Source organism: Rutilus rutilus, assembly GCF_951802725.1.
Source record: "Rutilus rutilus genome assembly, chromosome: 2".
Lineage (NCBI taxonomy): Eukaryota > Metazoa > Chordata > Actinopteri > Cypriniformes > Leuciscidae > Rutilus > Rutilus rutilus.
The window spans coordinates 22,240,593-22,382,698 of record NC_140210.1 but is presented as its reverse complement, the minus strand read 5'-3'; the positions used below and the strand labels follow the sequence as shown (position 1 = coordinate 22,382,698).

At 37.6% G+C, this 142,106-nt stretch overlaps 11 protein-coding genes across 17 annotated transcripts; 7 read left to right on the top strand and 4 right to left on the bottom strand.

Annotated features, from left to right (window-relative positions):
- Window positions 1-3,332: 3,332 nt before the first annotated feature.
- Window positions 3,333-16,002, top strand: saraf (store-operated calcium entry-associated regulatory factor). Its single transcript, XM_084401561.1, has 6 exons — window positions 3,333-4,196; window positions 5,571-5,749; window positions 5,837-6,323; window positions 6,685-6,847; window positions 14,910-15,007; window positions 15,177-16,002. The coding sequence occupies exons 1-6, from the start codon at window positions 4,124-4,126 to the stop codon at window positions 15,200-15,202; spliced, it is 1,026 nt and encodes a 341-aa protein (XP_084257687.1). The 5' UTR covers window positions 3,333-4,123; the 3' UTR covers window positions 15,203-16,002.
- Window positions 16,003-17,620: 1,618 nt separating this feature from the next.
- pla2g12a (phospholipase A2, group XIIA) lies at window positions 17,621-20,026 on the bottom strand. The gene is made up of 4 exons (XM_084401562.1): window positions 19,596-20,026; window positions 18,971-19,047; window positions 18,668-18,833; window positions 17,621-18,007 (listed from the first exon to the last, which is right to left on the bottom strand). Exons 1-4 carry the CDS (start codon window positions 19,816-19,818, stop codon window positions 17,889-17,891), a joined length of 585 nt encoding a protein of 194 aa, XP_084257688.1. The 5' UTR covers window positions 19,819-20,026; the 3' UTR covers window positions 17,621-17,888.
- Window positions 20,027-22,299: 2,273 nt separating this feature from the next.
- On the top strand, window positions 22,300-27,022 carry xpa (xeroderma pigmentosum, complementation group A). Of its 2 annotated transcripts, none has more exons than XM_084403295.1 (7): window positions 22,300-22,560; window positions 23,067-23,251; window positions 23,373-23,483; window positions 23,635-23,740; window positions 23,964-24,129; window positions 25,724-25,841; window positions 26,048-27,021. In XM_084403295.1, the coding sequence occupies exons 2-7, from the start codon at window positions 23,074-23,076 to the stop codon at window positions 26,200-26,202; spliced, it is 834 nt and encodes a 277-aa protein (XP_084259421.1). In that variant the 5' UTR covers window positions 22,300-22,560; window positions 23,067-23,073; the 3' UTR covers window positions 26,203-27,021. The 2 variants fall into 2 exon arrangements, with proteins under 2 accessions (XP_084259421.1, XP_084259422.1); XM_084403296.1 differs by having other exon boundaries at window positions 22,336-22,468; window positions 26,048-27,022.
- Window positions 27,023-31,173: 4,151 nt separating this feature from the next.
- On the top strand, window positions 31,174-39,893 carry LOC311286856 (uncharacterized protein C4orf54-like). The gene is made up of 2 exons (XM_084403294.1): window positions 31,174-35,489; window positions 39,019-39,893. Exon 1 carries the CDS (start codon window positions 31,290-31,292, stop codon window positions 35,481-35,483), a length of 4,194 nt encoding a protein of 1,397 aa, XP_084259420.1. The 5' UTR covers window positions 31,174-31,289; the 3' UTR covers window positions 35,484-35,489; window positions 39,019-39,893.
- Window positions 39,894-44,196: 4,303 nt separating this feature from the next.
- Window positions 44,197-59,694, bottom strand: mttp (microsomal triglyceride transfer protein). Its single transcript, XM_084403110.1, has 18 exons — window positions 59,563-59,694; window positions 58,266-58,453; window positions 56,969-57,112; window positions 56,742-56,849; window positions 56,538-56,654; window positions 56,320-56,459; window positions 56,087-56,237; window positions 55,631-55,788; window positions 53,257-53,425; window positions 52,275-52,382; window positions 51,737-51,949; window positions 51,445-51,656; window positions 51,231-51,328; window positions 49,767-49,888; window positions 49,433-49,660; window positions 48,096-48,220; window positions 45,804-45,974; window positions 44,197-45,704 (listed from the first exon to the last, which is right to left on the bottom strand). Exons 1-18 carry the CDS (start codon window positions 59,621-59,623, stop codon window positions 45,557-45,559), a joined length of 2,661 nt encoding a protein of 886 aa, XP_084259236.1. The 5' UTR covers window positions 59,624-59,694; the 3' UTR covers window positions 44,197-45,556.
- Window positions 59,695-65,041: 5,347 nt separating this feature from the next.
- spink4 (serine peptidase inhibitor, Kazal type 4) lies at window positions 65,042-65,785 on the top strand. The gene is made up of 4 exons (XM_084402719.1): window positions 65,042-65,141; window positions 65,324-65,355; window positions 65,476-65,588; window positions 65,679-65,785. Exons 1-4 carry the CDS (start codon window positions 65,093-65,095, stop codon window positions 65,722-65,724), a joined length of 240 nt encoding a protein of 79 aa, XP_084258845.1. The 5' UTR covers window positions 65,042-65,092; the 3' UTR covers window positions 65,725-65,785.
- Window positions 65,786-68,025: 2,240 nt separating this feature from the next.
- On the bottom strand, window positions 68,026-78,519 carry b4galt1 (UDP-Gal:betaGlcNAc beta 1,4- galactosyltransferase, polypeptide 1). Its single transcript, XM_084403034.1, has 6 exons — window positions 77,994-78,519; window positions 74,733-74,968; window positions 72,942-73,129; window positions 69,897-70,019; window positions 68,942-69,046; window positions 68,026-68,622 (listed from the first exon to the last, which is right to left on the bottom strand). Exons 1-6 carry the CDS (start codon window positions 78,322-78,324, stop codon window positions 68,493-68,495), a joined length of 1,113 nt encoding a protein of 370 aa, XP_084259160.1. The 5' UTR covers window positions 78,325-78,519; the 3' UTR covers window positions 68,026-68,492.
- Window positions 78,520-80,588: 2,069 nt separating this feature from the next.
- Window positions 80,589-91,081, top strand: stra6l (STRA6-like). Of its 2 annotated transcripts, none has more exons than XM_084403303.1 (18): window positions 80,589-80,807; window positions 81,626-81,686; window positions 81,970-82,070; window positions 82,173-82,303; window positions 82,485-82,605; window positions 82,756-82,801; window positions 82,996-83,124; window positions 84,666-84,733; window positions 84,822-84,933; window positions 85,019-85,175; window positions 85,766-85,841; window positions 85,944-86,025; window positions 86,152-86,200; window positions 86,467-86,584; window positions 87,148-87,267; window positions 87,465-87,628; window positions 88,859-89,005; window positions 90,377-91,081. In XM_084403303.1, coding segments are annotated over exons 1-18 (1,905 nt in total). In that variant the 5' UTR covers window positions 80,589-80,805; the 3' UTR covers window positions 90,598-91,081. The 2 variants fall into 2 exon arrangements, with proteins under 2 accessions (XP_084259429.1, XP_084259428.1); XM_084403302.1 differs by lacking the exon at window positions 80,589-80,807 and adding an exon at window positions 80,827-80,906 and having other exon boundaries at window positions 90,377-91,042.
- A 565-nt stretch (window positions 91,082-91,646) lies between these two features.
- On the top strand, window positions 91,647-105,991 carry tdrd7a (tudor domain containing 7 a). 2 transcript variants are annotated; one of them, XM_084393985.1, is made up of 18 exons: window positions 91,647-91,686; window positions 92,649-92,856; window positions 93,811-93,955; window positions 94,678-94,837; window positions 94,916-94,995; window positions 96,410-96,588; window positions 97,604-98,034; window positions 98,695-98,958; window positions 99,071-99,257; window positions 99,409-99,520; window positions 99,611-99,813; window positions 99,928-100,062; window positions 100,155-100,238; window positions 102,963-103,097; window positions 103,313-103,423; window positions 103,890-104,320; window positions 104,440-104,600; window positions 105,288-105,991. In XM_084393985.1, exons 2-18 carry the CDS (start codon window positions 92,650-92,652, stop codon window positions 105,506-105,508), a joined length of 3,246 nt encoding a protein of 1,081 aa, XP_084250111.1. In that variant the 5' UTR covers window positions 91,647-91,686; window position 92,649; the 3' UTR covers window positions 105,509-105,991. The 2 variants fall into 2 exon arrangements, with proteins under 2 accessions (XP_084250111.1, XP_084250110.1); XM_084393984.1 differs by lacking the exon at window positions 91,647-91,686 and adding an exon at window positions 91,689-91,924.
- Window positions 105,992-106,080: 89 nt separating this feature from the next.
- On the top strand, window positions 106,081-120,520 carry tmod1 (tropomodulin 1). Of its 2 annotated transcripts, XM_084394000.1 has the most exons (11): window positions 106,240-106,357; window positions 107,200-107,401; window positions 109,238-109,394; window positions 110,053-110,169; window positions 111,763-111,852; window positions 113,102-113,232; window positions 113,355-113,462; window positions 117,075-117,218; window positions 117,417-117,561; window positions 118,047-118,152; window positions 119,241-119,404. In XM_084394000.1, exons 2-11 carry the CDS (start codon window positions 107,285-107,287, stop codon window positions 119,257-119,259), a joined length of 1,134 nt encoding a protein of 377 aa, XP_084250126.1. In that variant the 5' UTR covers window positions 106,240-106,357; window positions 107,200-107,284; the 3' UTR covers window positions 119,260-119,404. The 2 variants fall into 2 exon arrangements, with proteins under 2 accessions (XP_084250127.1, XP_084250126.1); XM_084394001.1 differs by lacking the exon at window positions 118,047-118,152 and having other exon boundaries at window positions 106,081-106,357; window positions 119,241-120,520.
- Window positions 120,521-123,681: 3,161 nt separating this feature from the next.
- Window positions 123,682-138,260, bottom strand: cplx2a (complexin 2a). 3 transcript variants are annotated; one of them, XM_084393950.1, is made up of 4 exons: window positions 137,529-138,260; window positions 136,679-136,780; window positions 128,429-128,607; window positions 123,682-124,801 (listed from the first exon to the last, which is right to left on the bottom strand). In XM_084393950.1, exons 2-4 carry the CDS (start codon window positions 136,707-136,709, stop codon window positions 124,610-124,612), a joined length of 402 nt encoding a protein of 133 aa, XP_084250076.1. In that variant the 5' UTR covers window positions 136,710-136,780; window positions 137,529-138,260; the 3' UTR covers window positions 123,682-124,609. The 3 variants fall into 3 exon arrangements, with proteins under 3 accessions (XP_084250076.1, XP_084250077.1, XP_084250078.1); XM_084393951.1 differs by having other exon boundaries at window positions 123,709-124,801; window positions 137,231-137,587; XM_084393952.1 differs by lacking the exon at window positions 137,529-138,260 and adding an exon at window positions 137,068-137,517 and having other exon boundaries at window positions 123,709-124,801.
- Window positions 138,261-142,106: the final 3,846 nt, after the last annotated feature.

Below are 142,106 nucleotides of genomic sequence, written 5' to 3'. Positions count from 1 at the left end.
TAACTCTTCAAAATTAAACTTATTATTATTTATTTTTTTCAACACTGAATCTAATACTCAAATATTTAACTATTCAAAATGTGTATTGGTCAATCTCAGGCAACTTTATTTCATTTTTTACAAGGTTTCTAAGCTGAAGATGGACGCATGTTTTCTCAGTCCTGTTAACGAAACTCATGTGCCATTTAAAAAGCTTGTTTAAAAGCATGTCAATGAATTCCTTTGTTTTCCCCACAAGAAAGTGTTTATTTTAAAGGAGACATATCATGCTTTTAAATTGTTCCTTTTTACATATAAATCATAAATTTGTAGTCTATATAAAGCGGAACTGCAAAGCTTGGGTCTGAATTCTTCATTATTATAGCTCCACAGGCCCCTTTTCTACCCCTTTTCTGATGTGCGTCTGAGAGCAACTCGTTTTGGTGCGGTCTCTTTAAATACAATTTAAACAATTTAAACTTCATACCCCACCCCCTCTCCAGGTTGCAGAGGTTCAACTCCACCCCGTTCGGCCATTTTTGTAGTTTGATAGCAGAGATACGATTATCTAGCGGCACAGAAACTTTTTATTCACACGTTATTAACAAAATGTCAACAACGGAAGACTTGTCCAGCCAGCCTTACATGTTCGAGCCAGAGTCGGAGCCGGAGCGAGATGAAAATGAAGACGACGAACCTGTAGAACAACGTCTTTATATGGATGTATCGCACTGGTGTGTACTGTATTTACACATGAAACTTTGGTCTTCCGACCTTTTACTACCGTGTCGATTTATTTTGATTAATATGTGCGAGGGAGAGAGAGCAAGACAGCGTCTAGTTTGGAGACGGTGATGTCTTGTTTACACTTTCGCCTGGCTCTGAAGAGAGAGAGAGAGAGAGCGCGCGCGACCGGGTCTCTCTCTCTCTGCTCGTTCTTTCAGTTAAACATGCGCCCTTGTCACAAGCGCGGCAGTTTATCTACATTAGACGGTGTAATGAAGAGTGTCGGTTACTACATCCAACAACCGAACATTTTAACTTACCCTCTCGTAACTTCTGCATCCTTTAGCTTGGACTACAAAATTGCAGCGAGAAATAAAAATGGCGGATTGCTCGAAGTGTTGGGCCGGAAGTCAATGTCCTTATTTGGCAGTTCCGCTGCAAATACTGTGACGTAATAATTCAAAAAACGTCATAGATAACAGAAAAATCGGAACAGGTTGAAAAATATGACCAAAACAGAATATAAAGATATCAACGAAGCACCTGAAGAGAATAATTTCATATTTTCTGTACTTCTAAACACTCCAAATATACAACAAATTGCATTTAAGGGCTAAAAAAGTGCATTTGGCATGATATGTCCCCTTTAAAGAAATTGTTGGTTATATGTTCAAATAACTGATATTTGTGACAAAAAAATCACTATATATTAAGGCAAAGTGTATTTTAATAAAAAACACAAAGCCATTTTTTCATTTTAAAGAAGACCGAAGCCTCAAGTTTATACATTTTTTTTATAATTTAATTTATTAAACAATTGTATAAATGATGGACCAAACAAAACTGATAAAAACAGTGGTTTAACTTTATTTTTTTAGAAATAAATAAATGTAACAGGAATGAACACTTGGTAACAGGAATGAACTATTTCATAACAGGAATGAGGAACAGGTAACAGGAATGAGTGTCCATATGTGTGTGCATGAGAGAGGGTGTATATGACTGTGTGTGCATAAGATTTCTATGTTGAAGTGATGTACTATATGCTAGTAGTACTTCACAGCAAAGGAGGTGGAAAGAGAAATAAGGAGAGAGAGAAGAAGAAAGAGGGAGGGAGAAAGAGGGAAGGTAAGACAAAAAAGGGAGAAAAGAGAGGGTTGCAGGTGTGTTTTGCTCCTTCCATTGCAATATGCCATAGGTGGGTGTTTCTGGCACCTGCATAGTATGGGTTTTCTCCGTCTTCTACAAAATATAAGGAAGACAAAGACAAAACGTTCGAGTCACTTTGTGGTGGACTGGCTTCCTGGAAGTACGGTGTTCACATTGTAAAACTAATGCTAATGTCTACAATATAAGTAATTGCAACCTTAAAACTCATAATTCAGGTGAATAGTATTATATCAACTAATATTTACAGTATTAAATCAACAAAACAGAGGACTATATTCACTCCTGTTACTTTAACTCACTCCTGTTATTTTTCATGTAAGTAACAGGACTGAAAGTAACAGGATGATTTTTTAAGCAAAAAGTTATCAAATACATGACATATGGCCACATAGCATACATGCTAATAGCATGAGGACACTGGGCAAATTCTAGCAACTTAACAAAAGTTAATATTTTTAAAATAAACAAATAAATTCTAAGAAATCATTTAGGTAACAGGACAGTATGTTGAGATTGACCCTCACAGTCATAGTTACAATTTCATCAAATATACAGAAATTAAAATGAGATGACTTACTTATGGTCTTCCCATTGCCTTTAGAAGATCAAGATGATGCAACTTCCTGTTGAAAATGTGTCTTGTGGAATATTGCAAGTTTTTCAGAGGGGGGAATGTGTTAGGGTAACAGGACTGAGTGAAAACCCAGGGACATGACTAAAATGTGTATTTTATCTAAAATATTAGATAAAATATTTTTTTCTCATAAAAACAAACAAACATTTTAAATAGATTGGATATAAAGTCACACAACAATCCCCAAAACTTAAGATTTCTGAAGGATTTTAATCATTATATTTCATGGCAAAGTTTAAAGACAGAGAGTGGGGATATGCAGAAAATGCTATTTTTTTGTGTTCTATGTAGTTTTTATTAATGTTTTTAATTATAAATTTTAAAATTTGTAGTTATGCAGGACATTTTGCTTAATAATAATAATGCAATTTTATACATATGATGTTCTGGGGACAGAAATGTCACCCATTCGGTGGAATGGCTCAGTAGCCTACTCAAGTAAATGTACTTTGTTACTGTCCACCTCTGAATATGGTCATTTCATCTCATAAAAATAAATAAATACCCATAAAGTAAGACTACAGCTGGGTCAAATGCTAACAGGCGCGATTTAAAACAGTTAACATCTAATGTAACTAATTCATACTTTTAGAGAGGATGCTACAGTTACTATTAGAAAAGAGACCAACATTTTTAGGCCCCGTCCACACTACTGCGTTTTCGTTTAGAAACGGAGAATTAAAACGAATACGATCTCCGTCCACACCAGCGTTTTAGCTGCGTATTAGAATTGATCTCCGTCCACATTAAAACGACTGAAAACGCGGATCACGTGACCATTCACCAACACTGGGCATGCGCGAGCCGGTGTAAACATAACTTCATTGATAAAATTATCCCACCATGCGCTGGTTCTTCCCGGGTTAACCCAAAACCGACGCTCCATGTACACGGTCGATACCAGGAATTGTCAAACGTAAACTATTTTATCGGGAATTGTCACATTGTCACTATTTTACCGGGAATTGTCACAGATCGCTCGAATAATAGCTTGCCTCCGGCGCATGTAGGCAGTTAGCATTGTAAAATGCAGAATTTACTTGCACAACAGCTGCTAGAAAAGATATAGCCTACTCCATGACTGATGACACCCAATCAGATCCGAGCGTGAGCCTCTACTACGTCATCGTTTCTAAAGTCCTCCGTTTTGAGCCGTCCACACTAAAACGCCCTCCGGAGATTCAAAACGAAAAACGGGTCGGCAGCGTTTCTAAACTTCTCCGGTTTGGGTCTCCGTTTTTGTCGTTTTAGTGTGGACGGGAGGTGCAAACGTAGCAAAAGGTCTCCGTTTCTAAACGAAAACGCAGTAGTGTGGACGGGGCCTTAGCCTCAAACATTTTGTCCGTCTAAAACTTTTCCGCTTTGTTATTAGCAGTCAATGGCATGTGATTCAAGACATCTTTCAGTGGATGGCGATAGTGAGAAGCTCCTAACACCAGAAACACGGAAGCGGAAGTGTGATAAGAATGATGATGCACTGAGCTCTTCTTACATTTGTTTACATCAGACTTTATTTTTACTTATTGGTAAAAGACACGTACCTGTCTACAGTGGGACATTTCAGACCATATTACTCGAGGATAAAGAAGTGATTTTTCCATCACAACCGGAGAAATGAGGAGCTCAGGAGTTTTATTACTTCAACTTTTGCTGTTGATTGTGCCTCACATCCGCTGCTGGAATGATGGTAACTTAATGTCTTTTATATGAACCATACAGCTAAATAAACAATCCTAATCAAATCAGAGATCTCAGAGAAGATAGATTGGTCAGTCTGAGTAAAATAAGTTTGTATTGGACTTAGGCTACTTTATATTTGCATTGAAGTGTCAGCTTACAATTATTTTTGTTCATTTCGACCTGAAGTTAACATTTTTGTCTTTTTTTTTATACCAAATATTTTTTGGATGTGTCCAAAATGATCATTTAAGTTCATGTGATGATATTTTAGTAATACTACACATAATAAGAAAAAGAAAAAGGAAGACATTTTGTATAAATGTATCCTAAATAGGACAGTTGGGGCTTTTTTGATAAATATGTTTTTGGGGTGGGGGATGGGTGGTCAATATGATAATATTTTACTAATACCTATTATTAGTGTTACATAATAATGACGAAAATGATAATAATTAAAATATAGCCTAAAGAAAAAGCAGAAGAAGAAAGTGGAAAATATCAATAAATATGTGCATTTATGTAGCCTACTATATTTATTTATAATAAGGAGGATGTTTTTTGGGGTGTGGCAGATATGTGTAAATATATTATATTTGATTAATATTTGATACTAATAAGAAGAAGAAGAGAAAACAAGAAAATATAAATGAATGTCCATTTTTGTAATATATCATAAAGAGGACAGTTTATGTGACACAATTGTTGGTTGTGTGGCCAATATGATACTATAAATATGTGAGGATATTTTATTAATATTACATAAGAAGAAAGAGGAAAACATTAATTAAATATGTACATTTTTATATGTATATTAAAGAGGTGCTTTTATATGACACAAAATTGTTGAGGTGTGGCCAATATGATAAACATGTGATATTTTTTAATATTTAATAATAACAATGATAAGAAGAGAAAATATAAATTAAATATATACATTTTTGTAATATATCTTAAAGAGGACAGTTGGTGCTTTTATGCGGTACAAAATTTGGAGTGTGTGGCCAGATTAGAATAATCATATAAATATGTCATTATTAGTGCAGTCAAACTATATTTTTGTGTATATATATATAATAAACAAAATTTGTGTAAATTTACATATATATATATACACACACACACATATATATATATAATTTATACATAAATACTGTATAATAATATATTTACGCACATATATAAACAAAAACTTGTATGTAAGATGCAATTAATTATGATTAATCAATTTGACACTAACAAAAATATAAATACATTAAACAAACCAGAAGGAAAATCTAAATTTAATATTTCATAAGCTTTGTATCTTTAAGAGGGCAGTTAGGTGCAGATGCAGACAGACAGATATGTAGTAGTAATAATACAGTGTTTGTTCCTTCAACAGACGCGGTGTTACTGCGTGATGTTCAGGTGCTGACGCTCTACAGAGGACGCTACACCACTGCACGCCGCTCCAGCCCCGTCCTACAGCTGCAGTGTGCTGGAGGGACCGCTGGCTGCGGGTCGTTTGTTCCAGAGGTGGTGCAGTGTTACAACAGAGGATCAGATGGCATAGACACACAGGTCAGGCTCAAAGATTTCCCTCTTGCATACAGTCGGTAACTGTCTCGGACCTATTCATTGTATCACTCTCTCTCTCTCTCTTTATAGTGGGAATGCAAGGCTGACATGGACAACTTGTACAGGTTTGGGCGCGTGGAGGTCTCCTGTGAGGGCTATAGCAGTCCTAATGATGCCTATGTCCTGAGAGGCTCATGTGGTCTGGAGTACACGCTAGAGCTCACGGCAGAAGGGAAGCAGCAGAACACTCATGGCTCGTCTGGCTTCTCAGGCTTTGCCTCTAACTTCTTCCAAGGCTTTTCCAATCAAAAACAACAGCATAGAAGAGACCCCTATGAGCAGGCTGGCAGCCAGTATTCCTCCCAGAACAGCCCGTCTGGCGATGGAGTGGGTGGGCTGATAGCAATAGGCTTCCTTTTGCTTGTGGCATATGTTGTATACAAGATGTTTCTGTGCAGTCCTTCTCACGGCCACCAAGGTTACAATGGAGATGGGACTCAGGGATTCGGCGGGGCCTCGGATTACAGCCATGGCATGGGACCGCCACCTCCTGGATTTAAACCAGATTATTACTCAGGTAATAATCTATTCAAAGAGCAAGAGTTTGGTGGGAAATTGTAATAAAGGATCAGGTGACACTGAAGACTGGAGTAATGATGCTGAAAATGTAGCTTTGCCGTCACAGGAACTAATTACATTTTAAAATATACTCTTTTATTTAAAATTATAATAATAATTCTTAATATTACTGCTTTTTTACTGTATTTTTGAACCAATAAATGCAGGCTTGGTGAGCATAAGCGACTTCAAAGACATTAAAATATTTAGGATTCCAAACTGAAACTGTAGCGTAGGGACCATAAAATCCTAGTGTGCATAATATTTGCATATTTATTTGTGGCTAGTGTATAAGTTTTCCGTTTTGTGGGTTCTCTCAGAAGACCACTCCAGCTCAAGGCCCGGGTATGGCTTTTCCGATGCGTACACCAGACCTCAGAGTTCCTGGACCGGTTTCACTGGTGGAAACAGACCTGGTGGGGGTGGATTCTGGACTGGAATGGGCACAGGTGGAGTTCTTGGATATTTGTTTGGGAATCAGAGGTAAGAAAGCAAACTTTTCTCACATATAATTTGCAACAGTTTATACAGTTACACAGAAGTCACTTTCAAACCGAGCAGCTTTTCAATTGGCCGGCCAACCAATTAAAACTCATTGTGAAATTCCGGATGCCATGGATTCTTATTTTTTGTTGACCAACCCGGAAGTTAGCATCACTCTGGTTCCCTCGACGAAAACCCAATAAGATTTTTCCATAGGCTTTTGAATTATCACAAAAAATAAACTCTGTGATTAAAGGTACAATATGTAAGAATTTTGCATGAAAATATCCCAAAATCTCAAGGCCAGTGTTATATATTTTGTTAAGTTGATTACTTACAATATCCCAAATTTTGTCAACTATTTTGAAATCGTGAGAAAATTACGATTTTAACCAAGGAAACGGGGCGTTAGAGCAGGGGGTAGCTGGGAGTCGCCAGTCAATTGCGTCATATCCACGTTACCCTCGGTTTCCGCTCGTACTGCGTGGAGTCCTGGACAAATGCGGAAGTTGTAGTTGTAGCGTCTATCAAGCTACAAACGTTAGCTTGTTTCTTGCAGTCGTTATGGAACACAATTATTCTTTACCGATTGCAGCTGGTTCTGTCGACAAAGCATGCTTAATTTTATATTTTCCAAATGTAGCATTCGGTAATAGTTATGTTTATGTAAGGGAAGTATTATTGCTTTAGATTTTTGTTTAATTTATTGACATTGTTTATCACGTCTGGTGTTTATGGCCATGTAAATAAACATAGCATGTGTTATACATAAAGATTAATCAGTATTTTGGCAAATGATGTGGGTATGTTCGGATGTACTTTTACAACAATTGTTTAGAACACGTAAAACTGCGCCGCGTTATCACAACAATGAATTCGACATAAGTTACAGTAACATCTATGATAACCAATTTAGTATTAAACCTTACTTTTCTTGCGGTTAATTCATTTCAATGAAATAAAAGTGTGATGAGGTATAAGAGTCAGGAAGGAAGAAGACAGGGGTCGGCGTGACTGGGACTCATACTTTATTAAAATAAAGCAAAACGTACTCGGTTACTGATGTAACCTCGGTTCTCTCTAGAAGAGGGAACGAGTACTGCGTAAGATATCTTACGCTAGGGGAAAATCCTTTTTCCGCGAGATATTGAAGCCAAAAATTATCCTTAATTTTGTAATAATGCAAAACGCGTTGCGGCAGCATGCAGACATAGGCGAGACAGCTCGCGTGCCTATTGGCTGCTCTGCGGCAACTGCAGCAGCCTATCGAGCGAGGCCTGGCGTGACGCCAGACCCAATCAGGGCACTTCGCGCCCGCTGCGTCACGTCCCGCCGAAATGGGCGTGGTCTAGGCCTATAAATACCGCTCGCAGGCAGCTATTATCTGGTTTTTCATCATCGAAGCAACCAGAGCGTGTGCATGCACGGCAAGATACGCAGTACTCGTTCCCTCTTCTAGAGAGAACCGAGGTTACGTTAGTAACCGAGTACGTTCTCTTACGAGAGGTCTCTCGTACTGCGTAAGATATCTTACGCTAGGGGACCCAATGCAAAACGCCGTGCATGCTGAGATCTGACACCAAAGACCCAAGGGCGAAAGCCCGGGGTACATATAGTGCACAATCACTCAGGGAACTCACAGGGAGTCCAGGAAGAGGGAGGGGCGAAGCCGCACTCTTCCACATATGGTAGCGTCGCTGAGACGCGAATTTCATCATACAGACAGGGCGGGGTACGGCCTGAACTGATGGGGGAATGTGGGTCTTACACAGTTTGCCCAGGCACATCTCGTGCGGCTACTTTTTTACTGTCGAACATTGAGCTGTGCTCAGTAGACGCAGCATTCTGAGCTGACGCATCAGGTCAGATAATACTGGTAAACTTAGACCGACAGCAGCCTGGCCTGCAGGGCGGGAACCTCTAGGTTATAAAACCTTATAAATGTAGACGGGGAGGCCCAGCCTGACGCCATACAAATATCTTGCAAGGCAATCCCACTTGACCAGGCCCACGAAGAGGCCATGCCTCTCGTGGAGTGCGCTCTGACACCCAACGGGCACTGCATGCCCTTGGAGGCGTATGCCAGCGCTATAGCATCAACTATCCATCTGGATAGGCTCTGTTTCGACGCGGCTAGTCCCTTAGAACGTCCGCTAAACGAAACAAAGAGCTGCTCCGTCTGTCTGAAACCAGACGAGCGAGACACATAAGCTCGTAATGCCCTGACTGGGCAGAGGAGGCTCGCGTCTCTTTCCTCATCAGGGACCGGTAGGGCTGACAGGGAAATAACCTGCGCCCTAAACGGTGTGTTGAGGGATTTCGGAACATAACCGTGCTTAGGTTTGAGTATAACTTTTGAGTCATTAGGCCCAAACTCCATGCACGCCGCGCTCACAGAGAGCGCGTGCAGATCCCCTATGCGCTTCACCGAAGCGAGAGCCAGCAAAAACACCGTCTTGAAAGACAGGTGTTTCAAATCGATTGACTGTAAAGGCTCAAATGGCGCACCTTTCATGGCTTCCAGAACCGTAGAAAGGTCCCATACGGGGACTGAGGGAGGTCTGGGAGGATTCAGTCTCTTAGCCCCTCTAAGGAAGCGGATGACTAAATCGTTCCTTCCTATTGACTGACCAAGCGTTGTTTCTGAGAACGCTGCTATAGCCGCCACATAAACTTTGAGCGTGGAGGGGGCCCTGCCCCCATCCAACAGCTCTTGTAGGAAGGAAAGCACCTCCGCCACACCACAGTCTGTGGGTGACACACCACGGGCTGTGCACCAGCCCGAAAACACTGACCATTTCGAGGAATAGAGTCGTCTCGTAGACGGAGCTCTAGCCTGCGTGATCGTGTTTAATACTCCTTCAGGGAGTCCAACATGTACCCGTTGATGGCCCAGACATGAAGGGACCACAGTTCCGGGTGAGGATGCCAGATCGAACCGTGGGCCTGTGAGAGGAGGTCTCTCCTCACTGGTACTGGCCACGGGGCAGTACTTGCTAACTGCATCACGACTGGGAACCAAGGTTGGTTTTTCCAGAACGGTGCCACCAGCAGTACTGAGCATCCTTCTTCCCTGATCCGTTCTATCACCTGAGGCAGGAGAGAGACGGGGGGAAAAGCATAGAGCGGGCGGCGGGGCCACACATGGGCCAGCGCGCTCCTGCTCTTTGAGAAAAATTCCTGACAGTGAGCGTTTTCTTGAGACGCAAACAGGTCTACTTCCGCTCTGCCGAATTTCTTCCACGGCAGTTGGACTGTCTGTGGGTGTAGAGACCACTCGCCTGCCGGAACATTGTTCCTGGACAGTCTGTCCGGTCCTATGTTCAGGAGCCCTGGCACGTGCGCTGCTCTGAGCGAGCGCAGGTTGCACTGAGCCCATACCAGGAGGCGTTCTGCCAGCCTGTACAGGTTCTTGGACCTGAGGCCGCCCTGGCGATTTATGTAGGACACCACAGACATGTTGTCCGAACGGACCAAGACGTGGCGTCCTTTCATCTGGGGACAAAAACGCGTCAGCGCGTTGTCTACTGCCAGCATTTCGAGACAGTTTATGTGCAGGAGCTTCTCCCGTTCCGACCACTGGCCGAAGAACGGTCTGCCCTCGAGCAGCGCTCCCCATCCCGAGGTGGACGCGTCCGTGGACACCACTTTCACCCTCGAGGAAGTCCCCAGGCTTACACCTAATTGGTACCAGTCGTTCGCTCTCCAAGGTTTCAGAGCTGTGACGCACTTCTGATTGACCCTGAGGCGAAGCGAACCGGATGCCCACGCTCTGCGTGGGACTCGCGCTTTCAGCCAAAACTGCAGCGGGCGCATGCGGAGCAGGCCCAGCTGGAGCACTGACGATGCTGAGGCCATGAGACCTAGCATCTTCTGAAATTTCTTGAGCGGGACAGACGCGCCGCAGCGAAACGCGTTCGCTGTGCGCTGAATGTCTACCGCGCGCTGTGGTGATAGTCGCGCTATCATGGACAGCGAGTCCAATTCTGTGCCCAGGAAAGATATCTTCTGACTGGGTAACAGAGAGCTCTTCGCACAATTGACACTGAGACCCAAATCCTCGAGGTGATCGAGTAAAATGGTCGTGTGTTCTATGAGCACTGCGCGAGATTGCGCTAGAATCAGCCAATCGTCCAAATAGTTCAGCACTCGTATGCCTCTCATTCTGAGGGGTGCGAGCGCCGCGTCCATGCACTTCGTAAATGTACGGGGTGCCAGGGACAAACCGAATGGCAGGACTGTGTACTGATATGCCTGGCCCTCGAAGGCGAATCTCAAATATCGCCTGTGACGTGACGCTATCTGTATTTGAAAATACGCGTCTTTCAGATCTATTGACACAAACCAATCTCCTTGGCGAATCTGCACAAGGATTTGTCTGGTCGTGAGCATCCTGAACTGTCGCTTCACAAGCACTTTGTTCAGTTGCCTTAGATCTAGTATGGGTCTGAGACCCCCGTCTTTTTTCGGTACCAGGAAGTATCTGCTGTATAGCCCTCCTTCGCTCTGAACTTGAGAGAGAGGCTCTATGGCCCCTTTGCTCAATAGTTTCGTCACTTCGGCTCGAAGTAAATGTGCTACTTCTGTTTTTACCGTGGTCTCGACGCGCGCCACATAGCGGCGAGGGCGTCGGCGAAACTGCAGCGAATAGCCTCTTTTTATAATGTTCAGCACCCACTTCGAAACCCCGGGCAGCTTTGCCCATGCGTCTGCATGGATAGCTAGGGGTTGAATACGAAGCGCGCTCCGCTCGCTCAGCGATGGAGAGGCTTCGGCGTGCTGCAACACAAGCATCGCGCTCGTGACATTTGAGGCATGGGGCGCGCTGATAACAGCGGGCAGATTGCCCGCGCTCGACTCCTCTGCGGTGGTCAGCCGCGAGGGGGAGGGCTGGGGGGGAGGGGGAGGGCTCATGTCTATGTGTGGATGCGTGAAGCGAGTGCACGGTTTCGTTTTTACAGAAACCATGAGACATGCACAACGCGGTGTTAGTGGGCACTGGGTAGTGGGCACTTTCACCATGTTTGAAGCGCAACCGATCTGAGTCGGTTTTATGTGCGCGAGCCCTGTGTGACAGGCTGTGCTTGTGTGTAGGGATGGGCACTGGGCAGTGGGCATTCTTACTACACATGAAACACCATCGGCCGTGGCCGGGACACCAGAAAATACACTCTTTTGGGGATTTATCTGGGTAGCCGTGAAAACGGCATTTGTGTGCAGGCAAGCGGGTGACAGAACCGACTTGTTGGCTGCAGAAAACACTGGAACAGTCACATTTGCTGGAACTGGACGAGCGAATAGCTTTGGTGTGAGTCTGGCCGCAGCGGGACTTAAACACCGTCTTTTTCCTAGCTGTGCTAGGACGACTTCGGGGCCTCGGGCTTCACCGTAATCCTAGGTCTTGGGCCACGTACAGCGGGGCGGCGACCGGATGAGCGGGAGCGCGGTCTCGCGCTTTGGGCCTGGCGGCGTTGTGAAGTAGAGGCAGTGGACGGTGGCTGTGGCTGTGAGCTCTGAGCAGACGGTTTCGCATGGCCTGCTGCAGAGCTGGAGCGCTTCGGGAGGAAGTGCTTCATAGCCTGTGACGCTTTCTGTACCTCTGCGAATCTCTCCGCGAAATCCTTGACGGAGGATCCAAAGAGGCCTGTGGCGGAAAGCGGGGCGTCGAGGAACGCGGTGCGCTCAGACTCGGCCATTTCCGAGAGCGTCAGCCAAAGATGTCTCTCAGTCACGGTGAGAGAGGCCATATTCCGTCCAATGGCTTGCGCTGCAGACTTAGTAGCACGGAGAGCGAGGTCCGTGGCACTCCTTAAGTCCGGCACGCAGATCGCGTCAGGCCCTTCCTCATCCAGCTTACGGAGGAGATCGGCCTGGAAGATCTGAAGCGTTGCCATGGTGTGCAGCGCTGACGCAGCTTGCCCGGCGGCAAGCTTTAGAGGGTAGGGCCGACTTAGCACGCCGTCCAGCAGAGGGCGGGCATAAGTGGGCCGCTATCGCCTCTTCGACCGGCGGCAGCGAAAGGTATCCTTTGTTCTTGGCATCGTCAACAGCGGAGAATGCCAAAGAAACAGCAGGACGCACTCTAGCCGAATAGGGGGCGTTCCAGGACTTGGCGACTTCTTCGTGTAACTCAGGAAGAAAAGGCGCCGGTCTGGACGCAGGCGAAGCGCGCTCCCCAGGCAGGAAAAATCCATCCAGCCGGTTGTGAGCGGGCTGCTCAGGCGAAGACCACTCGAGGCCGAGGCTCCGTCTCGATGGACGCTCTCTTGCCTGAAGACATGCGGGCAGGGGGCGCGGGGTCCTCAGAGCCCGCCCAATCCTCACTGCCTGACGCCAGGATAGAGCAGGAATCATCCTCTCCCAGCAGGGCTTCCTCATCCACGATGTCAACGGAAGCGGCGGCAGACGGCGGCCGCTGTCCGTCAGGAAGCGAGGCTGACGAAGCCGGGGAAGCAAGCGGGCGAACCGGCGAGCTTTGGCGGCTGAGGGAGGGTTCCGGGGCCCGCTGGGCACGGCGCTTTTTACTGCGCGACGCCGCGGCGGGCGGGGGAGCAGTCTCGGTGAAGAAGGCTAGGCGAGTCCTCAGAGTCGCCATTGCCATCAGCTCGCAGTGAGGGCAGCCGCCGTCAGTGAGCGCGAGAGCTGCATGTTCCTCACCCAGGCAGGAAACGCAAATCACGTGGCGGTCCCCGTCGCTGAGTGTGGCTCTGCACGAGCCGCAGGAAGGCATCTTTAAAAAGATGCTAGCTCTTTTAGAATGTACCTAAGATATCTTACGCAGTACGAGAGACCTCTCGTAAGAGAACAAACAAAAGTTGCGCACAACGCGCATTCACCGTGGCAACCGCGACGGCACAAAACAGTTAAAAAATTAGAGCTCGGATCCACCGGTTTTCTTTCTCTGCGTCCAATTTTTTCTTCAGTCTCTCTCTCTCACGTTCCAGCGCGCGGCTTATAAGCGGTCTCTCCGCCGATCACTGCAATAAGACACAGGTGTTCGTCATTTGCACTTAACCTACTTGCGCTCGTCTCTTCTCTCTCCCATTACAGACCGCCCTGAACCACGCCCCCCTCGCCACAAAAAGCATGTCATTAAATGCAACATTTATAGAACTTAGCCTCATCCATGAACATGATTTTTCGATTCCCGTCTGAATGATTTACATCCACGGTGGAGTTTAAAACGACAGTTCCCATCATTGCACGCTCCTTCACATCGTCATCAAGCTACGCCGTTGTTGTTGTTTGGAATGTAGCGCCCTCTAGCGGCAAAAAATTATTGCATATTGTACCTTTAACAGAAGTTTATGATGTTTAAATGTTCTGTCCATCAAGATCATTTTCACAAATGAACACAAAGCCTAAATTCAATATCCTTAGGCTATAAACGAACTACACCACAGTTGTGTGACTTCAATGTCACCATCACTAAGCTTCCAACAACTCTTGCAGTCTTTATTTTAAAAAACAGTTTCACTGAAAGAATGATTTATAATAGTTTGCAAGAGCGTGATTATAAACACAACAAGGCTGTGAAAGCGGACTAGTGAGTGATGAGTTTAGCTGATGATGTTTAATGTCCACCACAATGTCTGTAGTCCCATTTAGACACTTGTTAGCAACCGCCTTCAAGACATGTAAAAGCTTTTAAAAAAATCACGAGTGAGTTATTACTGGTGAGTTTTATGTCGTAGAATAAAACATGTAAATCTCTTGAGCTTGTGTTCACCACAAACCTTATTTCAGGCTTTTAACTAAAATCACATTGACTTCAGGACGATGGAACCGGAAGTGCTAAAATGCTAACTCGTTTCTTTGTTTTGGCCTACAAAAATACGTCATCCCTGCACCACTCTATTCGCCCGAGAAAATTCCAAACTATGGTAAATGTGACCACACCTTAACAGTATTTATCTTTTATTTAATGGCATTGGTTCTGTTTACAGCTGTTGTTGTTAATCATGATAGTTTGGATCTTGTTTGTATTTTTAGTAAGATTTATATTTGCAACAACAACAAATATAAATCTAACTGCACTAATTGACTTTTATGTTGATCGTAGACGCCAGCCACCAATGGGGTTTGCTAGACCATCTTATTCCAACAATCCTTCTCCTTCTCCTGCACCGAAAACAAGCTCAGGAACACGAACCGCCTCAGGTAAACTCCAGCAAATAATAAAGCTATAAACCCTATTACAGATATTAAATGTGCTCTTATGGTTTTTATAAAAGCTGTTTTCCCGAGGCTGCATTGCCTTGAGTAACCCATTAGACATCAATTAGAAATGTGTTTTGGTGATATATAATTATGGTGTTTTCTGATGCAGGTTTTGGAGGAACTAAAAGAAGATAGATGAGATATGAGCGTCTACCCTCACAGCCTCAGTTCTCAGATTGGACATGATCAACAGTCAGGCACATTACAAATATTTACAACGTTTTCTTCATACTAGTGTTCAGTCATAACCCAGACGTTGCTTGACCAGATGTAGCACGTTATTGATCTAGATTGGTTTGTTGCTGTTCTTTTTTCATACTGGATTTAACTATGGATAAAATAAAATAAAAACACCAAAAACAAGTGATTCTACTGTTTATCAAGCATTTATTGCAAGAAAATTTCTCAAAAGAAGAATGTTATTTGAATTTTTTACATTTTAAAGGCCTTTATTTTCCATATAATTATATTTCTGTAAATATTTAAAGTCAAAATGAACCCTATTTACTTAATGCAAGTACTTGGTCTTATTCTGCAGTGATTCAATATTATTCCAAAGAAATTTTTATTTTATTATTACATGTCTTTTATTAAATGCCTTGAAAGAAATGTCATCAGAATTTATTCTGGCATAGAAATCCCACTTTTGACAATCTTAAATAAGTCCCTGGATAGATTCTCATTGAAAATTCTGTTTTATGGTAAAATAATAGTAAAATGGCATTTTGTTTATGTTGACTTTATATCTTCATAAAAAGATATAAGCATAAAATAAATTAGCTGTTACTGGACCTACTGTGAAAAAGTGCTTAAACCATTGGCTATTGTGAAAACATGCAAACTGATACGTTAAGGCATAAAGATGTCAATTTGCTTACTCTGTTACTCATTGTCTTTAAATTAAAATTCTGATTTGGAAAAGCTTTGTACTGTGACATTCCTAGTAAGTTATTTAATAATCATGTCAGGGTGATGTTTGTAGGTAAACAGGTGTGTAGACCTTTTGAAGGTTGTCTCAATTAAATGAGCATGTTCATACTGAATACAACTCTACATAATGGCCTGGTTTCACAGACAGGGCTTAGATTAAGCCAGGATTAGACTTAGTTCAATTAGGACATCTAAGTAGCTTTGATAAACGTGCCTTATAAAAAAACCATTACTGGTGTGCATCTTGATACAAAACAATGGCACTGACGTATTTTAAGATAAGTCAGTGCAAGCTGCTTTCAGTTGAAACAGCTCAAACATGCATTTTAGTCTGGGACTAGCTTAAACCTTGTCTGTGAAATCAGGGGAATGTGTCTACTGCTATAGTCATGATTCAGATTATGAGCGCATCAAGGTTTTTCACTTGATGTAATATAAAGATATTTTATTCATCTTTTCAGGTTTAAAATCATAACTATTTTATCTCATAACAAAATATCACATTTTATATGTACCATACTGTATCTCACCACTGGTGTCCAAAGGTGGTATGATACGCCGGTACTACAAGTTTAAGTTTAAGTAAATACTCATTTTAGGTTACAGAAGAATATAACATATATGTATGAATGCATTTATATATATATATACAGTACCAGTCAAAAGTTTGGAAACATTACTATTTTTAATGTTTTTGAAAGAAGTCTCTTATGCTCATCAAGCCTGCAGTTAAAAAAAAAAAAAACAGTAATATTATGAAATATTATTACAATTTAAAATAATGGTTCTCTTTTTTTAATATACTTTAAAATGTAATTTATTTTGTGTGATGCAAAGCTGAATTTTCATCAGCAAGTACTCCAGTCTTTGGTGTCTTATGATCCTTCAGAAATCATTCTAATATGATGATTTATGATCAATGTTGGAAACAGTTGTGCTGCTTAATATTTTTTTTATAACCTGAGATACTTTTTTCAGGATTATTTGATGAATAAAAAGTTAAAAAGAACTGTATTTATTTAGAAGAGAAATCTTTTGTAACAATATACACTACCGTTCAAAAGTTTGGGAACAATAATTTATTTTTTTTAAAGAAATTAGTACTTTAATTCAACAAGGATGCGTTAAATTGATAAAAGGTGATGGTAACGATTTATATTGTTAGAAATGTTTTTATTTAGAATAAATGCTGTTTTTATGAATAAATGCTGTTAACGTTTTACTCATCAATGAATCCTGAAAAAAGTATTCCAAAAAAATTTATTAAACAGCACAACTGTTTCCATCATTGATAATAACTGAGTATCAAATCATCATATTAGAATGATTTCTGAAGGATCATAAGACACCAAAGACTGGAGTACTTGCTGATGAAAATTCAGCTTTGCATCACACAAAAATAAATTACATTTTAAAAAATATTAAAAAAGAGAACCACTATTTTAAATTGTAATAATATTTCATAATATTAGTGTTTTTTTTTTTTTTTTAACTGCTGGCTTGATGAGCATAAGAGACTTCTTTCAAAAACATTAAAAATAGTAATGTTTCCAAACTTTTGACTGGTACTGTATATATATATATATATATATATATATATACACACACACACACACACAAAAAAAGTTACATCTGTATTTATATTTATATATTATATTTGTAGTGTTTAGAATCACATTTTATACATTTACAAATATAAAAATATATATTATATATTTAGAATCATATTAAATAAATCTCACTTATTTTGTAATTACAAAATAAACAACTGACATTGCAATGAACAAAAACATAAAAAAAAAAAACATAAAAAAAAACAAAAAAACATACAATATTTTACTGCTGCACCCTGAGACAATAACAATCGATCAGCAGATCTCATATGAAGTGTTCACAGATCAGCCTTCTCCTCATAGTGACAAATACAGGATGATCTTTGGCTGTCCAGGTAAGGCTTACATCCCAAGTGCATGACAGTATCAAACAGCACAGTCACTGCTGACTCACAGGCTGTGAAAACATATGGGTATAAAGGTTTTACCTCGGCATAATGTCCAAGAAATACAGTAGGATATAATAGGCCAGCTATACATATCCTGCAAATGGCAAACAATAAATAATATAAAATAGATATATAAGAATTAACAATACTTTTCCATTTTTCAACATTTACTAATACATTATTAAAATCAAATTGTGTATTTGTTAACATTAGTTAATGGTCTTGTGAACTAACATGAACAATTTTAGCTAACATCAAAAAAAATAGTGTAACAAATGTATTGCTCATTGTTAGTTAATGTTAGTTAGTTAATACATTAACTAATGTTAACAAATGAGACCTTACTGTAAAGTGTTACCAATAAAACTTATCTCTAAGTCTGACTTTTTATTTTGCAATTACAAGTTTTATAACCCGCAATTGGCTTTTTTTACTCCAAATTGTGAGATATACTCACAATTCTGAGTTATAAAGTATGAATTGCAAGATAAAAACTCGCAATTCTGAAAAAAGCATTGATCAAATAGCAACAGAGCGAAGAAAAATCATAATTGCAAATTTGTATCTCAGACTTTTCTTCTCAGAATTGTGATATAAACTTGCAAATACTTTTTTTATTCTGTGGTGGAAACAAGACGATACACAATATTAGCAAGACTGTCAATTACCTTGAACACTTTGGGACAGGCCCAGTGTCGTTTGTAAATTCTTACAAATGTTCTCCAGACAGACCTGGAACTGCTGGTCACAGTCATGTTTCTTTCTCCCACAGGTATCATAGCATTGATCATGCTCATTACAGCATCTGGTCAAAGATGGCATCCCAACATCAAACTGCAGTCCACCAATGAGAATATTAAAAGAGTAAGCATTTAAATCTCAGACAATTCATGAAAGCCACAAAACAGCAATTTCAATAATAGCTAACTCCTACACAACAACAGAAGTGACTGCATGTGTTCCCTCCTCACCTGAAATCCAAACAGTGGGGAGCCACATCCGTTGGGTGGAGCGGATTTGTAGTTGGGGCGAGGAACTGGTGAGTACCCTATAAACAGTGTTGCTTAAGTTACTCTGAAAAAGTAATTAATTAATAGCTACTAATTTCATCTTAAACCGTGTAATTAGATTACTGTACTACTTATCATCTCTTACCAACAAGTACTGCATAACTTATTACTTTCTAAATCCTATATCAACCTCGCCCAGTCGAACAATACAAGGATAGACATGAAATTGCTCTTTTAATTCTTGTAAATAAATAATATAAAATTGCATAAATTATTCTTGAACTGACCAAAGTATTTAAAGGGAGAAGGTTACAATAAAATACATTTTATCATTAGATGTTAAATTTTGATGTTAAATTCACTATTGTTTTATATAGAATTGTTTCTATATTCTGTACAGTACTAATGCAAAACACCAGAAGTACCTGTAAATAAATTACAGAAAATTAACTTACCCTTACTTAATATTTTAATAATAGTGTTCGTCTTTTCCCTTTATGTCAAACACCTTCAATATATATATGACGCTTTTTATGTTTAATAGATCAGTTATTGATGTATAATCTCTCTTAAAAATATGACCAACCGTCGCTGCACTTAAAGTGACACCGTCCGTCTGAACCTCCGATCAGGTCCAAAGCCATGTTAAGGTATGCGTCCACGCTGTGAATCCCTTTCCGGATGGATTTTAAGGTCTTTCTCCAGTCTGGAGGTTTAATTTCTTCACTAAATTCATCAGCTTTAACCACATCCATCAATATTCCAACAGAGAGCAGCAGTGTAACGCAGGAGATGACACGACAGGGCATAGTCCAACAAATGCCACTTTACAGGCTACCTCTACAATCTATCTGTAAAGTATTTGTTTTATTTACGTTTCCAAAAAGAGCACTATAATGTTTAAATAGATCTGCGATAATAAGGTTGTTTTTACTAATAGAAATAGTTATCAATAAAGTACGAGTCGGCAACAGTATTTACTTCCTGCTGATGTATGAGCAGATTTCTTCTTCTACTACCTACCTTTACATTGAATGGCGGTTGGCAAACTAACTGGCGCATTTCCGCCATCTACTGAACATTATCTATCTATCTATCTATCTATCTATCTATCTATCTATCTATCTATCTATCTATCTATCTATCTATCTATCTATCTATCTATCTGTTATTTACTAAAATAAAAAAATAATATAAAAATAATAAAACATTTAAGATCATAAATCAAATAAAGAACAATAAAACAACTTTATGTAAATAGGCTATCTTAAAAGCAATTAGTAGGGTAGAGTGGGGGAAAACGCCCCCCTTAAGGAAAGTGTGACGTTACAGTGAAACAAAACATAAATGTGACTAGAATTGCCCCTCATGTTTTACCCCTCATTTTTTTTTAAAAACTCATAGATTGTGGGGTAAAACGCCCCGTTTTACCCCACAAGCTATGAGTTTTTTTTTAAAATTTTTAAATTTTTAAAATATGATTATATTCCTTATAAATACCATATGATCTCAAACTACAGACTTCACTATTCATCTATCATACATCACTGCGATATCCTGCAGAACAATATTGTATTAAACACTTGTTTACTAATATCTGAAAATTATAGCATTTACCCTGTAATCCTCTTCTCTTAAAATATGTCGCTGGTGTCAGCTTCTCCATAGAGATTTGTATATCCCCGTTATCAACGTAGTGCATAGCAACAGTAAAAATGTATCTCGACTACTTTTAGTGATCATTTTGGGAAAAACAGGTGGGGGGCGTTTTACCCCAGGGGGGCGTTTTCCCCCACTCTACCCTATACTAGGCCTAAATGTATATAAAAGGATATTATTTAATAAAATATGCCTAAATATAATAGTAAAACGTTAAATTCATAAATCAAATAAAGAAAAACCATAAAGATTTAAATATATTTTATGGAAATAAAAAAATAGAAATAGATTTTGTAAAAAAAATAATATCTAAAGCTATTATTATTTAATAAAATAAATATAATAATAATCATCAAAAAAGTGCTTAAAATTATAAATCAAATACTAAAATCATTTAAATATCTTCTGAATGTATGGAACTCCACATATAAAATATATGTGCCTATAGTATTTAGGGAAGTCAAGGTTCAGATAAAAGGCACATACAGTAAATGCTTTTTAATAAATAAACACTTTTTATTAATGTTTCTCATGGTTCAATTATTTATTTTTATTTTTTGGGGGGGAAATAAATATTCTTAAGGACATGGACCCACTCGCTGACTAGCCTTGTTCTTGAAAATAAGAAGAGTTTGGAAAGGGAGACTTGAATACCTTTCTTTACTTAGCTGGACCGAGAGATTTATCACAATCTAGACTCTGGTCTCCACAGCATCATTCATCTATTTCTTCCTGGCCAGAATCCTGGTACTCATTCATTGACGCAAGCTTGAGCTGTGTAGCAAAGAGATGAATCGATATCCTCAGGTGATGGAGATGAAGCACAGGCCTGCATCAGTTCTTTTTCGATGCAAAACTCTTTAATTACAGAATCCCAAGACTCTGGGTTTGATCCAGATAAAGTAAAGCTTTCGCTGGTCAAGTCATTCTTTTGTGCCTTAGGACACACCTCATGTAGTCGAGGATAACTGCAGATAGGAGAGCTGTGAGAAAGATTACAGCCGTTTTGGTTTCATGCCAAACTGCCTTCAAGTAGATATTTTGTGCCAGGAGGATGCCATGAATGAGCTTCATTTACAATTTGTAAAACAGTATCGTTCTCATTGCTATTGCTAAGAATTCAACTAGTAACATTTTTTCCTTCCAGATTTGCCAGTCCCTTTGCCAGACAAGATAATGCAGCCTCAAGCTTGGCAAACAGTTCATCAACAACACTCTCTTGAAGATGATATTGCAAAGTTAAACCTCGAGAGGCCTCAGTTATTTATTCTTATATAGCTCCAAGCACAAATAATCGACAGGGAATGTCTTAGTTGCCCATGTCATTGTTCAGGAGTTCCAAAGACAATTGATCTTTAAAATAAATATTTTTTTCAATCTTTTCTTAAAGATCCATCGTTATCAGTGTCAAAATGCTTCAAGAAATTAAACCATAACGTATTCTGTCTCCCCGGCTTAACTTGTAGCTACGTGCAATAATATTAATGTTGTTACATCTTTACATATCAAAGTGTAGCCTATGACATAAGTTGTCGACGGATGCTGCAAACTCTTCAAATGAAGTTTCGGCCGTTATGACCATAGGTTATGACCATAGACTGTAAAAATTATGACTGCAGTTCGTCTCAGCTGCTGCGAAAGGACCGATAGATGGCGATGTTGGACTTGTGACGCAAAATATCCAAAGAAGAGAAGGACTGGACAGCACGCTCGTAAACAGAACAGAAACGCTGCTGGGCTGTTATTTTTAATATTCCATTTAATTCCTCATTAGACTATAAAAAACAGAAACGGTTTCCGGTAAGACGTCGCTTTATAGATTAATTGTCGTTAAAAGTCCCGAGCTCTTTGCTTTCTGTATAGTAACCAACTTAAGTTTATGCTGCATACCGGTAGGCTACATATATTATTATTACCACTTTAAATTTACAAAATGTTCAATTTGATTTGTGATTTCTCTAATATTGTATGTATTTTTTTCATTTATTTATATATTTATTTGTATTGATCTGATGAATTATGATAATCAACTCAACTATAGTTTATGCTTTATACATAATAGTAGTAATATTACCACTGTAAGTTTATAATATATTAAATTTGATTTGTGATTTATCTAATAACATACGTATGTACTTATTTATTTATTCATATTGATCTTATTGCTTGTGTTAAAATCTTGAAAGATTTAGATTTTAGTCACTGCATAATTTCCTTCCTGATATTATAGTATTTTTTGTGAAAGGTTGAAAGGTTTTTCATCTTGGGTCACTGCTTTATTTCCAAACTGTAATTTCTGTATGAATATGTTTTAATTGCTTACTTATTCTTTTATTGTGAAATAAATGAATGAATGAGTAATTTTTTTTATTTTTTTTTAAACTGGTATTGTATATAGACTGATCATGGATGTACCAGACGCCAGTCATTCTCAAGAAGCACCAGCAGATTCTGTAAACTCTTCACACGAGTCCAGCGTGTCCTTAACACCACACATGTTGGCCAAAATAGAACGGAACAGACAACGGGCGTTGATGCTCAGACAAGCCAGGCTCGCCAGTAGACCGTCTTCAGCTATAGAAGGCATGTGTTTGGAAACTGTACAACACATACAGTACTTGAAATTGCATGAATTTCACTTATTTAAGATTGTGTACCTAATTTGATCATGTACCATGGTTTATAATAATCTGTCTTCCCTCAGGTGCTACTTGTGCTAAAGTGGCAAAAACTATAGACTCTGGTGCAGGGTTCTTTATTGAAGAGGAGACAGCAGAGGATGAGCAGCAGGAAAAGAGAGTGGTCCAGCAACCAGGTGACCAAAAATGGCATTTGTTTTGTTTTGTATTGTTCATGTAAGTGCTTTAACAAAAAATGCATGCTTAATAACCATGTTACCTGCCCAATAGACATCCTTTATAATAATGAGTGACAAATGTTTTTTTTTTTTTATGTGTGTGTTTCAGCACCAGTGATGGAGCCTGATTATCTGATGTGTGAGGAGTGTCAGAAGCCATTTATGGACTCTTATCTCAGCAACAGTTTTGATTTGTCTGTGTGTGATAAATGCAGGTATGTCATCCATTCTGTACGTGGTCATAGTGGGTTAAAACATACTGTTAAACTTGTTACAGAGCGTTTACTGGCTGGTGTTGTTAGTATAATGTAGTTGTTTTTGTCTCAGTATTTCAGTTCCGTTACTTTATTGTGTTTCCTGTGCACCTGCAGTTCAACAAGTGCTCAAAACAAGTACTGTAATGTGTATGCGTAATCGTAATTGCATATGTTTGCATAGAGACAATGAAGTGAAGCACAAGCTAATATCTCGCACTGAAGCGAAACAGACTTTCCTTCTGAAGGATTGTGATCTGGATAAGAGGGAGCCACTGCTGCGATTTATCCTGAGGAAAAACCCTCACAATCCACACTGGGGAGACATGAAACTCTACTTAAAGACACAGGTAGGTTCAACACATCCTCAAGCCAGAGCTGTAAATATAACCTGATCTCACTCAACCCAGTTATTAAACTCAAATCCCTTCTAAGGATAAATGAAATTAGTTTTTGTTTGTTTTTGAAAAAAGCTCCTGTGATTGCCAAGACAGCATTTATTTGGTCAAACGTAGTAATATAGTATGGAAGCTTGTTTCCGCCACAAAATAAAACATTTTAAAAGATAATTGCGACTTTTTATCTCACAAGAATTGCAAGATATAAAGTCAGAATTGCGTGAAATAAAGTCGCAATTGCGTGTTATAAAGTCAGAATTGCGAGATATAAAGTCAGAATTGCGTGAAATAAAGTCGCAATTGCGTGTTATGAAGTCAGAATTCTGACTTTTTTTCTCGCAATTGCGACTTTATATCACGCAGTTCTGACTTTATAACACATAATTGCGAGTTTATATCTCGCAACTCTGACATCTTTTCTCAGAATTGTGAGATATAAACTCACAATTGTGAGATATAAAGTCCTAATCTAAGGGAAAAAAGACAGACCTTTTTTCTTTTTACCTCAGAATAGTTTATATCTCACAATTCTGACTTTACACGCAATTGCGACTCTATATCATGCAATTCTGACTTTATATCTCACAATTGCGACTTTATTTCTCGGAATTGCGACTTTATATCTCGCAAAATGCGACTTTATATCTCGCAATTGCGACTTTATTTCTCAGAATTGCGACTTTATTTCTCACAATTGCGACTTAATATCTCGCAAAATGCGACTTTATATCTTGCAATTGCGATTTTATTTCTCACAATTCTGACTTCATATCTCGCAATTCTGAGAAAAAAAGTCACAATTCTGACTTGATATATCGCAATTGTGAGGAAAAAAAGTCCGAATTGTGAGATAAAAAGTCGCAATTATTATTATTTATTTATTATTCAGTGGCGGAAACAAGCTTCCATAGTGAATAGTATTGTGAAATATTTTTACAATTTAAATTACTTGTGTTCTATTTTAATATATTATAAACTGTAATTTATTCCTTTGATGGCAAAGCTGATTATTTTCAGCTCTAAGCTTCAGTGTCACATGATCCTTCAGAAATCATTCTAATGTGCTGATTTGGTGCTCTAGTAACATTTCTTATTGTTTTCAATGAAAACAGTTGTGCTGCTTAATATTTTTTGACCGTGATACATTTGTCAGGATTCTTTGATGAATACAAAGTTCAAAAGAACAGCATTTATTTGAAATAGAAATCTTTTGTAAAATTATGTCTTTGCTGTCACTTTTAATCAATTTAATGTGACCTAGCTAAATACAAGTATTAATTTCTTCTTTTTTATTATTATTCATTATGAATGTATTATGAGCAAACATAACAATAATGACCATTACTATATTTATAAATTAACTATAAATCCAGAAAAATAAATGCTGTAAAACATAGTTTTCATTTTGATGATGCCTAATGCATCAAATTAACAAATTAAAAATTTAAGTTTTACTATATCATGCAACGGTTTCATGAATTCTTATGCGTGTTTGGTTTGTTGATTTTTTGTATACCATTTTGTTTTAATTTTATTGAATGTTAAGGTGGAAAACCGCTCTCTGGAGGTATGGGGCAGTGAGGAAGCTCTGGAGGAGGCCAAGGAGAGTAGAGAGGAGAACAGAGAGGTTCAGAAGCAGAAACGCTTTAATAAAAAGGTTAAAGGTATGAAAGCTCCTGGACAGTCAGATTTAAAATGTGCACTAAAATCTTTCTCCATATGAAAAGGTTGTACACTTAGAGAAATGAATAATGATCAAAAATAATCTTTATTTTAAAATTCTCATGAAACAAAATTATTTTGGTCACATGACTACATTTGGTCACAGTGTGGAATTATACATTGCTGTTAATCTTCGTCTGGCTTTCAGAGCTGAGGCGGGCGGTAAGGAGCAGTATGTTTAAGAAAGATACCAGTATCCATCAGCATGACTACGGCCCTGAGGAGATTCTGGACGAAGAGGAAGATCTCTACAGGAAAGTGTGTCAAACCTGTGGACACGAATTCACTTTTGAGAAAATGTAAATGCGTCTTCAAACCACTTTACAGGGAAGAAGCAGGGTCCGCATGCAGGTCAGCGAAGAGTAATCCCGATCATGTTTCTGGTCCTCTACACATTCCTTTGGCTCACAGTCCAGGTACCAATACCAATACAGAATGGAGTTTTCACTTGAACTTATCCGACACTCCTGTCCTAACCAACATAGTGGCGCAATGTAGAAGCATGAGCAGTAGTGTCAGATTAGAGTTTGCTGCACTAGATTTGATCACAAGAGGGCACTGTAGAGCTACCATTTTGAGAAAACTGCAATCAAAATGATAGATGATGTAAGGTTGCGTTTTTGTCGTTTAGGGGAGAGTATACTGTTGAACATGTTTTATATCTGTGAAACGGAGAAGAAAAAATACTAAGGAAATATATTAAATATTACACCCTTTCAACTGTGTATTTAATATTTAGGACTTGACTACCAAAAGCCTGCTCTTTCACATGTGAGATTATCGTAAATGACGAGGCAAAAGCACCACACTGCCTGGTCCAAAGTTGAGCTTGTAACAGGATCTTGTTTCTCAGTCTCCTACCTCGTAAAGTCCAGTGCCTGTTTGTTCGGCAAGGGATTTTGATGATTCCATACAGACTGAGAGATTCTCTCACGGTGTTGTGTTTCAGTCTCTGTGACTATTGAAAGTATCCGACAAGGAGCACAAACACACTCTTCGTCCTCACCTTTCGTGCCAAGGTTGCTAGATACTTTTTGGCTGTATTATAAATAATGAATTTAGTCTATGAAATGTTTGTAATAATTTTTTTACAAATTAGAAAATGTTTGTCCATTCTGTGTTTACATTGTCCATTATCAGCTTTTATTATCTGATGTCTCAATGACCACAAACATGCATATTATTATTCTTCAGGGATAGGACCAGCGACCACATGCCCATTTTATCATGGGCAGCTTGTGTATGCGAGTAAGAGTGAATGTGTGATCGTTCCTTTTGTCATGATGTCCACTAAGGCAGGGTTACAGATGCCTTGCATTGCTGTCATAATTTGTGTCCGCCCTATATCTTGTTAGCTTTTTCTTCTCTATCCCATTTTGGCCACTGTAGAATAAGACCAAACGAAGGACACCTCCAGTAATATCCTATATTTAATTTATGATAACCTTCTAATAATATAATACAAATGTATATATATTTTTTTATTATTATTGTTGTCATGAAAAAAGTTGTGCTGCTTAATATTTTTGTGGAAACTGTTTTTTTCAGTATTCTTCGATGAATAGAAAGCATCATTTATTCGAAATGTATTTTATTTTTTTAACAATTTAAAAGTCTTTACAGTCAATTTTGATCAATTTACCCCAAACTTTTAAATGGTGGTGCATGTCCAGAGCTTGTTGGTTGGTTTTCCATTAGCTCTGTCTCATAGCTAGCTGTTGCCATAATTTATAAGGCACATGTTCACTGCTTCAGACCATACATTTTCCTCCCATTGATTGAATGGCCTGCATTTTCATTTTGTCAGGCTATGTCAAAATTCATGTGTGAACTATGGATGCAAAATTATTCGACAGTGTTAAAGTCACAAAAGGGTAATGAATTCATTCCTCAAGCCCTTTTAGTGGGGCATTTTTATTTCTGTTCTCATGCCTAGTGCGTTCTTGTGACCTAATTGTGAAGTCTCAGCATAGCAGTTCTGAAATTCAAAACCCTCCACACTTTTATCATCATTCACACTGACTCAACTAATGCACACAGGGACATGAGATGAGCTGTCTACTAAATTGTCCACCTGCAATCACATAAGTACTGTGATAATAGGTCTAAAAGTATATTTGTTGATAGTTACGGGCGAATAATAATAATATATATTGTATAGCATAATATTAGCTAGAAAATAAACTGCTTTTACAGGTACGTCTATTTTGTGCCATGTAACGCTGCTTTTGTTAGATATAAATTGTAAAGATTGCTTAGTGTCTCTGTGCTGCTGATGATGTCCCCAAACCCTGCTGACCTTTAGGGTCAAAGTAAGGCCGAAAGACCAGCAAAGCACAGCAGGGTGAGAATGAGAAGGACATACCACGCTAATGCCTGTGCTTTGATTAATGGCACTCATGATTTGCCACCTGCTGTTTTATATGGCCCTCTGTGAGTAACTGATCTCAAAGTGCTTGCATGTGTGGCGTCCACATTTTAAATAGCTGCCTAAATTTAACAGCTTTGTAGAGGTCGTTAAAAATTCAGACACTGACAAGTTTGTAAGCAGTTTGTGTTCTGGTGTGAAAACGACCACTCTGAAGCATTTAATGTAGTCGGTTATATATGCAGCTGTCATAGTGGATCCATCGTTCACCCGTTCGGACTAATGATGGTAATACATGAGATGAGTGCAGGCCCAACTACTCCATATGCAAATACTTTACATACTGTTAGCAGGTGTCCTATAGCCCCATACCCAGCTCCTCCACAGCTCTGGAGGATAGATTAACCAGCCTGGCACCCCCCAAGTCAAATTCTCTACTCATTAAATGTTTAGATCTTTTCTGTTGCAACTACTGATACAACAAAAGGTGCACTCTGTGTTTTGTTTTTTTTAATTTGCAAAAAATCCAGAATCCTTGTTCTGCTGGTGACCTCTTTTCACCCAATTATTGTGAAAGTTTATATTTTCTTTGGTATTTAATGGAATTAAAAGTTAGACTTAATGCTTAACCATAACACTTTATAACAACGTTCATTAAGTTGATAAACACTGTAAAATGTGTAATAGTTCATGTGCATTCAGATGAGTAGTTGGTAACACTTTAAAGTTCTATATGTTATAACTAGTTAATGCAACTGTTTAAGTTGATAAACACTGTAAAATGTGTAATAGTTCATGTGCATTCAGATTAGTTGGTAACATTTTAAATAAAGGTTCTATATGTTATAACTAGTTAATGCAATAGTTAACATGAAATATGAACAATAGCATTTATTAATCTTCGTGAATGTTAATATCTATGAGTACAAATACATTTTCAACATTTAAAATGCATTTTTTGCATTTTGTTCATTATGATAACATTCATTAATGTTAAATTGTTAAACCGTTCTGTAAGTGTTACCTAGTAGTCTACATAAATATGCAGAACAAAAAAAAAAAAAAAATATATATATATATATATATATATATATATAATATAATATTTTTTGTTTGTAACTATCATATAAAATTATTGGACTTATTTATTTATTTACTGACATACAGTTATTGAGACCTTCCCCATGTGAAATCTAGCCCTGGTCTTTCTTAAGTTATTGTAAAGTGTTACCAAAGTTTCGGAATTGAACCGACTCTATTCTCCCCTCACGTTGCATTTAAAAAAAATTGGATTTAGGCAAATATGCTGTTATTAGACTGGATGTCACCATCTTAGATTTATTATCTCCTTTCTTATTGGATGCCATGATTTCAGACTGTCATATCCCTCACACCTCTGCAGTTGTTCTTTTCTCTCTTTCTTTGCTGGGTAGTGGTTCTCGTGTCTTTTTCCCAGATCCAACTTGCCTTCTGTACGGTTGGCAGCAGGCACTGGCTCTAATACGGGCATGCAGCTGTCGTGGGCCAGAGGCGGACATTGATAACATTCAGTTGACAACAAATGTTTCTATACTCACGTTATGTATGCGGTTATGCGCTTCTAGGAGGCGGTCGCCCACAATAGACCTGTGGCTCTTCTGAGCATAGTGTTTTGCTCTAAGCTTTGAGGGCTATGACATGATGTCTAATTATACCTGTGTAGAGTAGTGGAGAATAGGGTAAGATGTGTCGTCCCCTTGATCTAGGAAACTGGCCACAATTTTTTGTCATTTGAATTAATATTTATTAAGGACCCATACAGCTATGATTGAGAGATGAACATGAAATCCTGTTTGAAAACATGAAACATGTTTTTGCCTGTCAAAATAAACTTTCTAGACAAAAATTATTTTAAACTAAATTGATCACATATATATATATATATATATATATATATATATATATATATATTATATTATATTATTATTATAATTTTTTTTTTCAAACTTGCTAGTAAATTTCCAATGTATCAAGGTTAGCTATCTTAGCTCATCTATTACATGAAAAATTTACCCAAAATGGTGAATGTGTCAGATGCTTCAGGGTAAGTTGTGCCAGTGGTTGACCTAATATTCATAGTTCCTGCATTTAGATATAAATCTTACAAAACTTAAAATTAAACATGCATGGGAACACAATTTCTTTGAAAAATTTGAAAGGTCGCTGTTAGAGAGAATCCTACCCATCAAAGAAAATTATTAAGGTTTTTCCAACGAATGGAGTAACATTGATACATTTCCCTGCTGTCCTGAAGATTGTAATAATGTATCTAGTTTGTTCAGTCCACTGAAGAACATTTTTCTTTTCTTTTTTGGTTTGTTTAAATAAAAATTTTACTTGTTGTATTTAATTATTTTTAATTAGTAATTTATTAAATTAAATCATTATTTAAAAGATAATACAAATATTATTTGTTGTATTATTTTTAATTAGTAATTTATTAAATTAAATCATTAAAAGATAGAAATAATAGGCTACATTAAATAAATAAAAAATATATAAATCCTTCTTAAGACTGGTTTATGATAGATGTTGTTATATATCTTTTGTGAGCAAATATGGGATAATATGGGATTCTATTTTTTATTAAAACGTAAACTGCTCACGTATTCCTCAAAAAGCTCAATTTATCCCTTAACATGACACTGTCACAATTTAATGTCAGCTATGTAGTCATCGTTTAGAATTGCGTCATTATCATTACTAGACACATGATTAGCGGTTAGGGGATCATACCTGTGCAGTGAGACTATGCATCTCTCTCTCTCTCTCTCTCTCTCTCTCTCTCTCTCTCTCTCTCCCCCCTCCCTCTATCGTCGTCGCAGTGTCTCCCTCGCTCACTTTCCCCTCGCGCACAGGTCCAGTTCAGTCACTCACTCACTCACTCACTCACACACACGCACACACACACACACAAACCTTACTACGGTCCGGTGTCAGAAGCAACACCACTGATCTCCGTGCGGGACGCCGTTAAGAGCAGATGGAGACACTTCAAACGGCCGTCGCGAGCAGAGAGGACACCGGACCGTTGAAAAAGCCGCTGGCAGACACGAAAGAACACTGCAACAGTAGCGATCACAGCGAAACAAATTATGTAGACCTGGGCAACCCACCGGACATGAAGTCAGACAGCACAAAGACTGTAAAAGTCACTTTCACAGGTGAAGGGAACCAGCTGGCAATATTTAAATGTAAAGGCGATGCGTCCATCTCCGGGATTAAGAGTCCTGGGGAGCGAGAGGAGAATGAAAATGCAGACAAAAGTTTATCGAAAGAATGTCACGAGGGAAAGTGCCATTCTGAGAGACTTTATGAAGAGCGCGTTCCGCTAATAAATGATTATGTGGACTCGGGGTCGGATGTAAAGACCGAAGATTCAAAATCGGCGTCGTTTGAAACGGAGGAGTTGCAATACACCGACATGTATTTGAACAGTCGCTGTGAATCAAAGGACAGCACGAGCGCATCAGATGTAGAGGCACACTATATAACGACGCACGAGATCCAGCTAACGGAGTTAGATCACGATGTGGATTACGAGTTTGGTCGCGGATCCTGCTTGGATTTCGAGGATGATAATCTGGTATATTCATTTGTTGACTACGCATCATTTGAAAGTGACGAGACGACCCTCGGTAGAATCCAAAGCAAGTCCAAGAGCAACAAAGTTGCGCCGACTTCACGCGCGGCGAAGCTTTCCGCCACAGGTGCTCTGGTCAGCACCGAAAGTGAACTTTGCGAATCCGATAAATGTGCCAGCTCGGATGAAGGCGGCGGCGGACAGCCTGGAAATTCGTCGGGACATATTCACCTGTCAATCAAAACGTCTTCGCGCGCGATCAACGACCCTGCCAGTGTTTTGGGTCAGAGGAATGTCCGCTTCCACAGCAGACGTGCAGGAGAGCGGAGTCATTATTCATTCAGAAGCTCTGACTCCAAAAGCGAGACCCTGTTTGACCGCTACTTTATCCCGCCTCCGGGTCGCCAGCACCTCGCGAGCAAACAGAGGGGGAAAGACATCAACGAATATTCCAGTGGCGCGTCCAGTTCCGTCAGCGAACTGGATGACGCTGATAAAGAGGTGCGTAATCTCACCGCGCGTTCCTTCCGGAGTTTGGCTTGTCCTTACTTTGATGCCATAAACTTGAGCAGCTCAAGTGAGTCCTCAATGTCAGAACACGGACTGAGTATTAACAAATGGTCCGCTTTCGTCGACTTAAATTATGGCAATTTGACACGTGAGGCGCACACGAACTCTACGCCTATTTTTGAGGCAAATAAAAGCGCCGAGTGTACAACAAAAAAAGACGTGGTTCAAACCAATACGCACAGTCCTCAAACTAAAATAGTGTCGCTGAAAAATAACTTGAACTCTCAGCAGGCGTCTAATAAAATAGAGATACGAAGCAAACCTGGTGAAACCATCACACTGACTGAAACCTTGAACTTCGGCTGTAACGTCGGATCAGGAATACCTGCGCGCGAGAGGCGCGCGAAACGCGCAATGAATGCCATAATGTCACGTTCCACAGCTGATGTTATGGGCACCACGCCAACCAAGGAGGAGTGTGAAGCAGAAAGTCCACTCGGTGAAACCTTGGAAGATGCCCACAAGAAAGCCATCTTTGCCTCTAGTATTTTGAAAAATGTAATTTCCAAGAAAATGCAGTTTGAGCAAGAGCGTAAAATGGAAAGAGGTGAAATAAGCGATACGTATCCTGTGCCATCAGTGTGCCCTCACTCTAAAGATTGTAAAGAGACTATAAAGAGCTTACAAAGACAGACTTCAGAAACTGCATCAGGACACTCTCAAGAGGAACTCGGGGATGCAACAGACCAGCCGCAAGAGAACCCGAGTTCCCATGCTGCTGAAATCACTGAGTTACCCTGTGACCCAGAAATTACCTCTAAATTAGACCCTAGCGAACCACTAAAGACTCCTTTGACCCCCAGCCAAAAAAGTGCTTTCAAATCCTGGAAAGATGGAGAGCAGGAAGCACAAGGAGATGGAGAATCTCAGTGTGCACTGGAGGAGGAGGAGACGCTGCTAGACACCTCAATTAGACCTGTGATGGAAAGCAGGGAAAGTGTTGAGGGCGAGAGTAAGATGATTAAGATGTCTCACTTGTATGTCCCTAGCTCACAGCTTATGCCTAAGGAAAAGGAAGCTGCTGGGCTTTCATTACATAATCTGAAACTGACTGGAGATCTTGCAGAGTCAGATGGGGGAGGGTGTGGAAAACTGAGCTCTGGCCAGGTCCCTTGCTCAGCGGACACAGACCAAACCTCACAGTGTCAAAAAGTGCCCGAAATCAAAATACACCTTCGAAGTGTCAAAGAAAACAAAAGCGATCAGTTTAATATCACCAGTTTGTTAAAGCCTAATATCCATCACAATGCCAGCACTAAAAAGGCGAAAAGCGAGTCTAAAAGCCATTTGTTGACCATATCGGACAGAGTACCGCATTTTATGGTAAGGGATATTAGAGATAGTAAATGTAAGTTCCAGACTCCTATTCATCAGGTTAGGGACGTGCGCAAATTGGTAAAAAGCTCATATCGGTTTGTAGCGATAGAAAATGCTTGCGCTTCTTCAGGGACGGCATCCACAGCATTACGAGAGGAGAGCAAACCTGTTAATAGGGGACCTGACAAAAAAACATTTTCTACACCAATGGTAATAAAATGCCAGTCTGTGAACACAAACAATGCCGCAAAACCCTCCGAGCCTGTTAACATGGGCGAGAGTGTGGCTGAAACATCAAGATTATCCCTAAATCTCTCCTCTGAGTGGGCTGCTAAAAGTGCATTACCCAGAGTGCCATGCACTAAGCAGCCTCTCACTGAACAGCCAGAGTTTAGCTTAAAAATCGACGCTAAAGCAGCAAAACAAAAATCAGAAAAAGCGACAGACAGCTGCGAGAAGAAACCAGAGTCGAAGGTTTCAAATCAAATAGCGCTTGAAAAGTTAAAGGCAGCTGTGAAAACTATGGAGCAACTATATGTTTTCGATAGGAACGAATGGAAGCGCAAAACGCAAGCGCCGCGACCAATCACAGACAGCCACGTGCTGTCTCTCATCACACGAGAGGAGCAAGGAGTCACGACCAAACCGGACTTTGAGAACGAATTTGGGAAAGCGGACACTAGCTCGCAGCTGCACGCTGAAAAGTTGACCACCAGCACTCGAGGCTGTGTTGATGAGGATAAAGTATGTGTACCAACAAGTTCTCACGGTCAGGAACACACGGCTAAATCAGTAGCCCAAAGGACAGAGTCTTTCAGTGACAAGTCCGTATTTAGTCTAGGCAGTAACCCCAAAGCACCTAACTGTATAAACACAGTGAATGATAGCGCTCAACAAATGTTTTCTAGTAGAAACTATACATTTAAATCTCATAAAGCACCTTTGTCGGTGAAAATCTGTCCTTCTAAATCAAAAAGTGAGGAAAAGCACCAGAAAGAGCACCAGCAGCCAGACTCTGACAATTACCTAACAATCCCTGTTAAAGCTCACGCTTCAGATTCAAAACCCTCACACGCGTTTGGCTCCACCCAGTCTCACCCAAAGCCTTCCCATCAGCCCCTGCAACGCTCACCTATTGTAATGGAGTCATGGTCCCCTGAAAGTCCGACGGCCATGATTTATCACCACACCGTGCCCCTGCCGGCTGTACCTGCCGCTCAACCCCAGCTTCTCTGCCTCACACCCCCCGCAGACCTCACACCTCCTCACATCCAGCGCAAGCTGCTGCTGGACCCCACCACAGGCCAGTACTACTTAGTGGACACGCCTGTGCCCATGCAGCCAGCCGCCCAGCGGTTTTACCATCCTGAGAGTGGACAGTACTTGGACATTCCTTTATCACTCACGCCAGTGCCTGTGTCAGTCTCGCCGGTCGCCCTCGGTCCTGCGGCAGCCTATCCCCCCACATACTTGGTCTACCCCTCGAACCCGCTGCCGCCCCACCCGCACCCGGCCCCTCAGTCCCGCTCGTCCACCTGCTCAGAGGCCGAGGATGCGGTCGAGACGGGCAGCATGTATCTGGTACCCTCAGTACCCAGCAGAACCACCAAACCTGTCATCAGTTTTACATCACAGCAAGGTGCCCGTATTGTTGCTCCTCCTTCCTTTGACGGCACAACCATGAGCTTTGTGGTGGAGCATCGATAACAGAAGGTAAGTAACCACTGCATAGCTGTGTGTGTGTGTGCGCACAGTAAACAAATGTATGAATGTCAAATCAAATAAAGTAATACTTCTTTAAAAGAAATAATGCCTTCTCGGAAGCTTACCAAAAAGTCTAAAATGATAAAGTAATCAATTTGATGTTGAAAATTAAGACAAAAAGTTGCAAAGCTTTTTACAAAAATAAGTTTTAAATGATAAAAGAAATAATTTGCTGTTAAAAAGTTAAGACAAAAAGTATTTGGACACTTTCTTAAACGTAAGAGGATTTTCATAATTAATGTGATGACCTACACCAGGGGTGTCAAACTCATTTTCACTGAGGGCCACTTCAGCATTATGGCTGCCCTCAAAGGGCCGGTTGTAACTGTAAGACTTTTAAAATGTTAATATATTGTCTCTTTATTTGATTATTACTTATTTAAGTTACAAATATTGTATAGGCATTTGCAGGGGTGTTTCTAGGTTTTAAAAACATCAGGGGATGAACCCGAAACATCAGGAGCTGGGTAACAATGATTTGATACAGAGAATAATGTATTATTGTATATATGCAGGGGCAAACTGGCTCAAAAATTCAGCCCTGGCACTGTAGCCACACCAGCACACATTACCACACAGTCATGCGTATTCAAATGAGAGGTAGTTAGGGGGGCTCGGGGACATGCTCCCCTGATAAAATTTGGATTTCTCGGACCTGCCTATGTGCATTTTAAGGTGTTTAAAGGCCAAAAAATTTGGAAGCAGCAGAATCAGATTTAACAGATTTATTTTTTGACCAATTGTCAAAATAAAGTATACTCCTACAAAGCTATTTTTATCAGAGCATGAGCAGAGCAGGAAGAACGAGAGGATCGTGATTCGTGTAATTTTACCAGTGTTGCCAGCACGGCTACACACCATGTTACAGCACAGTAGTGCTATTGCAAAAAGAAACAAACAAATCCAGAGAAATTTCATGTCGGCAAGTTTTTTTAGCGGACTTTGCCTTTCCGGTGAGCGTGAGCAGAGCTCGCAACACAAACACACACACACACACACACACACACACACACACACACGGAGGTTGCTTGCGGAACATTGAGCAGAACGCGCTGTGAACACGGAGCGGAGAGCACAGCGCACACACACAGCGGAACGCGCTTAGAAGTTATGCATCTTCGGAAGCGGACTCACACGCAAAGTCATAAAACACGCTGAGCCAGAGTCAAACCATCGCCGAACACGGAGGGGCGCGGCGGCTTTTTAGTATCTTTCGGCCAAAAAACGAAAATGTTATTTTCGGCCGAAAATTTTCGGCAGCCTAAATTTCGTTGCATCCCTAATTTTAAGACACTTATATATGCTCTCGCGGGCCATATAAAATAATGTGGCGGGCCTTGAGTTTGACACCTGTGACCTACACCATGGGCATTGACTTCATTTACTAAAAAATAAAAGTGATTCTAAAATGCAGTTTTATATTTGGTTGCACTTTAATTCATACATTTTCAAGTGTGGTATAGCCTAATTCTTTTTGAAAAACAATGAATCCCAACCAATCCAACTGTGATTGTCATAGATATATATACTGTATGTATACACACACACACACATGCTTCTGGGCAAAAAAAAAAGGGCCATGCCAAAAATGGCACAATATTTAGCGGTCTTTTAATGATCTTAACCATTTTAATCACCAATCAGTCAGGAAATTAGCAAGAATTAACAGATACTATGGATAAAGAAATTTAGCACGGAATAGCCTTCCCCTTTTTTACAGGAAGACTCAGTGTTGTTCCACTCAATGTTAATGTCTTCAAACAGTTCATGAGTTGTTGAATCGGAAAAATGTCTCCCAGTTGGTTTGAGTTTAATGTGAGACCAAACACTGTAGGGTTCAAATCTGGACTCTGACCAGGCCAAAACATCAGCCCGATGGACTGGCTCTCAAGACTATTCTTGTCTTTGCAATTCGGGCAGGAGCATTATCTTGTTGAAAAATATTATTTTGACCCATTTCGAGCTATTGCCACAAATATACCCGTGCGACTTATGACTGGTTTTGTGATCCAGGGTCACAATATATTTAGGCCTACAGTAGGCTATATGGACAGATACAAATTATATGTACAGCAATATTGTGTAAAAAAAAAAGTGAATGTTGAAGGAAATTAATGAATTTTACTTAATGTATGTGCATGAGTATTAATGAAAAGTTTAGCCTTTTTGGAAGTTATGTTTCTCTGTTTTTAATGATTTTTCAGTATGTCTGTGAGATTTATTGACATTTACATTATCACCAGTAACACATTCAATTGGATTTTTCCACTTGAATCAAAGCAGCTTGACTAAGGATAGTGCAAGTAAGCAAAATAAAGGCAAGTGAGTGGCAAGTGAATAACTTGTTTAGGTAAGAAACCAAAACTCAGGACTTTTACATTAACTTGATTTTGCAAATGACAATGTGTCAGTGTTGACGTAATTTTTTATACGATTTTTCTACGTTTTTTTTACGATGCACATCGACGAAATCATAGAAATACCAAACACTGGCAACTATTGCTGGCACTTGACAGTATGCATGTGTGAGTGTGAGCTGGAGCGTGTGTAGCTGCATGTCTGTGTGTGTGGAAAGGTCAGCGGGCGAGTAAAGTATTTGTTGTGCTGAGGCAGTAGGATGACAGCTGCTGGGGCCGATCAGAGGGCCTACTCGCTGCAGCAGGGTCAAACCTTTTTATAGAGAGAGACAGAGTGAGAGGGACCTTCGAATGTGAACTTTTGAGATTCTACAGTTTGCTGCATTACTGGATGCAATGATGAAAGCAATACATTCATTGACTACATATTGGAAATCTATTATTCTCATTCAGAATTTCTTTTGCATTATGCCGCATGGTGTACAGTATACAGTATATAAAATGTGATGATAGCATTTCATCTATGTGTGTTTCTTCAATTATGAACACCTTTGTGTCTAAGGGGTTGCTTTAAAAAAACAGCTTTAACAGTCATTTTAATCACAACTAAGTTTTTTCATTTTTTTCTGGATGACATTTCTTTAAAATAGAAAAATCAAAGTAAATATAATTTGTGAAAGGATCTAGCAGTAATTTTGTCAAATTATGCAAAAAAGGGAAAATATGATTTAACTGTCTAGGATACATACAATTTTAGCTAATAAATCAGCCTATAAGAAAGATAATTTTTATTGGATTTTTTTATTTAAAAAATCCATCACAGGGTCCATTAATCCATCCATTACTGTAAATGCAACACAACATTTTAGATTTACATTTGTTGGTTAAAAGAACCAATTCTAAATGTATGATTTCAGAATGTATGTCCACTGTTGGACATTGTTAGCAAATTAAATTTCATAAGAACAGTTTTAATTTATTTGATAAAACTCCACTGGACCTAAAGTGTGCACAGTTAAAGAAACACTTAAATATGTGTAAGCTATGAGATAGATTTGTATAATTATTCATTGATATTTATTGTTTCTTTGATTAGTTTATTCTCTTCTTTTCCTTCTCAGGATGGTCTTTGTCTGTCGGAGTTTGTCCTCCTCCCACTTCATCAAAAAGAATTCCTTAGAAATGTTTCGACAGTTTCCCACATGTCTTCATCAATTCCTGGTGTTGCCTCCAGATCTGTGACTTTTGTAATGTTCAAAAGCTGAAGATGAAACATTTTGAAGCAGTTTTTACAAACCTATGTAACATTTGCTGTAGTCTGTAGACTTTTTGAGGCAACTATTTTTATTTTTTTTGCCCATCCAGCCTTCTTGAAGCGCCGCATAATTAAGGGAAGATGTTGCTTTTCCAGTTTTCATTTCATTTTATTGTATAAAGTGTTTGTATTTTTATATTTTTATGGACTCCTTTTTACCTACATGTAGTAGGTAGTAGCAAGTTCTGATTGAGTAAAGCATGGCTTGTTTGAAAGAGAAACAGAGATTGAGAAAGAGAAACATAGTGGTGTCCGTGTTTTGTGTGTGTGTGTGTGTGTGTGTGTGTGTGTGTGTGTGTGAGAGAGAGAGACGGAAAAAACAGTGTGTCTGTTTCCTCTTACTGTGATGAGAATTATGGTTATAGCAATGGATCATTGGGGGGTTCTGTATAGTGTCAATGTATAATGATAATCATGCTGTAATAATCAAACTGAAAACTTAGTACTTTTTAAAAGTAATTCACTATTGTCTCAATTACCTCAGTTTGCAGTGCAGGCATGTCGCTATCTTATGATATTTTGCCTCCACAGTATTATACTCCTTTTGCTTTTGTTCTGTTTTACCCTTCTTTTCCATCATCTGTCCTCCCTGTTCATTTGCTTTTTGTCTATTTTGTTACATTGATCATGAATTAAAGGTATATGGATCTGCTGGACAATCTATGTACCAATTTTAGAAGGAGCGCATTGTTATTTTTGTCAGTGTTAAATATCTTTATTTGATATTTAAATTAATTCCATAAAGATGATGACGCTTGGTTTAAATTTAATATAATAATCAAAAATTCAAACGAAACATTCTGTTCCTTCATGAGAGTTGCTGCCTTACCACTTAAGGCGAGACACTACAGTACAGAGACAAGTACAGGAACTACTTAAAAACATTTATCTTTGTAAAATTATGGAGAAGTATTAGACGCATAAGTCTATTATTAAATCAGAACACAAAAGGACACATGCTTAATAAATGATAATGCTTATTTGATATACTTAGTCATTATGGTACTTATTTATGATACATTATTGCTATGGTGAAGAGTATTTTGAAAGTTTTTCCGAGTAAAGTATTTTAATGGCTCTTCATAGTGGAACATGTACATCATTGCACTATTAAAATCACTTATACGTCTAGTTCCAGTGATGTTAATGGTGCACGAGTATTATTGGAGGAATCTATTGGCCCACTCAGCTGCCTTTTGTAAGGGCAGTTAAAAAGATCACCTAGCCGTTGGATGTTCTGTTAAAGGTTGAGAGTTAAAAAACATTTTAAAAATGTGTTGCTGCCTTAAATTTTTAAGTACAATCAACTTGGATTCAACAAGTCATTTCAACTTAATTACATTAAATTGACTTAAAAATGTGCTGAATCTTGTACAACTTACCATAACATATGTTGTTATAACTTATTGATCATATAATTTTTACAGTGTGGGTGGCATTTCATAATTTTGTTTTGATTGCACTGTATGCACTTAACAATACACTTTAGAGGTAAATACATGAAAGGTATGTGCTTTTAGGCTATATTTTGTATAAAAAAAAAAAAGTTTGGTTTGTTATAATTTGCTTTATGCGGTATCATCTAAAACTGGTTTTATTAAAGTCAAAAATATGAAATCGATCTTTAAGGTAACAATTGGTGACACTTTAATAACTAGGCTATAATTGAATGTGTCCAGGCTCATTTCTGGCACTCGTCCTGAGAGAATACTCTTCAGATTTTATGATGGTGGTCACTATTCCCTCACGGATTTGATGTACCCTTTCTCACACCCTCGTGTAGTGCTGTTGACCTCAAAAGGCCTTAAATCTTCAACAGAAACAGATAGTTGTTGTGGGGCCCGTTTGATTTACACAGCTGGCGGAGGGTCATTTGACCTGATGCCAGCGTGCTAGGTAAGTTTTCCGTGAGCTCCTGAAACTTCACCCGCCAGAGGCATTAGCTCGAGCTGACAGTTTGTGCGTTTGTTTACGCGGTCGCCATGGCAGCAGCGCCAGTGACAGACACGCACGCTCAGCTGCTGTTCTCCGCGCGATAGGAATGTCCGCGAGAGCGCAGTTGTTGGTTCTCAGTTGCCAGCCGCCCCCAAGCGGAACTCCAAGTGTTATTCAAAACGTTTGACCTGCAACAGTTCATAAGAAGTGAGCTTTCGTAAAAAGCACTTATTATCTTTGTTATGCACACTTCTCTGCATTTAATTATAGGCCTAATTGAAGGTCAGATAAAAACGGAATGGGAGTTAGGCTATTAGTTTTTACTTTGGGCATCTACACTAAAAAATAAAGGCTCTGTATTGCCATTTATGAGCCCATAAAGAACCTTTAACATCCATAGAACCTTTCCATTGCACCAATATTTTTGTTTTGTTTTAAAAGGTTCTTTAGATTTTTTAAAGGGGTGGTATAATGCCCTTTTCACAAGATGTAAAATATATCTATGATGTCCCCAGAGTGTGTGTGTGAAGTTTTAGCGCAAAATACCCCACAGATATTTTTATATAGCAAGTTAAAGTTGTCACTTTTTGAGGGTTTGCAAAAACGCACCGTTTTGTGCCTGGCCCTTTAAATGCAAATGAGCTGCTGCAGAGGGCGGGGTTTCAAGAGCTCCTGTGTGTTAGCAGCTGCTATTACCTAACGCAGACACACTAAAATGACAGAAACTGTTCTGCCTTTAATGCTAAAACGGAGTCAGACAAAGATGGAGAGACTCAAGAAGAAGTGACAACATGTAGAATGCAACAGGACGTCTCTGAATGGTTAGTTGATGAATTTATGTTGCTGATGTGGAGTTAACTATCTTCAATTAAGATATTCTGTCATGATGAATCTATAAATCGCTCATATAGGAACTGTTGTGAGATGCACACAGAGTGACTTTCTATTGCATGTGAAAAGATGGATGCTAAAGTTTGAGCTGACTCACAGATGTACTCTTATACAACAACTTTTCCTCTTCTCAACATGGACTGCGTGTTCCCAGGGGCGGGGTTTATGTAAATTCTAGGGTTAGTGATGTCACTAACCCGGGAGGAATGTCGTGTAGTCCCAACCAGCCGTTTGTTGTAGTCCTTTTCTTTAAAAGCAAATATCTTCCTTTGCTTTGAACTTTGAGTATTGTAACTTTGCAGATGTTGTTTATGCTCAAACAGCAACATTACACACTAACTAAAGTTAGAAAAGTGAAATCATAATCAACCACCCCTTTAAATGTTCACACACTACGAAAAAAATTGTTCTTTTAATAACTGTTCACTGAAAGGTTCTTTATGGAACCAAAATTGTTTCCTCTAGTCTATGGTATAAAAAAAAAAAACATTTTGGAAACTTTATTTTTAAGAGTGTAAATGCTTAAATATATATATATATTTACGTTTATCCATCCAGAATGTACATCTAAATTTTCATATTTACATGGTTTTGTTGAATAACACACTGTCTCATACAGTGCAATGCCAGCATGGCCGATGTAGTCTTATGAAAAAGTATTTATTGTGTATAAACACCTGCAAATTGAGAAGTAATGGAATTCAATAAAAAATTATGAAAGTGCGTGAATTGGGAGATAGCTGTAAGCTGAGCTGAGGCCTGTTGTCTGTTTAAAAAGGAGGCAAGTCCCTAAATATGTCCCACCTATACTGTTAAAGGTAGGGTAGGCAATTTTTGGAGTGGCTAGCAATAGCAAGCTAGCTTTGAAAGCATTAGATCCCACCCTCCCTTTAGAGCATCTTTAAAGCCATGTCTCTCTTAAAAACACATGAACACACACAGCAGAGTTTGCATAGCGTCACGATGGCGTTAAACTTCCTCATGTCTCAAAGCACATAACATTATAATAATAATGAACATAAATTACTAAGAGCACTGACTTGTACCACCTGACTGCTGCAGATTCATTTCGCTGTTGGTAATATTGCTATTGAAAGGCATAGATTCGAGTCACGAACCGCTCTGAGTATAACGTCACAGGTTTCCATCTCTTCAAAATTACAGTTGTTATGGCGTGAACTCAGCATAAGCTTGTTGTTTTGGTTCAGGAGGAACTGTAAAAGGCGGCTGCTGTTTATAACTCTGTATATGTATACTTTAGCCTGGCTAACGTCAGACCTCTTTCTCATTGAGACGTGGTCTGGGAACCACATGTTCATTTTCTCGTATTTGAGGCGTGGTTTACGAATGCCCAGAGCCGTTTATTGGGCGCTACGAATGTCTATCAAATGCACCTGCACGTAGCTCATAGCTAAATGTTTCAGTTATACCAGATGACGTATGTAGAGCGACAGACATTCGACGAGGAAGAAGATGAAATAAACTTGCGTTCTAAACTACTTAGAACGCTATCTAAGGCTGCATCGAAAGGTTAACTTCGCGTCTGCTGCCATGTTGGATCCATAGAAATAAACAAACTGCTTCAGTGTGTCGCATAGACGTCGTCATCGTCTTGCTGCTCCCTCCCCGTTCTGTGATTGGTCCCCTCGCTGAGGCGAAAATCTGGTCCATGGAATCCAGGCTGCCTAGCAGCGTGAATAAAATCGTGCTGTGCACAAGGCAGCATGGGGAAACCCAGGCTAGTTTCTAGAACAAATCACCTTTAACTTTCTGTTTCAGTAGATATAGAACATTTCAGCTTTAGACAAGCTATTTATTTTTACTTTATGCTTGTTCTATGTTCTCAGTACTATTAAAAAGATGTCAACTTTACTTCTTTTTAGCAATCTGTCTACCACTTCCCAAAGTTTTATGTACTGTATAGTGCTGTACATAGATTTATTCAAAGCCATGTTTTAAAAAATAAATTCAGATATCCTGAAAAAAAAAGAGCTATCAAGTTAATTAGTCTGCATTCATCCTAATTTAAGCTTAATGAAGCCTCGGTAGACAATATTCCATACAAAGGATTGACACTACATACTAATAGTTAAAGATCTATTCATTATTAAAAGTTACACTTTCAATTATATTAACACCAAAAAGATGACAAAGAAAATCCAAAAAAAGACTTTATTCATGGTTGATTATCTTCCCATGTACAAGACTGCCATAAATATTCTCAAGAATGTAAACATCTGGTGTAATCATGGAAACCAGACAGCATGAACTGCCTGTGGAGGGATGAAGTGTGTCAGAAAGCCCTCTGATTAAATAAATAACACAGTAGCACCTCAAATACACAGTCCTGTTATAATGCTATAATGTTACAATTTATAAATATCTAACTTTTGCTTTTAGGGGTTGAATAATTCTTTCACATGATGAGAGTGCCATTGGTTATCCTGACAACATTTTTATACATTCCTTACATTTATAAAAATGGACAAAAAACATTCATTGAATTTGTGCTGATCATTCTTAAATGTATAAAACAGGGCTGGACTTATTGTAAGGACTTTAATATAGTCTTAAAAATAAAGGTTCTTTATGCCAATCAATGGTTCAAATAAATTATTTTTTATTTTTTTTGCTGCACAAAATGTTCTTTAGAGTGGAAAGGGTTAATTTAGATCAATAAAGGAATAGAAAATTCTGTCACTAATTACTCACCCTCATGTTGTTCAAAACCCGCAAGACTTTCGTTCACCTTCGGGACGCAAATGAAGATATTTCTGTCCCTCCATTGACAGACTATGCAACTACCGCTTTGACGTTTCAAAAAGTTCAGAAAGAGATTGTAAAACTAATCCATTGAATTGAGCGGTTTAGTCCGAATTTTCTGAAGAGACTCGATCGCTTTATATGATGAATAAATTGAATTTAGGCTTTTATTCACAGATAGACATTCATCAACTCACACATTAGTTGTGGTAAACGGAAGCTCAAGCATCTTCACTTGACGTGCGAGAACCAGTGAGGTTTGTTTTTGTGCGTCAAGCAGGTTCGGTTGAGCTCCTGTTTATGTTCGCAGATCAATGTGTTACGATCTCTTTATGGACTTTTTGAAGCGTCAAAGTGTTAGCTGTCAATGGAGGGACAGAAATCTCTCAGATTTCATCAAAAAGATTTTCATTTGTGTTCCGAAGATGAACGAAAGTCTTACAGGATTGGAACGGAGTAATAAATGACAGAATTTAAATTTTTGGTTGAACTACCCCTTTAAAATGCTCTTCACGGTAATGAAAAAATGGTTATTTTAAGAACTGTTTACTGAAAGGTTCTTTGGCAAACCCAAAATGGTTCTTCTATGGCATCACTGCGCAAAACTCCTTTTGGAACCTTCATTTTTAAGTGTCCACATGTCCAACAGGTTTTAACTCATATAGTCACAGCAAAACATACTTGTACAGAGTGGTTGTCTGTGTGAAAACCTTTTACATTTGCTAGTTAAAGCATCCAGTGCGGTCCCAGCTGGTCTACCAGGCCTGCTCAAAGACTTTCTTGCACATGTTAGAGTTCTCCTGGTGTAGAGGAAACTCTGAGCCCGGCACCAGCTGATCTCTGCTCCTCTTTGAGGAGAATGTCTGTCCTGAAGGCAGCTTCTCCTGCTTGGACACCGACTCTCTAGAGTGCATCAGAAGCAAAACAGGTTAGTTGTGTTCATTTAACACATTTTAAAATGTTACATGATTGTAACCTAGAATCTGATATGTTGATAGATACCTGAAGGGGAAAGTGGTTTTGTCCATCTGCATGCAGACGAGGAAGGGGTACTCGGAGAACTGCACAGTTGTAATGAAGTCCAGTTTGGCTTCTGTCTCAAAACCTACTTCCACTCCAGCGCTTGCAAAGTCCATATCCACTGTCACGTTTCCAATGACGACCAGAGCTCCCCTGCACACAATGTCAAGGATGAGCTTAACAAGAACACTAAAAACTCTAAAGGCCTGTTCACACCAAGAACGATAAACTATATTAGCGTCTACACCAACGAACGATAACGCTCTGTTCATGATAAGTGTGTGCTGCAGTTTTGGCGTTGTTTCTCTGTGCCGTTACTGTTATAGTTGTGGTGTGGACTTTGCAATATTCTTTTATATTTAGAATGGTTTTTAGAACTATATCTTTATCGTTATAGTTATCGTCCTTTGTGTGAACAAACCTTAAGAAACCTTAAAACTTCCTCCACTATTCTAAAAGCTTTCAGGGACAGTAATGCGTCTCTGTTAAGATTTTTTTTATTTTATTATTATTAATTAATAAAAAAAAAAAAAAAAGTTGAACCAACAAGCAGAGTACAATTTTTCAAATATGCACTTTCTTTGGTTCGGTCCCATTTACTCTCTTCATAGTAGTTTGTTTGCCAGTTTAATTTAGGCATTATGCATGTATATTCCTGATAGGAAACATAATAATAAACTTAAAATACATTTAAACTTATTTTTTAACTAAAACTAGAGCTATTAAGATCAATTATTTTCATTAACCGAAATAAAATAAAATATACATATTCGATAAAAAAATAAAATAAAAAATAAGAAATCTTGCCTTGGCAGCTAACGGAAATAAGTTTAGGTTGAAGTACTAAAATTACTAAAACTAAAACAGAATGTAACTTTTAAGCTAAATATATATATATATATATACACATAAAAAAGAAATGACAAAAACACAAAACAAAATGACTAAAACTTTAACTAAAATTAAAATGAAAACTGAAAATATGAATGCTATAATAGTATATAAATAGTACTAAAATAACTAAATTATTATAGTTACAAAACTAGAGTTTCCCTTAGGGTCATGCCTTTGGATGTGCACAACTTGATTTTACTGTATCTCAGCTGTATTTTATGTCAGGATTTTCCATGTTTAACATCTCATTCTTCCTACAGCACTGTGATAGAGATTTATTGCCTCGGTCTCTGCTGAGTCAGTTTTGGTGTTTGGGCTCACATATCACATGAGACAGTCTGGCTCCATGCTTTCAACCTCCACCTTAAATGATCTGTTGAACATGGCTGCCCGTGATGAGTGGGCTGATTGGAGGCATGCTAATCTTGTGCGCCCGAGAGAGCTGTGGTTTATTTCATTTCTAAACATAACCCGCTTGTGTCTGACTATGTGTGTCTGTGTGCGTAACTATCTTTCTATCGGTTTCCCCGCTTCAGTGTGCCCGCACGCACATGTGTTTACGTATTAGGTTGTCTGTCTGTCAGTGAGTGTTTGTCTGTCTACTTGTGTGTGTGTGTGTGTGTGTGTGTGTGCTTTCAGAGAAGGTAAAGCTTGCCTCCCTGATCCATACACCTGCCCCTGCCTGTCCTGAGGGCTGGCAGATGTAGAAAAGCAGATGCCACCCAGAAATACCCATCATGAAACAAAGAACAGCAAACCCGCAGCACTAAATGTAAGGTAAAAAAAAAGACATTTCCTCATACAGTAAGAACTTGGAGTATTTTGTCTTAAACAACATGGAATCAGTTCAAATGTGAAGATGATGAAATAACCGAAATCTTTCCCTAAGAGCATTTGGTTTCTCACAATCGATATCATAGCCTAATTTTAACCTCAACCTCTGATCTTTTACTCCTACCACAGCATCTTTCCATTGCCCTCATTTCCCGCCTGTCTCATTTTAGCCAGGTTGCCATTGCTTGCATCCACAAACTAACAGTAAGCAAGCAGGTGCAGTTGTGGCTAAAGATGTGGATTAGCATCGAATCTCTCTGAAGGATTAATGATGTTATAATAAGATGCACTGGCATCATATTTACTGTCATTCGAAAAACCGAGTGAAGAAAAATATCTGGCAATGGCTTCTAAGTAAGCAAAGTAAGTAGTTGATTTGATCAAAACCAACTTTGCATCCAAAGCAAACTAGGGTGAAATGTCTCACAAAAGGTCATCACGGGTTGTTGTCTCATGTGGGGTTCATTTTAATCAGAGCTCGGATCTTTATCTGAATGCACAACACTAATCCCATTCAAGGATGTAGTTTAAAAAGAAGAAATTCACCTGTTGTTGACGCTCGTCTTAGACTCTCTGTACCATAAGCTGAACTCCATCCCTCCAGAGATATCGATGGCCAGACCACCTTGGAACTCAGCACTCGCTCTTAGACCAGACTGAAGAGGAATCACCTTCAAAGAAAGTGAGGAAGTACAAAAATATTACTTTTAGGCCCAGTTTCACAGACAGGGCTTAGATTGAGCCAGAATTAGGCCTTAGTTCAATTGGGACATTTAAGTGGCTTTTATAAATGTGCCTTAGAAAAAAACCCATCTTGAGACAAAACAATTGCACTGACATATTTTAAGAAATGCTTTCAGTTAAAACAGCTCAAACATGCATTTTAGTCCAGGACTAGTTTAAGCCTTGTCTGTGAAACCGGGGGTTAGTAACATATTTTTTATACATTAGAAAGAAATATATTTATATTGTGCATGTTTATAGTATGTTAAGATTTTTTAATCATTTTGAAAGGCTGCATTTATTTGATCACAGTAAAAACAGTAATATTGGGAAATATTATTGCAAATTTAAAAAACTGTTTTCCATTTTATTCTAAATTTAATTTATTCCTGTAATTGCAAAGCTGAATTTTCAGCAGCATTACGCCAGTGTCTTCAGGGTAACACGATTCTCCAGAAATAATTTTAAGAAATATTTCTTATTTGTGTCAATGTTGAAGACATTTGTGGTGCCTAATATTTTTGTGGAAATCCTGTTCATTTTATTCAGTATTCTTTGATAAATAGAAAGTTCAAAAGAATTTATTTGAAAGCATTTATTTGTATCTCTACTGTGGCTCAAACAGTGTAGAGCGTTAGCGCTTACCACACCAAGATCATCGATTCCTAGGGAAAGCAAGAACTGATAAGGATGTAAATGTGTACCTTGAAATGCAATGTAAGTCGCTTTGGATAAAAGCGTCTGCCAAAATACATAAATGCATAAATGTAAATGTAAAAATGTAAATTTATTTGAAATAGAAGTGTTCTGTAACAATGTAAAAGTCTTTACTATCACTTTAAAAAAACATCTTACTGATTCCAAATTCTTGAATTTAGTGTATATGTATATATATATATATATATATGCAGGAAATTACACAGTTATAAAATAGGCACACTTTCAAACCACGCTAACTAATTGTTTCAAATCATTTCCATCATTCACTTTCAGAATGCAGCACTGCCCCGTAATCTGTCCCACAAATGTCACACACTGCCCCCAAGCTGTCAGGCAATGCTAATTGATTGCAGAACATCTGCTGCATGTGTCAGATCTACTATGGAGTGTAATGAGTCAAGTGTCTCTTCTGCAAGTGCATATTAAGCTGAATGTCATACCTGTGAGTGGTCTGTCAGCAGAATAAGGCCCTTCACCACATTGATCGGATCTCCAGACATAGAGAACATCTTGGACATCAGGTCACTGTAGCCCTTGAAGAAGGTCACTGGGCGGAGCTGAACATCGAACAGAAGAGCAGACATACCAGCAAAAGACTCCAGTTCTTCTTCTCCTTCATCCGCCGTGGCTGCAATTAGAGACTCTAGACCTTGTGCTTCAATTGTCACCTGAAAATCAGAATGCAGGCACAAGGCACAGGTGAATATCAGCACACACAATGCATGTTAATGGCATATGCTGTGCAACACTATGTTATGGTAATGATGACAGTACCTGGAGGCCATGAAGGAGGGCACTGTTGCTCTGACCATAAATGTTCATGTTGCTTCTCCTCAATACGCCTGAGCCAGAGTACAGGATGTCCAAATTGTAGGTGCAAGTTACATCAGCAGTTCCTGTTGAAATAAATGATATATACTACAGACACTGCTACAAGACACAAACAACAAGATGTTTATCATTTATGTTTATCATGTTCTAGGTGGTCGCTATGGGGTCAGTAGTTTAAAAAAATATATATATATATACTTTTTTTAAGATGCTTTAATTGATCAAAAGTGACTGTAAAGACATGTATAATGTTATATTTCTATTCAAAATAAATGAAATTAAACTTTTGAACTTTCAATTAATAAAAAATATTGAGCAGCTCAACATTGATCACAACAAAGTAGCTAATGTTTCATGAGCAGCAAATCAGCATATTAGAATGATTCCTGAAGGATCATGTGACACTGAAGACTGGAGTAATGATGCTGAATATTCAGCTTTGCCATCACAGGAATAAATTACATTACAGTAGAAAATAGTTATTTTAAATTGTAATTATATTTAACAATATTACTGTTTTTACCTGTATTTTTGAACAAAGAAATGCAGCCTTGGTAACCACCATAAGAGACTTCTTTCAAAAACATTAAATCATCTTACTGACCCCAAACTTTTAATCAGTAGTGTATATTAATATGTATATATTAATGTAACTGAGGTATTTATTTATATATTTTTCAACTGTTTTATCACCCACCAGGCAAAATCCTTTCATTATAGCTGCCTTTTAAAACAATAAACGTTACTTTACTGAGGTTATTTCTTCTAAATAACGTTTTATAAAACACATTTTTATCATAGTGTGAAAGAATGTAAGGAAATATCTTTTAGAATGTCTAAAAGATGTCACTGGGGTGGTACCATTTCAAAAGATACTAATATGTACCATTTAAGTACTAACTACTATGTACACTTTAGAAGTTCATATGTGCATTTAGGCCCGGTTTCACAGACAGGGCTTAGATTAAGCCAGGATTAGGCCTTAGTTAAATTAGGACATTTAAGTATTTTTTGTAAATGTGCCTTAAAAAAAAAAACATTACTGGTGTGCATCTTGAGACAAAACAATTGCACTGACATATTTTAAGATATATCAGTGCACTTTGCTTTCAGCTAAAACATGGTTAATAAGTTATTTTATTAATAAAATATAATATATAATAAAATATAATAAAATAATAAGGTAAAGACATGTATTTCAGTCTGGCAATAGCTTAAACCTTGACTGTGAAACCTTTTAGGGGTAAATAAATTACAAAGATGAAAGGGGACCACCCCAGTGACAGTTTCTGTACCTTCGTTTCTGAGAGTGATGCAGACTTTGTGTCAGGTATCATTATATAAATATAATAGTGTCATAGATTAAAGGTTTAAAGGTTAAGAGCGGGTATAGATGAGCTCACTTACGTGCCATGAAGCCTGAAAAAGCAGATGATGACCCAGCCTTCGAGAATCTGTCATAGTTGTGGGAAACCATGTCCTTCATCACTTGTTGTACCAATTTACTGCAAACCGGACATTTTATCACACAAGTGCCACACAGCGCCAGAGACAATCATTAAGAATAAAATATTTGTTCATTTAGAATTTGAAGAATGCGATTAGTAAACGTGAGACCCACCAGGCCGGCATCTCGAAGCGCAATATGTCCTGGATTTTAGACAGCATGTATTTGTTCATCTCATGCGGCAGGTGTCCGATGGAGAGCAGAACGTTCTTCACTTCCATATAGGATGGACTACTGCTCATAATCAGATCAGCTGCCACGGCACGAACGTTCTTCTCATAAATACGCTGGTTCTGATGGTATATGCGGTTCACTGTCTTTTTCACCTGTGGAAATAGAGTGTTAAATGTTTTGAAGAGTAGTTTTTTGTCCCTCTAGATAGGCTGATGGGGGATTGATGATGTACCTCTGGTGTGATAAGCTTAGGGTCGAATCTCTGCAGCGCTGTGATGGCAATGGTGCTGTACGCTCCCACCTCCGACTCAGCATATTTGGCAAGAAGAGGAACACTCTCCGGCAGAAGAGCGTTCTTCAATGCTAGCAGGTACATCTGAACCTCAGACTCCACCTGAGTGCTGTCAGGCCCTGCCAACAGCAGCTCTTTCACCTTAAGCACTGTCTGCACATCGAACACAAGACAAACACACTCAGGCAGTTTGAATTACTGAAAGATTAAGATGCTGATTTAGATGTAGTTTATAATGCAAGCACGGTTTAATGTATTAAATGTTGCCGAGAGTGCTATATTGTTATTTGTAGCAGAAAGCATAACCAAATAATTTTAGATACTTAGATACTTTGATAGATAGATAGATTAGACACTTAATACATTCATATATTTTTTGTCATGCGTATGTAGATTAAATTGCAATTTATAAATATGTCTTAATCAAATACTCCAATAGAAGTGAATATGAATAATATTCTGATGTGTGCGGACTCACCGTTAGTTCACATTCTCCTTTCAGACAGAGTTTCCTGAGCAGAGCTCCCATGATGATCACAACTGACTCCTTAATGTCTGAGCTGCCAATCTTTCCTTTAGACACATCCTAGATGGGAACAAAGAAAGAATAATTCATTAAAATTGTGAACATTACATAAAAAAAAAATATATATATATATATATATATATATATATATACAGTGCAATGCATAAGTTAATACACCCATGCTAAAGTTGACTAAAAAGAGGAATAAAAAATCATATTTTGGAAATTGAACTTAATGCCTTAATTTAAAAAATTAGGAAAAATCCAACCTTTAAGGACACCAATTTTCTTTGTGAATGAATAATGTATCGTAAATAAATAAATGTTCTTCCTTAAAATACATGGTGCATAAGTTAGTACACCCCTATGTTAAATTCCCATAGAGGCAGGCAGATTTTTTTTTTTAAAGGCCAGTTACTTCATGGATCCAGGATACTATGCATCCTGATAAAGTTCCCTTGGCCTTTGGAATTAAAATAGCCCCACATCATCACATAGCATACACCGTACCTTGCTCTCAATGCAAATCAAACTAGCTTTTAGGCTAACTGAAATAAAACCATGCCAATCTCTAGGTATGGTGAATGCTATGTGATGATGTGGGGCTATTTTAATTCCACTAACTTATGCACCATGTATTTTAAGGAAGAACATTTATTTATTTACGATACATTATTCATTCACAAAGAAAATTGGTGTCCTTAAAGGTTGGATTTTTCCAAATTTTTTAAATTAAGGCATTAAGTTCAATTTCCAAAATATGATTTTTTATTCCTCTTTTTAGTCAACTTTAGCATGGGTGTATTAACTTATGCATTGCACTGTATATATATATATATATATATATATATATATATATATATATATATATATATATATATATATATGTACATATGTAAAGTCAGATATGAGAGCAACAATGCAGGTGTCTTACCAGCAGGGACTGAAGCATGGTCTCTGTCGGGTGGGAGGCAAAACCACATGCGTACAGAAAGCGCTCCTGTAGCACTAAACCTTCCTTCTTGCTGAAGTCCAGGAACTCCAGAATGGCTGAGAGAGAAGATGGAGTCTGAGCTGATGTGACTGCATCCACCAGCTGAGGCCTAGAAAGGTGAAACAATGTAAACTGGCAGTCTAAAACAAGCAGTAAAGAGGCAGGACAACAACAATGGCTGCTATTTTCTGAGTATATAGTGAAAGTGACATGTGAAGGCCATATGTAACCCTGGACTACAAAACCAGTCACATGGGTAATTTTTTTGAAATTGAGATTTATACATAATTTGAGAGCTGAATAAATAAGCTTTCCGTTGATGTATGGTTTGTTAGGATAGGACAATATTTGGCCGAGATACAATTATTTGTAAATCTGGAATCTGAGGGTGCAAAAAAATCCAAACATTGAGAAATTCGCCTTTAAAGTTGTCCATTTATGTTCGCGATTGTGCTGCATTCACTCACAAAAATAAATGTTTTATATATTTACGGTAGGAAATTTTAAACATAACTTTATGGACCATGATCTTTACTTAATATCCTAATGATTTTTGGCATAAAAGAAAAATCGATAATTTTGACCCATACAATGTATTGTTGGCTATTGCCACAAATATATCCGTGCGACTTGTGACTGGTTTTGTGGTCCAGGGTCACATATGATAACCCATATTTGGAATTTATCCTCTGCATTTAACCCATCCAAATTAGTGCACACACATTAGGAGTACTGAGTAGGGATGACACACTGCAAGAATCGAACCAGCAACCTTAGGGTTACCACTCTGACCATCTAACCATTAGGCAACGACTGTAGCCATAATCATTGCTTCAGTGTCACATGATCCTTCAGAAATCATTCTTAATATGCTGATCATAACTCTGCATCTCAGGTATCGTTAGGAATGGCCATTTACCCAGCTACCAAACTAAATATGTTCTAATAATGTTTTGCCAATGTTTTGTCTAATGTTCTCTGAACGTTCAAAACTTACAGTTTTTTGAATGTTTTAAAAACGTTTCTTGGTTATGCGAATGCTTTAAGAAAACATTCCATTTTATCATTTCGTGAACATTAAGAGAAGTTTACTTTTGAATGTTCAATATACATTCCGAAACCAATAGTAATATTTTTTTTAAAGTTAGACGAACATCCAACTAAAAACTTTTAGAAAAAAACATTCCGTAAACGATGTATAAATAATGTTTTTGTGCTAATGTTTTGAAAACGTTATTAAAGATCAGATTACTTTGAACAAATGTTCCATTAATGTTACTGAAAGAACCTTGCCAGAATGTTCTGAGAACGTTCCCTGTAGGGAAATATTCATGTAAATACGATATTTGAAGAAATTACTAAAAGTACGCCGCTAACTATAATTTCAGTAACGTGACAGTAGTTCAGCTGTTTTGAAAATAGTGTAGCTTTTCCAGTAACAAGCCTTTTTCTAAAAGTAGAGATGTAGCAAAAACAGAATGCTTCATCTTTACAGTTTTACAGCCAAGCAAACCAAGGTTAAAGTCAAACATGAATCTGATAACCCGGACGTCGAGGTCACTTCCGTGATTTGGGAAAAGCACGTAAAAGTCCTGGCAGAAAGCGATGCATAAGGATGTAGTGTAACGACGCCCAGTTCCAGGAATGCACTAATATTTTGTTGGTAGTACCAGTTTGCAACAATTATTAGTTAACACTAAGTTGTCAACACTTCGGAAAAAAATTATAATTCGTCGTTACAATACATCCTCATGCATCGCTTTCTGTCAGGACTTTTACAGGCTTTTCCCAAATCACGGAAATGACCTCGACGTCCGGGTTAGCGGTAGCATGAGCCATCAGGCAAGTGTTATTTAAATAAACTCCTGATGTACTTACAAACTTTCCAATGCCTCGTTTTATGAGTGCAGAACCTATTTGTACTACTGTAGAAGTTTGGTACCATTCTGGGCATTATTAGTGGGGGTAATTAACGAGATAAAACCTTGGATCCATTAGCACCTGCACTAAGCCATTCGGCTGATATCTCTAAATAAGCTCTAACTTTAATAATGTTCAACCAAGGGAAGAAAAGGCTTCTGGGGGGTGTTTGGCTCGAGGTCATGATGCAAAGCACCCTAGGTTGATTTCACTCCTTTGGGGCTAATGTTCAGCAACGACTTTGAGAAATAACATACTGCACCTTTAATGGACGCGCACATGACGGCCATTGTAAGTCCACAAGACTGCAAGTGCACATGAAGTGTGCCATTTGGGACAGGGCCTTAGTGTATAAATTAGAAAGAGGAAAATACAATGAGGAGTTTAGTCTTACAGTGCAGTCTTGCTGCAGTTGCTCAGTACTGTGAGGATCTCTGCCTTGCTGGCTTTGCGCAGGCTGTGTAAGAGCGTGAGGAAGCTTCTCGGGGCTTCTGCTTTAGAGAGCGAGTCCGGCTCCAGCTGAGACCTCACCGCCTTCCATGTGTCCATCAGCTATTGTACACCAAAACAATGCAATTTACGATTAGTATGAACACAAAAACAGATTTCACACATTTCTGTCTGTTTTTATACAGAACATCACAGTTAAAGGAATAGTTCAACAAAAATGAAAACTATCATTATTTACCCAGCCCAAAATCTATGACTTTCTTGCTTCCAGGGAACACAAAAAGATCTGCGACAGCAAAATGTCTCCTTTTTGTGTGCAAGAAAATCATAAGGAATAACATAAAAGCTGATAAAATGATGACAACACCAGATTTACAAGCATAAACACATAGTTGCTCACATTGGGGCATCCCTTGCACTTGGCTTTAACTTTCTCCACTATGACTCCAACAGACATGAGCTTGTCATCCAGGGACTTCACCACACCTGCGACATCTTTACCCGCCGCTTCTGCTGGCCCTACCTCAATCTTTTTAAGCGTCAATGACTGCCTGAGGGAAATGAGAAGATGCTTTAATTTCATCCAGTTATTATGTTGATCATGCGTGATAGGTTTTCTCATTTCTTTGGTACCTGGACAGGACTTTAGTTGCAGCTGTATGACGAGCATTGATGGACAAAATGTGTGTTTCTTCAGTATCGGCAGACTTAATGATGCCATTCTCCAGAGTGATTACTGTTTCAGAAGCAGACTTCCCACTGACACCCAATACCTGGAAGAGCGGAGAGGAAAGATGAAAAAGTGCTGGGAATGATGTATAAATGAGGTAAGATGAGTTTTTTTTTCTTACTGGGCTGTGAGTGGTGAATCCCGTCTCTTGCGTTTTGCAGGTATCTAAGTGTTTTGTACGGATCACCTGATGTTTGGTAGCCTTGTACTCAACTAAGCATTTCCCTGAAGCATCAGCCTGCGGATTATGGAGAAAGTATTTTAACAAAGAAAAACGTACACACTTTTCACACTTCAGTGGAGAATTTTAATTGTCAGACTGTACCTCCATCATCTTCCCGGACTTTAGCTGCATCATTAGCATACTGGCCACACCCCTCTTCAAGTTTTTGATGGTAGCAGGCTCCGCCTTATGGGCATACAGGCTTCTGATCTAAGTAAGCAAGGAAAAAAAAAAAAAAAAAATCTAATCACTGTGGAAAATATTTAAAAGTTCAAAACTAAAACGGATATGAAACACATTTTAATGACATAATGAAGTGTGTTTGTTACCTTGCCCATCTTCCACAGCACCATGAAGGGCCTCTGAAGTGCCTCAAGCCTGACTTTACCCAGAATGCTTTCTGCTGAGCTGCCGTGAAAGATGTTGTTTTTGCGGGAGTGCTTTCCAGCACTTTCAGCTTGAACATTTGAAATCTGAGGATAGGATAGGAGAATGTGATGTGCACCAATAGTATTACTGTTAGCTAAAACTAAAACCATAAAAAAAAATAAAAAAAAACATTTTTACTATCTGAAATAAAATAAGATATTAAAAATACCTTAAACTAATTTTATTTCAACTAGTTGACATGGCAACATTTAATAATAAGAACCTTAAAGTAGTCTACTAAAATAACTAAAACTAAAAACAAGAACTAGATAGACATATTTAAACACTGCATTATAATGCCAGGCCAGTAGTTGGCGATGTCATTTTGTAAAGGAACATAACCTATGTCTATATGTGCCTATAGACTGTAATACGCATGCGCATGACGTCACCATTCTCACAAATTCGCCTTTTTGTAGTTTTGGAGACGATAACGTTTTGAAAAACATGCGCTTTGAATCCCGTTTTCAAAATGTTGTGCTTTCAAGCCCCCAAAATGCAGTTGTTGTGTAAATGAACAGCCAAAACCCATAAAAAGTTTTCCATTTTTAGTTGAAACCGGCGTCGTGTAAACGGCTCCTCAAAAAACATTGATTTGCACACTAGGTTCACATACCCTTTTGAAAAATAAGTACATTTTAGCATTCAAACACTGCAGTTCATTTGCAATTAAATGAAAACGCATTACAGTTTAAATTTATATTAAACGCAATTAGTTGAACTTAAAAGTCCTTTCTTGTCATGCTTAGGTAGAACTTAAGTACATCGTTATATGTAATTTCATAATTCTACTGTCTTTGAAATATGGTTTAAAATGTAAAGTAATATTTAAAAATATTTGTAATGATGAAGCTGCAAATTAGCACATTTAAAATTAACTTTAAATGTAATATTGAGTTACAAACTAGTTTAAGTTATAATCAAGTTAAAATATTAGTCAGCAAGGCAAAATATTATTAAAATAATGATTTAACATGTACTTTTTAAAAGTGTTAAGACACATAAAAGTGTACTCTCTTTAAGTGCACTCAAGTGTCCTTTTTTAATTAATATTATATTATCTGCAACTATAATTTTGCCAATAATTTTTCAAATATACTTAAGATTTTAAGTACACTACAAGTGCACAATCAATACATTTAAGCACACTTCTATTTCACAACTATTTTTATCAATAAAGTACTTTCTCCTCTTTACCTGCACTTGAAGGAGCTGTTCATCCTTGATCTCTGAGTTCCTCCAGACGAGGCTGATGTCCACATCACTGCTAATCCTGAATCCAGCATTCCCCCTGGTGGATCCCGTCGGCCTGTTCAGCCCGACCTCAGCGCTGTAGCTGTATCTGTAGAGTTTGTCATTATCTAGCCGAGGTCCAGCACTCGCACCTGAAAAAACACAAAAATGTCATGCTGTGACACATTCTAGAGCTTCAGCATGTAAGACACAGCTGGACTAGAACAAGGGAGGAATGTGAAAGGAGAGAAGCAGGAAGTGGACTGGACATCTCATACACAGCCTTAAACCCAGTAATGGATGGGGATCTGAATTGAATCGTAGGTTTTGTACTCCACACCACAGCGTTTACATCCACATACTTATTTAATTTGGTCAAGAGAAAGCAACAGGCAAACCGTAGGCACTCCAGAGGAAGTTCATATAGCCTTTTGCAGAAAAGTCCTATCTGTAATTGTAGATGGGTCTCAGATAACAGTGTGAGCTAATAATCCTCAATTATCTGTAATCCTCATTTATTTGGATCATATTCTTTACTTAACCTTTTTTTGTGATGCAACTTTCTTTTTGTCTTAGTAAGAAGTCAGATTCATATATTCAATGTAAAGTTTGTGCAAAATCAAGATACTTTGTGATGTTAAAGGGGCAAAACACTGAACAAATCAAAATGTGTCAAACACATTTAATGCAATTTAACACTCAAACATATTTTGTCTGAATATGTGGTTTTAGGATTGTTGATTCATAAAGTGATTGATAAACAGTATAGTCTCTCTGAAACGAGACCGTTGTCCTCTCTGCCAACAGTTCAGTCCTGTCCTGAAAACACTGACGTGTCACATTCAGATTGCATCACATCTTCTGATATAGAGATTATGCCCTGATTTTACCATCTAAAACAACTAAATGTTGTTTATTTAATTTGTACATTTATATATTTTTTATTTAAACACACAAAAAAGGTTTTCAGTAATGATACTGATATATGGATGAGTCTACTTGCAATGATTAGATGAATCTGGGCACAGAATGAATGAAAGGTGTGACTAACCACAACTCAAGATTAATATTCCAGAAACCTCAGTGAACTGCTAAACCCTTAAATGGATGTAATAGGCTATTAAAAGTAATTAAAATCTTAAATTTGAAAATATGAGAATATTTGTTAGCTTTAAACAACAAGCAAACCAACAGGAACATGCAGCCTAATGTAAATGCTTTATATATATATATATATCTTTAGACTTAAAAAATCGCTTACCAAGAGATGAGGTACTTAGAAAGGAGGTCACACACAGTAAGAGTCCAGCAAGCCGCAGCATGGTTGGCTCGCTCGGTAGAGGTCTGCGGGCCAGAGAAAGGATGGGTGCCTGATTCCTTCAGCTCTCTATAGTGTTTATCTGGATACGAGGGGCAGACTCCAAACTCCACGCTCCGGTACTAAGTACGAGATAACGGCTAATAATTAACCGGCAGAGCTCACTGTGATTTGGTGAATGAACGCTCCTCAGAGACGAGGTTTGATTTTTATAGTTGGGTCCCTCCACTAGGGCGCATCAATCAGCGCTCATTGACCGCGAATGCAGTGGTGTGAATTGGGAGTTTCTGTCTCATTCATAATGATCAAATGCCCAGGACAGGATTAGGTCATTTGTTTTGTTTCACTGAATCACATTCTTTTTTATATTACATTGAACAAATAATGAATGTTCAAAGTTAAAACGACTTTAACCCACACTGAAACACGTATTCAAACATGTATTCATGTTTGTTTCAGACATTCTTGAAAAACGTTTAAAACAAAAAAGTATCACCATTTCCCCAAAAATATCACGCAGCACAACTGTTTTCAACATTGATAACAATAAGAACTGTTTCTTGAGCAGTAAATCAGCATTTAGATATAAGAATTTAAGATATAAGAGATTATATGCCTATATGAGATCATGATGTGTGTTTAGCCAACCAATAATAAATTGGATCCATTATGTGGATGATGTGGTCGATGATCTTTGATGCATGGTATGATTGTCCGTACGTAATTATACACAGTGATATGCTTCTGTCAGAGAGTTCATTTTACTGTAGTACCTTTTACCTAGATTGCAGCTATATTATCTGATCACAGCACAACCGTCACATATAATTTTATGTCATACTGTACTCTACTGTAGAAGAGGAATTCCTTATTTCCTAATATGGCCTTTAGAGCTGAAGAATGATATTTGAGGTCTCGTGCTCATCAGAAAACACACTGAAACTGCTGCAGGCAAGACAGAAAGAGCTTTTGATTGAATCAGCTGTGATTACAAGCTATTTTTTATGCTGATTATCTTTGATTCTTGTAAAGAAAGCACTGTCAGGAAGTGATCAGATTAGGATGAGTAATAGTTCCTCACCTGTATTGGAGTAGGTTAACCTAATAATTATTTAATAAATATTTAATAATTTAATAATTCAGCACTTAAAGATGTTTTACACAAACATTTAGTTATTTAGTTCCATATGCTGTGAACGTGTTAAAACGTGTTATGTTTTTTTGTTATTATTGATACCATAAATGAACATAATGAATAATTTAAAATGTATACTGTATATTTTATATACATATTCCTTGCTAGTATAAAAAACAGCAATAGTTGTGAGACAGCATAGTATCTCATCACCACCTTTTGGTCTTGGTTGTGAATCACAGTATACTACAGTAGAAGCTAATTTAAACACAGTTGATCTAGGTATAACATTTCTCATTTAGTATATAATAATATCTGTGTTTTCCATTATTGTAACCATGAAAAGGCCTTGAGAAAACAATTGGTCTCAGTTCAGTTTCCATTGAATGTTTCTTTAAGTGCAGCTGTGTTGCCATTTCTTTGTCTGTTGGTTCTGTTTTCCACTGTTGAAGAAGAGCGTCAAGCCAGCAGAACAAAGTTTTACCACACCTATTATACTTGTAATTATTAACTTCCTAATGATCATTCTGATAACCTTTAGGTAACCTCTGAAGAACATAACTGAATGTGTTTTCCTTCTAATTGTCTATTTCAAACCAAGGGACCTTTAAATTATATTGTTGGCCAACTTTCTTGTAGGCTACTAACATTATGTGGTCATTAAGTGCACTATAAACTCATATAGTCACAGATCAAACCAGCACTGCAATCCCTGAACTGTGTTTGTAATTCTGTGGTCAAGCATGAAATACAATGCATTTTATCATATACACAACAGTGTATAATGCAAAGTAAATTCAATAAATCCACCTGCACTGACCTGTTTCAGCCTGTAGATGGAGACAATCTTCTTTTTCCAATTAACAATAAAAAAAAAAAAGACTAAGGTCAATAAAACTCAAAATAAACTTGAATCCCCATTACCACTTGTATCAACCTATACATTATTAGATGAGACTGTTTAATTAAAATGATAACAATAACATAAAATAATGAAAAAAATCGAAGTAAAAAATTCTATCTTGCTATGTATGTGTATATTTATTATGTGTATACAGTATATACATAGGCCTATATGTGAGTGTGTGTGTGTGTGTATGTGTGTGTTTACCGGGTTGGAGCCCTTTTGCCTTCAGAACTGCCTTAATTCTTCATGTCATAGATTCAACAAGGTGCTTGAAACATTCCTTTAGAGATTTTGGTCATATTGACATGACAGAATCACACAGTTGCTGCAGATTTGTTGGCTGCACGTCCATGATGCAAATCTCCTGTTCCACCACATAAACCTAAAGTGCTCTATTGGATTGAGATCTGTGGAGGTAATTTGAGTATAGTGAATTCATTGTCATGTTCAAGAAACCAGTTTGAGATGATTCGACCTTTGTGACACGGTGTGCTATGCTGCTGGAAGTAGCCATCAGAAGATGTACATGGTCAGCAACAATACGCATGTAGGCATTGGCATTTAAATGATGTTCAATTGGTACAGTATAATTGCTTGGACCACTTCTCTTCTCCATCTACATGTCATCACTAGGATCTGTCATTCAGAAACACATTTTCCTATCACTGCAATGCTGATGACACACAACTCTACCTCTCATTCCAACCAGACGGATCATCGGATCGATGGTAGCTGCTCCAATCTCGGCTTGCCTGACAGACATTTCTTGCTGGAAGAAGGACCGCACCTTCAACTCAACCTTACAAAGACAGAGCTGCTTGTGGTCTCGACCAACCCAGCACTTCACCACAACTTCTCCATTCAAACCTTCTGGGTTTATCGACCATAAATACATCCAGGATAGCCAGGAACCTTGGATTTGTGATTGACGATCAGTTAAACTTCACAGATCACATTGCTAGAACTGCCCGGTCCTGCAGATTTGCCTTATACAACATTAGGAGGATCATGCCCCTTCCTATCGGAGTATGCCACACAACTCATTGTCCAAGCCCTTGTTCTATCCAGACTGGACTATTGTAATGCTCTCTTGTCAGGCCTTCCAGCATCAACTGTCAATCCTCTGCAACTGATCCAGAATGCTGCTACAAGAGCACACGTCACATCTCTCCTCATAAAACTGCACTGGTTGCCAATTGCCGCTCGCATCAAATTCAAGGCACTGATGTTTGCCCACAGAACAACCAGTGGCTCTGCACCAATATATCTTAACTCTTTAATTCAGACCTACGTGCCATCCTGAAACTTGCATTCTGCAAGTGAACGGCGCCTTGTGGTTCGGATGGCACAGAGGCACAAAATCACTTCCACAAACCTTTACCTTGACTGTTCCAAGCTGGTGGAATGACCTGCCTGTTGAGTTTTTGGCCATCTACAAGAATCTACTAAAGACGTAACTCTTTCGCTAACATTTGACTTAATAATACTTACACTTACTATTCTATATCTATTCTATATTTAAAAAATCCTTGCTACGTGTGCTGCGCTGGTCTAGATGAGACTGCTCACGGCATTTGCATATTGTTGCCCTATTGTTGATTTGACTGCTTCTATTACTCTCTTCATTTGTAAGTCGCTTTGGATAAAAGCGTCTGCTAAATGATTAAATGTAAATGTAATGTACTAAGGGGCCCAAAGGGAACCAAGAACATATCCTCCTTGCCATTACACCACCATCAGTAGCCTGAACCGTTGATACAAGGCAGGATGGATCCACGCTTTCATGTTGTTTACTGTATGCCAAATTCTGACCTGAATGCAGAAGCAGAATTCGAGACTCATCAGATCAGTCAACGTTTTTCCAATCTTTTATTGTCCAATAGATGATGAGATGCTTTTCTGGAGTCCTCGGTTGTAACGTGTTGTTATTTGAGTTTGCCTTTCGATCCAGTCTGGCCGTTCTCCTCTGACCTCCGACATCAACAAGGTATTTTCACCCACATAAATGCTGCTATCTGGATTTTTTTTTTTGGACCATTCTCTGTAAACCCTTAAAGGGGGTGGATTGGAATCCACTTTATGTAATGAGTGATTATAATCAAGGTATTAATCAATATTTTTCCTTCTAAATATCAAATGAGTTGAATGACTTCTCTGGAGATTTTACTTTGTTATAGAAGTTACAAGTGTGATTACTGAAATGTTCTTTTCATGTATTCTTTAATGTCAGTATTTGATATCTGAATGCAGTACTGTTACTTTAGTACAAACACTAATCCATTCAGCCGAACTCCGGGTCTGGCGGTACCACTTTTAGCAGCTTGCTTATTTAGCCTGGCTTCCAGAAATGAAATAGGGACATGTTTTGTGTTTGAGAAAGGTCTTCAACGTGTTAAAACATACAGGGGTCATTGAAGTCTATAGTTTAAGGGACCATTTCTCAGTTAAAGCCTATATTTTCCATTTAGACTAAAGTGTCCTATCCTGAGAGAAAGAACTTGTTATCTTGATGTTTTGAGACGAGACTCCTGTTTATAGTTAGAGCCTGGCCAAATCCAACCTTGGAAAAGATGTGTGTCGGTGTGTGTGTTAGTCTTCTTGCTTACAGGTTAAGGAACCACTGGCATTGTTGGAGATTGACTGAGTTGTTGTTCGGGACATGCTGGCACCCAGGAACCCAAATCTGCGACCTGGGAGGTCACGACCTGCCTAACTTCAGGGTCCGAGTGTCAGTTGCATAATCGATGGAGATATGCTTCAGTCTATCTGTATATGTGTGGAAAATTACTATGTTTATCAATTTCTTGGCCAATAAGACTATCTTGCAAACTATCTTCAGTAAAACTTTTCTTCAATTTTTTAGAATTCTGACTCCGGGTCTTCTTTCAAACATCTGTTCCTTGGGTCCTAAACTGTTAACCCCTAACACCCAAGAGATGATTGTGTGTGAAAATCCCAGTAGATAAGCAGTTTCTGAAATACTCAGACCAGCCCGCATGGCAACTTAATCACACACACACACATATATGACTTATTACAGTTATTGAAGAAAAACTTTTGTCATGCTATTAACAAAAAAATGTCAAGAAGTAGGCTAATAAACAAAAATGACAAATCTTTTTTTTTTTTTACTTTATTTGCAACTTAATCTGTCCTTCCCTAGACAATGTTCTCATGAAAGTTGACTGTTCATATTGTACTGTTTACATAGTTTTAACCATCACAAATAAAAGTGAATCCACATGACGCTGTTTACACTCCAAGAAGTTCTCTAAAATTCCGTTTACAGAGCAGAGCCCATGTTCCTGTATTAAAATGTCTTATCTCTAGTAGAGTGGGTCTGTGCGTGTGTGTTCAAGTGTTGGAATTCCCACACTTCATTGTCGTCATATAAAGTCATGTGAGTACTGTAGGGCTCATTCTCTGTCAATATGTCTATAGGAGTGCTTCTGTTAGGCTTGCTTCTGCTGATCCCTTCAGGTACAGTCAACATATAAAGCCTACACTAATGATGAGTGTTAATCAATTGATATTAATTATTTGAAGTCTTTGCTGATTATACTACAGTCTGTAACAACCTAAGGCTGTGGGTGTTTAAAATATTAATGCCGTTAAGTTAATGCCATAAAAATTCAGAATGTTAAAAAATGCAATTGTTTCAGGGGCGCAAGGATCAACTGGCTCAACCCGAAAGGTATAGGGAGGATTATTTAACTTGTAAATGTGTAAAAGTTCATTTATCGTTTAGTGGTTAAAACTATTGTAATGCAGTGGTTTAATTAGTCTGCCACATGTGGATGTGTGTGTTTTGTAGCCCGTGTGCGCTGAGATGGCTGAGATACTGGCGTGTCCTATGAACCTCGCACCTGTGTGCGGCAGTGACGGAAACACCTACGGCAACGAGTGCTTGCTGTGTGTGGAAAGACTGTAGGTTACGTACACAGACATACACGCAAACAATTAGAGTAGATTATATATATTTTTATAATATGATTACATTTTTGTGTCCTTTTTTAGGAGAACCAAATCAGAAATTTTAATCACACGCGATGGAGACTGTTAAACTCCCGCAGAGCACACAGGATCATGAAGATTCGTGATCAAAATAAAGCATCTGAAATATGTATTTCTTTATTTCTTCTTCAACCCTGTATGTCACAAAAGTCTCTCTGGCCTTAGGCGTTATGCTCTAGTAACACCAGAGTTCTTTAAGTATCATTGATATTCTATTATATTTTATGGTAATGTTTTGAATTAGATTTTATTTTTTAAAATTTTTGTTTTTACATAAATTTTATTAAAAAAAATTCTTTTTACTTTTTTTTTAAATATCTATATTTTTCTCTTTATTTTTTTTTAATTTTCTACAGTTTTAGTTAATTTAGTTTTAGTCATTTACAAAAAAAAAAAAAAAAGAAAAAGAAATGTTGCCTTGGCAACTAGGAAAAATAATATAATTATTTTTATATATATTTATATATTTTTTATTTTTTATTTTTTTCAGTTAACTTTTGTTTTAACTGATAAAAATATTTTTATGGTTTTATTTTTAGTTAACCACAATAACCTTGATTACCACAAAACAATGTGCAGTCGAAGACTAAGGGTACGTTTACACGACAACGATGTACTAAAAACTTTTTTTGCGCACAGACGACAACGTTGTCAAAGATCCATGAAGACGACTAAAAACGCTGTATTCTGCAGCCAAACCAGTAGTTGGCGATGTCACTTTTTAAGGAAACACTATCTGCCTATAGACCTTATGTAGCTCCGCCCCTTTTCAGCGGTGCCCTCCTTGTGTTTTCCAGTTTGTATTTCCACAGCATGAAGGTAAGATCTTACGGATTTATGAATGAACCGCTCGTTTTAAAATCTTCACGGTCTACTGACATTTGTTATGACATCCGCTTCAAACATTACAATGTCCATGATAACTTTCATTAACTCTACAATAAGTAAATCCACTTCACCAGCTAACTACTCTTTTTCAACAGCGATGCCATAAAAGTCAGTAGTTGGCAATGTCACTTTTTTAAAGAAACACTACGCACCTATAGACTGAACACGTAATATGCATATGCATGATGTCACGGGTGTCACAAATCTGCATTTTTGTAGTTTACAGAGACAATGACGGTATCATTTTCAAAAACGTGCACTTTGAAACTTGTTTTCAAAAGTTTGCGTTTTCAGGCCCCTAAAACGCTGTCGTCGTGTAAATGAACGGCCAAAACGCATACAAAGTTGTCAGTTTTTAATTGAAAACTGTATTGTGTAAACTAAGGTGTATTGCACAAAAATAAATGCTAAAATACACATTAATTTAAAGGTATAGCCACAAGAAATTGTGTTTTTATTTACATTTTTTCATTTTATTCGTTGTTTTTATTCATAAAAAAAGCTCCATCAATCTTGCACTTTGATGTAGAGGAGTTTTATAACTAGAGTGAACTAGTAAACTGTTCTGTTTATATTTTTAGATTGGACTCTTTCTAAATTGCGCAACCCAGTGACTCATAAGATTTACTCCTTATAAACTACTCCTCAAATGTATGCCAATCTCTGCCCGAAAGTTCAGTGACTGCATGCCCTGGTTCTAACAGAGACCAGCACAAGACAAGAAACAGCATTGCAACCGTTATACAAGCAGTAAACCTGACAATATGGGCAGATTTTACATTCTCATGATTCTGAGAAAAACATTTTAATGATTGCAAAGAGTGGGCACTATTATTAAGTAGTTGTTTTCTTTTCTTTTGATTGCATTGTGAGCCATTGAAATATAGATGAACATTCTATCTTTTAAACTTTCTATTCATCAAATTCATCTGTGATGAATTTAAAGGGATAGTTCACCCAAAAATGAAAATGCTGTCATCATTTACTCACCCTCATGTTGTTCCAAACCTGTATGATTTCCTTTCTTCTGCTGAACACAAAAGAAGATATTTTGAAGAAAGTCGGTAACCAAACGACTGATGAACCCCATTGACTTCCATAGTAGGAAAAAAAAAATACTATGGAAGTCAATGGGGACCAGCAACTGTTTAATTACCAACCTTCTTTAAAATATCTTCTTTTGTGTTCAGCAGAAGAAAGGAAATCATACAGGTTTGGAACAACATGAGGCCCTTTAAATCCCTTTAAAGCCACACCATGTTACTTTGGTTCTATGTATGTGAAATGTGGGCGGCATTATTATTTATATTCAGCAAGACGCATTAAAAGTGACAGTAGACAGGTATATTAAAAGATTTCTATTTCAAATAAATGCTGTTCTTTTGAACTTTCTATTCATCAAAGTATCCTGAAAAAAATGTATCACAGCATCCACAAAAACATTAAGCAACACAGCTGTTTTCAACATTGATAATTATAAGAAATGTTTATTGAGCACCAAATCAGCATATTAGAATAATTTCTGAACGATCATGTGACACTGAAGACTGAAGTAATGATGCTGAAAATTCAGCTTTGCCATCACAGGAATAAATAAAAAAGAGGAAAACTGCCTGAAATGGTTCATGATTTGTTTATTTTTTGAGCTACAGCTATCCTGGTATCCAGGTTCATTTAAGTTTGGGACAGACAACTGACATGCATATGAGGCACACAGGTGAGTCACAGTTCCCCCATCAGGTATGTTAAAAACTTTAAATCATCTTTCGCTTAGAAGAATGTTTTTGTTTTTTTCAAACTTAGTTCAACAGTGTTTTCTTTTTAAAAAAGGACTTTTTTCTCACTAAGTTTGAACCAATTCGGAGACAGTTTTAAGATCCCTGAAGAGTTGCAGCGAGATACAGGTTTCTTCTGAGCTCTATAGGGTTTTCATGGTTTGCCGATGTCCACAGTGATTTTGGTGTAGAGTTCGTCTTTCTCTATATTTATCACTTTGTATTTGAGCGAATTGATGCCATCCTTGTTCATTGTCTGTTTTGTGTGAGCAATTCTTTTAAATCTATAATACAGAGATACAGCTTTAGAAAGTCATTCAATCTGTCTTGTATTCAAGCATGTCTACACTCTTAAAAATAAATGTTATAGAAGAACCATTCTGGGTTCCCCAAAGAACCTTTCAGTGAACAGTTCTTAAAATAACAAATGTTTTATTAGTATGAGGAACATTTTAATAATCAAAAAATATATATTTTCCCACAAAAAATAACCTTTTTGTGCATTGGAAAAGTTCCATGAATGTTAAAGGTTCTTCATGGAACCATCAGTGCCTATACCTTTATTTTTAAGAGTGTACGTAATGTTTCTGTGAAAGAGATTACCTCTGTGGGTTTGCCTCATTTTTCTTGTCTCTCGAGTGACGAATCATTCTGCATTTACCGATGTCTCCACTCGGTCTTGATATTTTCATTCCTTGAAACGTCAACCTTCAAAGAGAATAGCCCTTATTAAAACGGTAGAGGGCACAGACTCCTTTACATGCAATCTGCAAGCAATCGCATCATTTTCACATGGCACAATGTGAGTGGCCTCTGCTGATCCTGCAGCCAATGGGATTGCTTGCTCAACATTTAAATAGTCTGGTTCAGTGTTTGCTATAGGCTAGTTCTGCAGCACGTTATTAGAGTTCCTCTGAAACCCTCCACCTCCCCCAGCTCTACCTGCCTTGATCTGCTACGTGTCTGTGTATCTATTAGCAGTAGCAAGTCCATACTTGCTTTGAAACAGTGTTCGTTCGCCTGGGATTACTTGCTTAACATTTAAATAGTCTGGTTCAGTGTTTGCTATAGGCTAGTCCCGCAGCATATTATAGTTCCTCTGAAACCCTCCACCTCCCCCACCTCCACCTGCCTTGATCTGCTACGTGTCTGTGTATCTTTTAGCAGAAGCAAGTCCATACTTGCTTTGAAACCCCACCCCCCCCGACTGAGCCTGGTTTCTTCCAAGAACAGACGAAACAAACTCTGTTTGCATCATTGAACCATTTTCCTGTTATCACTGTAAAGCTGCTTTGAAACAATCTGTATTGTATAAAGCGCTATATAAATAAAGGTGACTTGACTTGCAGCAGCTTAGCAGATCTAGTCCACCAAGTCCAAATACATTAACATGGCCATATTCAATAACAGGCTAAAACTATTTTGAGGGTTGTCATGATTGAAAGGAAAGCAATTCATTGGTTATAAAAAACAAGCGTCTTGCATGTTTGTCTAAATGATCTCGTATATGATAGGACAGAATTTGTCATTAATAATAACAGTTAGATATTTTCCTCACCTGTTAAAGATGTCATCGTCTTCTCCTCCCCAGCCCCAGTAGTTATTAGGAAAGCCATTAATCTTTTGAAACTGCTGTTTACTCATTGCTGATACACCCCCAAAATACTGTTTATATGGCAACCTGTATTCAAACAAAAACAATTGTTGAATGAAAAATTGGTCATACTGATAATGAATATATACCAATAACCACATTCTGATACCATATGAAGTTTGTGCAAATGATAACTTACTATTTAGTTTGGATGTCATAATTAAGGCCCGTTCACACCAAGGACGATAACGTAAAACGTTAAGGATAACGTTAAAAGTTACAATAAGTTTAAAAAATCTTTAAAAATTTAAACAATCCACTCCTATAACGATTACGGCACAGAGAAACATTATTGTTGGAATCTTTCACAATGATTTTGTCTAGCTGATGAACAATAAAAACATTGACAGCCAATCAGAATCCACCTAACTTTAAAGAGCTTGAGCATTTAAAGCGGCAGATGACATAACTGCAGTGCTCGCTTAGAAAAAATAGAATGATATTGTCTGTTGGTGTGAACGCTAATAGTTTTCGTTATAGTTATCTTTATGCTATAGCTATTGCTTGTGGTGTGAACGGGCATTTACAATAAAGCAATTTTGATTAAAAAAATGTGTGAAAATGGAAGCTTTTTTTGTGCTAATGCAAGAAAATAAAGAGAAAACAGATATACTTTAGGTGTGTAAATGATGCTTCATCTACGCATTTTATCATTATTGTGGAAATGCAGAATTTTCAAATGTATTTTTTTAATGATTTTATGTGATCAAATGGCAGAAAATATAGTAATATTGTAACTGTGTTCTTTTTAATATATTTTAAAATGTAATTTATTCCTGTGATGGCAAAGCTGAATTTTCAGCATCATTACTCCAGTCTTCAGTGTCACTTGATCCTTCAGAAATCAATCTAAAGTCAGGGTTCTGCCCCGGCATCCTTGTCTGTGTTGTCCTGGTTTCATGTTTCTATGTTTGTCTTGTGTTTGAGCACATGGCTTTGTCTTGGTCTGTGTTTGCCATGTGCTCCTCATGTCCCGCCTCCTAGTTTCCTGTTACCACGCCCTTTATTATTGCTTTTATCTTGCTTGTCTTGAGTCTCGTCTTGTATGTTCTTCTGTGTGTTCCTGCCCTGTATCCCGAGTTCCCTGGCCACTGACTCTTAACTGCCTGGCAGCCTGACTGGTGCAGCTATCTAACTCCTGTTTCAAGCCTCTTGTTCTGTGAGCCTCTACCTGGCGGCAAGACTGGTGCAACATCTGAGATCTACATCGAGCTACGAGTTCCTTGTGTTTCTGTCTGGTCTTCGCTTTGGAGCTGCCTCTATTGCACTCAAGTCATCATCATCTTACTGACGTCTCAGTGGTCACCCATCCTGCCTGTCGTCGTGTCGTCTGCCCTGCCCTACCCTACTGTTTGAACTGTGGTTCATGCTTCACTCTCCTTGTTGTATCAAGTCTTCAGTCTTGTTAATAAAAACCCTTGTCTGCTCATTTGCATCTGGGTCCTATCTCTTGTAGAACTGTGACATCTAATATGCTGATTTGATTATATTGGTTTCAGGATTCTTTGAATTATTCAGAAAGAATGTAACTTATTTTAAATATAATTTTTTTTGTAGCATTAAATGTATTCACAGTCAGTTTTGATCAATATATTAATGCATTATTGCTGAATAATTTTTTTTTTTTTTTACTTTTAAATGGTAGTGTATATGGTATATGTATTACAGCCTTTTAAAATATAAATTGTACAATCAGCAATCACAATTAAAGCTTACTTATGACCAATAGAAATGTGTTTCCATTATAACTCTTTAATTGACATGCCCCCAACTTGAAACATAAAGGCTTAAAGGGATACTCCACTTTTTTTGGAAATAGGCTCATTTTACAACTCCCCCAGAGTTAAACAGTTGAGTTTTACCGTTTTCGAATCCATTCAGCCGAACTCCGGGTCTGGCGGTACCACTTTTAGCATAGCTTAGCATAGATCATTGAATCGGTCAAGACCATTAGCATCTCTCTCAAAAAAATGACCAAAGAGTTTCGATATTTTTCCTATTTAAAACTTGACTCTTCTGTAGTTACATCGTGTACTAAGACCGACGGAAAATGTAAAGTTGCGATTTTCTAGGCTGATGTGGCTAGGAACTATACTCTCATTCCTGCGTAATAATCAAGAAACTTTGATGCCGTACCATGAGTGCAGCAGGCGTAATGATATGACGCAGTGCCTGAAAATAGTCCCCAGCTCAGTAACTTCCAACATGACCGGGACTAAGTTTGTCTAACCTATTAGACCTATTTTCAGGCGCTTTCAACACTATCATTCAAAAGAAGATTTTTTATGAAAGAAGTCTCTTATGCTCACCAAGGCTGCATTTTTATTGGGAATTATTGTATTTTGGGCAATATTGGGGATTATCATTACAATTTAACAGAACTGTTTTTTATTTAAATATATTTTAAATGTAATTTATCCCTGTGATGGCAAAGCTGAATTTGAATCCAACAGTGTCACATGATCCTTCAGAAATCACTTGGTGCCAAAGAAACATTTCTTATTATCTATGCTGAAAACAGTTGTGCTGCTTAATATTTTTGTGGAAACCATGATACATAGGCTACTTTTCAAGATTCTTTGATGATTAGAAAATTCTAAAGGACAGCATTTGGTTTACTTTAGACCACATCAGAGCAGGTTATATTGCCATGATGTATATTGAGTTCACACAGCTGCATTGTGATCATATACTTTATTCAAATGATCCAGGAACAACGTTCATGAAACTACTTTAAATATTAGCCATCTTTATTCTAACATAACAGGATATTTAATTTATGTAAACATTGAATTTGCGACCTGCGCTTGACTTTAAGGTCATTTGTTTTTAGGTAAATACATTTTTGAGGAACTGTTTTTTTAAGGAACCACTAAAACTTTCAGATGCTTGTGTCACTTAACAAATGTTACATATCCTTCTAAGTTTATAGGTAAAGCTTCATCTTACCTAAAACCAAATTTGTCCATGGACACAGAGAGGTGACGCGGCTGGCTGGAGCACTTGTAGGTGTTGCGGTCGTCCATAGGGATGATGTCTACATCACTGAAGATGAAACAGTCATAATCATACTCCTTTAGGGCCTCTGCGTATCCCACGTTGAGCAGTTTCGCCCTGTTGAATGTGTCCTGTCCTTCCTAAACATGCAGCATAAAGCACGTTTACATTAAATCTCATGACTCGCACAGGAGGAAACACATCTTAATTTTGGGCAGGAATGTATAGTTCACATGTAAACTGTCCATTGGTTTTATGCAAAAAAGATTGCTTTAACATTGATTAGACCTTAATGACTACAGCTAAATCAGTCAATCAGACATGCTTGATCCCATTTATGTTAATAAACACACACTGGCATACACACAAAGAAAAGGAGTTATGCAACTCTTTGTCTGCATGATAGTTTGCATGCTGATTTTCCTGTGAATAAGGTGAACGAGGCATGAAAAGGGGGCTGAAATGACAAGAAAAAAACAAAACAGAGGAGGTAGCGCTATGCACTGATGTACTGAGCCATGTATTTGGTGAAGTTAAAATTAACATTTTAAATTATTTTCAGAATCTTTTATTTTGGAATGTCTCCCTTTTGTTTTAACGTCAGCAGCACTTACACATATATATATATATAGGATATACACTAGTGTTCAAAAGTTTGGGGTCAGTAAGAAATTCATATTTTTATTCAGCAAGACTGCATTAAATTAATCAAAAGAGACAGTAAATAAATACATTCATAATATTACAAAGATTTCTGTTTCAAATAAATGCTGTTCTTTTGAACTTTCTATTCATCAAAAAATACTGAAAATGTATATATGAAAATGTATCACGGTTTCCACAAAAAAATAATAAGGAGCACAACTGTTTTCAAAATTGATAAGAAGAAATGTATTTTGAGCAACAATCATCATATTAGATTGAATTCTGAAGGATCATGTGACACTGAAGAATAAATTACATTTTAAAATGTATTAAAATAGAAAACAGTTCTTTTAAACTGTAACAATATTTCACAATATTACTGCTTTTGCTGCGTTTTTGATCAAATACATGCAGCCTTGGTGAGCATAATAGACATTAAAAAGTCTCACTGACCCCAACATTTTGAACAGTAGTTTATTTCAGAGCCCATATTGACCATTTTTAACATAGCAGTCTGAGAAGCCTTACAGACCCGATCCAGCACCAAAGATCCAAAGTTCAGTTTTAAAATGTACTTATAAATACATAAAAGTATCTACACACCCAAATAAACAGAAAAAACAGGTGTTATATGTTCTATTTATGTTGGTGTTCAGAGGTTGCGTTTCTCTTTTTCCATTTCGTTGTTATTGCATAGCAAATTTCAAAGCAGTCAAATGTCAAACCAAACGTCTTGTCTATGCAAAGCCATTTCACCACATTTCCATACTTCAAGGTGACCGTCTCCTGAAGAAATGTCTAACCTCCAAAAGTATGTCTGTCTATCTATCTATCTATCTATCTATCTATCTATCTATCTATCTATCTATCTATCTATCTATCTATCTATCTATCTATCTATCTATCTATCTATCTATCTATCTAACAATGAATAAATCTATTGGAGGTTTGTGTGGTGCGACTAGGTGTGGATTTCAGCTCATTGTATTGATTTGTGTGCAAAGTGAGTGTATCTAAGAACCACATATTTCTTGTCCACCCAGCTGCTGTCATCTGAGTAAGATGGAGTAGTAAATAAATAGTTTGTAAGTGCTGTACCTGTTGTATGACATAAATCCCATAATCAAGCTGCTGTCTCTGTAGGATGGGGTGAAGGTAGTGGAGCCAGTACTTCAGGTGTTCATCTCTGTTTCTGAATGGGATGATTAATGCCACTTTTTGCAGAGCCACACAATCGCTGGGTTTATACCTGCCGCCCATCACCAGCTGTGGATTTTCTTTACGTACCATATCCAAATCCATTGTCTCAGAAAATTCAACTCGCATTGGACCCACTGAAATGGGAACGGGAAGAGGGAGAGAGCATGAAAGTGGGGGTCAAAGGTTTTGCACACATGAAAGAGGAAGACCCTTTTAAGCAACAACAGTTTACTTCCTGTTTCAATCAGGCCACCTTTCTTTCCCAGTCTCTTTTTCTCTTAGTCACTCACTATATTTTTTTTACAGCTTTCTCTTTTACTGATAAGACGGTAAAGCTTTGTAATAATAAATATAGTTGCAACCTAACCTTTATAAATGAGTCCTCTGAATGATAAGTGTTCACCTAAAAAATCTTTTAACAGCCATTCACATTTAAACTGTACAATCTTTCTCTTCTGGAAAAGGCCACCAAAACATTGATGACTCATCCTGCACTACACATATTTTCATCCAATCAGATTATTTCTCAAATAAAAATATCCCTACCACTAAAACCGCCTGAAACAAGTAGCAAATTTGATGTAGCTAAGTATTTCCTATAATAAATGAAAAAGGAACACACCCTTCTTTTTATCTAACACAAATTTACAGCAGCTTAATAGTAGGCTAGTCAACAAATGGAAGAAAAAAAAAAACATCGCTCGAAGCTTTCTAAACGATGTAGAAGAGTGGCGAGATCGGGCATATTCCCAGCAAACACAGAACGCCAATTGGCACAACGTACCCAACCTTCTAACAACGTTTTAACAACATGGCCAAAAGGTTGCTATAACTACGTTGTGTGGTAAAGGTTGTTACAGCGTTGTCACAATGTTGACAGTGAACCACCATTCAGGGCCATTGCTTAAGGTTGTGCCTAGGGTGCAAGGCTGGATTAGTACCCCCAGGGGCCCCTGGGCACTTAAGCTCATGGGCCCCCCTCCCCCACCTGACAACCACACCCTCCAAAGGAACACACACACACAGGTGGCCCACCAGGTGTAGGATTTAACATGCCAATCACTATTGATCAAAAGCTGAATGACTAGTTCACAAGACAGTGATACAAAATAAATTTCTCTGAAAAGTAGGGCTGCACTATTTGTGGAAAATGTCATATTGTGATTATTGAGGTCAATATTGCGATATGCGATTGCGATATAGTAAACGAATGGTTTCATGAGTTAACTTGCTTATTTCTCAAGTAAAATGTACACACAGATTAGTGACAATGCTGAAATTTGTAGCCTATTTCTCAACTCAAACTAGAAACAACAACTAAATGCACTGTTTTCAAATTAAAATAATATATATTTTTAATTAAATATTGTTATTTGTCTCAATAATAGAAGAGTTAAAAATAAATGTCATATTTACCTGTGCCTGCCTAACAGGTAGACCTAGGACATATACCGAAATTGAATAAAGTTATCAAACTGCACTGCATAAATTATCAATTAAATATAGACTAATCCTTATTATAGCAAAAAAAAAAAAAACTTTAGTCAACAGCAGTGAGTCATTTTCTCTGTTCTTTTTGTTCTTTGATTAACTTTACTGACAGAAAGCTTTATTGGCTGCTGTCTCTTTAAGACCAGCTGACGGAGACGCGGATCTCACACGCGCCTCATTCTCTCACAACTCTTCACGTTTATCATAAGACAGCTCTTATGTTATGAAGATACTCGACAAAACGGACATTTTGGCATAATTGTTGTGTGTGTTATTGTAAGTTCAAGCACGAAAGATAACTGTATTTTGGCGTGCTGTCTGTGCGCACGATACTGGCGTGCGCGCGCGTCTTTCTGTGTGTGTGTGTCACAGTCACACTTTTGTCTTGTCGCACATGAATTGTTTAAAAGCATTTGCATGAATAAGAGATCATATAATGTAATACTTCTTTTTAATTCTGATTGGATAATTATCAAGATCGAGGCCAAGCCTTGTGTAGGCTATACTATTTTTATGTAGCAGCGTAGGTGGCGCACAAAACAAAAACAAAAAAACAACTCCGATCACGGAGGGCCCCTCTCTGCGCAAGGGGCCCTGGGCACATGCCCAGATTGCCCGTATGGTAGATCCGGTCCTGCTAAGATACGTAATTATTCAAACACAACCTACAACTTCCTTGTCTAATGTGACATTTATTTTAACATCTTCTGGTCAGGTATGACAAATATTTAACTTCATGCCAAAAGTAAGAAGCCAAAATGACTTGAGTAGCTAATTGATTTCTGCACTCCTTGAACAGGCAGCGACTTAATGTTAATGTTTTTTCCTTTTTTTTTTTTGGAAAAGCACAGAGCAAAAAAAAAAAAAAAAAAAAAAATTTGTAACTGCTCGCACACCTGTTTATGGTTTCCTTTGATTTGTCGTCTCATTGGTTTCTTTGCTAGATTTTCTCATCTCTGCTCATGCTAGTTAACGTTAGTCCACTCCCTGTATAATGTTTTTTTTTTATGTTTTTTTTTTTTTTTTACAAATGTATGACTTTTGGAAGTGTAATATGATTACCATATGCAGTTTTAATAAAGTTGAATTAGCTAACCTTCTATGTAATTTTTACTCTTCAAAGAGTAGGCTAACTTACACTTGCAGGTATTGATTATAATGAATTTACTGTTATGCCCATAAATAATAATAAGGATAAACAATATTTTAAAAGTAAACCACAAAACATTACATGCTAAATGGGGGATATCTATATCTAGCATAACAAAAAAAAATATTCTCAGAACGTCGTCTCTCAGTTGCTGAATGTCGCGCAGCAACGTTGCTACAGCCCTGTCGCGTCTAACAATTCTACGTTGTTACAATGTTGCGAGCACGTAGACAGCGACGTTGCCATAGAAGAAATGCAACGTGCCACAGACGTTGCCACAACGTAAATGTGTTTGCTGGGATTTTGACTCAAAAACTCAATTACACAAATTTGTTTTCTATGTGTGTTTAAACCCATAAAATTAGAAAAAATCCAATTATGAAAAATATTCATTGGTGTAAATGTGTGACAACTAGTAGCCTACCTGTCTCTCGATGTGAAGCACAACAAAACAAACAAACTGAGCAACATGAACAAATAGTAGCCTAGTAAATAATTTTAAGTTCATGATAACTTACCCAAAAGTGGTGACGTCTCAGGACACGATTCGATTAGTACTGTGGGTTCTTCAACGTCATCTATAATTACACTTGCATTAGTATAGATCAGTTTATTGACGTCTGTTTCTACTGTTCCATTGTCATATTGGGTGACAAGTGCGGCTAATCTGTGAGTTTGTGAAGTAACTAAATGAGAGTCTGATGGCATTTGCCGGTAAGTCGTAAATTTTGTAGGTGATACTGTTAAATAAAAAAACAGTGCAACGATGAGGTGAAGCCCGCAGAGACACACGAGCACGACGCATGATTTAGTCAAGAAACCCACATTCAGCAGCACAGACTCCTGCATTCTCACTAAATAATGGAAGACCGCGAAGAATACAACTAAGTAACAAGTCGTTCATCGGATGATCAGCATAATCCTTTTCATGAAACTTTTTATGATATTGATCGCGTCTCACTGTTAATCGTTGTGTTTCAGTCATTGGTGAAGAGCTGTCTGGAAAAGCGCAGATCCACTGGAGTGACAGCGGTGGGCGTTTCTAGTTTCTAGTAGAAACTACTATGAGCTACACCTACACCCAAACACATCCATAGTGAATGTGTAATTAGATATAGGGACAGAAACCCTGAAAAATAATATGATTTATAATATAATATAAAATTAGGCTACCTCAAATAAATATTTACAATAATACATGTAGGCTATGTTGCATTAGAAAAAATATCAAACCAAGTGGAATTTGCACGAGACGATTCTAGACATTCAGAACTAACTTAACTTTTCAAGTCAAGGGCTTGTTCTAGACATTTGGAGGCCATAGGCAAAATTTATGTTGGAGGCCCACGCTGAGCTTGGAACAAGTATAACAAGTATAACAAGTATTTATTTACAACATCTCTCACCTGATCTTTTCATGGATTCAGAAGATGGAACCCATTTTAAAACAGTGACATTAATTGGTTTCATTACAGGTGAATGACAATTCATCTCCAATGGGGGGAAAAAGCCTAGTATTTTGCTGCCCGTCTTGATTGGTGGGTTATCGATTAGGAGGTTACGGTGATGGAGGCCCTGCCTCAAAGCCAGTGGTCCTAGGCAATTGCCTACTTCTCCTGTAGGTAGCAACGGCCAAGTACCCACACAGGTGTGCTACAGTGTAACCACAGGTGTAGTTTATTCCAGAAATGTTTCACTAACGTTTGACAAGCTGAAAGTGTCAAAAGTACATTGTGACCAAACAAACTTCTTTCTTTGCTAAATGTTTTGTGGCAAAGTGTGCTGTTGTCACGTTTGATATTTTGTTATGTAATGCAATAACTCTCATACACTTTTAGGCTAAGGGTTTTTAAGAGTTCAAGTGTCTTTTTATCTTGACCTTTTGAGGTCACTGTATGAAAATATGTTAATCAAACAGACAAATAATCAAACTACTGTAAAAAGGGCTTCTTTCAGAAACTTAAAAAATTCTAAGATATTTTGAAGCTGCAGATATTCCATACATTAAATAGCATATATGAATGGTATATAATAGTCTATAGCAAATGATTCACATTAAAGGGATACTCCACTTTAAAATGAAAATTCTGTCATCATATACTCACCCTCATGTTGTTTCAAACCTGTATGAATTTCTTTCTTCTGCTGAACAGAAAGGAAGATATTTAGAAGAATGTCAGTAACCAGACAGTTTCTGGTCTCATTGACTTCCATAGTAGGAAAAAATATATACTATGGAAGTCAATGAGACCAGAAACTGTCTGGTTACTGATATTCTTCTAAATATCTTCCTTTCTGTTCAGCAGAAGAACGTAATTCATAAAGGATTGAAACAACATGAGGGTGAGTATTATGATGACAGAATTTTCATTTTAAAGTGGAGTATCCCTTTAACTCTTCTCATCTCATCAACAGCGCCCCCGTGTGTTGATTTCCTTGATCAGCAGCAGCATATCCGATTCTCACCTGTTATCTGCCTGCATCTCAATACCATCGTAAATGCCAAGTTCTTAATACTGATGCATTGTAGATTATAGTTTGTTTTTTGTTTTTGTGTGTTATGAATGATGTGACAATATTAACTAACTTAATTCTGACTTATATGATCATTTCTGTGCATGATTTCTCAGATAATTTTTCATGACATAAATTAGATAACACTCTCTGTATACACCAATTTACCTTACTTTTAAAATAATGTAAAGATTGGTAACACATTACAATAAATTCCCACTAGGGAACATTAGTTAATGCATTAACTAACATGAACAAACAATGAGAAATGTGGTTGTTACAGTATTTATTAATCTTTGTTAACGTTGTTCAATAAAAATACTGTTCATTGTTAGTTCATGTTAGCTCAAGTCAATGAAAATAAATGTCACCGGACGTATCACTAAGCACAAGCAGCATGTGCTAATGGCTTCTGTGCGTAAGATGCCATGCCATTTAATGGTAATGCCGCCACTGGGCAATGCTAATAACACACAAACAGAAGGAGCGAGCTCTAAATCATCTGCTCTAGTTCAACAGCAAGTCTTATCTATGTTTGAACTCCTATTACACAGTAACAGTACAGTCAATAAAACGCACTAGCACATCTCTCTCTGTGAGAGTAACACTACATGTGTGGCCTAGGTCGAAGTTTGTCCAGTCATGTGACTAGATATCTATATCCTTATTCATGAAGTGAAAGCTGTATTTCATGTCATAGTTTATTGGAACTATAGTGTCTGTTATGACGGAGAACTACTCTAACTAGTCTTTGTCTAACAGAGCAATAGATCGCTCCTGTATTTCACCAGCAGAACGGGAGTCATCGCAGAAATCATGTGAGTTACTTCTGCTTTTGAAACACTTTTCAGAATAACAGGAAAAGAATAGTCGACACTTACAGTACTTGGAAAGACATTCTGCCTTTTAATGTTTAGGTAATATGAGGTTTTATTATTATTATTATTATTATTATTATTTGGTAATATGAGTCGGCCACTGTTCATGCTAAGAGTTTAAACTTAACTAAAAGTTTTAAATTTGTATTTAAACAAGATTGTTTAATTTTTATTAAATGTCATTTACCTAAACCAATAAAACCGATCACAGAAAAACATATTAGTAATTATCTCTTTAAAAATAAGTCATTAACAGACATATTAAACGCATGTTTTGTTCTGTGAGACAAGCTAATGGTTAATTGTTGTAAAATTTTATGAATCATTAAAATTATTTAAAAATAAATTGGAAAAATAGTGTATTTTAAACAAAGGCAAAGTGTATTGCAGACAAAGGTCCTAGAATTAGGTCAAATCTTGCAAAATGATGGAGCAAAAATCATTTTTCTGTTGATAGGGGAAGTGTTTTTAGGTCACTGGTGTGTGATAAATCTTATCTGTCGATGTTCAGATAGATACTTTTTTTAGGACACAACATCTTATATAATAACAATAAAACAATATTGATAATTACCCTGAAAATAATGCCCACTTTTATTAAAGTAAGTGGGTTAGTTTATGTTTTGATCAAGTGTTACAGAATTGAATCATCTGAGCTGTTTTCATTCAGCTTCCATTTGATTCATTCATACATTCATGCTGTGCTCTAAACCCTTGCTCATTCTTTCTCATTTTTACTCTCTCTATCTTTCTCTCAGGGAGGAATGTCAGAATGGAATTTCCTTGGATTTGTTCCTGCATTGCTCTCTTGTTCCTGCTGTGAGTAATGCCTGCATTTGTCCAGACAGAACTCTCTTCCCTCAGGATTTAACATCCAACACTTTTGTGTTACAAAAGCATACTGATGCTGCTACACTATTAGATAAGAATTGTCACGATTACATGAATACAATTTTTGCAGCTACTTAATCAGTTTGTGTGAACTGCTGCCTAAATACTGTTTGATGCCACTGCAAGTTCCCTACTACTTTATTAGAATATTGCATCATTAGACTTCTCTCAGAGTGTATTTGTAATGGGGTTTATTTTCTTTGTGTTTCAGGTCTGCATTGTGTTTCTGCTTTCATTTGTACAGCGCAGAGCGAAGGCTCAGCCCTTTGAGGATCGCTTTCCGTATCTCAGGGGTCGATTTGGCATTGTGGTGTGAGTGATCTTGAAACAAAATCTGAAGTTCTGCATTTAATATTCATCTGTGTTTTTAGTTGTCTAAAGACTTTTTGTTTGTGTGTGTATTTTCCTTTGCAGTCCATTGGATTTCATTGGCAATCTAAGTAACCGATGGTCTTATGGTTTTGCATTTGGTGCTATTGCTCCCAGTGTGATTCAGCTTTTCTCTGAGTCCTACACACCATTTAATGTGCCTAACTGGGCTAAAGGTAGTTTAATTATAACAATGCAAATATTTTATATTTGTTATACACTACCGTTCAAAGGTTTGAAAGAAATGGATGCATTAAATTGATCAAAAGTGACAGTAAACACATTTATAATGTAACAAAATGACGTAATGTTACTTAAAAGAAAGTTACAGTTGATCTATATGTGCATTTCTTGCAGCTATTTTGTACCTGGTAGGAGCGATAGAAGTTGGCGTGGCGTACCTGCCATTCTTTGCTTGTCTGTCAACGCCACACCGAGTACTAGGAGGGGCTTTAGGTCTTCTCTACACACTCATGTGGTACATTAAAAAAACTACTCACACACACACTGTAGATAAAACCTTTAGTCTGAAATCTTGGCCTAGCTCACTACTCCTCTGTTTGTACTTGTAGCTGTAGGATTTTGTATTGTGTGTTGAACTGACTGTTGACTATTCTGTGGGTTTCAGGCTCATTGTGAGACTGTATGCCACGATAAGCTGTCCCTCTGGAAGGGTTGGTGAATATTATTAATGATTAACTTTCATTTATTAATTATTAACTTTATATTATTACGTTTATGTTTGCATGTTAAGATTATTATCCCTCAGTATACAAAGCATGCAATGGTGTCTTTGAATGAATACAATTGATATAGCATTGTAGTTGTAGGGATAGTGGATAATTAAAACACATTTTGCTGGTTGCAGCTTTTAGGTTCTCACGAGAAATTGATCATTCTGTGGCCGTTCTTCCTGTGCCTGCTTTTCCTCCTGGGACGGTTTGTGTATATCATTGTGAAGGCAGTAAGAATCCACCTGCAGCTACAAGCTGATGAGGTCAGATCATGAGACAGTCTTGTTGGAATAAATTTTATGTTAATAATTTACAATAAGGTTCAATTCGTTGGCATTAGATAATAAAGTAGCCTACTTTTACAGCATTTATTAATAATAAAGGTTCTTTATTAGCATATGGTTTCATGAAGAACCTTTAACCCTCTGGGGTCTGAGATGTTTTCTGGGCCCTGGAGGTGTTCTGACATGCTCTGACATTTGTGCTTATTTCTGTTACTTGTGACATTTTCATGGCTAAAGTCTGATTACACTGTATTCAGCACAAACTCTTCTACAATAATATGTCAGCAGCATGTATGTAAAAGTTTGTAGTTTTGAGCGTGGTTCAGTGAAAATTGTCACTGAAATAAGGTCATGAAACGCATACTGATTATTTCTTCACAAGACTTTTGAAAATTGCATCACGTAGCCTAGAATATTTGCTCCAAAACTATGTGAAAATCATCCTGACAACTCATTCAGATAAAACAATATATCGATTTTAAATTTGTAAGACATGTTTTGTGTAAGAAAGCTCTATGCGAGGAGGCGTGAACACATCATGAATATTAATGTCTTTCACACCTGAGAAAGACAAAGACCCTCCCATAATGGCCCTATCAGGGGCTATCAGGCCCTATCATTCTGAGCAACCTTGCACAAAGAATGAGGAGATTTAAAAAAGAATGGCTTTTTGATTGTTTGGATTTATATACAACATAACATAATCCAAAGATACACAACAAAGGACAAAAAAGCACATTATTGAAAACAATGATCCAAAGACAGAGACTTGAACAGTCACACGCCTTTGTGCCATTCATGGAACCTTTCCTTTGCACAAATGTTTTTTTATAGTGGAAAAAAGGTTATTTAGGTTATTAAAATGTTCTTCACACTAAGAAAAAAAAGGTTATTTTATGTAAGATCTGTTTCACTGAAACGTTCTTTATTTAACCAAAAATGATTATTCTATGACACTTTTTGGAACCATTTTTAAGAGTGTTAATTTCTACATAAGCACTACATTTTTAACATTTTAACTCTTTCCCCACCATTGATGGAAATTTCCGGCTTTTTCACTGTTATATGGTAGGGGGGGCTATTACACATCTTCTGAAGGAATACTGAATGAATCTCCTGATCAAAACACATCACATATCGATATAACATGTTATTATATGCATATAGGTCTATAAAATAACTCGATCAAAAACAATTGTTGATTAAAAAACAAAATTGCATGAAGCTGAAGCTACAACAAAACTTTTTTTGTTTTGTTTTAATTCTTTAAAAGCCGAGGGTATGTTCTTTCTTTTAATATATTGCATGTTCAGATATTCATACAACTACTTGTGAAAATGATCAAAAATGCTGGCGGTGGCTGGCAACTTTTTTTTTTAAAACACTGGCCGGGAAAGAGTTAAGTTGTATAAATGAACATTAGTATGTAGTCTATAATAAACGAATATGAATTAAGATTAAACAATAGTATGTTTATCAATTAACAATAGTAAATAAATAAATGTTTCTCTGATAAATAGAATGAGGAGGATCTACAATTCCATCAGTTCAGATATGTACAGACTCTACTGAAACGCCCCTCTGAACAGTAAGCACTCATCCAACATGAACATGCATTTATCACTGTACTGTATTCAAACCAATCAGCCGATACTCATTCTTCTATTGTCCCTCAGGCCGGAAGAAAAGAGTTGGTTCAGAAGAAAAGTGTATGACTGGGATCCTCACTTTAAATTCCCTAACAGAATGATTGGCACAAGCATTATCTCTTTGATTGGTTTGTACATGGTCAGTTGGCACTCACTTGCGGACATGCATTATTGTTTTTTGATTAGTAACTTCAGACAATGCAAATGTGTTTGCCTATTTACAGATGACCCTAGCAGACTACAGCTTGAGTGACTACACCTTTGACAAACTAGATGCTTTGAAGGACTCACTTGCAGAGATAGCATCATCCTGCAATCAAACAGACAACATTTTCACATCCCTCATTCCCAGAATGAATGAGTTCAGCATTGTTGCACGAAGTAAGATTTTTTCTTTTTCTCTTGTCTTTTTGTTTATATTTACAGTCTCTGTACATATGACAATACTATTCAAATATTTGGAGTCAGTAAGATATTTTTAAAAAGAATGTCATGCTTTAATTCAGAAAAGATGCATTAAAATGATCAAAAGCTACAGTAAAGACTTGTTTCAAACTTTCTATTTATTGAAGAAAAAATCACAATCACAATTTCCACAGAAATATTAAGCAGCACAACTGTTTTCAACATTGATAATAAGAAGAAATGTTTCTTGAGCACCAAACCAGCATATTATAAGGATCACTAAGTGACACTAAAGACTGGTGTATAATGTCTTCTGAAAATTCAGCTTTGGCATTACAAGAGTAAAATAGAAAACAATTATTTTGAATTGTAATAATGTTCTACAATATTACTGATTTTACTGTATTTACTGTATTATTTATTTAAAAAATGCAGCCTTGGTGAGCATGAGACATCTTTTAAAAACATTAAAAACTCTTACTGACTACAAAATTTTGAACAGTAGTGATATAGACAGATAGATAGATAGATCTATAGTTATTTAATATTTAATATTTTTGTATTAGGGTCGTGGCTGGCGACAACCATTTTTTCCACTCTGACATCTGTTACTTACACGTTTCATGTGCTAGTCTGTTACAGGTATGCTTGCTTAAGCAGGTTTTATATATAAAATTCAACACTATAGCAATTTTATTAATTTAAAAAAAAACTTGAAACAATGAGCTGCATTTATGACTGCAGGAAACATATAAAGAGGTTGTGGAGGGGGCAAAAAACTTTTCTTCCTGAGAAGTTCCATAAACCAAGTCCTGCAGTCAGCGTGGTAAGTAAAGATTTGTGAAGGGATTCATAGGGTCTCCTCTAAGATTGAGGTTAAAACGTCATTAAATAGACAAACTCTGTGGCATTTTGGCGGCTCATCATTATACCGAATGCTTTTCTCTCTCAGGCTGCTATAACAAGATATTCAGGCTGGCAGATTGCCTTCACTCTGTGGGGTATGTAAAACTCTTTAAAATTTGAACTGTGTTATTCAGATTCCATGTATTGATATTCTTGTGACCTCATATCCTGGCCTCAGAAAATGTGGTGAGATCAGCTTATAAATGTTATCTTCTGTTCAGAGAGGTCATTAGCTTCACGGGCATCTGTCCCTTGGCATACATTGCTATTTTCCTATTTTTAGTCAGTGTGACTCAAATATATGGAATAATTTGAAGACATGGTTTGCTGCATTGCTTAAAATTATTTTTTGTTTCTGCAGGGTTTCTGATAGTTCACTTTGTGCAGTTCCTTTTTGCCTTAATGTTTGTGTATGGAGTTGTTCTACCAATCCAGAAGGGGCAATTTCTCAGCTGGCTTTCTAGTGTTGGCGTCATTTTGTGAGTTCTGACATTTCAAGTCCACATTATTTTCATAAGCATAATCATTAGGCCATTTTTTGAATTTGCTTGACAACATTATAAACTTCTTTTCAAAAGTTTGGGGTCAGTAAGTTTTTTTTAGTATAATAACTTTTCTATTTTAATATATATAAAAAAAATGGCAAAGTTGTATTTTCAGCATCATTACTTCAGTCTTCAGTGTCATGATCCTTCAGATCCTTCAATCTAATATGCTAATTTGATGCTCAAGAAACATTTCTCATTATCATAAATGTTGAAAACAGTTGTGCTGCTTCTTATGTTTGTGGAGTTGAAAATTCAAAACAACAGTGTTTATTTGAAATAGTTAGAAAAGTATCATTATAAATTTACTTTACTGTCAGTTTTGATTAATTTAGTGCATCTTTACGGAAAGTGTTAAGAAAATTCTTACTGACCGCAAACTTTTGAACAGTAGTGTGTTTTATAGCCAACGCCCTAACATTTTTATGAAATTCTAATAATTATCTATTAAAGATGCTGTTTAAGTAGCATTAAATTGTGTTTTTATGTAATTTCAGGCTCACAATCTTCATAGTTATAGCCTTGGTGGTAGGGCAGATTATTTTGGTCCAAGTGTTTTTCCTGCAGGACAAACTCTCACCTGAAGACAAAGAAAAGCCTCTTGCAATCAACAACAGGTGGGACCATTAAAAAGCAATTTTCATAAAATTAAAAACAAATAGAAGAGTCTATAAATATATGACCTTAAACAGTCATGATTCAATGTGGTTTCTAAAGTGCCCTGAGTGAAATATATAATTATAAATATGAAACATAAAATCTTTTTTTAAAAGATATTTCTGAAATAACTCATCTCTCTTTTGTTCTTCCACAGAAAAGCGTTCCACTGCTTTAACTACTTTTTCTTCTTCTATAATGTGATTATGGGGTTGAGCAATTGTATTTTGCGCCTTTTAAGCAGCTGCATTGTGGGTACATGGCTGGTGTCGCGCATTGATCGGACCATCATGCAGCGCGGCTATGAGTCCATGGATCCAGGTAATATGGCATATGCAGGGCTGTGCAGTGAAAACGTAAATTTCCAAATATCATTTTAGTCTTAAAGGGATAGTTCACCCAAAAATGAAAATTCTGTCATTAATTACTCATGTCGACCCTCATGTCGTTCCAAACCCGTAAGATTTTCGTTCATCTTCGGAACACAAATGAAGATATTTTTGATGAAATCTGATAGATTTCTGTCCCTCCATTGACAACTATGCAACTACCACTTTGACACTTCCAAAAGTTTATAAAGAGAACGTAAAACAAATCTATGTGAATTGAGCGGTTTAGTCAAAACATTTCTGAAGAGACTCAATCGCTTTATATGATGAACATATTTAATTTAGGCTTTTATTCACATATAAACATTCATCAACTCACACATCAGTTATGGTAAACGAAAGTTCAAGCATGTTCGCTTGACGTGCGAAAACCATTGAGGTTCATTCTCGTGTTACGCATAACGTTTGAGCTTCAGCAAGAACCAATGAGGTTCATTCTCGTGTTATGCAGCACGTTTGAGCTTCAGCAAGAACCAATGAGGTTCATTCTCGTGTTACGCAGCACATTTGAGCTTCAGCAAGAACCAATGAGGTTAATTCTCGTGTTACGCAGCACGTTTGAGCTTCAGCAAGACCCAATGAGGTTTGTTCTCGCATGTCAAGCAGGTTCAGTTGAGCTTCAGTTTATGTTTGCTGATCAATGTTTAAATGTGAATAAAAGCCTAAATTAAATCTGTTCATCATATAAAGCGATCAAGTCTTTGGACAGAAAATTTGGACTAAACAGCTCAAATCATATGGATTAGTTTTCCGATCACTTTATGAACTTTTTGAAGCGTCAAAGTGGTAGTTGCGTAGCTGTCAATGGAGGGACAGAAATCTCTCAGATTTCATCAAAAAAAATCTTCATTTGTGTTCCGAAGATGAACGAAAGTCTTAAGGGTCTTAAGGGTCTGATCGCCATGAGGATGAGTATTTTATGACAGAATTTTCATTTTTGGGTAAACTAACCCTTTAAAGTTGATAATAGGAACATGATAATTATGATGTTAATTATTTCATTATTATATATATATATATATATATATATATATTTTTTTTTAAATATATATATTATTATAATTGGGTGATGGAATATTTCCCTTACAAGCTCTAAAATGTAAGATTAATTACAGTTTTTCTGCACAATGGTTATCATTTTTTTATTATTTTTTTGCGGCAGGATATAGCACATGGATAGGGATGATATTTGCTGATCATTACCACAGCAACCCAGTTATGGTGTCTTTCTGCCATCTACTGCTGGGGAGAATAGTGGAGAAACGGGGACCTGCAGTGCCCTCTTATGCAACTTTTAGCAATAGCACAGGTAATAATAACAGATATCTGAACCAAAGCACACATTTAAAGGCACAATATGTAACTTTTTTGCTTTAAAAATAGCAAAAATCACTATATCTATGTTATATATTTTTTTTTAGTTGTGTACTTACATTATCCCGACTGTTTCCAACAACTTTCAAACAAGGAGAAATTTGTAATTTAATTCGAAGACACGTCCCGTTTCTTTATTTCCGTTTTGTCGCCGCCAATTAGAGATGCGCGGATGGGCTATTATTTCATCCGCAACCGCGTCACAAAACTCATCATCCGTCCGCCATCCATCCGCACCAACGTTTTTGACCAATTTTCAAAACCGCACCCGCCCGCCATCCGCTGATTGGTGTATACATATATTTTTCATTTGATCCACCCGCCCGAATTTAATTAAAATATTATTTTTCGTCACGTCATCCGCCCGATCAGTCCGCGGCTGTAACCGCAAACCGCACATCTCTACCGCCAATGGCGTCATATCCGCGTTGTCCCTGGTTTCCGCTCGTACTGCCATAGCAACCAGAGCCCTCTGATAGTAACCAAGGCGACTGACGTGGACAACTGTGTAGTTTGCAATGTCTATTTGCACGCTGTTGTTGTTTCGTTCAAACATTATGGACCATGGCAAGCAGACTTTGGATAAAAAAGGAGAACTAAAACGAGAATCAATATCAGCGCTGTGTTTTCGAGATGCCTAGAGCTCCCATAGACAGTATATAAACCAGAGCTCCACGTCCGAGACTTCCACCGCTCCTACATGTACTTTATTAAACAGGTGAGAACATTTACATAAAACTAATCAATGTTATATAGTTCAACAATGATAAAATGTTAGAATATGATCTGTATGTTATTCTAATGTTGATCTAGCTTACTGCTAGTCTCATACAGACAAACTAACACATACATTTCAACACATTCAAATGCAGTTTAGTGTGCTAGTTTAATGTTAGACCAAGTGAAACAGCGCTGCGTTACCTCACAAGTTTAATTTGTCTAATAAACTGACCTGTGAGTTGTAATTCTGCACTTGCGTGTAACTTAGTTCGGTAGAATGAAATGTCCATATTCCTTTTATATCCGCGGGACTCGCGTCGCGTGTGGAGCTGATAGCTGTCTCTTAGCAATCCCGACCTGCTTCATATCACAGTCATGATAAAAACATAGATGTATTCACTCATCCATAAACATTATTAGATCAGTCGGCTTGACGTTGATGACAAGATCCATAATTCTTAGCTAATGTTGCGTCATCAAACTACGCCTTTGTTATTGTAAGAGGTTAGCGACCCCTAGCGGCGAAAAATTCCATACTGTACGTTTAAATCCAATCAAATATTTTTGCCTGTCTGCTGTTTAACAGGATGTTCAGTAGGGGGCAGAGTACGTGTGCGCTGGCTGCTGTTTTACACACTGCTGAGGAACCCTGCACTCATCATGATGAGAAAGAGAAAAACACTGACACAGAACGACAACCAAGACCCGCTCCTCTTGGCCCGAACCATCACCTCACAGGCTCAACAAGCAAATGAACTGGTCAACAACAAAACTCCCGAAACAGAACCAACACAGTTAGACATCTGAAAGAACTTTAGCTCTTGAAACTGGTTCCTGGAAAGCAGATCAGTGTCAGGGTGTCTATCTGTGTGAAGACAGAGAGCATGTTTCAAAACTGAAGATTGTGTCTGAAACTCCACTGTATATGCTGTTGCACTACTGACAAAAGAGACTTCTGTCTTTTTGATACAAAGAACCAAAATGATTGATGACTCATCTGCATGTCAAATTGTTTTGACTAATAAAATGTTCTCTAGAATGAGAACGTTCCGTTAATGTGTAACGAACTCAATTTTATCAGCAAACTGGACTGAGAAAATGCTAGATTCCGTCGTATTTACAGAGTTAATGTTTTTCATGAGCTTCTGTAACAAATTTTAATGTTTGATTGAAGGCGTTTTGGTCAAATAGTATTTTGTAATAAAAATATGAAATATTTGTTTTGGTGAATTAACATTATGGTGTATGTCACAAAAAATTACAAATAAATAAATAAATAGCCTATTAAATCAAATACCACCTTAGTACTTTTTGGTAAGTTTTGAAAGTCTAAGTCCATGAATATTATTTTACTATAATAAGTATTCACTTATCTGAATATTTTTTTTCTGAAGCTTAAGCTTTTTCTCCACTGATTCCTTACTGAATAGTTTTTAAGTTTAGTTAGTCAGAGGCTGGTGTGTGAGCACATGACTGTCATCACCCTGAATTCTCACAGCATGAGTTTTATTTATCGCCTTTTGCCTTCAGCACCTTTACAGAGCAAGATTACCCATTTTAATAGGTATTTAAATGCTATATTAAATGCTTCAGAAGAATATTTACTCTATATAGCATAGGCCTAAAAGGATGTCTGGGTGGCCCTTCAAACAAGTCTAGTCAGGGACGTTGGGGTTTATTTATATATTTATTTATTTATTTGTTGAGTGCATATCATAGAATTAGTTAATAACGTACTTGGATTCAGCTGAATTATTTTATTTTATTATTTTTTTGGCTTTCTAAAATTTGACGTTTTCAGATGACGTATGACGTATCCGGAGTGATACCAAATACACGTGTCGTGTGCTCGCGATATTCAACGGCTAATTTAGTGTGAAGAGAAAAAGCAATCAGGTGAGTTTAATTACCAGTTCTTCCCTTAATAAAGTTTTGGTGATATTTTTATGATTTGGCAATAATACGTTTTTTTTTTTTTTTTTACAGGGTTAAAGAAACGGAATAATAATGTTAAATCAGTAGCATCGCATGCTTAACGTTAACGTTAGCTGGTTAATTACGGTCTGATGAAAGTTAGCTTCCAAGTTCCCGCCTGTCTTTCTGATATTTGAATTATTTAATGCTAATGTTTTAAGTAAGTGTAAGGTCATCTCGGCTGATCCCTACTACCAAAATTAGTCAGCCTTTAAAATATAAAATTGTGTAAAAACTGTATTTTTTAGGGGATGTTTGTAACATCACGACATTCAACCAAGCACAAACCATTAGGCCTAAGTTACTTTTGGCATGAAAATGATTTCAGTCTAAGGGATCGATGACAAATAAGTTTAAAAGAGTTTAAGTTCACAATATAATAATATGAGAAATATATTTATTTTTGTATGTTCAAACATTTTTGGAAAACGAAGTGGGAAAAAACACGTAGACTGTACCTTTTTAAACAACAATAAAATAAAATAAATGTTTGTACAACGCTTAATCGTTTTTTGCAATCATTTGCTAGTAAAATATTTTTTCTTTTTTAATTTCAAACAGGGTTTCTTTGGGTTAATTAATTTGACCTGAACTTTTCATTTAAAAGTGTACCATTGTTCTGTTATACAGCTTGATTTTGATGGGTCGCTCTATTGTTATGTAGACTCAAAGCATTCCTTAATTACCACAGACATAACTAACTATAAACCTTAAAAGCATATTAGTCTCACAGAAAGATGGCTACCTAGACAGTATTTTTGGATAACTAGCATTATTCGTATGACTCTGAATGTGCCTGTGATGCCCAAAATTCTATCTAGATTGCCAACTCATTAGGTCACAAAAATGCTGTCTTCAATTGATTGTCTTTGTGTTGAGTGCAGGATGAGTGATGTGGAGTTGGTGAAAAAGATGCTGCGAGCTGTTCTTCAGAGCAGTAAGCACGGTGTGGCCATGGTCCGTCTTCCGGGAGATTACCGGGCTCTGACAGGAGAGATGATTCCTTTCCGGCAGTTTGGCCATTCCAATCTCGAGAGCTTTCTGCGCAGCATTCCCGGTGTGGTGCGGCTTGAGCGCTCCAGTGCTGGAGAGGTGATGCATTCACTTGATCTTAAAGGGATACTCCACTTTTTTTGGAAATAGGCTCATTTTACAACTCCCCCAGAGTTAAACAGTTGAGTTTTACCGTTTTCGGATCCATTCAGCCGATCTCCGGGTCTGGCGGTACCACTTTTAGCATAGCTTAGCATAGATCATTGAATCGGACAAGACCATTAGCATCTCTCTCAAAAAAATGACCAAAGAGTTTTGATATTTTTCCTGTTTAAAACTTGACTCTTCTGTAGTTAGATCGTGTACTAAGACCGACAGAAAATGTAAAGTTGCGATTTTCTAGGCTGATATGGCTAGGAACTATACTCTCATTCCCGCGTTATAATCAAGAAACTTTGCTGCCGTACCATGAGTGCAGCAGGCGTAATGATATGACGCAGTGCCTGAAAATAGGTCTAATAGGTTAGACAAACTTAGTCCCGGTCACGTTGGAAGTTACTGAGCTGGGGACTATTTTCAGGCGCTGAGTCATATCATTACGCCTGCTGCACTCATGGTATGGCAGCAAAGTTTCTTGATTATTACGCAGGAATGAGAGTATAGTTCCTAGCCACATCAGCCTAGAAAATCGCAACTTTACATTTTCTGTCGGTCTTAGTACACGATCTAACTACAGAAGAGTCAAGTTTTAAACAGGAAAAATATCGAAACTCTTTGGTCATTTTTTTGAGAGAGATGCTAATGGTCTTGACCGATTCAATGATCTATGCTAAAAGTGGTACCGCCAGACCCGGAGTTCGGCTGAATGGATTCGAAAACGGTAAAACTCAACTGTTTAACTCCGGGGGAGTTGTAAAATGAGCCTATTTCCAAAAAAAGTGGAATACCCCTTTAACACTTACGATAAAGAAAATGTTCAGTTATTGATTAGTCTATGTATTATCATGCCAGAACCAAACTATAATGTGACACACTTTTTGTGTATGTTTGTAGGTCATGTGTTTTGCTGGTGTGTGTGAGGAGACGGCACACATCGCACAGCTGGTCGCCCGGCAGAAGAATGTGAAGAAGTCTGGCTGCTCTAAATTACTGAACTTCCAAATGAGAGCAAAGTCTTCCTCTTTGTTTTCATATAACGGTAACACACAGGCACAGACAAACGAAAGGCCCCAGTGAGAGATGCTGTTTGGCTAATGTGATGATAATTTTGTGGTTAATTTCATAAGTTTTGCATTTCATAATATTCACTCCTTTTTCTAGCTTCTTTTGTACTATTCTAGGCGATGTTTGAGTTGAACTTTGTATTGCAAGCACTTCTCGTGTTATTGTCTCCTTAAGATGAATCACTTGTTGAAGTCCTCATTTCTAAGTTGCTTTGGAGAAAAGCATCTGCTAAATGAAATGTAAATATAACGTTTCAGTTATTTTGATATTCATAATTGAATGGCGTATATCTTAAAATAAACTTAAGCTTAAATTGTGTGAAGTGCAAAACCTTAAATGGATTTTATTATTTTCTGTGTGTGTGTTCTTTAGTTGTAAAATAGGAAAAGTGTTTTAATACACATCACCTTTAAAAGAGAACGTTAACCACATAAATCAAGTAAATATGGGATTAATGACATTGAAAATCTAGTTTGTGTGCCCACGTCCCAAGAGAGAGCTTATTTAAAGGGTTTAATGATGTGTCTTTGCCCACCAACCTTGTCTGTATGTGTGTGGTGAGTGACTATACCTGTGCCAGTTGGTCACCGTTTCACACTAACGCCACAAACTGTTTGGCATCCTGCAGTCCGTCATTTAGCCCTTCATGGTATGTGCTTGTTTATTGATGTGGTTTAACTGTTTTGGTCTTTGCAGCCAAACCTCGCTTGTCTCTGCGGCAACCTGGCCACATGACTCATCCCGCTCGAGGCACCGCATCCAAATCTAGTTTCTACCCTAACCAGAGACAGCTTTACAGTAGTGACCTCCCCTCCTCCCGGGTTCCTTCCCGTCAACCAAACAGGAAATCACTAGGGTGAGTGATGCGAGTCAAAACACTTGTGAGCATTAATACATTCTCAAAATATTCATCAAAACACTTATGTGATTTTAGGTTGGGGGGAAATACATTTGTACCCATCAAGATCAATACAGAAATAAAGACTTCACCTCATAAGACCAGTGGGACACCAGGTAAACCTCACGTTTTGCCCTATTAATAAATTGCATAATTCTGGATAAATAAAGAATCACAATATTTTGTCTAAAATAGATTCTCCCATGATTCTGAATATAAAACTAAACAAAATAACATGTAATTTACTAGAGGTTCTGACAAAATGTTAATTGCTGCTGTCCATTTACATTTTCTTAATTAATTTGAATGAATTATTTAAAAAATCAGTTTGAATGAATGATTCAAACGACTCACTCATAAATGCTTTACTCGTTTTTCTGAACTAATACAGCTATTCTGAACTAATCTCTTGAATGATTCAATCACAAATAAATGTAAGTCACTTGTTGCCACCCAGTGGTGTAACGATGTAATCGATACAATCGTAATTACTTTCAAAAGGTGTTTTGATTGCATCTGTAGACATCAGTGTTTATATCTGAAATATAAACTTTTATCCGTACTTCTGTGATCTTTTGAATATTTATAACATGGAAATAGTGATACTGTGTAATTAAAAAGACTCTTTTTTTTTTGGAGCGGTTTCATATCTAGACAGCCAAACTGCTTTTTCTGGCTCAGCGGCAACACAGATTTGAATGTTTCGGTGTGATTTTTATCAAAGGTTTAATAGATATGGCCAAATCTTTGTCTTTTAGGAATGAAATTGCGAACTTTTAACAATTAATCGTGCAGCTCTAACTGAAACCTAAACTTATCACTAAACCTAATGCTTAAAACCTAGGCTTTATTTTCCTGCCTTGCAAGCAATGATGGACTGTATAGTGCGGCAGGAATGAATCATAAAACCTGGAAAAAGTTAGCATTTTTGCTTTTTCGTTCCATTGTTAGTCAATTAATGTTTTTGAATGGGGTTTTGGTTAAATGCCTGAAATAATGTTTATGGTTGACAAGCTAAGTCAGTTCATTTTCACTTTTATTTTTCTACAACATATAAAACATCAGTAATACCCCACAAGTGACTAAATGGGACTTCAGAGACTCTTGGGACATTAAATGTCATCAAACTGTCAGATTTAGAGATTTTCACCAGCTTAGTGGTGGTGACGTTGAAGTCCTGTATCGGTGCTGTACAACTGCCGATTGTATTTAGACTTCAGAATTCATAACTTGAGTTCAAGTCTGAAGATTAACTTGATTAACAAAACCTATAAGCATCATTAACTTTTGTCTTACATGGAGCCTATTTTCTGTAATAATCCAAAAGCCAAATGGGAAAATCCTGTTGGCTTTTTGTCTAAGAAAGAAACCAGGGTGAAGGTAACTTCTGGGATGGCCTACAAAAATATCTCATCACTGCAGCACTGTATTGTCTTCAGGATATGCTAATTCATTTAGTTTTATAATCTCTGTTTTTGATATACTCAATTAATTTAAATGAGACGTTTGTTTCTGTGTTGCATTCTTCAGCTCAGAAAAAGTCCGTAAACCGTGCTAATGTTGAGGTGGTTCAGGGTCGGATCAAACAGATTTTGCAGAAGTACTGCAGTGGAGTCTGGCTGTCCAAAATCCCTCAGCTATACAAGAATATGTTCCAGGAAGAGCTCCACATGCACAAAGAAGTGGAGACGTGGACACACATCTGCACTGTGAGAGAACTGAAAAACACAAACACATGCTGACTACTAAAATCACCCTGTACCCTCCCATCTAACTACATGACTTCAATAAGTTTGTCAATATGTCATGCGTCAAGTCAGGGGTTACTCTTTTGCCGTAAATCGATGTTTACGGCCATCTGCAAATGTGAAATAGTCTTGAAAAATCTAACAAAATTGAGTTTGATTAAAACAAGAACAAATATCTGTCAATGAGTTTTATGAAAACTTCCTTTTGAATTAAGTCGATTTGTACTTGTTTTAATAAAAAATGTGCTTAATTTTGATTGATTTCAAGGAATACAGTACTTTGTTTTGTCATTTTGCATCTTAAGTAAATGTATCTTGAATTAAGAATCTTTAGACAACTGCACTAGAAAAAAAAAAATGTCAAGAGTTATTTTTGTATTCTAGTGGTTGGGAGTGATTCAAGCTACTTTTTGTTTGTAAAATGAATTAAAAAGTAATGGATATGTTGAAAGTTGTATTTTCAAACTCTGAAGTGTTAAGACAACTCATTGTTTCTCCCTATTTACATTTAGAGAACACATTGACATATTTTCTCTTCAATTTATTTAAAAAAAATTCTTTAGTTTATCTTGAAAGGTCTTAAATTATTAAATATACCTTCATAAAACCTGCAGAAACCATGCTGGCAACTAACTAAATAACGAACTAAATTTAAATAAATAAAAAAAAAACTAATAAAAATGACAATTACTAAAAGAATAAAAATTCCTATAGAAACAGTCAGACGTGCGCTTCCACTGCGCATTAGCTTGACTAGCCTATTTTTGCGAAGCATTATTTTGCTTTGCTTCAGCTGTGATCCAATCTTGCATTTTGTGTTCATGCATTTTGGGGGCGGAGCAATGAAGGGACTGGGTTGATTTCAAATATCAACAGTGTTTTCAGAAATCACATACTGAACCTTTAATGTAATAAAGTTGGTGATCGTTATATGATAAATTATCATTTTGTTTTCTTTCTCTCTGCTGTCCTTTAGGTTGAAAAGCCAGGCAGCAATAACATAGTGGACCGCCTGGTGTACCCTGTCATGGATTCTGCCCCTAAACCAAGCACTGTGCCTTCTGTAGCTCCATGCAAACAGTCTCCTAACACTGCGTTTAGGAAACAGCCAACACCTGCCCAGCAAACTACCCGCATCCTCAGAACTCTTGCCATTAACATTCCTCCTTCAACCCAGAAATCCAAAGCACCCTTGAGTCCAACATCGCCCAACTCCACCATGCTGGATTTGACTCTCCCTGAAACACCCAAATCTCACTCCAACTCGCTCATCACCCCTCCCTCCACTCCACCCTCTCAAAAGCCTCTGACTCCAGAGATCAAGCAGAAGCTGCGGCAGCTGCTTAATAAATACAGCCATGGCCTGTGGGCTCATGCACTTCCACAACTTTTCCCAGAGGCCTTTGGGTAGGATGCTATGCTGATTACTGTATATTTGTAGAGTGCATACTTTATTCAGTAAAGTATGCTAATGCATAAAATATGAAGAAATATCAATGAATATTCAATCTTGGCCAAATAACACATTAAAAGTACTAGTGTAGCAAAATGTAGTATACACACTACCATTTAAAACTTTGGCGTCGGTACGTTTAAAAAAATATACATATATATTTTTTTAAGAAGTCTGCATTTAATTGAGCAAAAATAAATAAAAAACAGCAATACAGTGAAATATTAATTTATAATAACTTAATGTTTTCTATTAAAGATCTATTTATTTCTGTGATTGCAAAGCAGAATTTTCAGCATCATAACTCCAGTGTCACATGATCCTTCAAAAATCATTCTAATATGCAGATTTTCTACTCGAGATATTTCTTATTAGCAATTTTGAAAACATTTGTTCTGCTTAATATTTTTGTGGAAACACATTTCACAGTATTGGCCTGGATTCTTTGAATGGTAAAGAACAGCATTTATTTGCAATAGAAATCTTTTGTAACATTATAAATGTCTTTACTGTCACTTTTGATCATTGCTTTAATAAGATGTATGAGAGAGTAACACAGTGAAATATTTTTTACCGCGCCTTTAAAAAAAATACATTTTCTGCTTGTCTCTCAGGTGCGAGTTTCCACAGTACGTGTTGGAGGATCTGTCTTTGTTGGCAGATACGTGTATGGTTGAGTACCCCATGCCGGACAATAGAAAGAGAGCCATACTGTACGCACTACCATGCCAGGTGCAGACACAGCCCCGTCCTCGCCCACCACCGCTGTTTATGCTCTGTGAAAGCAATCCACATGTGCCTCCTCTGGTTATCCCAGCGGCAGAGTATATGTCTGTTTTGGTGATGGAGGTCAGCAGCACCAACAACGTTGTTCTCCGGTAACGCTCAAAAAACCACTGTTTTATTATTAGATACAAGATGAATTTCTTTGAAGTTCTTTTATTTTCATTATTTTAGATTGTGGATTCATGATGCTGTCTTATTTTTCAGGTTTGTCGGTAAAGGCTACTCTAAAGCTCTGGAGGTGATGGAGGAGGCTATGCTTCAATTCTATAATACAGTTGGCGCTGGACTTCGTCTTCTCTCCCCAAAAGTTGGACAATTGGTGGCAGTTGCTATGGAGGAAGATGCAGTACTAAGAGCTCAGGTTCACCAGGTCACAGAGGACAACGTGAAGGTACCGGACACTTCTGCATCCACTTCATTGACAACTTAAGAGCATATACGGCTATTTGTAACTTGAATGTGTGAGGCTTCCTGTATCATCTGCTTCTAGTTATTTTAGCAGTCGACCTGTGCATCTCTAACTTCATCTTTCCTTTTCGTAGGTGTATTGTGTGGATCATGGGTTCTTTGAGGTGGTCAGCAGGAAGAAGATATTCCAGCTGAGGGATCAGTTCCTGACTCTTCCTTTTCAGGGAACGATATGTCAACTTGCAGGTAACATTTATCAGAGGCCTTTGTGTATATGTGTGAGAGAGTAATATGTTATTTAATTCCTTTTTGTGTTCACATTCACTTGCTTGTTAGGTCTGGAGCAATTCAGTACAGATGCGGTAGTTCTGAAAACTCTGAAATCATTAGCTGTTGGTCGTACGCTATTGGCTGAGATTCTGGAGCGAGGGGACACACCGCTTATTGTGCTTTATGACACTTCTCATAACGATGATGTCAATGTGAGCGCTGTATGCTTGAAAGCCCTGCAGGATAAGTCCATGGAGAATCCTCTACAGGTCAATTATAAATAAAATTATAAATCACAAAATTATTAAATTGCATTTTTTTTTTTTTTTTTAACAAAATGAATGAATAATAATAATGTGTTTTTCTCCCTCTTGTCTCTTCAGGTGAACAGCGTGTACACAAACGTGTGTGTGACAAATGTGTGCTCTGATGGCAGTATTTACTGTCAGCTGCCTTCTCGAGGCCAGGCCAAACTTAAAGACATCATGGACAAGATTGAGGCACATTTCATCTCTCAGGTAAAATAATTAAATTCAGTGTCTTTGATTTTAGGCTTCTGTTAGCTGTATATGATCATGGGAGCATTACATGTCTCTTATGTGTTTCTAAGTTAACATGGGAGCTGTTGGTGTCCAAACCATTCTGCGGGAAAGTGTGCCTAGCTAAATACAAGGGCAAATGGGCAAGAGCAGAGGTGAGAAGACATTCCACTTTTTCCCTTCATCACTCATGTCATGTTCTTACTCTGGAGATAATTCTCCTCACACATAGGGCTGGAAATTGAAAATCGATTCCAATTCTGGAATTGGATACTTAAAGGTCAGGTATCGATTCCTGTGTGCGCTTTTTTTAATGTGATTTCAAACCATTTTCAAGCGCAAGAAGATGCGTTTTCTGTTTTCTTTGTGCACACATCCAAAGCGCGCATACAGCGGGACTCCTCTCTTAGTGTGCGATACTGATTTGAGTTATGCTTATGCTTGAATGCACATATACCAAAATTGTCAAAGTCTCCTTGTAAACGCAGTCGTTTCGGTCTTATGTGAATGTAAACAGTTGAGAAAGAAAACACACGTGTAACAAATAGTATCAGGGCTTAAAGTATTCCGGCCGGGGGCCGGATTTCCGGCTTGAGGGCAGGTCCGGCCTCCGGCGCATGCAAAATTTATTTATCAGGCTGCAAATTACAGTCGGAGGCACTATCGGCGCGGACACGCTTGAAAAAAATGAGCGCGTCGCTTCCATTATGAGCACGCATACCGCGCGGCTACATTTGAAATAACGAACTTGAGCGCGCAAAAGACGCGATATGTGAACAGGCCCTAATATGACTTGAATAACACACCGGTCCCCTTCAACCTACCACCTTGATTCAAGAGTCAGCACGCACAGCTGTCACAGCCAATTGGAGCATGATATTAGGTTGTCTTAGCCAATTGCTAGAGAGGAGGGCGGATCTTGTGCAGGAAGTGAACCAGTTCGCAGTTAACTCTCATGCATTCGCAAAGACCCGCCCCCCTTAGTTACTATCGCTATCTCCGACAAGCCACGCTGCTCTCATGCCACACCATGTTCTCATGCAGTGAAAAATACATCGCGGAGCAGAGAGGAGACTGACAACACGCTGACAGACAGGACAGACCAGGTTACTTTTCGGTTACTTTTGATATTAAACATATTAAACAAAGTCTCACCTTTCAAATTTGGTCATTTTTTAAAAAGAAATTTAAACGATACATACCGTTTTGTGGCTCTTAAATGTGTCTGACAGATCGCTGTAGAGCATCAGTTAAAGCTGCTCGTGAACCGATCATCTCTTCCTTCTAGTTCATTTATAGCATCAAATAAACATGAATGAACATAAGAAGGAATGTTGCCTTAAACCGCGGAAAGTGTCAGTACATTCCGTTTTTCAAGTTCAAATTCTCCCATGTTAATCTGCTATCTCTCCTGACTGCTTTGTCGGACAAAATGGCGGATGGCGGATTATGATTGGTTAGATCGCCTGTCAATCAAGCTCCCTGACACTTTTCACACGCTCTCACGACACACATATATTTTCTCACGCACAGAAAAATCGAAGCAAAGAGGACACGGAGAACGACAGACTAGACAGAGCAGGTTACTTATGATGTAAAAAAAACTCAGCTCTCAGATTCTGTCACTTTTATTACGAAATTCAAACAGTAAATACCGTTTTGGCGCTTGTAAATGTGACGCGACCACTGATCTATATAGAATGACATTATATAGATCAGTGGACAGGACAGATTCCTAGCGGCAGGTGAACCTATCATCTCTAGCTAGTAAATAAACACGAATGAACAATGTTGAAAGATACAGTAAAATCATACATAATATCGACCAATCAATGAAACAAATGGGTCAATAAAACAGCTGGAGAACAATTGTCACATAACATTTACCTCAGGAAAGCCATTTGATGACCATAATATAGGATATAGCACGTTAGTTGGCTAGAAAAAAAGAGCTATAGAGAGTATTTTGCTAAATATGTGTTCTATATTATATATTTATTATGTTTTTACTTATATCATTAAATAAAGTTGTTGTTATAATAAAAAACGCATTATATATCTCTCTGTTTTTTTATTATAATAACAACTTTATTTTAGAACAGTCTAAAATTCTGTCTAAACCCCCCCCCCCCCCCCCCCCTAAGTGAGATTTTTTTTCACTTTAAGCCCTGTAGTATATTGGACGATAATCATAGAACAAAGGGAAAAATCCCTCGTCTTGACTGAATAACTTTTGTAACTGTAATCAGAATTGATCTATCTATATTGTACAAAAAGAAAACTATGCATTGTTATTTTTGTTCCTTAGCTTTGTTCAATTGTATTTATTTGTGCTATTGTTAATTTGTTTTTGTTCTTATAGTATTACTGTTCACTTGTCTTGAATGTTTAACATTTTTATTTAGTCCAGTTGTTTTTGCTGTGGTATTTTTGAAATCAAACGATGCCCAACTCTACTCGCACATATAAATTGGCAGTAAATGCTATTCCACACGAACCTCATCTTTGTATATTCTGTGAGTTTGATTTGCTTATAGCGTGCATTTGAGTGCACGTGCGGCACTCATTTCACTAGATTTGTAATGAAGCGTCTGTGAACCTGTTGACGGCAAAGGAGAAACTTTATGGACTCATAGGTTTAATAGATGTAAATATTTAGCATTTATATTTTATATGCAGATGTACTCTCCTACAAAATCACTCTTTCCAAATAGAGCTATTCAAGTCATCGAGTCATCATTCCTGTGTTTTTATATCGCAATATGTTTCAGAAAAACTAAATACCACATTGTCAGTTTTTTTTCCCAGTATTGTGCAGCCCTAGTGAAAATTAAATTAGTTCAATTGGTTATATGAATGTGCTTTTCATCTGTGTGTAGATCGTTACCCTTCATGGCAGTCAAGTGTTGGACATCCAGTTTTTGGATCTGGGACTTCCTGCTTCTCTGGAGGTTAGCGAGCTCAGGGAGATCCCACCAATCTACCTCAGAGAGCTCATCACCATACCACCTCAGGTACACACATCTCATTTTTTCCCCCTCACTCATTTCCATTCATGCTCATCACTTACTACAACTGTGCAGGCCATTGTCTCATTTAAGTCATGAGTCAAGCTGTGAGTTTTTGTTTTTGAATTATAAAATAACTCGTTTGGCATTTAGGGAGTGCTGTAATTGCATTAGTCTGCTTTATAAATTAAATTAATTGTTGTATATTTCTGCCCCTGTAGGCTATAAAGTGCCTCCTGGAGGATCTGAATGCAGATGGGGGTGTTTGGCCTCCTGAAGCCGTTCTGTGGTTGAGAGAGACAGTCCACAACAAAGTCCCCAGTTGCATGAAGGTCTTGCACATTCATTTATTGTTTACTGAAAAATAGATTTTAATTATTGATTAGCGATGCACAATATATTTAAATCGCATTAGTGCAATTATCACATTGCAAAATTTCCACAAAAATAAAAGCTCTGGTTTGAAGTGAACAAACTGTAATGTAAATATTGTAATTTTACAGCTGTACTTTAAAATACTATTACTATTTAACTTTATATCTTTTTATTTACAGTAACTATGTAATAATAATAATTAATATGTAATTAACACCCAAATTTTTCCACGTTTTCCCAAATCATTCAGATCGAAAAGGATAGTTTGCACTAAAAAATGTCTTAAGAGTAAAACGATGTGTATATATAATTCTTTCCAAGTAGAGTTATTCAGGTCATCTAGAGAAAGTTCCTGTATTTTCATGTTACACAAAAACTAAATATTGCAATGTCCATTTATTGGCATGTTTGTTGTGTGTTTAGATAGTCAAGCTTGATGAGACCAGGATTGTGCACGTCTACCTCTTCAGTGGAAATGGAGCTCATGACCGTCAGAGCAGCATTAACCACCAGCTAGCCTCATGTCCTTTCTGGCAACGTGATGTCTACTTCAGCAAGATCGCCAGGGTTTCCAAACCTATCCTGTCAGAGGCAGGGGACAGCCCCTATACATCTCCCACGAAGTCTAAGGTCCTCACATTGCCTCCTCAGATGGACTTACCACTGGTCGGGCAAAATATGGATGTGTTTGTGTCGGTTGCATGTCACCCTGGGCACTTTGTGCTGCAGCCGTGGCAGGAACTGTACAAGCTAGTAGTGCTGATGGGAGAGATGATCCTGTTCTACAACAAACAAGAAGTAACCCAAATCAACATCCAGAAAAATAATGTCTACGCTGCCAAGATCGACAACAAGTAAGATCTGAATGGCACCTCTGATTGTAATTCGTCACCTAAATAACACAACTAAATCATTGACTGCCTTTTTCTTTCTTTCGCACTACCTTCGTCTTGTCACCTCTCTTTATCTATAGTTGGCATCGTGTTTTGGTAAAGGGCGTCCTGACCAATGGCTTAGTCTCTGTGTATGAATTGGATTATGGGAAGTACGAGTTGATCAACTATTCCCAGCTCCAACCACTCATTGATGAGTTCAGGCAGCTGCCATTCCAGGGCATTTTTGCTCAGCTGGCTGGTAAGAGAGAAGTTGAAGCCAAATGGAGCTAAAACTAAATTATATCTTTATTATTTTTCAGACTTTTACTAATATTTAATAAACGCATTGTATTTGCTCTGAAATGGATTAAAAAGTTATGTATCTTTCAGAGGAGCCATATATGTCAGCCAAACACTGAAATGTTGGATAGTAGATACTTTTTTTTTAAAGGAAGTATGGTTAAAATAAAAGAAGCCTTTTTTACTAAAAGATCAAAAGGAAGAATATTTTGATATATTTATAAATGCACCTGTATAATAAATAGTAATATTTAGCTGCAAATTTTCTTTTGTTTTGTTTTACAACTACTTTTTTGAAAGCATGTGAAATTCCACACAGGAACTTGTGTGAACAGTTTTGAATGATTTCACAAAATTAAGTATGGAATCGGTGATTAATAACATCTCTGATTTAAATTGAATCAGTTCATAAAGTATATTTATCTTAAACCAGTCGTGACAAAAGGCTGGTTGCATATTCTTTAGGAAAGTTAACAACCAAATAAAAATGTTAAAATCATCACAATACTGATGTTGTCATGTTTTATGCTATTAACCAAATAGATTGTAAGTATTTGATGCATCACCCAGCCCTATTGCAAGTTACCTCAAAAATAATGCACGTGTGTTAATGCTTCTGATTTACATGCAAAATACTTGTTTTCAGGTGTCAAGCAAGGGGCCTGGTGTGAGGAAGCTTCTATGGTGTTCCGGAACCACGTTGAGAAAAAGCCGCTGGTGGCCCAGATTGAGTCCGTTGAGGAGGGGGAGTGGCCCTGGGAGCGCAAAATCTCTGTCTACCTGGTGGACACCACACAAGAGGACAATGACATCTGGATCCACAACATTATGGTGGAGTTTTTAGATGAGATCAGCAGTGCTGCTTGAGACTGTTACAAATACCCTTTCCCAGAACCATGCTGAAATCTGGATCTAGAATTCAAAAGCATGCGTGGTTGCGTCAGCTCATTTTATTTACACGTTCACGAATAGTTTCAGTTATCGTTCCGAGTGCCCTGGGAAAGGGATTTCTTTACCTGTTTTTGCTGTTGTGATAAATAATAATATTATACCATTGCCAAATTAACTCGTTCTTACCTGAACAGCTTCCATTTACTGTGTCTTTACCATAGGGCCATTTGTCTTGGAGTAATTTGATTTATTTATGTTGATTTTGTGTGAGACACTACTGCTTTGTATTGTTTATACTCTTGGTTTTGCACTTTGATTTATTTGCTGTGGTCTTTCTGTGTGTCTTCTGAAAGGAAAATGGCCTAATTGTAAAAGAACATTTGTATTTTGGTTCTCATGTTTGTTTAATTTCTAAGTTAATATTTGGTTCGAACCATTAAACGAAAAGACAACAACCCGATACACTTGGGTGACTCATTTGTCTCTGAAACTTGATTGGTGGGCTGGATGAATGGCGTCAGTGATTGCCAGGTCTACGCGTTGGGCGGGGCGAATATCTGCGCTACTCCGGGTTTGTGGAAACTCTTTGATCGCCACCGACTACTGGACTTTTTGAAAGAAGGCTCGAGCAGCGACTACTTTTAATATTTGGACTTTCTCCGCCGTGTCAGGCGTTGATCTTCTATGAACCTTGGATTTGAGAAATCATTGCTTGAGGTAGCAGCACATTTGTGTGAAATAGCGGCTCCGAAAAGAAACCATATCTGGTCAAAGTATTCAGCTGTCACATGCGCTATATATAGTGTGGGATAAGCGCTGTCTGAAGTAAGTGAGAATGATAGACTCTCCGGCACTAACGCTTTGTTTTCATCATTGCATAGAGCCATGAAACATACAAATACGCATTTAACGGGACAGATGAAGCTCGGAGATTATAGATTATTTTTGATTAATGATTAAGCTTGCGGTTCAAATGTCAAAAGTTATGTATATGAAACCAACACAACTTTATTCAGAGATCACTAATTGTAGTTTTATTTACTGAAGTGGAAAACAATTTGTTTGAGGAGCTGTCTGGAAGTGTGTATATAATAACTAGTTTATTGATTTGGGAAACCTAAACTAGAGGCAGTATGTTAATAATAAATTTGCATTATAGCGTGATGGTCAATGTCCTTGTCTATATTGAATTTACCAAGGACAATGGAAATGGTCCAAAGAGCAGAGGCCAGTCTTCAGTTTTACTTTCTCATAAGATATATTATTATAATATGCTCAATTTATCTGTTGTTTAAGATCATAATGTGTATGTGTATATGTATATATATTATATGTATATGTATATATATATATATATATATATATAAAACTAGCATGCATTTTAAAAAAGCAAGCATAGGTAAAACATTTTGCACAGAGACATTCAAACGTTTAAGTTTTAAAAAGCAGAGCAGATACTGTCCAAAGTTAAGACAAAATATGTGCATTTTCTGATTGTCCAATGTTAGCATAGTGTGTCCTCAGTTAATAGGAAGTACACCTGTGCTCTCCATAACCCATATGATTTGAATTTGTCTAGAATAATCCACTTAAATACTGTAGAAAATCATAAACTTTGAATTTAGAATAGGCCTAATTATGGATCTTTCTCTCTTGTCTTCACCAAGGTCCTGTGGTTGGGGGGCTCAACTGTTCCTGCCTCTCTCTTTTTTCTTTTCTTCTGTCCTCTTCTTCCCTTTTATCTTATTCGTCATGTTCCGTAAAGAGATGGAGAAGTACCGGGATGTGGATGAGGATGAGCTCTTGCAGAAGCTCAGTGAAGAGGAGCTCAGGAGACTTGAGGATGAACTTGAAGAGCTTGATCCTGATGTAAGTGCATTTAAATTAAGGTGAAACATCTCACATTCGACCTTAAAAGCTGCATGAATTTGCACACAATTCATAAATGTGCTCACATAGTTTAGTTGCCTTCTGTAATTTTTGTATTTTGACTTTTAAGTACTGCTTTGGCACTGAAAACTATGAAGTTGTGTGGCGGGATTGTTGTTTGTTTGTCTGGACTACTTGTCTTGATTGTGTTGTTTCCTAGAGGTGATTGTTTGTCTGGACTGTTTTTTTTTTGTTGTTTTTTTTATGTATAAGGGAGTTTGTTTGACCGGCCTTTTGCTACCTAGTCTGATTAGTTTGACTGGACTGTGTTGTTTCCTGGTGTTATTTGTTTGGGTGGACTGTTTTGTGTGTGTGTGTGTGTGTGTGTGTGTGTGTGTGTGTGTGTAATGGTATTTGTTTGACCGGACTGTGTTATATCCCATTTTTGTTTTATTTGGTGTTGAAGATTGTTTTTCAGTGCCATTATTGTTTAAGAAGTAAACTTTATTTTGTGTTTTTGTTTGTCTGGACTGTGTTGTTTCATTCATAGTCATGTTTGTTTGCTAGACTATTTTCTATCACGCATAATTGTGTTTTTTTTAGTGCATTGTATTGCTACCTAGTCTGTTATGTTTGTGTGGACTTTATTTCTTAGTGTTTGTTCGACTTGTTTGTGTAATGGTGTTTGTTTGACTGCACTGTGTTGTTTTATTTTGGACTGTGTTGTAGCCCATTATGTTTTGTTTGGTGTTGGACATTGTTGTTTCAATGCCATTTTTGTTTGAGAAGCCCTTTATATTTGTTTTTTGTTTTGTTTGTTTGTCTGGACTTTGACGTTTCTGAGTTTAGACTATCATGGTGGAGTCAGTTTGACAGGACTGTGTTGTTTTACAGTGGTTTGTGTGTGTTGTTTTACAGTGGTTCGTGTGTGTTGTTTTACATTGGTTTGTGTGTGCTGTATTGTATTGCAGTAGTGTTTTTAAGGGAATCCACTGTCGTAAGGCTGTGGTTCTCTCTGTTGATAGTGTTCTTTTTCTCACTCAGACCACAGTTTTTTTTTATTTTCTCTTCAGGAATCTGGTTTCACTCCAGCATCTAAGCACTTCTTGACAGATTTAGACACAGACGTAGGATAAATGTTCAGCAACAGAGAAGAGGGAAAAGAGAATTTCTTCTCCCTTACTGAGATGTTCAGCCAGAGGTGCAGAAGTTTACCATAAATACTGGTGCTGGAACAAAAGTTAATCCGTTCACATGTAACAAAAATAAACATTCTCCACCAAAGCCGAGCCTTTTCCCGAAACACTAAATTGTGCTATAAATTTAGCAGTGGAAATCTCTACTTTAATGATTTTAAATGTCACTTTAGAATTAATTTGTCTCCATTTGCTCAATTTTACCTGCGCTAAGAATAAACAATACTGAGGTGCCGTATAAAGTTCTGTTCTCTCTGAGTTCTCTTTGAAATGCTGTGTGTTCTGGATTCTATCACATTTAACATGCAGATACGTTGACATCCCCCCCCCTTTAGCTCTGCGGCCCTTTTTTGTGGATATGGGCTGATAGGCCCTGACTTAAAAGAATGTTATCATTGCTCACTGTTTCAGGCGGTGATGGAGTTTGCCTTTTCAGTATGTGGTTGAAAGTTAGAAAACCTGGGTTAGGTGCACATTCTTCATCTAATAAAACCTGTATCAAATAGTTGCAAAAGACGGAAATTGATGGAAACTGGTTCCTGTGACTGTACTTAGGTAAAGTGATGGTCCTAACATTCTGTGCGCTTTTTATGAAAGTTTGATGACAAAACTAATGTTTTATGAATTGTATTGTTTTCAGAACGCACTGTTGCCAGCAGGATATAGACAGAGGGATCAGACTAAGAAATCTCCGACCGGAACGTTCCAGAGAGATGACCTTCTAGCTCACCTGGAGAAACAAGCCAAAGAACATCCAGACCGAGATGATCTTGTTCCCTACACTGGCGAGAAAAGAGGTCAGAAGCGACTTGCATTTAGAACTTTTAGAAACTCTTTTTATACTTTCAATAGTTTGTAATTTGTCCATTAATAATGTCCAACAGTGTGTAACATGTACTGTACATCACAGAAGTTCTGTCATTTTTTTTCCCCTCTCTCTTTAACCTGAAAGTTATAAATATTGCCATTAGACTGACTTTTCAGCTTTGTGTTTGACATTTTGTAGTGAAATGACATTTTGTAGTGAAATGGCATTTTAAATGAACAACAAACTATTTTGTTCAACTAATAAAAATGTCACATTTATATTCACATCTAAATGAACATCTAAATGAAAGATTCATACCGTACACAGTTTGTATTTTACTCGTTTTGCATAACATGATGAAATTACAGCTAGAAATGATACACAGTTACATTGTTCACAAGTGGTATTTACTTTTTATTTGTCTTCATTTTCTTCCAATCTCTATTCAATTTTTTTCCCCCCATGTCTCGGTCTCATTTATGCATCAAACTTGTTTTTCACTGAAGGTATTGTCTCCTTTATTTAAAAGTATAATGACATTTTGAAATTAGTTTTTTGGGGGCAAAATCATGATTTTGAAATGACGGCACATGTAGGACATGAAGGCATTTTTCCCTCACTCTCTGTTTGTGTATGTGTGTATGTAGGAAAAGTGTGGGAGCCAAAGACAAAAGTGGACCCTATCCTTGAAGATGTCACTCTGGAGCCTGAACTAGAAGAGGCGCTATCTAGTGCAACTGATGCAGAATTGTGCGATATAGCAGGTACAGTGTTATATTACCAATTTAATTCCTGTATGTAGTAGACTATGCTTTTTTGAATCCAAGACACCATTTTATAAATGTAATTATGAAATTGTATTTTTAAAATAAATATATAATTCGGACTTTATATGGGTATGCACATAATCCGTAATGGATTTGAAAGAATCCAGTTTTTACTGTTATTTTGTAACCTCACTTAATCTTTATTAAGGCATAATCAAATTCAGTTCACTAATTTCAATATTAATTCATATTCAAGAGTCAATCCATCTGTAATTTCACTGACTAATTTGAACCTCCTCTGTGTGTGTCTATCTCACGATGTGCCTCTGTCTGGTCTGTCCTTTAGTCCTCTCCACTCCATTTTCACATCTTCATTCCTAATTCTCTCTGTCCTCTCCCCTGCTCCACCGTTTCTAAGCCACGGATCACTCCAGTAGGTTAATCTGCAACATTGTGTGCTGCTCTAACATTTCCAGAATGTTTCTTATACATTAGCTGAATATTTGCATGGGATGTTCAGCATATTATGTTATCTGCATGATGATTTAAGTGTTATTTCAAGGTTGCTTTAACCAAAAATGAAAACTGTTATCTTGTAGTAGTCATGATGTTCCATATTTAACTTTCCTTTCCTTTCCTTTCCTTTCCTTTCCTTTCCTTTCCTTTCCTTTCCTTTCCTTTCCTTTCCTTTCCTTTCCTTTCCTTTCCTTTCCTTTCCTTTCCTTTCCTTTCCTTTCCTTTCCTTTCCTTTCCTTTCCTTTCCTTTCCTTTCCTTTCCTTTCCCTCTCCACTGTATACTTCAGCTGGTACAGGAAAGGGCAGCATGAACATTCTTCAAAATTTCTTGTTTTGTGTTTCATGAAGAAACAAAATCATACAGATTTAGAACAACAGGGTAAATTATTAATTTGAAATTTTTTAAGTGAATTAGTCCTTTACGTGAAGCATTCATGTGTTAGTTCCTGAAACTGCGTATGCAAGTTTGAGTTCATAACAATGACTCATCCTTGTGCACTAAGGACACTTGGCTACCAAAAAAGGGGAACAAAGTTTTTCTGCTGGCAAAAAAAAAAAAAAAAAACCCTCTCCACTGTCAGCTACTCTACTCCCATTTAACATGATGGAGTGGTTTCCCTAAAAATGAGGTCAATTGTTTTTTTCCCCCTTTGGGATCATGTTTCAAAAACAGCAGGATTTAAGGACTTGGCCTAACAGTCTGAACATCTTATGTGTACAGACCGGTTACAGCTTCATATGGGAATGAGGTTAGTTCAGTTGTCTTTGGCCCATGGTCAACTGTCAGATGCAGCATACATTCCCGACTCTTAAATTGTACTTTCCTCTTGACTTGCTATTTAGATGTTTTGCGATCCTTGCGATTTTATTTTGGTTAAAGTCTAGTTAATTTGATGCCATTGCTGTTCTGCTTGAGATATTTTCGTCAGGTAAATGTGAATGATTTTCAGTTGATACCTTGGAAAACATGATTTTACACATGATTTACATGAGCAAGTCATAAATAGCAAACACTGCCTGTTTCATTCAGAGGATCATATATATAAATTAGAAAATCTTTTTCTATTGCTGCAGCCATCTTGGGCATGCACACACTGATGAGCAACCAGCAGTATTATGAAGCACTGGCCAGCAGTACTATCGTCAACAAACAGGGTTTGAACAGTAAGTGAATGCAGCACTTATCCTGTAATGGTTTTGTCTGGTTTGAAGCTTTATATTTGTCTGATTATTGTTTGTGATCAATCAAGTTTTTTGCATTAGTATTTGTTTGTGTTTGCATTATATTCTTTAATCAGAAGTAACTGTAAAATACAAGTTACATATTATATATATTAGTACAAGTTATATATTATAGTATATTGGATAAAGTTAGGTTGAAACTGCTTGGAAACTTAAGGCACACTGTAAAAAAGAAAGAAAATAAATCCTGTTAAATTCAAATAACTGGCAGCTGTGGTTGACAGTAATTCCCCGTAAAAAATACTGTGAAAATGTTTCCAGTTTTACAGGGATGCCTGTATACAACTTATAACCATTAAGTGATATAATGTTAACTTAACTACTTTAACTACCAAAATCTGCCTTTTTACCTTTAAATGTATCAATAACCACCACAATAATACAGGTGGCACAATAGAAAGCCATATGAATCAGTTCATCGTAAGTGGCCTGTTCTTAAAACATGGTCAATGCTGACATAGACGGTGCACAGGGTCATACGTACAAAGACAAATCACCATCAGGGTAACACACTTGATGCTAATATAATGCAATAAACATGAACTAAATGACATAAAATATCATTTGAAACACACTAATGTACATTACTGATTACAAAAATAAGAAGTAAAATATCTATGCGGTGTATGTAATGTGTAATGTTAAACCATGTACAGTTTTTCTCCGTATATGGAAAGGTACCGTAGTCAACCAATTAAAATGTTTTACTATAGCCGTTTTTACAGTATTTCTTTCTGTAAAAATTGCAAACATTTTTTACACTGCACCTTTAAACATGTCAAATGCAAAATATCAAACCATGTGGCATCTACAAACAAATTATGCTCAACCTTTCATTTTTTAAAGGACATTTTTGCAAATAATTTTAACCAGCTTCTCTTCAGGTAGAGAGAAAATAAATTCAACTTAGTTTGATATTTAATTCTGTAAAGTATTCCTGTTACTCAAACAGTAGAACACAATTTGAATCTTGAATGCATTGTCAGTTTGGATAAAAGTGTCTGCCAAATACATATATGAAAAATGTAAATAAATGTAATGCAAACCCATACATCTGTAATGTGGTTTGGGATCACATTAAATAGGTGTGTGCCGTGTGATATAGTATTGTGTTATATCTGGCACTGAACCACATGATTTGTTGTAATTTAGAGTTGTATTATAAACACAGGTGTAATCCAGTGCACTCAGTATAAGCCAGTGCCAGATGAACAGCCCAATGACACAGATGTAGAGGAAACACTACAGAGAATCAAAAGCAATGATCCAGATCTTATTGAGGTCAACCTAAATAACATCAAGGTGCCAGTTTCACTCTTTTATTTATACTTTCTGTTAAATAGTGTGTTTTTATGTGTCTGCTAGCCTGCCGTTTTGATGGTTTGCCCTGTTATGTTTTTCTTTTTCTTTCTGGTGATATGTAGAATATTCCAATCCCAACTTTGAAAGCGTATGCTGAAGCTCTTAAAGGGAACAGTGTTGTGGAGCGCCTGAGCATCGTTGGCACCAGAAGTAATGATCCTGTAGCCTTTGTGAGTTAAAGAAGCACGCTCATTCTCAAAGTTTAGATTTTTCAAATAATTTCAAATAAGAAATTATATTTTCCATAAAGAAAATGCACCCTGGAATTCCTTTTTGGAATTGTGACCCATGACAATTATTGTACACATTATTGTAATACTTAATCCTTACTTAATACATTATTGTAATACTTAATGAGTGTGTATATATATATATATATATATATATATATATATATATATATACACTCACCTAAAGGATTATTAGGAACACCTGTTCAATTTCTCATTAATGCAGCAATTATCTAATCAACCAATCACATGGCAGTTGCTTCAATGCATTTAGGGGTGTGGTCCTGGTCAAGACAATCTCCTGAACTCCAAACTGAATGTCAGAATGGGAAAGAAAGGTGATTTAAGCAATTTTGAGCGTGGCATGGTTGTTGGTGCCAGACGGGCCGGTCTGAGTATTTCACAATCAGCTCAGTTACTGGGATTTTCACGCACAACCATTTCTAGGGTTTACAAAGAATGGTGTGAAAAGGGAAGAACTTCCAGTATGCGGCAGTCCTGTGGGCGAAAATGCCTTGTTGATGCTAGAGGTCAGAGGAGAATGGGCCGACTGATTCAAGCTGATAGAAGAGCAACTTTGACTGAAATAACCACTCGTTACAACCGAGGTATGCAGCAAAGCATTTGTGAAGCCACAACACGCACAACCTTGAGGCGGATGGGCTACAACAGCAGAAGACCCCACCGGGTACCACTCATCTCCACTACAAATAGGAAAAAGAGGCTACAATTTGCACGAGCTCTCCAAAATTGGACAGTTGAAGACTGGAAAATTGTTGCCTGGTCTGATGAGTCTCGATTTCTGTTGAGACATTCAGATGGTAGAGTCAGAATTTGGCGTAAACAGAATGAGAACATGGATCCATCATGCCTTGTTACCACTGTGCAGGCTGGTGGTGGTGGTGTAATGGTGTGGGGGATGTTTTCTTGGCACACTTTAGGCCCCTTAGTGCCAATTGGGCATCGTTTAAATGCCACGGCCTACCTGAGCATTGTTTCTGACCATGTCCATCCTTTTATGACCACCATGTACCCATCCTCTGATGGCTACTTCCAGCAGGATAATGCACCGTGTCACAAAGCTCGAATCATTTCAAATTGGTTTCTTGAACATGACAATGAGTTCACTGTACTAAAATGGCCCCCACAGTCACCAGATCTCAACCCAATAGAGCATCTTTGGGATGTGGTGGAATGGGAGCTTCGTGCCCTGGATGTGCATCCCACAAATCTCCATCAACTGCAAGATGCTATCCTATCAATATGGGCCAACATTTCTAAAGAATGCTTTCAGCACCTTGTTGAATCAATGCCACGTAGAATTAAGGCAGTTCTGAAGGCGAAAGGGGGTCAAACACAGTATTAGTATGGTGTTCCTAATAATCCTTTAGGTGAGTGTGTGTATGTATGTGTATATATATATTTATAAATATATATATTTATTACATGGCTTGGTTGAATTCTAATGTAGAATGCGGTCTGTTATTTCTTGATAACAGATCGCTGCTAAGTATAACACACCGTTGCCATGGAAAACAGAGCGTTGCTATGGACGCAGGATTCTAACCGTAGAGACGGAATGGACTATTTTCTTTAGCGGAAGCAATACAATCAATAAACTTTCGTTTTTAAATCAATAAACTCCTTTTTAAATCAATATTTTGTGTCAAATTATTGATTTATTTGGTAGGTAGCCTGGCTACCGTAGCCATGTAATAAGCGGGATAATGTAGAGCAGTGGTTCTCAACTCCAGTCCTCAGGACCCGCTGCTCTGCACATTTTGTATGTCTCTCTTATCTGACACACTCAGTTCAGTTCATGGAGTCTCTCCTAATGAGCTGATGATCTGATTCAGGTGTGTTTAAATAAGGGAGACATACAAAATGTGCAGAGCAGTGGGTCCCGAGGACTGGAGTTGAGAACCACTGATGTAGAGCGAGGCGGTTGTTATAGCGAATACAACCCTTTCAGGCTGATTCAAGACCCCGACGCTCGGGGTCCTGATCAGCCTGTCGGGGTTGTATTCGCTATAACAACCGCCTCGCTCTACATTATCCCTTACATATATATATATATATATATATATATATATATATACAGTGCTATGCATAAGTGAATACACCCATGCTAAAGTTGACTAAAAAGAGGAATAAAAAATCATATTTTGGAAATTGAACTTAATGCCTTAATTAAAAAAATTAGGAAAAATCCAACCTTTAAGGACACCAATTTTCTTTGTGAATGAATAATGTATCGTAAATAAATAAATGTTCTTCCTTAAAATACATGGTGCATAAGTGTGTACACCCCTATGTTAAATTCCCATAGAGGCAGGCAGATTTTTATTTTTAATTATTATTATTTTATTTTTTTTAGGATACTATGCATCCTGATAAAGTTCCCTTGACCTTTGGAATTAAAATAGCCCCACATCATCACATAGCATTCACCATACCTAGAGATTGGCATGGTTTTATTTCAGTTAGCCTAATAGCTAGTTTGATTTGCATTGAGAGATGATCTTATGGAAAGTACCCCATGCCAATCTCTAGGTATGGTGAATGCTATGTGATGATGTGGGGCTATTTTAATTCCAAAGGCCAAGGGAACTTTATCAGGATGCATAGTATCCTAATTTTTTTTTTTTTAAATACTTAAAAATAAAAATCTGCCTGCCTCTATGGGAATTTAACATAGGGGTGTACACACTTATGCACCATGTATTTTAAGGAAGAACATTTATTTATTTACGATACATTATTCATGCACAAAGAAAATTGGTGTCCTTAAAGGTTGGATTTTTCCTAATTTTTTTAATTAAGGCATTAAGTTCAATTTCCAAAATATGATTTTTTTATTCCTCTTTTTAGTCAACTTTAGCATGGGTGTATTCACTTATGCATAGCACTGTATATATATATATACCGCATTCTACATTAGAATTCAACCAAGCCATGTTATATATATATATATATATATATATATATATATATATATATATATATATATATATATATATATATGGTATACACACACATTTTATTTTTATTCAGCAAAGAATTCAGTTTTTTGTGTGTGTGTATATATATATATATATATATATATATATATATATATATATATATAATAAAAATTCTCAAAAATATTAAGAAAATAATAAGAATATTTTTAATATTAATATTAAAAAATATGATTACACATTTTTAAATGTGCTTATAATAAGAGATGTTACCCAAGCACCAAATCAGTATATTAGAATGAAGGAATATTTCCAAAGGATCATGTGACTCTGAAGTCTGGAGAAATAATGCTAAATTCAGCTTTGTCATCACAGGATTAAATTACATTTTAAAATATATTAAAATAGAAAAAAACAAAAAACATTGTAATAATATTTCACAATTTTACAGTTTTTACTATATTTTAGATCAAATAAATGCAGTCTTGGTGAGCATAAAAGACTTCTTTCAAACACCATAAAAAATCTTACTGAGCCCAAACTTTCGAACGGTAGTGTCGATATTAAACGTGTAATGTTGTTTGGTTCACAGGCACTAGCAGACATGCTGAAAGTGAACACCATTCTGAAGAGTCTAAACGTGGAGTCAAACTTCATTACTGGAGCTGGAATTCTGGCACTCGTGGAATCCTTAAAGAGCAACACTACACTGCAGGAGCTAAAGATTGACAACCAGGTATGCTCACACACTTATACACATAATTAAGTTTTATAAAGGTCTGAGCCATTATCGATGAGGTCAGGGGTTCAGTCTGAAGGTAATGATGATGGAGGGGCAAATGAAGCCAAGTGGTAGAACTTCTTTAAAAGAGTTATTGCATTATATTCTGTATTTATATCTTACATGTATATCATCTGTGTATGTGTGATACAGAGCCAGCCTTTGGGTAATAAGGTTGAGATGGAGATAGCTAACATTTTGGAGAAGAACACTACTCTGTTGAAATTCGGATACCATTTCACCCAGCAGGGCCCACGCTTGCGTGGATCTAATGCCATGATGAGCAACAATGACCTTGGTAAGAAATACACGCTCTGATGCTGTCATTGATTGTTGTTTTGTGTGTGTGTGCACACGTGTGTTTGTGTGCTGGATGTGCTGAAATGGGTACAAAGCAGTTAAAAAATTTTTTTTTTTTTTTTTAAGAAGTCTCTTATGCTTACCGAAGCTACATTTATTTGGTTAAACATGCAGTACAAACGGCAATATTGTGAAATCTTATTACAATTGATGGCAAAGTTGACATGTCATATTATTATTAATGTTGAAAACCGTTGTGCTGCTTAATATTTTTGTGGAAACCATGATAAAAAAACAAAATTCTGGATACTTTGATGAATCGAAAAAAGAACAGCATTTATTTGAAATAAAAATGTCACTTTTTATCAATTTAATGCAGCCTTCCTTAAAGTATTAATGTCTTTAAAAAATCGTCTTACTGGCCCGAATCTTTTGAATGGTAGTGTAAGTATTGGTGTGTTCATGCCATGTATGTATTTACAGCACGTGTAGTTCGGTCGGACGCAGATGGCGCGATCACATTCACTCTGTCGGTCCCTGAGCTGGAAAGAGCCTTCTGTAAAAAGTTCAAGTTCACATCAAAACCCAAGTAAACAGAGTCTTGCCCTCCTTCTCTTCCTCTGGGCACTACCTGCTGTCTTTTTGCTCTTATTTTAGCCTTTTCGCAATACCTCAAGTCTCTGGATCGTTATGAACTTTTATACTTTTCTTCAAGCTCCCTTCTGCCGCTTCAGCATCTCACCTACTGCATTTCCCTCCATCAAAGTGAATTCAAAACCTGTCTGTTTCATTATCTGGTTGTTTCTTGGTCGTTTTGTTCGTCTGTGCTGTTGTGTTGTGCTGTTTGTCCGACTGTCAGATGGCTTGTCTTCAGGTTTTCAGGTTTAGTCTTTACTTTCTTTTGCATAGAGAGAGTATTCTGATGCCACATCTACATAAACATTATTGAAAATGGCCTCTGGCTTGCTGTGCATGCAGAGCTTTTTCTTTAAGGAATAGTTCTCCCCAAATTATGATTATTTTTCCAAACGTATATGGCTTTCTTTAAAAGAAGAATGAACAGAATGCCTCAATAAAAGTAATTGGGGACTGGAGCTTTTGAGCTCCAAAAAGCACCATAAAAGAAGCCCATTTGACCCGCGCTATATTTCAAGTCTTTTGAAGCCATACAAATTACACTTTTAATTGAGTGAACTATTCCTTTGATCGCAATTTCCAGTTTCTCTCTGTGGTATCTACAAATGCAATAAGGATTTCCCAATGTCTAACATAAAGTTTTTATGAAAAATTGTAAGAATGTCCTTTAATAGTCTTGGAAGAAAAGAAATCTGAAATGTATTGTTTTCCAGCAAAAAAAGCATGTATGAATTCATAGCATTATTGCAGTTACAGTATGGTTTTAAATGGCAGTTATTATAGCACATTATTTTATTTTTAATGTTTAGATTTTTTTTTACATTTATTAAATGTTTTCTTTTATTTATAAAAAAACATTAAGAATTTAAAGAAATGACGTGGGGCTAGTGAAAATTCTGACAGGGCAAGTAAAAGTAAAAACAAAGCAGAACATAAAATCTTTATTATTGAACCTGTTATAAATGAAAGTATAATTCCTAAGTATGTCACCTTTTTTTATGATCTCAAAAGTGATCCACCCTTTTTTGTTTGTGTGTGCAGTAAGAAAGAGAAGGCTTGAAGGAGGGCCCATCTTTCCTAAATGTCGGACAAACGTGTAGCAGCCGCGGGAGAACCCTCTATGGCCTGGGACCTGCACCAGTACACTGTACATCACATCACACCCCATCTCATCCCATATATCCTCCCTCCATTGCTGTTCCTTTTACAGGTAACCCACAGGGTCATCTAAAGAAAATTATTCAATTCAGAATGCTTTTTTTCAAAGCCCCAGATCTGTAAACCCGAAGGTACCACACCACTCTGTTTACCAGAGCGTTTTATAAATGTGTAAACTACCTGCCATAACATTAGTAGGGAAAAATCACCTACTTGTGTTGATGGAAGCAGTAAAGATGAAAATGGCGCTCAGTTTATCACAATGTTCTCGGCTGATATAATCTTCTTGCTGTAAACAGTTTGACCTTAAAGGCTGCCATTTTGCTGTGTTTGGATGCACACCAAGTGCATCAAACTTCCAACTTGACTGATTGTAGCTGTGGTTTTGCCTTCTCCAGGCCAGTTTGAGAGTTCTCACTTCAGTTCTCACTATAGTGGTAGTCCTCACGCACGTCGCATAGAAGCATGTTTTTACTGTGTGTTTTGGGGATATGCTGTAATTTTGACATGTTCTTCTCTCTTTAAATGTTTAACAACTGGTTAATTTGTCGTTAAGTCACTGTACTGTGGTTTCTAGTATGCGCATTTGACTGTAGAATCATGTGAGCTCCGCTATGCGGCGAATACCAATGGAAGTGCATTGTTGGTCCATATTTGTCGCCTCAAATCACCAACTCACATTGAAAATGAATGCGAATTCATTTTGCGAAGTCAGTATGAATGTACCTTTATTGGTCACCTGAAAGCAGCACAAAATCCAAACTCTATGTATTGGCACCTCTCCATCATATTTATGAAATTATTTATAGATTTTATATGCTTTTTTTGATGAGAGAAAACATCATCTTTCATGTTCAGGACAAGCTGTATTTCATTTTCCACAATTAGCAATAATATCTCTCTTTTATTATACTAACAATCTCTTTCTATGATAACCACTTATTATAAAATGAATTTGATTGACGTGTAGACTGTGTTCCCTCTAGTAGTGTTCCTCAAATGCTTTTTACTCTTGAGTGAGGATCATAACACACAATAGAAAACTTGTCATAAAACTATATGTATTGTTGTCCATGCCTGCTCTCACGAAGTAACGTTGTCCTTTTTTTTTTTTTTACTTTATTAGAATGGTACGAAACTTGGTGAAGGTTTTTGCACTTGTTGTGTGAACACACACACACACACACACACACACACACACACACACACACACACACACACACACACACACACACACACACACACACACACCAAAAAATCCTGGACATGATTCAAAAAGGTTAAATGGTCCTGAAAAAAATAGCCACACTTGTTCATGGTCAAAAATGTTCGTTCGAAAGACGAATTTCATCTATTGGAAATGTTGCGCACAAACAAATTCTTACCGAAAGCTAACTTGTTTAGATTTATGGCTTTGATTTTCTCACATTTTTAGAGTAAATGTTTTGGGAAATGTACAGTGCTATGCATAAGTGAATACACCCATGCTAAAGTTGACTAAAAAGAGGAATAAAAAATCATATTTTGGAAATTGAACTTAATGCCTTAATTAAAAAAATTAGGAAAAATCCAACCTTTAAGGACACCAATTTTCTTTGTGAATGAATAATGTATCGTAAATAAATAAATGTTCTTCCTTAAAATACATGGTGCATAAGTGTGTACACCCCTATGTTAAATTCCCATAGAGGCAGGCAGATTTTTATTTTTAAGTATTTAAAAAAATTTTTTTTTAGGATACTATGCATCCTGATAAAGTTCCCTTGGCCTTTGGAATTAAAATAGCCCCACATCATCACATAGCCTTCACCATACCTAGAGATTGGCATGGGGCACTTTCCATAAGATCATCTCTCAATGCAAATCAAACTAGCTATTAGGCTAACTGAAATAAAACCATGCCAATCTCTAGGTATGGTGAATGCTATGTGATGATGTGGGGCTATTTTAATTCCAAAGGCCAAGGGAACTTTATCAGGATGCATAGTATCCTAAAAAAAATTTTTTTTAAATACTTAAAAATAAAAATCTGCCTGCCTCTATGGGAATTTAACATAGGGGTGTACACACTTATGCACCATGTATTTTAAGGAAGAACATTTATTTATTTACGATACATTATTCATTCACAAAGAAAACTGGTGTCCTTAAAGGTTGGATTTTTCCTAATTTTTTTAATTAAGGCATTAAGTTCAATTTCCAAAATATGATTTTTTATTCCTCTTTTTAGTCAACTTTAGCATGGGTGTATTCACTTATGCATAGCACTGTATATTTCATATAAAAATGTTAAATGGTATTTTTAAAAAGAGACCAAACTTAAGTCTGAGCTCCAAAGCATTTAATATTTATGACTGTTTAAGTTGGAAATTAAATTTTCAGGTCCATGCTCAAAAAATGAATAAATTAATTATAACTACTGCATATATATATATATAATTTAGTACCATAAAATCCTCTAAAAATACAAAATGTTAAATAAAAAATAAAAATAAAATAAAACTTAACTAAAAAATAAGAACTAAAATGTAGTACAATCGTTTCATTGAAATAATTGTAAAAATAAATCAGTCATTTTTGACTGACACGTGAACAGTACCAGATGGATGTACAGGACATACAAATTACCATGTCAGTATTAAGTATTGTGATGGCATCATGCAATTAAGCACATTTTCTCCTGAATCCTCATTATAGTAATGTTTTTAGGTCAAAGTTCATTACAAACAACACAATTGTACTTAACAATTTAAATAATATAAATATTTGGCTAAATATAATTAGTATTTCATGCATCTTGTTTTTGAGATAAAATGTGACCTGGTCATTTTTTGGCAGTTTTCGTGAGACTAGGCATCATTTGCAATCTTGCATGTGCAGTGATTCAGTGTGTGTGGTGTGAATGAATGCTTTATTTCGGACATAAACATAAAACAAGTAACAAAGAAAGTAAACTGAAAAATACAAACAAACAAAACCAACAATTAATGATAATAATATGAAACCAACATGTCCGAAAAGGTGTGTGTGTGTGTGTGTGTGTGTGTGTGTTTTCTCAGATATTTGTCCGTGATCAGGCCTTACTCCTTTTGCACTCTCCCAGTACAGTAAAAGTCTGTATGTTTTATGGATGTAAACATTTTCCTACTGTTTAAAGGACAGAACATTTATAGGACTTTGTCTTGTTCAGAACCAAAAAGGGAAAATTCACTGCTGATTGTCTTGTCCCATGTTTGGAAGCAGGCCCATAACCATTGCCATAGAGTGCCTGGGCTGGTGCACATAATGTACATTTTGTTAGTGCACCTTACTGTATGTGGTTTATTGAGTAAATAAAGATTGAAAAAGTTCAAGGAAATGTTGCCCTCAGCAGAAAAGTTTTTTTTTTTTTTTTTTTTTTCAATGATCACATTCATACCGGGAATGCTATTTAAATATTTATGCTCATAAAAGTTTGACTAACAGTGCCACTTTATGGTTTAGTGTATTAATGGTGGCTGCACCCTTTTCAGATACAAAGAATCTGTTGGCTTCATGTGTTAGCATCATTTGAGACTTTGTGCTTTTTGTGCTTTCTTCAAAAGTTTAAAATGTATGTAAATGTTTAATGTAAATTTTGTTTTTAGTTTACTGCAGTGTGAAATTTGGATTAACATGCAAGTACATATACACTACTATTTAAAAGTTTGGAGTCAGTAAGATTTCTTTTAATGTTTTTGAAAGAAGTCGCACCAAGGCTGAAAATACAGTAAAACAGTAATATTGTGAAATATTATTACAATTTAAAATAGCTGAATTCTATTTTAATATATTTTCAAGTGTACTTTATTACTGTGATACAAAGCTGAATTTTCAGCATCATTACTCCAGTCTTCAGGGTCACGTGACATGATCCTTCAGAAATCATTCTATGATTTGCTGCTCAAGAAACATTTCTTATTACTGCCAATAGTAATAATTACCATGATACATTTTTGTCAGGATTCTTTGATTAATAGAAAATGCTAAATGGAACAGCATGTATTAAAAAAAAAATTGTAACATTAACAGTGTCTTCGACTTTTGATCAATTTAATTTAATTCTTGCTAAATAAAAGTATTAATTTCGTCAATTTTCGTACACCAAACTTTTGATCGGTGTGTGTGTATACATATATATATATATATATATATATATATATATATATATATATATATATATATATATATATTACAGTCTCTCAATTTGCCTAATATCTGTTCATAAAATCAAACATACATCATGAAAACTACACATTTCCTCTTAAAATATTGAAATATCCCAAATTCCATTAAATTCTGTTTTCAGTATTGAAACACAAACGCTAGATTTGTGTGACTGTTTTATTGTAGTGCCATACACATCAATTCTTGAGACAGACATATCACTTTTCATCTTTTTTTAAAACATTAGAGCCATTCATACAATTCATACGATTTTATTTCTTGTTTTACTGCAAGCCAAGCAAACAGAATATGTTATTATTGCTGAGAATGTTGTAGGTCACAGACAAAAATTCCCCCATGGCTCCAACCAGAGAAATTACAGTCCATTCAAAACACATAGAGTGTCCCTGTGAAACTGAGTTTCAGTCGTAAATCTGACGTAAAGCGCAATGACGATGTGAAAACGCATCTCGACAACACTGTTAAAATGAATTGAGGCATTACATGTTCCAGACTGATGATACTACAGTGCGAGTGTGACCAGATTCACCAGAATGAGCTAAATGGCATAGTGACAAATGTATAAAGGTTGTTGTCATTTAGCTTACAGCGTGGGAAAATGTTATTGCCTTCTTTATCTGATTGCAATCTCAAAACAAGATGTCAGTGAGCACACAAACACTATGGAAACACACATGCAAGACTAGAATGTCTTCAACAAAGTTAACGATACTTTTTCCTCATTTCGAACGCTAAATGAACACGGACAGGTGGAACAGACAATCGAACAATTCATGCATATATATATTGCTTTTTACGTATTGGATAATAAATAACTGCCAAAGAGATGATGTGATTTCAGGTTTCCGCGCAAAGATAAAATATGGCTTATATTCTGATAATTAACCCCTCTCGCTTGATTGATCGGTCACTAATATCTAAAGATCCTCACGAATCGAAATGTGTGAAAGGTAAATGGTGTTTTGCTCTAGTGTGCTCTCTTCCCGCCGAAGTCAGTACACGTTAAAATAATATCTAGCTGCGTGTGCTCAAGATTATTCAGGGTATTACTTCTTGAGCATGTCCTGCAGCGGGCCCGGTAGATACTTCATCATCGTGTCCATGATGTTTTCCTCCTCGTCGTCGTCTCCGCAGCCGGATGGTACTGCTTTCTTTGGACGGGTCAGACTGCCTTCGCTCGCCTGCTCCATGGCCGCCTGCGCCTCGGCTTCGGCCACTTCTCGCTTTTTGATGCCGTACTGATACACAACCATAGAGCATGACATTAAATGTTTAAAATTACAAATATTTGTATAATAAAAAACATTCCCTAGGCCATAAAAGTGCTTACAGCTACAGAAACTCTAATTTAAATCATGCAATTTAGAGTCTTAAGTTAATGTGGCCAAACCTTTGAATGTGATATGGTACTGAACGATTAAGTTTAGCAAGATATTGCCAAACAAAACTAACTGGAAGTTGTGTGCATTTATTTTATTTAAATCATTTTAAAACGGGTATTTTAAGCCTTTTTTTTGATGGTCATTAAAAATAGTCCACCTAAAAATGAATATTGTCCTGATGTACTCACCCTCATTTTGTTCCAAACCTGTATGAATTTCTCTCTTCTGTGGAACATAACAGAAGATATTTTGAAGAATGTTGATGACCAAACGGTTTTGGTTCCCAATGACTTCCATTGAATTTTTTGTCCATTTAGGCCCTGTTTACACCTGGTATTAAGATGCATTTTGGTCCATCGGATCACAAGTGGACGACACTAAATGCAGGTGTAAACGGGGTGTAAATGGTTTGAATTTGTCCACTTTTGACCACTTACAGAGTTAGTTGAAAACGCTTAGACCGGATTGATTTCATAGTGTAATTGCTCACCTATTCTCCGGCTGACCTAATGCGTAAACATTATGACGGGATTTAAACTTTGTCAGCTGGAGACCCAAGTTTGGGTGGAAGACGGAAAACATATCACAGCACAATGTTCTCTCACCGTTCCTCCACACACTTAGTGTTCGGCGTGGTCTTGCTGGCTGTCAGAGCAGAAACTAAAGCTGCTGCTCTCCTTATGCTTTTTCCATCGTTTCATCGTTCATATGTAAATTACTTAAGCTTATTTTGTCCATTAGATCAAAAGATCTTAAACTCGCCCATAGACCCTCCCCTCGAAGAAATTAGGGGCCGGTTTCACAAAGATAGCCTTTGACTATGGCTTAGATATAGTAGATAGTCAGACTTCAGATAGACATCTAAATCAGACTGTTGCACAAAGCACTTAAGACTCTGACTATCTTAAAGGGATACTTTACCTCTGGAAAGATGAATGTGTATTTAAAATGGGTCATTTATGTAGAAGAAATGTGAAATTATTTTTGAATTTGGAGCTTTCTAAACTGAGAAAATGTATTTTTGGCTTATGTGGATGAAAGACAACAACTCCCAGAATGCACTTGCTTCGCTGCCCTAGCCAGCCCTACCCTAGTCACTCCCAAGCCACGCCTACCGGTAAGAGAGCGCAGTAAACAACCAGGCTAGGCTACTTGTGAGTCACCGTGAGTCTGCCCGGGATTTCGAGATCGCCTAAAATGTCCGGGATTCGGCTTTTGCGTTCTACAGTCGCCATTCATTATGTTTACTGTGGCGAGCAGGATGAGACTGAGGGCCGCGGGAGAATAACGCGAGGCCGGTGGCGTGATTACTGATGAGCGGCACCTATGAGACGCACGCGCACCGGTCTCGTATCTCTCACGGAGGAGCGGGAATTTTCTTAGCAATGTTAAAACGCACATCAACCGATCACTTGTTTAGCGTTCATGTAAACACTGCTACATTCAGATTCACCAATCGGATTGAATTAAGTTAGATTGAAACAAAAGGTGTGCATGTAAACAATGAATGGCGACTGCAGAAAGCAAAAGCCGAATCCCGGACATTTTGGACGATCTCGACGGCCGGGAAAAAGAGGATGGTAACCCCTACTACTCAGCTTTCTCCTACTCAGCTTTCTCCTACTACTCAGCTTTCTCCACAGAACAAGAGCCTGCTAGCTTAGCTTCCAAAAAAAGATGGCTGACAGCCTGATACTATGTGTACATTCTGTGAGTGAGATCCCACCCTCTATGGGCGGGTTGAAAACATGCGGGACAGCCCCTACTACTGGCTGTAGTCTTTAGCCTCTGGCCAAAAAATCCTCAGATGGCGCAAAATGACGATTTTTGCGTCATCGGAGGATTTTTTCCAGACAAAAAATACATAAATCTCTCGGTAATTCGAAAATACTACAGGTTTTCTACTAATACAAAGCTTAATGCTAAATCCTGAAGTATCCCTTTAAGTAGGACTACACTGCAATGCATTCTGGGTAAAATAAGACACTTTTCAAAACAAAAAACATGGCGGATCGAGTAAGCGCATTCAACCCAAGGGTGCAGGGATTTGTATTATTTTGAAGTACCCCCGGACGCCGCCATTGGCTAACGGAACCCCACCTGCAGTTAGCATCCCATTGACTCCCATTCATTTTGGCGTCACTTTGACAGCGAATAACTTCACATCTGAGGCGTTTAAAGACTCCATTTGTCCATTATTTAATTCTAAAGAAACACGAAAATGTATAAAAGGCTCCATTACCTTGTATCTTACGTTATGGCCCTGTAGAAGCAGTTTTTGTAAAAGTAAGCTAACGATTGCGTCACAGCCACGCGACTCTCTGTCGCACAGTAGAGAATTACCGTATGGACAGGAGGAGAAGCTCGCGGGCAATCGGGAGGACGTCGAGGCAAAATGACAAAGTAATTAATCAGAACACCTACAAAATGTTTCTCCTGCTCCAAGATCATGGACAGCTCCTACTCACGCTCTCCGTCTCTGCGAGTTTCGGAAGGTAATGATTCAGATTGATCTTGGCACAGCCACTAGAAGACAGACGGTTTGCTCACGTCACATCTACGTCGTCGAGCTCAGTTTGAGTCTGCGCAGTACGCTGGACCCCCAGGAAGTAAGATTTTCTAATTGGCTTCACTTTGTCTCCGTTGAATCCAATGGGGTCGCTGTGTCCATTTCTTTTACTGTCTATGATTCAACCGCTCAGTGCAGTTTACCCCAGCGGAAAATATGTGTTTGTTGGAGGAGTATAACAGTTACAAGGACATTTTACTTGTGAAATTTAGCAGAGAATGTAGTAACAAGAAGAAATGTTTAAATTATGAGCCATTTTCCCTTTTCTTTTGGCTGTTTGTAATGCAAATGATTGTTACTGCTGGTTGCCAAGGTAACATAGTCTTAGACCTAAGTTAGCCTTGGGGGTAAGGTGTCAAATTTTTTTGGTCTAAATTAAGTCAGTCTTTATTTTTGTGAAACAGTCTAACTTGCATTAGACTAGTCTATGAGCAAATGTTAGACTTGTCTAACACTATAGACCGGTCTAAAATAGCTTTGTGAAACCGGCCCCAGGACAGAAGTGGTTGAAAGTGGACAAAAGAGACGGATTAAAACACCAGGTGTTAACGGGTATGTGTCTCCCTCGTCTACTTGTGTTCTGATCGGCCAAAACACATCTAAATGCCAGGTGTAACAGTCTGCTAATGTCAATGGGAACTGAAACTGTCTGGTTACCAACATTCTTCAAAATATCTTTTTATGTTCCACAGAAGAAAAAAGGACATACAGGTTTGGAACGACATGACGGTGAGTAAATTATTTTTGGGTGAACTGTCCCTTTAATAAGATAAAAAATATTGACTTGAGTTGACTTCAGAAGGTTTGGCAGAGACTTTAAGGATGGCTAATGATTATCTTCCAAGAAGCAAATGAAACTAGATGGCATTTGATAATGATGGCTTTATGTAAGATGTTCTACTGCTTGCTCTAACCTTGTCTCTGATGCCCTGTCTTATCACTTCCCGCTCTTGTTCCATCTTGGTGTGTTTGGCCTTCCTCTCTTCCTCCTCCTGTCTGAGAGCTTCCTGTCTCTCCTCTTCCTTCTCTTTTTCTGCTTCAGGGTCTTTGTCCTCCTCTCCTCCCAGCATTTTACCAACATCAGGGGGGCCTCCTGCAAACAGATAAGAGATGAGTTATGTTATAAATTAAAATGTATATTGTTGTTTTAATAGCCTATAATTTAGGTAGTGTAGGAGAACTACCATTCAAACATTTTTGAAAAGTCACTCCAGTCTTCTGTGTCACATGATTCTTCAGAAATCATTCTAATATGCTGACTTGATGCTCAAAAAACATTTCTTAGTATTACCAATGATGAAAAACAGTTGGGCAGTTTTTATAGTTTCGTGGAAACCGTAACACATTTTTTTCCCAAAAGTTCACAAGTTCAAAAGAACAGCATTTATTTGAACTAGATGAACATTATAAATGTCTTTACTGTCATTTTTGAATCAGATTATTGCATCCTTGCTGAATAAAATGAATTTCTTTCCAAGACAAACATACAAAAAAATCTTGCTGACCCAAAAACTTTTGAATGGTGGTGTATATTTGGTAGTTCTGAAATTACATTGGTTTGCTATAAACTGAAAAACACCATCCCACTTTATCTGGAGAAAAATAGAATGATGACGAAGCCAAAAAAGCCCAACCCAAAAGTGAACTTATAAATAAAACATTCACCAGAGCTGGTCTAACCTGGAGGCACACACACATTACACAGCATCAGAGAAAAATATCAGATGAAGAATCTATCCAACCACTGAATGAAGTACTGTCTGTGGAATTAAACAGAAACACTGTGGAGCATCCTAGCAGGAACAGGAATAATTTATGGACTGGTCACAGTACCAATGCCTCTGTCCCAGGGAGGCCTCGACACACTTCCAAAAATATACAGAGGGAATGTCACCTTGCCTCTATAGTACTGAGAGAACATTAGTTTCAGATCTCCCAAGACTTCTTCAGCAAAGTCTGAAATGTGAAACGAGGATATATGCGCCAATGATCTGGCTTTGTGTGATGTGAAGAAGAGAGGGAGTGTGCTATGTATCAACAATTTCTGTGGTCTGGCTCTCACCACCCACTGAAACACAAACTGTGCATCATCAGAACATTCCACAAGGCGAAGAATGTTCTAACTAGTGCAAAATCAAGGGAGAAGGAGAGTATACGCATAAAGAACGAGATGGAAGCCTGTGGCTAAAAGAACCAAGATGTCCAAACAGGTAAGAAAATAAAATAGACTGAAAAATATTGTAACACCATAAGTGGCTGGATTGCCTGAAAACTTTCCAAGTATCTTTTATCTTATTAGGTTAAAAAATGTATTACTTTGAGATCAAATTACAATTGGTGGACCAACTTTCGAAGACATTGATTAGGTGTAGATTATAATTTAATTTGTTGTTGCAGATTATTTCAATGTCAGCAAGTGTTAATTGTGAGACAATGAACTTACTGATATTTTATATTCTGCTGATTGACCTTCTGCCTATAGGTGGCACTATTTTTATTTGGCGGCGGGGGGGATATTTGTGTATGTTTTCGAGTGTATATGTATATGCTCTCTGTGCCTCTGTGTCTGTATGCGCTCTTGAGAGCCTGTTTATTTTTCAGTGTAGTGTATGTCTATGGAAGTCATGTTCTTGACTCCTGTGAGTGAATTTGGGGCAAATTTAATCCATAGTGTCCAATATCCTTGAATTTTAGCTTTAAAAACAGAGTATATAAAAAGAATGAGCAACAGCAACCATATAGACATGGTGAAACAAAAATTCACCAGTCTGGTTCACTTTACAGTGCTAACATATGGTGTTGCATGTGCTCTTTTCCAGATTTGTACCTCTCGACAGATGGCATCGAAATGGTTCTCCTTCTGAAACGTTGAAACAAAGCTGGTATTTTCACACAAGTCTGTGATTGAAGACTCACTGTCCCTAATATACTGCTCTGAGACTGAAATATTTAGTCTTGTGAACAGTGAGGGCAGCTGGTGCTCTTCACACTGTCCTCTGCTGCTGTCAGCTGCTCTGTGGCCTCGCTCCAGCGGTGACATCAGCTCTTCTACTGTAAACACACTCCAGCTCGCGTCTGAAAGCGCTGAAGCAAATATTTGAACTGCATGGCCATTTGGGCATCCACATCACAGGACCTCACCACATCACTCCACACAAACAAGCTTTCACATTAGGCATATTGAAGGTGAGAGATGGTCCATTATTATATGAACCAGAGCCTTGCCTCTAAATTCATGCACCATGGTATTTATATGGTACTTCATGGTATGAATCCTAGAAATACAGTCCAGAAATACACGGTAGGGTAGAGACCTTGTTAGATAGTCTTTTCTTCCATATTGTGACGTATTTCCGAATTAAACTGCTTCTCGAACGAGAAAAAATGTTGGGCGGGACTTGATTTTGTCCATCAGGAATTGAATGGATGGTTTTGGTTTGCTATTGCTGTGATTTCACGTGAGTGACAGGTTGTCCCGCCCTCATGCCAGTAAACACATCATCAGAGAAGAGATGTTATAAAAGGGAGGGTAAGTCATTTTTAATCAAATAAATTACTAGTACACATTAATAAAAATAAATAAATAAATAAATAATAATAATGATGTGCATTTTTTTTTTTTTTTGAATAAGGCAATATTGCATACAAATAATTTTGATTTCAGGGTGACTTTAATAAACTATTATATTGCATAAAAATAGCCGAACACGAAAAGTAGCTATAAGCACATAATTTGAAATATTTATTTAAAATCAATTCAAATCAAAAATCTAATTTTATTGAACAAAAACATATTTAGCTGTGTCTAACCCTGTTCCCACATGATTTTTTGCCAATTTCAAAACATGTAACATTACTTAAAATTGGTGACTTCATTTGGACCCTTACTATGTTATGATGGGAAACCAAGTGGTACCTTAGTAAACATTAAATAATAATGAACTGCACGTATACAGCATTCATTAATCTTTGTTAATGTTGATTTCAGCGTTTACTAATACTTTATTAAAATCTTGTTAACATTGTGTAAATGCACTGTGAACATCATGAACAGCTGTATTTTTATTAACTAACGTTAACAAAGATGAACAAATACAGTAACAAATGTATTGCTCATGGTTTGTTCATGTTAGTTAATACATTAACTAATGAACCTTATTGTAAAGTGTTACCAAACAAGTGAGCAATATCTTTCAAATTTCTTGTAGATTTTTACACAAACTTACTGCATTTGTTAAGCTTAAAGGGTTAGTTCACCCAAAAATGAAAATTCTGTCTTTGTTCTTGCTGTGTAACACGAGAATGAACCTCATTGGTTCTTGCTGAATCTCAAACGTGCTACGTGACACGAGAATGAACCTCACTGGTTCTTGCTGAAGCTCAAACGTGCTGCGTAACACGAGAATGAACCTCACTGGTTCTTGCGAAAGCTCAAACGCGCTGCGTAACACGAGAATGAACCTCATTGGTTCTTACGGAAGCTCAAACGCGCTGCATAACACGAGAATGAACCTCACTGGTTCTTGCTGAAGCTCAAACGTGCTGCGTAACACGAGAATGAACCTCATTGGTTCTTGCGGAAGCTCAAACGTGCTGCGTAACACGAGAATGAACCTCATTGGTTCTTGCTGAAGCTCAAACGTGCTGCGTAACACGAGAATGAACCTCATTGGTTCGTGCGGAAGCTCAAACGTGCTGCGTGACACGAGAATGAACCTCATTGGTTCTTGCTGAAGCTCAAACGTGCTGCGTGACATGAGAATGAACCTCATTGGTTCTTGCTGAAGCTCAAACGTGCTGCGTGACACGAGAATGAACCTCACTGGTTCTTGCTGAAGCTCAAACGTGCTGCGTGACACGAGAATGAACCTCACTGGTTCTTGCTGAAGCTCAAACGTGCTGCGTGACACGAGAATGAACCTCAATGGTTCTTGCTGAAGCTCAAACGCGCTGCGTAACACGAGAATGAACCTCATTGGTTCTTGCGGAAGCTCAAACGCGCTGCATAACACGAGAATGAACCTCATTGGTTCTTACGGAAGCTCAAACGCGCTGCATAACACGAGAATGAACCTCACTGGTTCTTGCTGAAGCTCAAACGTGCTGCGTAACACGAGAATGAACCTCATTGGTTCTTGCGGAAGCTCAAACGTGCTGCGTGACACGAGAATGAACCTCATTGGTTCTTGCTGAAGCTCAAACGTGCTGTGTGACACGAGAATGAACCTCATTGGTTCTTGCTGAAGCTCAAACATGCTGCGTGACACGAGAATTAACCTCACTGGTTCTTGCTGAAGCTCAAACGTGCTGCGTGACACGAGAATGAACCTCACTGGTTCTTGCTGAAGCTCAAACGTGCTGCGTGACACGAGAATGAACCTCACTGGTTCTTGCTGAAGCTCAAACGTGCTGCGTGACACGAGAATGAACCTCACTGGTTCTTGCTGAAGCTCAAACGTGCTGCGTGACACGAGAATGAACCTCACTGGTTCTTGCTGAAGCTCAAACTTGCTGCGTGACACGAGAATGAACCTCACTGGTTCTTGCTGAAGCTCAAACGTGCTGCGTGACACGAGAATGAACCTCAATGGTTCTTGCTGAAGCTCAAACGCGCTGCGTGACACGAGAATGAACCTCACTGGTTCTTGCTGAAGCTCAAACGTGCTGCGTGACACGAGAATGAACCTCACTGGTTCTTGCTGAAGCTCAAACGTGCTGCGTGACACGAGAATGAACCTCAATGGTTCTTGCTGAAGCTCAAACGCGCTGCATAACACGAGAATGAACCTCATTGGTTCTTGCTGAAGCTCAAACGCGCTGCGTGACACGAGAATGAACCTCATTGGTTCTTGCTGAAGCTCAAACGTGCTGCGTGACATGAGAATGAACCTCACTGGTTCTTGCTGAAGCTCAAACGTGCTGCGTGACACGAGAATGAACCTCACTGGTTCTTGCTGAAGCTCAAACGTGCTGCGTGACACGAGAATGAACCTCACTGGTTCTTGCTGAAGCTCAAACGTGCTGCGTGACACAAGAATGAACCTCACTGGTTCTTGCTGAAGGTCAAACGTGCTGCGTGACACGAGAATGAACCTCACTGGTTCTTGCTGAAGCTCAAACGTGCTGCGTGACACGAGAATGAACCTCAATGGTTCTTGCTGAAGCTCAAACGCGCTGCATAACACGAGAATGAACCTCACTGGTTCTTGCTGAAGCTCAAACGTGCTGCGTGACACGAGAATGAACCTCACTGGTTCTTGCTGAAGCTCAAACGTGCTGCGTGACACGAGAATGAACCTCAATGGTTCTTGCTGAAGCTCAAACGTGCTGCGTGACACGAGAATGAACCTCACTGGTTCTTGCTGAAGCTCAAACGTGCTGCGTGACACGAGAATGAACCTCACTGGTTCTTGCTGAAGCTCAAACGTGCTGCGTGACACGAGAATGAACCTCACTGGTTCTTGCTGAAGCTCAAACTTGCTGCGTGACACGAGAATGAACCTCACTGGTTCTTGCTGAAGCTCAAACGTGCTGCGTGACACGAGAATGAACCTCAATGGTTCTTGCTGAAGCTCAAACGCGCTGCGTGACACGAGAATGAACCTCACTGGTTCTTGCTGAAGCTCAAACGTGCTGCGTGACACGAGAATGAACCTCACTGGTTCTTGCTGAAGCTCAAACGTGCTGCGTGACACGAGAATGAACCTCACTGGTTCTTGCTGAAGCTCAAACGTGCTGCGTGACACGAGAATGAACCTCACTGGTTCTTGCTGAAGCTCAAACGTGCTGCGTGACACGAGAATGAACCTCAATGGTTCTTGCTGAAGCTCAAACGCGCTGCATAACACGAGAATGAACCTCATTGGTTCTTGCTGAAGCTCAAACGCGCTGCGTGACACGAGAATGAACCTCATTGGTTCTTGCTGAAGCTCAAACGTGCTGCGTGACACGAGAATGAACCTCACTGGTTCTTGCTGAAGCTCAAACGTGCTGCGTGACACGAGAATGAACCTCACTGGTTCTTGCTGAAGCTCAAACGTGCTGCGTGACACGAGAATGAACCTCACTGGTTCTTGCTGAAGCTCAAACGTGCTGCGTGACACAAGAATGAACCTCACTGGTTCTTGCTGAAGGTCAAACGTGCTGCGTGACACGAGAATGAACCTCACTGGTTCTTGCTGAAGCTCAAACGTGCTGCGTGACACGAGAATGAACCTCAATGGTTCTTGCTGAAGCTCAAACGCGCTGCATAACACGAGAATGAACCTCATTGGTTCTTGCGGAAGCTCAAACGTGCTGCGTGACACGAGAATGAACCTCATTGGTTCTTGCGGAAGCTCAAACGCGCTGCGTAACACGAGAATGAACCTCATTGGTTCTTGCTGAAGCTCAAACGTGCTGCGTAACACGAGAATGAACCTCATTGGTTCTTGAGGAAGCTCAAACGCGCTGCGCAACACAAGAATTAACCTCATTGGTTCTTGCTGAAGCTCAAACGTGCTGCGCAACACAAGAATGAACCTTATTGGTTCTTGCTGAAGCTCAAACGTGCTGCGCAACACAAGAATGAACCTCATTGGTTCTTGCTGAAGCTCAAACGTGCTGCGTAACACGGAAATTAACCTCATTGGTTCTTGCTGAAGCTCAAACGTGCTGCGTGACACGAGAATGAACCTCACTGGTTCTTGCTGAAGCTCAAACGTGCTGCGTGACACGAGAATGAACCTCACTGGTTCTTGCTGAAGCTCAAACGTGCTGCGTGACACAAGAATGAACCTCACTGGTTCTTGCTGAAGGTCAAACGTGCTGCGTGACACGAGAATGAACCTCACTGGTTCTTGCTGAAGCTCAAACGTGCTGCGTGACACGAGAATGAACCTCAATGGTTCTTGCTGAAGCTCAAACGCGCTGCATAACACGAGAATGAACCTCATTGGTTCTTGCTGAAGCTCAAACGTGCTGCGTGACACGAGAATGAACCTCATTGGTTCTTGCGGAAGCTCAAACGCGCTGCGTAACACGAGAATGAACCTCATTGGTTCTTGCTGAAGCTCAAACGTGCTGCGTAACACGAGAATGAACCTCATTGGTTCTTGAGGAAGCTCAAACGCGCTGCGCAACACAAGAATTAACCTCATTGGTTCTTGCTGAAGCTCAAACGTGCTGCGCAACACAAGAATGAACCTTATTGGTTCTTGCTGAAGCTCAAACGTGCTGCGCAACACAAGAATGAACCTCATTGGTTCTTGCTGAAGCTCAAACGCGCTGCGTAACACGAGAATTAACCTCATTGGTTTTTTGCATGTCAAGTGAACATGCTTGAGCCTACGTTTACCATAACTGATGTGTGCGTTGATGAATGTTTATATGTGAATAAAAGCCTAAATTCAACCTGCTGTTCATATTAAGCGATCGTGTCTCTAAAGAAAATTTGGACTAAACCGTTCAATTCATATGAATTTGTTTTAAGATCTCTTTATGAACTTTTTTGAAGCATCAAAGTGGTAGTTGCGTAGTTGTCAATGGAGGGACAGAAAGCTCTGATTTCATCACAAAGATTTTCATTTGTGTTCCGTGAGTAATTATTGACATTATTATTAATCTGTCCCTTTAACCATTCAACTATTACGAGAAAAAAAAATCGAATTTTTCTTTTAATGTATGAAAAAAAACAAAAAACATCCGTTTCAAAATTAGCTAGACTAAATGTGTAACCCTGTTAGCCATTATGCCATTGTTTATTTTAATTTAATCAAATTGGTCTAAGTAATTTTGATCTTTAATTAATATAGACAATAAATGAATAGACTGAAGGTTAAGAACCTCCTTCCACGGACCATTTCTTCGAAAGGTAGAAAAAAAAAAAAACTCAGGTCTTCTGTACCCCATTCGTAGAAAGCGCCTAATAATGATGATGAGAGGCAAATGGCATGCTGTACGGGACAGTGTCCTCCAAGCAGAGGTACACAGTGTGTCTCTGACACGGAAGAAGCCCAACGCCGACTAGTGTTGCTTCAGACGGTAGCATAACCTTCTCTCTGGTGCGTAAAGCTGAACACCGAACGACTTTCAGGGAGCGCGCACGTGACCGCTGCTGCAGCACTACAGCACTGATTCAAGTCTTTCATTGCAACTTTAATCTTCTAATGGGAATATACACTCACCTCCCAAAGCTGCCTTCATCAGGAAATTCATGATGGCTTTTCAAGTGTCCTTGTCCTTGGCACTTCAAAAACGTGAGAGCAGATATCGTTTTACTGCCAGATCTGTAATTAAAATAAACATTGGTTTCAATAATAATAATGACGATAATAAATGAAACGCTTAAAATATTAATATCTATCCTTTATACATAAACATAATAACAAATTTTACGCGTAGACTTAATAATATTAATAGCTAAATTGACGAGACTGCAGCTCAAAGCATGCACAACTTGATCAGAACGCTTTGTCCTTCAGCTCAGAAGGTGCAATGTGAAACCGGTTTTGCACATGTATTTTCTTTCATCGCTGGTCTTTTGACTTAAAATAATCGAGCAAATGTCACTCACATCTTCCACTGTGACAGATCATCAAATCCCTCCGTGCGACTGATGCTGATAGCGACAATTAGCCTGTCATACTAGCAAACCCACAGTGCTGAGCTAATTCAATTCATTTGCGTCACTGTCTATCACCACCGTGCGTATTTTAGATTAAAAAATATATATATACCTATCAACTTCCGGGGGCAGAGATCCAGAAGGTAACTTTGTACTTAGCGACCAATGACTCCCTTAATCCAGTGCAGGACAGTAGTCATATGGCCCAAGCTCGCTAGGATCTCTACAAAGTGTTTTGCGTTAGCAGTCGTTTCGACCTCAGTAGTCTTGGTGCATTACCTTACTTGAACCCCCGCCGCAAAGGCTCGGCAGTATCTAATACACAAGCCGTTTTCAGCACCACCGTCGCTGGACAGCGCCTGCTCGTGACCGCGCACCTCCAAAAACCCTAAGAAATGCGATGTAAATACCTGCAAAAGGTCCGCGGATGGAGCGAGCAATCGTGCCGATTCGGAAGTTGACGTGGGCCAGTTGTGGAGGATGTGTATGATTAACCCACTGTGAGCATCCCTGATTCTCCAGGCGTCTCTTCCTGCTCGCCCAGCGCCTGTTAGAGTGTTAGCCACGGGAACTGCAGCAAGACGGTGAAAGCCCTGAGCATCACAAGCAGCCTTTTTCCATCAAAACATCCCACGTTCCCAGCCGGAGAGCGGAGCAATTAATTGGAGGTGCCGGTGTGAAACGCGCCTCTGCCAATGCTTAGCAGGTGATCCTTCCGCTACTGTTGTAAGCTTCGTGTAACAGATGCTGTCAGACCTGGAGAATGAAAGATGGATGGATCTTCACCCCTCATGACTTAGGCGTCGAAGTCTCTAAAGAGAAAGTGCTGATTCAAAATCTTTGGTTCAGACTGGGCTTGCCCTTTACAGGTACAACACACCCACATTAACCTTGGATGCACAGTGGCCTCAAAATGCAATGTATATGGACACTTCAGTCACATCTAAAGTAGTTAAATTAATGTGATTGCATTCGGTAAGAAAACATCAAATGTACAATACACACAATCATTCACTTTTTTTTTTGGTATTCAAATTAATACTTCTATTCAGCATGAAAAAAATTGAGAGTAAAAATAGGCCTAATGTTACAAAAGATTTCAATTTAAAATAAATGCTGCTCTTTTGAACATTCTATTCATCAAAGAATCAAGGTTCCCACACAAATATTAAGCCGCAGAACTGTTTTCAACATCGTAAATAATAAGAAATGTTACTTGAGCAACAAATCAGCATATTAAAATAGATTTCTGAAAGTAATTTTCTGAGTAATGATGCTGAAAATCCATCTTTGCCATCACAGGAATAAATTACATTTTAAAATATGTTCAAATAGAAAACAGTTATTTTAAATTGTAATATTTCACATGATTACTGTTTTACTGTATTTTAGATGCAGCCTTGGCGAGCAGAAGAAACTTCTTTCAAAAACATCAAAAATCTTGCCGACTTCAAACTTTTGAAATCTCTTAAAAATTACACTTTATCAGGAATTATCAGGACACTTTATGGTTGTCAAACACCTGTTTTTATTCTCCTAGGACACCTGTGTGAACTCATGAAAGATTACTTCATACATTACCTAAAACTGCACAGTGGACAGTTGGTTTAAAGTAAATTAAAAAAATTAAGAAAAGTTCTGAGAAACAATTCATTTAATGTGAATCATAAAAATAATCACAATAACATAACCATGAACCATTTTTCAACAACATCGGCTTTAGGCATTTGCCAATCACTTTAAGTGCTCTGCATTGACAAACTGAATGCATGAGGTCACCCTTCCCATGCTAAAGAAAGATAGCTAGAAAGAAAAAGACAGATATGCGTTTTATATTCACACCAGAAGCATGAAGTGGCATTTAGCAGGTTATTTTGATCCAAAGCATTCTGCAATACAAGTACTAGGGACAAGAACATTGCATTTAAAGGGGTCCTATTATGCTTTTCCACTTTTTTCCCCATGGAAAACTGCTAATCACAACACACTGCTAACCAATACAATCACAAATTTGTATTTCGGAAGAAGGGGCTTCATCGAAATCAGTGTTCGAGCCAGAGAGGTGCTGTAATAATGTAAAATATGTAGAAAAAAGAATGCGTTTTTTGAACAATCAAGCATGAAAACATATTACACCCCAAAAACAAAATCAAGACTTCGTAAAAGGGCATGATACCCCTTTAAGCACAATTTTTTTTTTTACTTGGAGTGATTTTTCAAGATGTGTATGCAAGCTGTCTGACACCAGAAAGAATCAATATCCAGTAAGACCTTGGGGACACCTTAAAGCCGAAGACACACCACATGACTCTGCATGATTCAAACACACCCTCGCTCAACACTGCAGTGCGCAAAGGTTCTCCCTACAGTCATAACACCTCCCTGTTGCTGTAGTGTTATTAAAAACTGCACTGATGCAACTGACCCATGAAAAGGTTTGGTATTCCGGTGCTCTCTCTGCTGAGAGGAGACTGTATGTTTACCAAACTGAAAAGTATATTTCTTTAGTATACACTTTTAAAAATAAAGGTTTTAAAAAGGCGGGTTATGCCATGTGTATAGCTTTCTTATTCATTTTCGTTCATTGTAAAGCATTATCTGCACTGTAAAAACAAACTTCTTTTCTTCTGTAAAATCAACTTACTTAATGAATGTGATTCAGATAGCATAATAATTTGAGTTTCTATTTATTAAACCGATTTCCTTTGTTGTATTAACTCAAATTTTTTATTTCAATGAACTCAAAATTTTAAGGCAACCAGGTAACTTACTTGTTTAAGATAAACCAACAACATTTTTTACAGTGTATTGTGAAGGGTCATATTCTGCACAGTCATGCAGAGACGAAGCACAACCAAAACAAAGTTCTTCCGCAAAACACAGTTTTCTTTTTTTAACCAAAAGAGGGACCTTAAAGAGCCTTTTTCCAATCTAAAGAACCGTTTGTGCATTTGAAAGGCCCCATGGATGTCAAAGTTTGTTCATGGAGCCGTAAATGCAGATAAAGAACCTTTATTTTTAAGAGTGCATGTCATCAAAGTGGACAGGAGTAGAAGCAGTTCAGGAGGACATGTTTCACAACAATGTGATTTCGTCTTTTTTTCTTTGTTCAAAAATGAACAACCATCCACTTTTCTTTATTTCTTTCATCACGCAGATACATGTCTGAGTTTGACAAAGGGGGCATAGCGGGTCATTATATCAAGCAATGAACAGAAACGCCCACTGAGATCATCAGTTGCATTGATCATGAATGTAGATCAATATTAAGGGACTGAGAGAGAGCGAGAGAGAGAGAGAGAGATGATGGTTTACGGTCCAACTGTTTCTGCTGAATTTTTGTTCTGTGAGCATTTATCACTTCTGGACTGCAGCCAAATGGGAAACACTGATTTATTCGCTCTCAGGGCAGAGAGCTGAGTGGACAAAAAGAGGAGGGAGCGGGGAGAGGAGAACTGACTGATTATTGAAGAACTGGAAGAATAAGAGAAAGAGAATTATGTGTTTGAAATGTCTTATAAATATCGTGCACAGGTCATATTCATCTCTGCCATCTCCCTTCCACCGTGTAGAGCGTCCCTGAAGAGTTATTCGTGCTGGCGTTCCCCGTTTATGCAGGTCAGAACAATTTGAACAGGCTATGACTGTCTGCAACAGAACTCAGCAAAATAGGGAGGGACAGCATGAGAAAAGACATTTTGCATTGAGTCTAGCTCTAAAATGTGATGAAGTGAAAAATAAACCTGTAGGCCTACTTATTCCAAAAGTGTGAATGGTGGTATCCCTAATAACGCACTTTATGTACACTACTATTTTTCATCACATACTATTACTTATTTCTCGGTTAGTCATTTTCCCAACAGTGACAAATAATTATTTTTTGTAAGTAACCTGGACTGTCTTACTTGTAAATGTAATCTTACTTAGCCATTTTTGATTTCAATAATTCTGGAACTGAATGAATATATTTACTTGGAGGTAACAGCAAAAGTTGGAAATATATACAAGATAGAAGTGAAGAGCTGATATCTTACACTGAAAAATGTGAAATGACTGTGACATTTATTTAAAGTGTCTGTTTTGTTCATACTTACCAAAGAAAATAAAATAAAAGAAACATTTTTAAAAAGTATTTTACGTTCAACATTGGAGTGTTGATGTTCATAACATACTGAAATTATTGTTGTTTTATTCATTTTTCTGGTGTTTAGTAAATATAACAGAAAATATGATGCATATTTAAAAAAGACATATCAATAAATAAAGGTCTTTCAGTTGTCAGTAAGTAAAGTTTCAGTTGTCAGTAAGTAAAGTAAATTCAACATTGGCTGACAAATTGTTTTTAGTTTTATTTTAAGTGCAATTTTTACTTTTTCTCCAGCTTTTGTTTATGATAAAATTAAGTTGAAAATTTGTTTTTGTATATTTGAGCTACATTAAATAACATTTTGGCTTATGTCTAAATAAATATTTTAAGGTAGGCTATGTGGTCTTTATAATAGGCTAAATCTTTTTTATGAATATTTTTGTCTTGAAGAGAATACATATGTTTGATTATTATTAAACGTTTAAGGTCTGAACCAAACCATAAATATGTAACTTGAGAAAAAAAAAGCATTTATCTCTAACAAATTCAAATTGATTCCAAAAAAGAAAGTTGGCTCTTTTTTCAGTGTAGATCTTCATAATTCAAAAATAATTTGTTACCAGTGACAGCAGAATAGTTATTTGTCACATTTTAGATAATGACTAGTAAAAAATTACATAATAGCCCACTGCTGAGATAATGTGAAGAAAAAATACTAGTCACAATTGAAGTAGCCTAAAAAAAAAGCACTATTTAAAGTAAAAAAAATGATAGTAGGCTAAGTTTAAAGAAACACATATTAAGACGGCTTGCCATATGTACCTGTCATTACGTGGTTATCCCGTGACAGGATAACCTCATTAAGTCTGTGGACTGTTTGGTGCTTGTCTTTGCTTTGAAA

Excerpts from the sequence above, each read along its gene's own strand:
- saraf (XM_084401561.1), top strand. The coding sequence starts at position 4,124 with ATGAGGAGCTCAGGAGTTTTATTACTTCAACTTTTGCTGTTGATTGTG. Across the intron at positions 6,324-6,684 it reads TAAACCAGATTATTACTCAG|AAGACCACTCCAGCTCAAGG; the intron begins GTAATAATCTAT and ends GGGTTCTCTCAG. Across the intron at positions 6,848-14,909 it reads TATTTGTTTGGGAATCAGAG|ACGCCAGCCACCAATGGGGT; the intron begins GTAAGAAAGCAA and ends TGTTGATCGTAG.
- pla2g12a (XM_084401562.1), bottom strand. The coding sequence starts at position 19,818 with ATGCCCTGTCGTGTCATCTCCTGCGTTACACTGCTGCTCTCTGTTGGA. Across the intron at positions 18,834-18,970 it reads CCCCACTGTTTGGATTTCAG|TTTGATGTTGGGATGCCATC; the intron begins GTGAGGAGGGAA and ends GGTGGACTGCAG. Across the intron at positions 18,008-18,667 it reads CCTGTCCCAAAGTGTTCAAG|CCTGTGAGTCAGCAGTGACT; the intron begins GTAATTGACAGT and ends ATGTTTTCACAG.
- xpa (XM_084403296.1), top strand. The coding sequence starts at position 23,074 with ATGGATGTACCAGACGCCAGTCATTCTCAAGAAGCACCAGCAGATTCT. Across the intron at positions 23,741-23,963 it reads TCTGTGTGTGATAAATGCAG|AGACAATGAAGTGAAGCACA; the intron begins GTATGTCATCCA and ends ATGTTTGCATAG. Across the intron at positions 24,130-25,723 it reads AACTCTACTTAAAGACACAG|GTGGAAAACCGCTCTCTGGA; the intron begins GTAGGTTCAACA and ends TTGAATGTTAAG.
- LOC311286856 (XM_084403294.1), top strand. The coding sequence starts at position 31,290 with ATGGAGACACTTCAAACGGCCGTCGCGAGCAGAGAGGACACCGGACCG.
- mttp (XM_084403110.1), bottom strand. The coding sequence starts at position 59,623 with ATGCTGCGGCTTGCTGGACTCTTACTGTGTGTGACCTCCTTTCTAAGT. Across the intron at positions 57,113-58,265 it reads AACAGCTCCTTCAAGTGCAG|ATTTCAAATGTTCAAGCTGA; the intron begins GTAAAGAGGAGA and ends TCCTATCCTCAG. Across the intron at positions 48,221-49,432 it reads TGCTGACAGACCACTCACAG|GTGATTCCTCTTCAGTCTGG; the intron begins GTATGACATTCA and ends CTTTCTTTGAAG.
- spink4 (XM_084402719.1), top strand. The coding sequence starts at position 65,093 with ATGTCTATAGGAGTGCTTCTGTTAGGCTTGCTTCTGCTGATCCCTTCA. Across the intron at positions 65,142-65,323 it reads GCTTCTGCTGATCCCTTCAG|GGGCGCAAGGATCAACTGGC; the intron begins GTACAGTCAACA and ends CAATTGTTTCAG. Across the intron at positions 65,356-65,475 it reads CAACTGGCTCAACCCGAAAG|CCCGTGTGCGCTGAGATGGC; the intron begins GTATAGGGAGGA and ends TGTGTTTTGTAG.
- b4galt1 (XM_084403034.1), bottom strand. The coding sequence starts at position 78,324 with ATGCAGGAGTCTGTGCTGCTGAATGTGGGTTTCTTGACTAAATCATGC. Across the intron at positions 69,047-69,896 it reads GACGATGACATCTTTAACAG|GTTGACGTTTCAAGGAATGA; the intron begins GTGAGGAAAATA and ends TTCTCTTTGAAG. Across the intron at positions 68,623-68,941 it reads AATGAGGCAAACCCACAGAG|ATTTAAAAGAATTGCTCACA; the intron begins GTAATCTCTTTC and ends TCTGTATTATAG.
- stra6l (XM_084403302.1), top strand. Across the intron at positions 84,934-85,018 it reads CTTTGATTGGTTTGTACATG|ATGACCCTAGCAGACTACAG; the intron begins GTCAGTTGGCAC and ends GCCTATTTACAG. Across the intron at positions 86,201-86,466 it reads GATTGCCTTCACTCTGTGGG|GGTTTCTGATAGTTCACTTT; the intron begins GTATGTAAAACT and ends TTGTTTCTGCAG.
- tdrd7a (XM_084393985.1), top strand. The coding sequence starts at position 92,650 with ATGAGTGATGTGGAGTTGGTGAAAAAGATGCTGCGAGCTGTTCTTCAG. Across the intron at positions 92,857-93,810 it reads AGCGCTCCAGTGCTGGAGAG|GTCATGTGTTTTGCTGGTGT; the intron begins GTGATGCATTCA and ends GTATGTTTGTAG. Across the intron at positions 93,956-94,677 it reads CTCTTTGTTTTCATATAACG|CCAAACCTCGCTTGTCTCTG; the intron begins GTAACACACAGG and ends TGGTCTTTGCAG.
- tmod1 (XM_084394000.1), top strand. The coding sequence starts at position 107,285 with ATGTTCCGTAAAGAGATGGAGAAGTACCGGGATGTGGATGAGGATGAG. Across the intron at positions 107,402-109,237 it reads TTGAAGAGCTTGATCCTGAT|AACGCACTGTTGCCAGCAGG; the intron begins GTAAGTGCATTT and ends TATTGTTTTCAG. Across the intron at positions 113,463-117,074 it reads GTAATGATCCTGTAGCCTTT|GCACTAGCAGACATGCTGAA; the intron begins GTGAGTTAAAGA and ends TTTGGTTCACAG.
- cplx2a (XM_084393950.1), bottom strand. The coding sequence starts at position 136,709 with ATGAATTTCCTGATGAAGGCAGCTTTGGGAG. Across the intron at positions 128,608-136,678 it reads GATGAAGGCAGCTTTGGGAG|GAGGCCCCCCTGATGTTGGT; the intron begins GTGAGTGTATAT and ends ATCTGTTTGCAG. Across the intron at positions 124,802-128,428 it reads GACAGGGCATCAGAGACAAG|TACGGCATCAAAAAGCGAGA; the intron begins GTTAGAGCAAGC and ends GTTGTGTATCAG.